This window comes from Ovis canadensis, chromosome 5 (assembly GCF_042477335.2).
Source record: "Ovis canadensis isolate MfBH-ARS-UI-01 breed Bighorn chromosome 5, ARS-UI_OviCan_v2, whole genome shotgun sequence".
Lineage (NCBI taxonomy): Eukaryota > Metazoa > Chordata > Mammalia > Artiodactyla > Bovidae > Ovis > Ovis canadensis.
The window spans coordinates 32,008,181-32,111,909 of NC_091249.1; the positions used below are offsets into that span (position 1 = coordinate 32,008,181).

General features: G+C 50.2%; 3 protein-coding genes across 11 annotated transcripts; 2 read left to right on the top strand and 1 right to left on the bottom strand.

The window, feature by feature from the left end:
* Positions 1 to 3,192: 3,192 nt before the first annotated feature.
* UHRF1 (ubiquitin like with PHD and ring finger domains 1) lies at positions 3,193 to 38,839 on the bottom strand. Of its 3 annotated transcripts, none has more exons than XM_069591427.1 (17): positions 38,619 to 38,839; positions 37,145 to 37,311; positions 28,347 to 28,619; positions 27,911 to 28,065; positions 24,581 to 24,796; positions 16,779 to 16,879; positions 16,136 to 16,322; positions 15,454 to 15,577; positions 15,237 to 15,344; positions 14,843 to 14,947; positions 13,899 to 14,005; positions 12,291 to 12,453; positions 12,065 to 12,202; positions 9,422 to 9,560; positions 9,189 to 9,334; positions 7,286 to 7,384; positions 3,193 to 4,749 (listed from the first exon to the last, which is right to left on the bottom strand). In XM_069591427.1, exons 2-17 carry the CDS (start codon positions 37,295 to 37,297, stop codon positions 4,603 to 4,605), a joined length of 2,361 nt encoding a protein of 786 aa, XP_069447528.1. In that variant the 5' UTR covers positions 37,298 to 37,311; positions 38,619 to 38,839; the 3' UTR covers positions 3,193 to 4,602. The 3 variants fall into 3 exon arrangements, with proteins under 3 accessions (XP_069447528.1, XP_069447530.1, XP_069447527.1); XM_069591429.1 differs by lacking the exon at positions 38,619 to 38,839 and adding an exon at positions 37,967 to 38,135; XM_069591426.1 differs by lacking the exon at positions 38,619 to 38,839 and having other exon boundaries at positions 9,189 to 9,330; positions 9,418 to 9,560; positions 37,145 to 37,326.
* A 3,267-nt stretch (positions 38,840 to 42,106) lies between these two features.
* On the top strand, positions 42,107 to 56,016 carry ARRDC5 (arrestin domain containing 5). The gene is made up of 3 exons (XM_069591448.1): positions 42,107 to 42,536; positions 44,266 to 44,474; positions 55,438 to 56,016. The coding sequence occupies exons 1-3, from the start codon at positions 42,209 to 42,211 to the stop codon at positions 55,972 to 55,974; spliced, it is 1,074 nt and encodes a 357-aa protein (XP_069447549.1). The 5' UTR covers positions 42,107 to 42,208; the 3' UTR covers positions 55,975 to 56,016.
* Positions 56,017 to 73,701: 17,685 nt separating this feature from the next.
* On the top strand, positions 73,702 to 95,054 carry PLIN3 (perilipin 3). 7 transcript variants are annotated; one of them, XM_069591438.1, is made up of 9 exons: positions 73,744 to 73,817; positions 76,920 to 77,001; positions 81,368 to 81,474; positions 82,370 to 82,568; positions 82,728 to 82,810; positions 83,948 to 84,245; positions 89,071 to 89,270; positions 90,543 to 90,668; positions 94,237 to 95,054. In XM_069591438.1, the coding sequence occupies exons 4-9, from the start codon at positions 82,397 to 82,399 to the stop codon at positions 94,579 to 94,581; spliced, it is 1,224 nt and encodes a 407-aa protein (XP_069447539.1). In that variant the 5' UTR covers positions 73,744 to 73,817; positions 76,920 to 77,001; positions 81,368 to 81,474; positions 82,370 to 82,396; the 3' UTR covers positions 94,582 to 95,054. The 7 variants fall into 7 exon arrangements, with proteins under 7 accessions (XP_069447535.1, XP_069447537.1, XP_069447539.1 ...); XM_069591439.1 differs by having other exon boundaries at positions 73,755 to 73,843; XM_069591440.1 differs by having other exon boundaries at positions 73,756 to 73,817; positions 94,240 to 95,054.
* Positions 95,055 to 103,729: the final 8,675 nt, after the last annotated feature.

The following is a 103,729-nucleotide window of genomic DNA, read 5'->3' on the forward strand; positions in this document are numbered from 1 at the left end:
TGGACTGTGAAGAAAGCTGAGCGCTGAAGAATTGATGCTTTTGAGCTGTGGTGTTGGAGAAGACTCTTGAGAGTCCCTTGGGACTGCAAGGAGATCCAACCAGTCCATCCTAAAGGAGATCAGCCCTGGGTGTTCATTGGAAGGACTGATGATGAGGCTGAAACTCCAGTACTTTGGCCACCTCATGCGAAGAGTTGACTCATTGGATAAGACTCTGATGCTGGGAGGGATTGGGGGCAGGAGGAGAAGGGGACAACAGAGGATGAGATGGCTGGATGGTATCACCGACTCAATGCACATGAGTTTGAGTGAACTCCAGGAGTTGGTGATGGACAGGGAGGCCTGGTGTGCTGTGATTCATGGGGTCGCAGAGTTGGACACGACTGAGCGACTGAACTGATGCCAATGGCTCATGTGGTTGTTTAGGTGCTGGATAAAGTGGCTGCCCCATCAACAGGCACAAGAAAGTACATACACTACTGTCCTAATGTTACTCTTTAAATTTGTATATAAAACAAAGACAGAGAAACATCTATAAACAAGCATGTACCCTGGCTTTGCCATGTCTTTGGGTAAGTCATTTAACCCGTCTGTCTATGCCTCAGGTGTTCTGAGGTTGAATGTTGCCATACCAACACACGTGTACAAATGAAGTCTAAAAATATTAACCCTCTGGGGTCAGGATCATATACTTTGGCTTTTTCTTCATCTTCAATTTACGAATGTTCTAAAGGATTATTGTTGTTCAGTCACTTAGTCATGTCCGACTCTTTGTGGCTCCATGGACTGCAGCACAACAGGTTTCCACGTCCTTCACCATCTCCAGGAGCTTGCTCAAACTCATGTCCATTGAATCAGTGATGCCATACAACCATCTCATCCTCCATCAGCCCCTTCTCCTCCTGCCTTCAATCTTTCCCAGCATCAGGGTCTTTTCCAATGAGTCAGCTCTTCACACCAGGTGGCCCAAGTACTGGAGCTTCAGCTTCAACATCAGTCCTTCCAATTAATATTCTTTCCAATTAATAGTCATCAGGGTTATTTCCTTTAGGATTGACTGGTTTGATCTCCATGCACTCCAAGGGACTCAAGTCTTCAACACCACAGCTCAAAGGCATCAATTCTTTGGTGCTCAGCCTTTTTCAAGGGTTATTAATTTTATAGCATGGAGTGGAGGGAGAAAAGGAAGATTTACATTAAAAAAAGAAAAAAGCAACCACATAAACTTTAAAAGGTGATCCAATCTCAAACCGGAGTATTACTCACCCATGAAGAGTGAAGCCCTGACACTTGCTACAGTGTGGATAGGCCTTGAGAACGCGATGCTCAGTGAGATGCCAGACACAAAAAACTGTGTCTTATGAATTTAATTACATGAAATATCAAGAACAGGCAAACTGGCAGACAGAAAGTACGTTGATGGTTGCCAGGGGCTGGGGGAGGGGTGGGAAATGACTGCTAATAGGGACTGGGTATCTTTGAGGGAAAATGAAATTCTGGAACTAGATAGAGATGATTACACAACTGTGCAAATATACTAAAACCCACTGTATACTTTCAGTGGGTGTTATGGCATGGGCAATATATCTCAATAAAACTGCTATAAAATTAAAACTACCAAAAGTCAACCAGGAACCCAATACACCTAATATTGGAATTATTTTCTGCATAGCAGTTCATATACACTTTTCTTGGGTTTGTTCATTTTTTAGACATTTTTAAATAAAAAATTTTAAAATATTTAATTGGCTACATTGGGTCTTCGTTGCAGCACATGGGATCTAGCTCCCTTGCACTGGAAGCACGAAGTCTTAGCCACTGATCAACCAGGGAAGTCCATGGGGTTTGCTCACTTCTAACAGTGACAGCTTTAACTTTTGAGAAACAAAAAATATTCTACAATCTTGACAACATACCTCGGTGTGTCCTGTTCCCATGTGTGGCCCCCCTGCAGACACATAAGCCCACTTGGGGACATTATTTCTAGGCTCCTCATAGGAGGGCCTCTTTCTTATTTTTATTTCATGTTCACACTTTGACTTGAGATATAACTCACATACCACACAATTCAAAGGATTCTAACGCATTTACAGGTATTGCAATCATCACCAAATTTAGGACATTTTTATCACCTGCAAAAGAACCCTGCACCCTTTAGCTCCCCACCTCCTCCATCCCTCACCATATCTTGTCATCACTACACGAATCTGCCTTCTGTCTCTATAGATCCCTGTGTTTGGCATTTCATATGAATGAGAAACTACATGATCTTTTGTAACTAGATCCCCTGGAGAAGGACATGGCAACTGATTCCAGTATTCTTGCCTGGAGAAGTCCGTGGACAGTAGAGCCTGAGGGACTATAATCCATAGGGTCACAAAGAGTTGGACATTGCTGAGCACCACTAGCACTACTTTTACTTAGCATGATGTTTTCAAGGACACACTTGAAGGTCCTGAAGAGGCAGAGCTTTATTTCTTACATCCACCCACGGCATTCATAGAACCATCAGCACAAGGTGTCAGTGGTAGGTTGGCATCTGCAGAACTCACCACTGTTAACTTCCCTGGAACTGTTAAACTTGCCTCATTGTTGGGGAATTCTCTGGTCCAGTAGTTAAGATTCCATCCTTCTATTGCAGGCGGCAAGGATTCAATCCCTGGTGGGGGAACTAAGATCTTGCAAGCCAAGCCATGAAGGCACAGCCAAAAACAGGAGAAAACCTGAAAAATGTACCTCAGCCTTGGACCCTTGACTCCCACTGGAAACAGCGTTTCAGGTCATCTGTCTCCACGCCCCACGTGCACCCAATCCCCCAGGCCTGCAGAGGGCCCCCCAGGGTAAAGCAGTTCCCTAGCTGATGGTCCAGGCTGCTGACGCCCAGTTAAGGCAGAGCCAGTCTTCTCATGGGGGTCCCATGACAGCCTCTGTTTCTTCAAGTGTCAATGGGGACAGTGCCACCCCCCTTAGTGACACTAAATGACCTCTGGGTCCAAGCTGGAAGGCCCAGTTTGGCCCCTCTGGATCACTGCCCATCACTTGGATCTTCTGGGCCTGTTTTCGCATCTGCAAAGTGGAAATGATGCTACTTGTCTAGCATCCTGGGTTTTTCTGGATAGAGAAAACATGTTACAAGTTACAGAAATGCCTAGTAGGCTACAGGGCAATTTGCAGACAAAAGACACCACCAAATGCATCTGTAAAAGGCATTTATTCTGAGAATCTAAAACCTGGACAGAGAATATTGAACTTTGTAAAAAAAAAAAAAAAAAAGCCTACACAGGATTTTGGTGTTTATTTCTAATACATTAAACCACCTAATAATGAAGAAAAAAAGAGAAACTTTTAAAACAGTATTGCTCCAGTTTGTCTGCAGTTATGTGACTTAAAAATATCCCTGTTCTGTTGAGGTATAAGCTGCAAACTTTGGTAAAGTTAGAAACATTAACGAATCATTCCCCAAATACAAAACTCCCCCGACCAAAAAAAAAAAGAAAAAAACACAACCAAACCCTAAAGTTATTAGCTTCCTTGGTACATATACAGTAACTACAAAAAAAAATAATAATTTCATTTGGAAAAGGTGTTTATTCATTTTAAAAGGTTTCCCTCTTGTAATACCCAATTGGTGAGTTGAAAATTCTATTTCGAGGATCCACAAAACCCTGATTGTCCCCACTTGCTCACCTGGGGTCCCCAGGGAGGCACTGGAGGACCCCAGTTTAAGAATCCGGTTGGCAGTGTCAGTAATTCAGTGCTGAGAAAGAGCCCTGGGTTGAAAAGGAAGGAGGGACCAAAGGCACTTGAACATGGCCCCGGGCGTGGCTTCCGTGGCGTCAGGTCGGGACGGCGCTGCGCCGAGCGTCGGCCCCCATGGAGGGGAGGGTCCGGTGGAGGTAGCTTCGGTGTGGCCCCAGGTTTCTGCTCGGGTGGCCCGTGGCCTCTGTGTGTGGTGGGGATGCGGAGGCAGCCCGATGGGGGATGGCTTGGAGGTGAGGGTTTCAACGGGCCCCAGCGGGACTTCTCCGCTTTTCCTTGGAACAGTTTCCTGCTGGTGATGCGGGGCCAACACCTGGGTGTGGTGACACCCAGGACCACAGCCTTGCTGGGTCTTAGGCGATGGAACTTCACCTCTGGGGGCCCGACCTACCAACCTTGAAAAGATTGTTCTAGGCAGCCCGGTGCCTTCTTGCGAGTCGGTGGCGGGGATGGCTGAGACCTCAACCCTGGGAACTTCAGCAGCCTTCACACCAACTCGTTTCTAATCCCATCCTCAGAAGAAAAACCATTTTTTGAAAAACTTTGTTTTAGGTGTTTTTTTTTTTTTGCTGATAAAATTGCAGGCTTTTTGTTAAAAACCAAAATAAAAACACTGAGAAGTCCAACTTTGTTCCTTCCTTTGAGCCATAATACAAATTCCTGAAAAAATTCATAGATTAAAAAAAAAAAACATGGGAAGACGAGGCAGTTTTAGGGAGTGGAGGAAAAAACTACATGTTTAAGTTAAGCCCACTAAAAACGAAATGGGGGCCACGGACCCCTCTGATAACATGGTTTTTTTTGTTGTTTTTTTTTAAATACTTGGCGAGAAGTGCTTGAAGATCACCGCCCGCTGCCATAGCCGGGGAAGAGCTGGGTGAGGACGGCCTGCAGCGGCTGGTTCACGGTCATGGTGTAGCTCCGGCCCAGGTCATAGCGACAGGCCGGGCAGCTGAACACCTGGGCCTTGAAGGACCTGTCCAGGCAGTCCTGTGGGAGAGTGGGGTGGGTGAGAGGTGATCCTGGCCACCCATGGTCCCCTGGGGCACCACCAGGCACCCAGAGGACCCTCCTGACCCTCAGTCTCATTTTCCACTGCTGGCAGCCCATGACCGGCCCGGCTGCCCCAGGCTCATCAAAGACACGAAGGTTGAACTTTCCAGTGGTCCAATGGTCAGGACTCTGTGCTCTCACTCCCAAGGGCCCATGTTCGATCTCTGGTCAGGGAGCTAAGATCCTACAAGCTGATCAATCACTGTGGCCAAAAAAAACAGAGACTCCCAGGTCATCCTGGCTGCCAGGCTCCTGCACCTGGAGGTCACACCACCTGACAGGTCTACCCTGGCTCTCTCGTCACTGGTGCTGGAGTCCCCTGCTCAGAGGACCCTTCCTCAAGGCGCCCTGGAACATCAGGATGGCCCCGCCTCACCACACCCTGTCTGCTTTCAAAACCTTCCTCCTTCTGAAACTGTCTGATGGACTGATGTGCTTGTGTGTTAACAGAGCAGATGCTCCCCACGATCAGGGGTTGTGTCTCCCTGATGTTCCCCATGCCAAGCACAGGACCCAGCATGGAGCACAGGCTCAATAAAGATGTGTCAGTGAGAAGACAGAAGGGAAAGGGGGGAAGGATGGAGTTTGGATTCTGAGCCAGACTTCTGGGTTCGAACCCAGCTGTCAACCAAACAATGCGGGAGGCAGTGTGTGGAGGAAGAGTCAGGTGGAGACTGAGCTGCAAGCCTGAGGAGCCCTGGAGAGCTGACCTCCCCATGAGGCGAACAGCGGGGAGATGATGCCCACAGGGGCACAGACACCTGCACAGCTATGCACACCTGAAGGATGGCACAAGGCAGCTGCGTGAGGGGCAATGCCAAGCAGGTGAAAACCTGCTGCCACTAGAGGAGGGCAGTGGCTTTTGCTTCCTATATTTAAAAATCCCTGCATTCTTTTCCAGTATAAAGTCTATAGCTGATCGCAGACACAAGAGATAGTACTTTGTGCTCAATGCACTGACTCGGGTTCAAAATCAGATGCTGGACCACTTTGAGCTGCACGGTGGCCAAGAGGTGAAAACACTTAGAGCTCACTCACAGGTGATGGATCAACACAGCGTGGGCCATCTGCATGCTGCAGGGTGACTTAGCCTTCACACGGAAGGTGACTCACCCACGGGACCACATGGGCAAGTCCTGAACCTGATGCTATGGGAGAGAAGCCAGACCCAAGAGGACACACCCTGTCTGATGCCACTCACAGGAGTTCCCTGGAGGAGTCAGATCCACAGAGACTGTAAGTATCAGTAGAGGGTGGGGTCAGGGGCTGGGAGTCAGTGTTTAACGGGGACAGGGTTTCAGTTTGAGAAGATAGGAAAGATCTGGTTATGGGGCTTTTTAGAGTCACACAGCCAGAAAGGAGAGAGTTGGAGGTCAAACACAGGCAGCTGATCCCAAAGATGTGCTCTCTGTGCCACTCCACCAAGCCTCTGAACTTGGGCGCCACGTGGCCTGGGGCACCGGAGGGTATCTTTCCCAGCCTCCATCAGGCCACGTGAGCACTGCCTGAGCGCTCCACATTCTCAGGGTCCCTCTCCTGGTCTGACAACTGACCCAATGCCCTGGACACAGCTCAGTGACCTAGAGTGAGCAGGTGGCAGGGACGGTCCCTTCTGAGCTGCCTGCCTACACTGCCTGTAAATTCTTACAGATTGACTCTGGCCAGAAGGCATGGCAAGGATGCTGTGCATGCAGCCCAGTGCTTCCCAGCTCGGGGGACTCCTGGGACCAAGGAGGTGGGGCCAGGGATGCTGCTCAGCTCCCAGGACACCCCCACGATAGAGAACGATCCAGCCCCAAAGCAGGGAGAGACCCTGGTCCGGGACCCATCTCAGCCTCTCCCAATCTCTCTTTCAAAAGCATCAGACTGGAGACCACTTCCCTCCTAGGATTGACCGCTGGCTGGAGGCTCCAGCCCCACTCACCAGCTCTCATCCCCTGACAGGCCCTGGCTACTCCCATGTGCCGGGATGCTGCCCCGAGGTCCCTCTCAGGGGGCAGGTTAGTGCCACCTCATCCTCCAGGAAGCCTTCCTCCCGGCTCCTCTAGGTGATAAGGTCCTCGTGCCTCTCCAGCCCTGCCTGAGGCCCACTTAAATCATTAAGTATGACTAGATGGCAGGAGCAGGACAGCAGCCCCTCCTCTCCCACCCTGGACCCCCAGAGGCTGGAAGATGCTGGAGAAGACCAGCGTGTGACCCCCAAGGAAGGTAGGCACAAACCGGCCTGTAGAGGCCCCAGCAGAGGGCCAGTGTGGCTGGAGGCGCAGGGTGGTGGCGGGGCAATGGGCAACTGTGATGAAGGCTGGTGGGGGAGGGGAGAGCAACTGTAAGCCAGGCAGCCCCGGAAACAGACCCTGAGGCCCCGGAAGGGCAAAGGGCAGGAGGTCCGAGTGAAGCCGGCCATCACAGGGTGCCGGCAGGGGTCAGAGCACCCTTTGGGACCCCCCGGCGGCTCCCGCGGCCGCCCCCTCACCTTGCACACGTTGTGCTGGCACACGGTCGTGATCGGGCGGAACACCAGCTCCTGGCAGCAAATGCACTGGAATGTCTCCTCCACTTTGCTCAGGAATTTCTGAAAGCGGGAGAGCAGGTGTGTGAGTGCGGCAAAGGCTCGGTTCCCCAGAACGAAGAAGCACAACAGGCCTCCAGTTGCCCCGCTCGGCCCCCGCCCCCAGGTCCTGAATCTCATCTTCCTGCCCCTGCCCTGGGAGGACAGGAGTCGCTGTGACCCTGTCTGAGGACCAGAAGACAGGGGCCCTGGAGCCGGGGGAGCACATGCAGGCTCGAGGTCAAGACCACGCTCGTCAGTGCCTGTCTCGGTGCAGAGCCCAGTCCTGTGACACGCAGCGCCACCTGCCCGCCGCTCAGACACCCAGGTCCAGCAGGGGGCAAAATGGAGAAACACCTGCTTTCCTGGAGCCTGGGGCCCAGTGGGGAAGACCGAGGATAGGCAGGTGAAGACAGAAGCACAGCTTCTGTGGGGGACAGCAGGGAGCGAGGCAGGCTGCCCTGGAAGGACAGGGCAGGGGCCACCAAGAGCCCTCCACGGAGAAGCTGGCCTGCCAACAGAGAGACCTGAAGGACTGAGCCTCCTGAGCCTCAGGCCTCCTGAGACCTCCCGTCTGGATCCTGGGACCTGCGGACCTGTCACCCACCACACACAGCAGAGGGGACTTGGCAAGAGGGATTAAGTTAAGGCCCCTGAGATGGGGGTGACCCCGGATTCCCAGGGGTCCCAGTGTCATCACAGGCTCCTTATAAGAAGAAAGGGGAGGGTCAGAGGCAGACAGACAGAAGATGCTGAGCTGCTGGCTTGAGGACGGAGGGAAGGGCCACGAACCAGGGATGCAGCGACTCTAGAAGCTGGAAGAGTCAGGAGTCGAAACTCCCCGGGAGCCTCCAGAGGGACCAGACTTGCCCAGGCCTGGGCTTTACCCCCAAAGGCTCATTGGTTAGGGCAGACACAGTGATTTCACACAGGAAAGAGGTTGAGCCAGGAAGGCTGTGGGGGAAGGTACTCTGGGCAGAGAAACCCATTAGAGAGAAGGCTGTGAGACAGGATGACAGGGAGGAAGAGACCAGAGGCAGAGGATGTCAGCAGTAACAGGCAGCTGGCCCAGGGCTCAGGAGGGTTTGGGTTTGATCCTGACTGTGAGCCAAGGAGAAGTGGTCCCCACCAGGCAAGGACAGAGGACACCAAGGCCAAGACACTTGCCTGCAGTGACCCATCAATGTCACTACCCACCAAGGCAGGAGGACCGAAAAAAAAAAAAGAAAAAAGTAGACCTGGTTTGGCGGTTTCTGGGAAATTTGAAAACAGAATGACCCTAGGATCCAGCAATCCCACTTCTAGGTTTATACCCAACAGAACTGAAGGCAGAGTCCCAGAGTCACCTGCCTACCCGTGTTCACAGCAGCCCCTTCACAACAGCCAAAGCCGGAAGCACCCCAAGTGTCTAATGAGACGATGGGTAAGCAAATTCCATTCATGTGGTGGAATATTACTCAGCCTTCGAAAGGAAGGAGGGTTCCAACATGGATGGACCTTGAGAACGTGATGCTCAGAGAGAGGAGCCAGACCCAAAAGGACATACACTGTCTGATCCCACTCACAGGAGGTCCCTGGAGGAGTCAGATTCACAGACAAGAAGTAGATGGTGGGGCCAGGGCCTGGGGGAGAGGATGAGGAGTCAGCATTTCACAGGGACAGTTTCGCTCTAGGGAGATGAGAAAGCTCTGGAGATGGTGGCGGCAATAGTTGAATGTGCTCAATGCCACCGAGCTGCGCAGTTTAGAGAATGAAGATGGTCAATCTCACGGCATCACCATCTTACGACAACCAAGAGGAGAGGCCCCGGCCAGGCAGGAGAGCTCACCGGCCCATCCTTAAGTGACTTCAGGATCTCGGTCCACAGCTTCATGTTGCTCTTGTCCTCCTTGATGAGGCTGCTCTGCTGGGTGGTGAGGCTGTAGGGCTCCACCTTGGTCTTCTTAGGTGTCCCTTGCGAAGACCCATCACTTCCTGGGGCAGAGCCGGGGGCGGGGTGAGGATGGAGAGTGGAGGGGGCCCCCCGCCCCTGGGCACGAGGGTGGCTGCAGAAACACCCACCGGCCGACTTGCTCTTCCGCTTGCCCTTCCTGGGGGATGTGAAGCCCTCCTCCCCGTCCTCCTCCTCCTTGTCCAGGGCTGCCTGCTTGCTGTTCTCCTTCTCCTTTCTGGCCAGGGCCTCCAGGTAGCCCTCTGGGTACTGCGAGTGGGAGACGACAGGCCGGTCACCCCTCCCCAGTCCAACCCCAGAGACAGACTCCGTGCTCACTCAGCCTCAACCCAGAGGTCTCCACCGACCCAACTCTGAAGCAGTGACTGAGCAGAGACTCACGGTGGCAAACACAGAGACACACAGCCTGCGCCTCGGGGTGGGGGTGGCAGGGGAGGAGGCAGAGTGAGATCAGAGGCAGCAAAAAAGACAAGTCTTGTGTTGTTGCTGTTGTTGTTTAGGCTGTAAACCCACACAGCATGGGGGATCTTAAAGTTTCCCAACCACAGACTAAACCCAAGGCCTCAGCAGTGAAAGCCCTGAGTCCTAACCACTGAAATGCTGAGGAATTCCCAAGATAGCCTTTATTATTTATTTTGCCGCATACCCCAAGGCTTGTGGGATCTTAGTTCCCTGACCAGGGATTAAACTAGGGCCCTCAGCAGTGAGAGCTCAGAATGTTAACCACTGAACCGCCAGGGAACTCCCCCAAGACAGTCTTAACAGTTTTCCATTTCTAAGAGAAAAAGTAGGCAAACCTTTTCCAGCCAGGGGCCAGGCAGTAAGAATTTCAGGCTCTGTGCTGCCAAGAGCCAGCCCAACCCCCGTGGGGATGATGGGCATGGCTGGCTCCCAAGATGATCTCATTTACTAACCGCCAGCCCCAGGCCTTAGCTCCAGGACCCTATTCTGATGGGTCTTGCGTTCCTCCAAGCCCCAGAAGGCTTTGTTAGAACCCCACTTCCTTTTTGTTTGTTTCAGTTTGGCCTGAGAGGCATGTGGGATCTAAGTTCCCTGACCAAGGATTGAACCCACACCCCTCGCAGTGGAAGCTCGGAATCGTAACCTCTGGATTGCCAGGGAAGCCTCTAAAACCCCATCTCTAAGGCACCTACAATCACATCCAATTCTCCAAAGTTCCATCAACAAACCCTCAAGCTTTTCTAGCAATGTGAACGTACAGTGAAGACTTAAGTCCTAAATAAAAATCTTCCTCCCACTGAACAGTTCCTCAGCTGCCTGCCTCCTCAGTTCCTCAGCTTCTGAATTCCCTGCGGTATAAACACTGCTTCAAAAGACAACTCTCTGTGGCTCCCCCAGGGGGCAGGCGCTATCAGACTCTCAACAGCAATTAAGATTCCTGAAATAGCCCCACTACGACATATCAGCTGTAAAGCCGCTCACCGTGAGGAACAGAAAACACCATAATTATAGTGCAAAAAGGCAGTGTTCCCCAGGCATGGGGTAAACTGTTGGAAAAGGAAGATTCTGCAGCCATAGAGGTGAGCAGTTGGTCCAGGGGAGCGATCCACCTTATCTTTACATTTAGACTTCTCTCCATCTACTATGGGCTTCCCAGGCGGTGCTAGTGGTTAAGAACCCGCCTGCCAACACAGCAGACATAAGAGACCTGGGTTCCACTCTGGGTTGGAAGATCCCCTGGAGGAGCACATGGCAACCCACTCCAGTAGTCTTGCCTGGAGGATCCCATGGACAGAGGAGCCTGGGGGACTACAGGCCATGGGGTCGCAGAGTCGGGCGTGACTAAAGTGACTTAGCACACATGCACTACCTACTAATATTAATGTATTTAGACCAATTGTGTTGGTTTGTCAGCTTTGGGGTTAGGAAGGGGTGATAGAGAGGAAGAAGAGAGACAGGGACTTCCCTGGTGGTCCAGTGGTTAGGACTCTGCTTCCACTGCAGGGTTCCATACCTGGTCAGGGAACTAAGAGATCCCACATGCCACATGGTGCAGTCAAAAAAATAGAAAGAGACAGATGGAAAGAGGAGAGGAGAAGAGAAGAGAGAGGGGAGGGGACTGGCCAAGAGAAGAGATCAGACTCCAGACTGATTTCGGGTACGCGCCTCTAACACAGCACCAATGAGGAAGCCCAGCTCTCAGTTCTAACCACAAAAGCCAAGCCTTCAGGCTTCCCCACTGGTCCAGTGGTTAAGAATTCGGGTGCCAACACAGGGAACACCAGTTTAATCCCTGGTCCAGGAAGATCCCGTGTGCTGCAGAGCAATAGTCCATGCACAACAGCTATTGAGCCTGTGCTCTAGACTCTGGGAGCTGCAACTACTGAAGTCCGAATGCCCTAAAGCCCATGCTCCGCAACAAGAGAAGCCAATGCCATGAGCAGCCCAGGCATCAGAGAGAAGAGCAGCCACCACTTGCTGCAACTAGAGAAAGCCTGAGTGCAGCAACGAAGACCCAGCCCAGCCACAAAATAACAAATAAATGAATCTTTAAAAACATCATTTAAGGAAAAAAAAGGAAAGGCAAAGCCACGTGCACACCTGAGCCACCACCCCAACATCCTCTGGGTGAAGGACGAGGAAGGGAAAGCCAGGGAGGTACCACCCGTTCGCAACCTGGAAATCATCCAGGATGAGAGAAACCCTGGAAAGCATGGCCCTGCCGGCCAGACGCTCCCTGCCTGGGCCCCCGGCTGGCTCTGGTCTGGCCGCGAGTGCTGGCCTGGACGCACCTGCATGGTCAGCCCCAGCTTCTTGATCCGGTCCTTGCCCTCCTTGGTCCAGGGTCCCGGCTCCACATCATCTCGACGTAGGAGGAAGCGCCACACCAGGAAGCCAGACTTGCCCTTCTCGGGCCAGTACCTGACAACCTATGGAGGGAGTGGAGCGGGGATCAGAGGGGATCACGCTAGCATGGGGGGCGGGGCAGGCGGGTACAGCCACAGGGGCCCTGCTCACCTTATAGATGCCGTCGTACCGGTTGCCCTCGATGGGCGCGTACTTGCTGTGCTTGCGGCCCTTGACGTTCCGCACCACGCGGACTGGCTTCCCCGACCGCCAGTCCTTGGCCTCAGCCCCTTTGAGGTCGTTGATGGGGGCAAAGCAGTTGAGAGCCAGAGCCCTGCGGGGCAAGGCGGGCCCATGCTCTGGACAGTGTCCGCCTGAGAGGAGGCTGATTGCATCCCAAGCCCCCAATCACATGAATGTGTCACCTTCTTTTGAAAGAGGGTGCTTGCAGATGGAGTCAAGTTTGGCAGCGGTCAGAAAGGACTAGGGTAGGCCCTGAATCCAATGACCTTGTAAGGAAAGGGAAACTGAGGGACTTCCCTGGTGGTCCAGTGGTTAGAACTCCACATTCTCACTGTTCAGGGAACTAGATCCCACATGCCATAACTAAGAGTTCACATGCCTCAAATTAAAAACAAACAGACAATAAAACGCACATTTCCCATGCCACAACTAAAGACCCAGTACAGCCAAACTGGGGGAAAAAACCCACAAATGTGGGCCAGGCCAACAGGCGTGTCCCAACGGAGGACACAGAGGTCTGGGAGCTGGGGCGTGAGAGGTCAGCTCAGCTGCCCTCCTTTTTAAAACAAAGATTATTTAAGCAAAGAGTTTTCTGGAAAGCAAGAAATATCAATTTAGATTTCTACTAACAATGGAATGCTAGCCTATGCCTTGGCCTTTCTCAACACTGGAGAATCTGGGCAGCTTTACAGGATAAATAAATAGGAACTCATCATTGCTTCAATGTGTATTTCTTTGCTCACTAAAGATAAATAAATTTTTATGGTCACTGGGGATTGCATTACATTGTGGAATGATTTGCACATCATTTGCTTTATTCTGTTAGTTTTTCTTGTTGATTTGCAACAGCTCTTTACGTAGAAAGGCATAACCGTCAGGTATCCTGTTTATGGCAGACTTTTCCCCCAAGAGTCACCTGCCTTTTCTGCACACTGAAGGGTTTTGTGTGATTTATAATATTTAAAGGTTATCAGATCTCTATTTTTTCATTTTTGCTCTATGTTTATGCTTTACCCCATCCTGTAATCGGGGCTCAGGAAACTCCTGCCCACGTACTGATGTTGCAAATAAAGTTTTATCGGAACAGAGCCATGCATACCCTCTTCCGTGGGCTCTGTGGCTGCTTATGTGCTATAAGAGCGGAGTTGAATGGCTGCCACAGAGAGCATGCAGAGCCAAATATGTTTATTATCTGGCCTTCTGTGGGAAAGTTCGCTTTGCTGTGACTAACTGATTCACAGGCGGACAGAGCAGGGAAGAGATGGACCCTACGTACCACCACGTTGGGTTTTGGCCATGATATGTGGCATGTGGGATCTTAGTTCCCCGACCAGGGATGAAACTCGAGTGCACTCCAGTGGGAGGGCAGAGTCTTAACACTGGACTGATAGGAAGATCCCACTACCACACTCTTAATGGGGATCTAACTTCCTGCATGTAATGCCTCCAAAACAGAACACAGCCCCTCCCCTGTGTAGCCAGCCAAGGACGAGGCAGACGTGCGCTTGAGAAACAGGAACACTCTGCTCCGCAAACCTGTTGGTGTTGGTGAGTTTCTGATCACAAGACTGTTCCGCAGTCCGCTTGTTTCCGGAAAGGTCTCGTCCGCCGCTACCTGTGTATGTGAACGAGTTCCCATGGTCCTAAAAACGACACAGAGGGCAGGCTAAACCCTGCAGGCACGGGAAAGGAGACATCCTCAAAATGAAGCCACGCATGCCCATGAGGATGCCAGCTGCCAAAGAACCAAGGCGTCAGGACCAGCAACCCAAGAAACAGATAACACCAAGAGCAGGTGAGGATGCGGAGAGACTGAAAACCTGTGTGTAGCTGGTGAGGATGGAAACTGGCATGGCTGCTGTGAAAAACAGTATGGACTTTCTTCTCAAATTAAAAACGGAATCACTGTAGGCTAGCAATCCCATTTCTGAGTTTATACCCCAAAGAACTGAAAACAGGGACGTGAAGAGATCTGTGCAGACCCAGGTTCATAGCGGCATTATTCATAGTGGCTAGAATGTGGAGACAACCCAGGCATCCACGGATGCGTGACTGGATAAACAAAATGTGGTCCAGCCACACATCGGAGTATTACCCAGTCTTAAAAAAAGGAAGGAGATACTGTCACCTGTTACAGCGTGGATGAACTCTTAAGGACCAGATGCTCAGGGAGATAAGCCAGACAAAGAAGGATAAATATATGATTCCACTTATACGTCAGATCTACAGACACAGAGAGCAGATGGTAGAGGTCCGAAGCTGGGGGAGGGGATGAGAACTCAAGTGTCTAGTGGGGACAGAGTCTTGGCTTCAAAAGATGGGAACGTTTCTGTGGATGGATGGTAGTGATAGTCGCATGACAGGGTCAATCTGCTTAATGCCACTGAGTGGTTCACTTAAGAACAGTTACGATGGTTAAGTGTTCTGTTACGTGTATTTGCCACAGTTACACACAAATGAAACCAGCTTCCCACACTCACCACATCGTCCTCATACCCTCCAGCCAGGACCAAGGAGTAGGCCCCGTGATTGCTCCGGCCATGGATACCCGCCACGTGAGGTCGATGGACCCCCGACTCGCTGACCTGTGAACCCAGAGAGATAAGTGGCACCCCATGGACCAGACACTACAGATAAGCTCAAATGCCCTCACTCCTGCCTTCAGAGCCAGAGTCTGACCCTTCGATCCAAACGCATCAGTCCTGTTAACAGAACCCTCAGCCCCTGAAGGCCAGAGTCCAAGCCATACCAGGGAAGGAGCTGGTGTGAATCCCAGCCTAGCCTCCTGCCCTTGGGGTGGCCCTCCCCAGCAGAGGGGCTACTGGAAGGCCAGCGCCTGCTGGCCGAGCCGCAGAGCCTGACATCCACACGTACCTGGACTCGGAACCTCCACATGGTGCCCACGGGGATGCCCGGGATGGGGCCAAAGTGGTTGGATGGCACGATGGTGCACTCCTTGGTGCGGCCCACGCACGCCATGCCCTGTCCATTGCGAAACAGAGGGGAGAGCAGCGTGAGTGGCCACGGGCAGGCGGAAGGCAGCAGGGCCCTCCAGGAGCCCAGGGACCCCAGGAGCCCAGGGCCCGCTCACCTTGCCCCAGTCCCGCTGCGAGGATGACGTGGCCGACGCCATCTTCGCCTTCTTCTTACTCTCCTTTAGCTTCTCGCCCGCCTGCACCACCTCGCTGGAGTCGATCCGGCAGTCGGGGCAGTACCTGTGATCATAAGGACGTCACCCCCTGCCCGAGGCCGCATGCCCAGCCCCCTGCCTTCCTGCACAGCCAAGACTGCACAGAAGTGGGGAGGTGGGGAACAGCTTCAACTTAAATTCACGAACTTGACATAAGAAATCCATTCCCTCGGTCCCACGGGCCACACTGGAAGAGCTCGATGGCCACATGGGGCGAGTGGCCCCCTTGGTGGGCAGCAGACACTGACCCCTCCCACTGGTAACAGCAGTGCCCCCCATGGTGAAGCCAAGACCAGCCCCCACGCAGCCAACAAGAAGGGCAGTTCAACGGCACCTACTCACTGCCAAGGACTCAGTTCCCTGTCTCCACCAGGAGGGCAGGGGTGGGGCAAACAACAGCCACCTCTGTTAGCACTCCCAGGCTCTCACACCAGAGCTGCGCATCACGACTCTCCCACTCCAGGCCTGAGACGCCCGCTCCCGCCTCCGGCCCACAGTGCCTCCCTCCCCGCAGTGAGCCAGGGCCGGGCCACATGGGAAGGATCCCACATCTCCGTCGCCTCGGCCACCCGGGGGCACTCACCACTCCTCCTCAGGGGGCACGCTGCTGAGCGGTGGGCGCAGGCAGTAGATGTGGAAGGCCATGTCGCACTCGTCGCACATCAGCTGCTTGTCAGGGTCCTGCTTGCCCCCACACATGTGGCAGGCACACATGCGGCAGAGCTTCCGCTCATCGTCCTTACAGTGTTTGCAGGAGGGCCCGCTCTTCCCTGCATCCCGGGAAGCAGGGGACGGGATCAGCTCTGGCAGCGCCCCACCACCCCACCCTACACCCCATCACACACACAGAACGGAGGGGCTTTACAGTGTTTGCAGGAGGGCCCGCTCTTCCCTGCATCCCGGGAAGCAGGGGATGGGATCAGCTCTGGCAGCGCCCCACCGCCCCACCCTACACCCCATCACACACACAGCACGGAGGGGCTTTACAGTGTTTGCGGGAGGGCCTGCTCTTCCCTGCATCCCGGGAAGCAGGGGATGGGATCAGCTCTGGCAGCGGCCCACCGCCCCACCCTACACCCCATCACACACACAGGACAGAGGGGCTTTACAGTGTTTGTGGGAGGGCCTGCTCTTCCCTGGATGTGGGCTGGGGTATCAGCTCAGGCATGACTCCCACCCCTGCACCAACCCTCAACCCAGCACAGAGGGGCTGGATCAGAACTCACTTCTCATCGGGTTTTCCACCATGGGGTTCCCCTCGCCCGGACGCTCGATCTTGAAAACTTCGTCCACGAAGACAATCCGACAGTCGTTGAGAGAATCACCCCTACGAGAGAACGGGCCTGTTAGGACGACCAGCGGGCTGGTCCCACCAAAGACCCCAAAAGACCCGGCCACTTGGACATGTTCTCAGAGCCCACGAATGGCTCTGATTCTAATTATATCGGAGAAGAGGCTTTAGCAGGGCCCTGTGAACTTGCCTAGCTACTACCCTCGCAAATTCCAAGTCCTACCAAATCAAGAACAAGGTGAAAACAGCAAACAAGCCAGAATTTCATTATGTGATGCATTTGAGAGAATAATTTTTAACCTTTGGGAGGTGAGGCCCACTAAGAGGCAAGGCCCACTAAACAAGGCTCAATAGGCAAAAACTATAAAGCAAGTTCTGATCAAAATATGAAAATTTTTAAAAAATTACAAAAACTCCTCTAGGTTAAAACAACCCCAGGGATCATCTCACTGCTTCCATCAGACCATCTGACTGCATCCATCAGATCATCCCACCACCAAGAACCACATTTAAATAGTAAAAAGTAGATGGCATCAGTTTGAATGTGCTCCTTGGAAGGAAAGCTATGACAAACCAAGACATTGTATTTAAAAGCAGAGACATCACTTTGCCAACAGAGGTCCATATAGTCAAAGTGACAGTTTTTCCCGTAGTCATGTACAAATGTGAGAGCTGGACCACAAAGGAGGCTGAGCACTGAAGAACTGATGCTTTTGAATTGTGTTGGAGAAGACTCTTGAGAGTGCCTTGGACTGCAAGGAGATCAAACCAGTCAATCCTAAAGGAAATCAACCCTTAATATTCATTGGAAGGACCGACGTTGAAGCTGAAGCGCCAATACTTAGAACACCTGATGCAAAGACCCGACTCATTGGGAAAGACCCTGATGCTGGGAAAGACTAAAGGCAAAAGGAGAAGAGGGCAGAAGATGAGATGGTTAGATAGCATCACTGACTCAACCGACATGGAGATGGTGAAGGACAGAGCAGCCTGGTATGCTGCAGGGGCAGACACGACTTAGCAACTGAACAACAACAAATGTAACCCAATGTATACAAGATGCCATTTCAATGTGCAATGAATGTTGAGGAATGATTAACAATCGCTAGTTTACACTCTTTCTCAGCACTGAGGTTTTGAAATCCTGGGTATATTTTACACTCACAGCATATCTCAGTGGCTCCTGGCCACATTTCAAGTGCTTGGCAGCATGTGACTCGTGACTGCAAGGCTAGATGGCACATGTCCAGATCTACCCACCAGTTCAAGGGGAACGTGGGGACAGAGGAACAGAGGAAATGACACCAGGAGGATGTTGGTGGGGAATCCAGACTGTGCAGATTTTATATGACAAACAACCCAGCCTCCCCAACAAACAAGGAAAAGGAGGGAAAAACAAAAGGACAGGAAACCTAAGATAAAGGAGACTGAACGATCTACTGCGGATTTCCCTGGTGGTCCAGTGGCTAAGACTCCAAGCTCCCAATGCAGGGGTGGGGCCGGGTTCCATCCCTGGTCAGGGAACTAGATTCCACCCGCCGCAACTAAAGATCCCGCCTGCTGCAACTAAGAGCTCACATGCCACAACTATGGCCTGGCACAGCCAACGAAATAAGCAAATACAAATATTTTTAAAAGAAACAGATCTACCAACTTAACTGAAATCTGTGGACATTACTTAGATCTTAAACAAACAAATTATTTTTTTCTAAATGTGAGCCAACCGGCAGACAGAACAATGACTGGATAGATGTTAAGAAATTAAATGTTCTGGTGTAATAATAGCATTAAAACTGTTTCTGTAAAAGAGTCATTTTAAAGAAATATACTCAGAAGTATTAACAGACACAATGAAACGATGATTGGGAATTACTTCAATTTAATGGGGTGGTTACATTCTCAGGTGAAGGAAAATTAAAAGAATGTTGCTAGCTGATACTCCTTTATAGAATAATGAAGGAAAGGTTTTCAAGTAGACAGAAAATTACAAAGGAAGGCATCTGGGAGGAAAAAGGCAGACAGACAACAGAAAGGGCAGAAACATGGCTATGTACCGTAGATTATGTTCTTTGTGCATAGATTATGTTCTTTCTTTATATATCATAAATCATATATGATGACAGAAATCAAGACATCGTCTGACACTCAACGCACTGAGTGTAAAGGAATGCAAAGGCATGAAAGATTTCCACACTTCCCTCAAAGTGGTAACAGAGACACTGGTATGTCACAGGCTTCTATGACAGAATCCAGAGAAACCACTTAGAAAACTGTGCAAAGCAATACATTCCAAAAGACCATCAATAAATCAAGACAGAACCCTGAAACATGCTTACATAACCCACAGGAAGGGCAGGAAAAGAGACACAGGAAAAAGAAAATGGGGAAACAAACAGAAAACAAGCAACAAAATGGCAGGCTCAAGCTCTGATGACTCAGTGGCAAAGAATCCGCCTGCAGTGCAGGACACACTGAGACCCCTGGGTGGGGAAGATGCCCTGGAGAAAGAAATGGCAACCCACTCCAGTGTTCTCGCCTAGGAAAGCCCATGGACAGAGGAGCCTGGCGGGCTACAGTCCATAGAGTCGGATATGACGGAGCGGCACACGAGCCCTAACATACCAATAATCACCTTAAATGTGTAATGGGCAAGACACTGTTGATCCCTGGCCAACATGAATTGGAACTTCATGAATCTGGTTATAAGTGGATTTTTCCCAATAATAAATGCTACAGTACCATACAATCCCCACTTGGTTGAATCCTCACACAAGGAACCACAGATATGATGGAACCACAGAAATGGGACGATGGACTGTAAGTTATGCTTGGATTCTCAACTGCACAGAGGTTGGTGCCTCTAAGTTGTTCAAGGTTCAATAATGTATGCCAAGTGGTAGACTTCCCTGGGGGTGCAGTGGTTAAAAGTCCAAACTTCCACTGCAGGGGGCATGAGTTCAATCCCTAGTTGGGGAACTAAGATCCCACATGCTGTGTGTTGCAGCCTAAAAAATATGTAAATAATGGCCAGAAAACATAACACATGCCACGGAAAATGCAGACTTGATAAAGTGGATTAAAAAAAAATGACCCAACTATATACTGTTTATGCAAAGATGGGTTCGATAATGGACAGAAACGGTACGGACCTAACAGAAGCAGAAGATATTAAGAAGAGGTGGCAAGAACACACAGAAGAACTGTACAAAAAAGATCTTCACAACTCGGATAATCACGATGGTATGATCACTCACCTAGAGCCAGACATCCTGGAATGTGAAGTCAAGTGGGCCTTAGAAAGCATCACTACGAACAAAGCTAGTGGAGGTGATAGAATTCCAGTTGAGCTATTTCAAATCCTGAAAGATGATGCTCAATATGCCAGCAAATTTGGAAAACTCAGCAGTGGCCACAGGACTGGAAAAGGTCACTTTTCATTCCAATCCCAAAGAAAGGCAATGCCAAAGAATGCTCAAACTACCGCACAATTGCACTCATCTCACACGCCAGTAAAGCAATGCTCAAAATTCTCCAAGCCAGGCTTCAGCAATACGTGAACCATGAACTTCCAGATGTTCAAGCTGGTTTTAGAAAAGGCAGAGGAACCAGAGATCAAATTGCCAACATCCACTGGATCATTGAAAAAGCAAGCAAGTTCCAGAAAAACATCTATTTCTGCTTTATTGACTATGCCAAAGCCTTTGACTGTGTGGATCACAATCAACTGTGGAAAATTCTGCAAGAGATGGGACTACCAGACCATCTGACCTGCCTCTTGAGAAACCTATATGCAGGTCAGGAAGCAACAGTTAGAACTGGACATGGAACAACAGACTGGTTCCAAATAGGAAAAAGAGTATGTCAAGACTGTATATTGTCACCCTGCTTATTTAACTTATATGCAGAGTACATCATGAGAAACTCTGGGCTGGATGAAGCACAAGCTGGAATCAAGACTGCCGGGAGAAATATCAATCACCTTAGATATGCAGATGACACCACCCTTAGGGCAGAAAGTGAAGAGGAACTAATAAGCCTCTTGATGAAAATGAAAGAGGAGAGTGAAAAAGTTGGCTTAAACTCAACGTTCAGAAAAAGATCATGGCATCTGGTCCCATCACTTCATGGGAAATAGATGGGGAAACAGTGGAAACAGTGTCAGACTTTATTTTGGGGGGCTCCAAAATCACTGCAGATGGTGATTGCAGCCATGAAATTAAAAGACGCTTACTCCTTGGAAGGAAAGTTATGACCAACCTGGATAGCATATTCAAAAGCAGAGACATTACTTTGCCAACAAAGGTCCGTCTAGTCAAGGATATGGTTTTTCCAGTAGTCATGTATGGATGCGAGAGTTAGACTGTGAAGAAAGCTGAGCACCAAAGAATTGATGCTTTTGAACTGTGGTGTTGGAGAAAACTCTTGAGAGTCCCTTGGACTGCAAGGAGATCCAATCAGTCCATTCTAAAGAAGATCAGTCCTGGGTGTTTATTGGAAGAACTGATGCTAAAGCTGAAACTCCAGTACTTTGGCCACCTCATGCGAAGAGTTGACTCATTGGAAAAGACTCTGATGCTGGGAGGGATTGGGGGCAGGAGGAGAAGGGGACAACAGAGTGTGAGATGGCTGAATGGCATCACGGACTCGATGGACGTGAGTTTGAGTGAACTCCAGGCGTTGGTGATGCACAGGGAGGCCTGGCGTGCTGCAATTTATGGGGTCGCAAAGAGTCGGACACGACTGAGCAACTGAACTGAACTAAACTACTGTTTATGAGAAACTCCAAATTCAGCCATAGTGGTGGAGATACACCATGCATATTCATTCATTCACTTATGGCCATTCTGTGTGGTTTGTAGGATCTTAGTTCCCTAACCAGGGATCAAACCCAGGCCCCCTGCAGTAGAAACAAGAGTCTTAACCACTGGACCACCACGGAACTCCTCATTTACTTTTTTTTTTTTTAAGTGTGTTAATTCACGTATATATATATATCTCAGGTAAAGTAGACTTTAGAGCAAAGGAAATTACTGGAGACAAAGACAGACATTACATTAGGAACAGAAAGATAACACACATGAGTATGTCCACATCAAACAACAGATCCTCACGATTCTGAAGCTGACAGGTGAAACAGACAAATCCAGTTACAGCTGAACACCGGGACAGCCCCCTCAGCACATGACAGAAGTACTAGGCTGAACATCAGCAGGAGTTAGAAGATGCGAACACCACAATCAGCCGACACGGTCTAACTGATATAAACAGAACATTTGCCCGAACTACAGAATATACTCTTATTTTTTTTTAAAGAACTTTGCAATATTCACCAAGACAGACCCCACTCTGAACCATAAAACAAACCTCGACAAGGACTGGAATCATACAGTGCATGTTCCTTGACCGTAACAAAGTCAAATTGGAAATCAACAACAGAAAGACAATGCAAAAAATCTCTAAACACTTGAGAGTTAAAAACTCCATGTTTCTCAATAAGCCAGGAGCCAAAGAGGAAGTAAGTGTCAAAGGAAATTGTAAAAACAGAGGTAACTGAATAAAAAGAAAAACAATACAGCAAAGTATGTGGAAAGCAGGTAAGGCAGCTCTGACAGGGAAATTTGCAGCACTGAAATGCGTACATCAGACTTTTAATAATCGAAGTTGCTACCTCAAAAAGACTAGAAAAAGTCAACCCAAAAGAAGGAGAAAATGATAAAGGTGGCAGCAGGGAATTCCCTGGGAGGGGTTAAGACTTCAGGCTTCCACTGCAGGGGGCATAGATTCAATCCCTGGTCAAGGAACTAATATGTCACCTATCTCAGCCATAACTAACAAACTAAATATATACTTTTTTTTTTTAAGATGAGAGCAGAAGTTAAAGAAATAGAAAACAAGAAACCAACATTCTAAGCAAGGAAACAAAAAGCAGGTTATTTTCTTTTTTAACAATCATGTCACCGCACCAGGGCTGATGCCTGGACCTTGCCCCCATCAGCCTCCCCCGATCTTCCTGCTGCCCCTTGCAGTCAAGTCCCAGCTCGGTTGCCTGAGTGATGATTCTAATTACAGGTGGCATCTGCGCTCTTCTGTAGTGGCTCAGATAGTAAAGAGTTCACCTGCAATGAAGGAGACCTGGGTTCGATGGCTGGGTTGGGAAGATCCCCTGGACAAGGGAATGGCAAGCCGCTCCAGTATTTCTGCCTGCAGAATTTCACGGACAGAAGAGCCTGGCGGGTTATGGTCCATGGGGTCGCAGAGTCGGACACAACTGAGCGACTGACACTTAACACTTACTCCGTGCTCTCAGGCTCCAGGAGCTGCCAGCAGCAGAGAGCGCACAGCACTCGGCACCCCTCCCAGCCATGGCCTAAGCGCTTCCTCCTCCCTCTCTCCCCGCTAGCCCACTGGCCTCCTCAAGAGGCCAGAAAGACACTAAGAATGGTCCTGCCCCAGGGCCTCTGCACTCGCTGTGCCTGTGCTCAAGACAGTTGCCTCCACTCATGTCTTGTATACAACATGTACAGTGGAGTATTATTCAACCACCAAGAAAGGTTCACCGTGCAACATGTATGGACCTTGAGAAAAAAGCCAGACACAGAAAGACACATAGTGTATGATTCCACTTATGTGAGGTCCCTAGGAGTCAGATTCACAGATACTGAAAGTCGGTGGTGGGGGCCAGTGGTAGGGGAGGGGCTGGGGCGTTCAGTGTTTCAAGGGGACAGAGTTTCAGTTTGGGAAGATGAGAAAGTTCTGGAGATGGATGTTGGTGGGGGTGGGGATGGTTGCCCCAACAATATGAATATGCTTAATGCCACTGAACTATGCGCTTTAAGGTGGTTAAGGTGTTAAGTACTTCCCTGGTGGTCCAGTGGTTAAGAATCCACCTGTCAATGTAGGGGACGTGGGTTTGATCCCTGGTTGGGAAAGATCCCACATGCTGCGGGACAGCTAAGTCTGTGCGGCACAACTCCCGGGAGCGCGCACACTCTAGAGCCTGTGCTCCGCAACAAGAGGGGCCACTGCAATGAGAAGCCCACGCAACACCACGCCCCCTACCCCCCACCACTCGCTGCAACCAGAGAAAGCCCACACACAGCAACAGAGACCCAGTGAGGCCAAATAAGTCAAGAAAGATATTAAAATGGTAAAGATGTTAAGCTTTCTACACATACACAGAGAAGCCTGGTAGGCAGGGTTCAGCAAATATGTTCTGCAAAGGGCCTGGCAGTAAATATTTTCAGCTTTGTGGGCAGCCACCCAGCTCTCTTCTGGGCGCCCTCCTAACATGGAGCAGCCACAGTGAAGCAGTGAACAGATGGGCATGGCTCAGTACCAATAAAACTTTATTTGCCTGTCAGAGCTAGGGGCCAGCTCTGGCCTGTGGCCAACAGCCTGTTGACCCCTGATGTGAAGGGCACCCTGGGTAGGAGTGTGTGGTTCTGGCTATGTTCTTGCCTGTCTGTGCACACACGTGACCCGGGAAGGTGCGGGGACCAGCCATGTCTCCAGACAGGAGAACTGCATGACCAGGGAACAGGAGAAGGGAGAATATTAAGTGTGGCCTTCAGTACTTTCTGGACTTGGCCACATTTTTTCACCTGTTTGCCAAATTCAAAATGACAAGTATACAAGAACAAGGAAGCCTGAAATCTCTGCCAGGGCCCCAGAGACAGTTCCTCTATGCAGGTTGGGCATAGAGGGCCCGGGGAGAAGATGGAGGCCGGGCAGACTCACCCGATCCTGACGTTGGCATGCAGCTCCCGCGCTGTCCTGGTCTCGCGTTTCCGCAGGATCTCGGCGTCATACCAGAAGCCGCGGTCCTTGGGGAGGTCTGGGTTGTAGTTGACCATGACCACCTGGCCCACCTGCAGGTCCTCCCACTTGATGGTGTGTCGGGCCCGAGCCCGGACGTTCTGTGAGGTCATCTGGACCACTCCGTTCTCTGGGTAGCTGCAGGGGAGAGCCCTCAGCTCAGACCTCAGGCACCAGCAGGCCTCACTCCATCACCGGCAGAGAGAGAAGCCAGGCGGAGAGGGCCACCCAGTGTGCGGGTTTGAGTTACGCTCGTCACAGCAATCCAGAAAGGCCCCTCCCAGAGAGCTCATCTGTTGGTGTTAATAACACACAGGCACAGTGACACGTTCCAATGTGTCACAGCAGCCACCAGCCTTTGCAGCACCAGGGACTGGTTTCGTGGAAGACAGTTTTTTCATGGACCAGGAAGGCATGGGTGGTTTGAGGATGATTCAAGGATGATTCAAGTGCATTACCTTTACTGTGCACTTTATTTCCACCCTTATTAAAGCAGCTCCACCTCAGCTCACGAGGCATTAGAGCCAGGGGGAGAAAAAAAAAAGCTACATTGGGATCCTAACCCCTGGCACCCTGACAAGTGGTGCTTATTGGCACCTAATCTGGAAATAGGGGCTTCCAAGATGGTGACATCAGCAGTAAAGACCCTGCCTGCCAATGCAGGAGACATAAGAGATGGGGGTTCGATTCCTGGATCAGGAAGATCCCCAGGAGAAGGAACTGGCAACCCACTCCAGTATTCTTGCCTGGAGAATCCCATGGACAGAGGAGCCTGGTGGGCTGCAGTCCACGGGGTCGTAGAGAGTCGGACACGACTGAAGTGGCTTAGCATGCCACGCACCCTGCTCATTTAGGGACACTGCTCAACCTGGAAATAGGAGTGTTGCAGACAGGAGAAGTTAAGATCAGGTCCTGATAGAGAAGAATCGTCCTAAACCTCGTGACTGATGGATGAGAGGCAGACAGAGGAGAGCAATGCAGCAAGAGGAGGCAGAGGCAGGAGGGGGGAACACAGCCACGAGCCAGGACAGCCAGTCCCGCTGGAAGAGGCACAAAGGACTCTCCCCTCCAGGTTCCAGGAGGGTCTCAGCCTTGTCACCACCTTGGTTTTGGACTTATAGCCTCTAGGACTGTGAGACGATACACTATTCCAGCAACAGCAGCAATACTTCGTAGAGCAGCCATAGGAAACCAAGACAGAAGGAAATGAGGGGACGGAAAACCTTTTTCCATACATGTGTGTTGATGGTGACTTTTGTAGAGGGATAGACATTATATTAAAAAAAAAAAAGATAGGAAGTCATTGTTTTGGATATACAGGAATTCCAAGTGGCCCCAAAACACGCATAAGACAATTGGGGGAGCCTGGTAGGCTGCAGTCCATGGGGTCGCTGAGGGTCGGACACGACTGAGCGACTTCACTCTCTGTTCTCACTTTCATGCATTGGAGAAGGAAATGGCAACCCACTCCAGTGTTCTTGCCTGGAGAATCCCAGGGACGGGGGAGCCTGGTGGGCTGCCGTCTATGGGGTCACACAGAGTCGGACACGACTGAAGCGACTTAGCAGCAGCAGCAGCAGCAGCAGCATATTCTAAGTAACACAACATTGTAAAGCAACAAAACACCAATAAAAATTAACAAAAGATAAATAAGTAAAAAATTTTTTAAAAACCTAACACTGTAAAGCAACTATACTCTAGTAAAAGCTATTTTAAAATAAATTAAATTTAAAAAAATAAAATAAAAGCATATCCTATTAGCAACAAAGTTTAGCCTCAGCCTAGAGCGGGGACGATCCCAACTTTACTGTGATGAGCTGGTTAGCCTGGTGTTCATTATTTTTGCTAATAAAGCGCCAAGAACAAGGGTTGTCCAAGGGGTGCTAGTGGTAAGGAACCTGCCTGCCAATGCAAGAGACATAAGAGACATGGGTTCGACCCCTGGGTGGGGAAAATCCCCTGGAGAAAGAAATGGTAACCCACTCTAGTACTTTTGTCTGGGGAAATCCCATGGACAGAGGAGGCTGGAGAGCTGCAGTCCACAGGGTTGCAAAGGGCTGGACACGACTGAAGCAACTTAGCATGCACAACAAGGGTTGCCAAGGACTAGACAGTCAATACTTACAGCTTTGTGAGCTGCAAGGTGTCTGCTGTGAACACTCAACTCGGCTATTACCACAAGAGCAGTCACAGACAAGATGTAAACAATCGGAGCTGGGGTGTTTCAATAAAGCTTTATCGTCAAAAACAGGATGTGGGCCAGGTCTGGCCTGAGGGTGGAAGCTTGTGAACCCTGACCAAGAGGATGGGAATCTGGCACCTTCTGCCTTTCACTCATCCAATTACTCCAATAATTTTTAGAGCTAAGCTTAGAATGTGCCAGAACCTGGTGTGGGCAGTAAGAGACTCTGCAGGGAAACAGATGAAGCCCTAGCACCCTCATACAACATGAGCTCCCTATAGGCAGGGAGGCTTGCCCTCTGTTACAAACTGCATCCCCCACATACATATTCTGAAGCCCTAATATCCACTGTGACTGTATCTGCAGACAGGGCCCTTAGAAGTTGTTATTGTTTAGTCACTAAGTCGTGTCCAATTCTTTGTGACCCCCATGGACTGTAGCCCGCCAGGCTCCTCTGTCCACAGGATTCTTCAGGCAAGAATACTGGAGTGGGTTGCCATTCCCTTCTCCAGGGGATCTTCCCAACCCAGGGATCAAACCCAGGTCTCCGCACTGTAGGCAGATTCTTTACCAGCTGAGCTACCAGGGAAGCCCAGGCTGTAATCAGTTAAAGGAGCTCATAAGGACAGGGCTCTAATCTAATAGGACTGGTGTCCTTATTAGAGAAGACACCAGAGCTCTCTCTCTCTCTCCCCAAACTCAAAAAAAAGGCCACGTGAGGATACAGTGAGATGGCTGTGTCCAAGCCAGGAGGAGAGCCCTCACCAGGAGCTGACCCTGCCAGCACGCTGAGCTCGGACTTGCAGCCTCCAGGACCATGAGAAGATACACGCCTGATGCTAGTCGCCCAGCCTGCGGCATGTGGTTATGGCTGCCAAGCCAACTCAGAGCCCCTCTGTGTTCACAGACGGGAACTCCCCAGGCCCATCACAGGGCTTGCCACATGCTAAGTGTTCCATAAACACTCTGAATTCCTACGACGGAGGGAGGGGACATCACCACCCAAGCAACTCCAAACACCAGGTCTTCAGAGCCGCTACTGTCCCGGGGCCCACCCCGAGAACACTCACTCATCATATTTCACGTGATAGATAATGTCGTCCTCTGGCTCTGAGCTGGAGCTGCTGGGCTGGTCGTGAGCCTGAGCCTTCCTTGTCACCCTGATGACCTTGGCCTCGAACCACGCGCCCATATTTGTGTCCCTCGCATCCACGTACTCGCCGACCTGCCGGGGAAGGAAGCTCTCATTTGGCCTTGGGGAAATCTGAGAAGGGTCATGGTCTTAAGGGGAGGAGGGCAGCGGATCAGAACTTAAGACGGCCCCTGCGAGGACCACAGGGAAGATACTCGCAGGTCCAGTTACAGGGTTCTGCTTTAGGGGTGGAGAAGGAACCCCTGAGCACTGATGTTTCCACCAAGGGACTGTGAGGACATAGGGCAGGATGAGGGGGCTGTCCAGCCACGGGGATCAGGGGCTGCATGGGGACAGCGATGCATGAGCCCCACCTTGTAGAGGCCCAGCTCCGTCTCGTCACACTCGTCCTCGTCTGCCTTTCCTTCTGGCTCGTTGGCGGCCTCGCCGCTGTTGGAGGACTTGTCCGACTCGCTCTGGGCCAGGCCGCAGCCGGAGTCTGTGTCCGAGAGCTCAGAGTCCCTCTCCTTGCTGCCACCGCTACTGCTGGGAACAGGGACGGGCAGCACAAGGCTCTGCCGGACCAGGAGCTGGATGGTGTCGTTCAGGCGGACGTCGTAGTCAAACAGCGTGTGGCCGTCCTCCATCTGCAGGGATGCAGGCCAAGGTCACCAGGCGAGGGAGCTCACTGGGGGGTTGGGAGGGTGATGGACCACACCCGCCCTGGCTGAGGCCTGCCAGCTCCCAGGGACAAGGTCACCTGAAGCCCTCTCCAATGAGGACGCCGGCTGCTACACGGGGGGTGTCCCCAGAAGCGTGTGGCCTAACCCCGCTGGGCCATGGCCACACATCAGGTATCGGGGGCGGTTTCAATACTTTATGTCGTTTGGAACTTTTGTTACAGTCAACAAGCACTGCCTGTACCCCTGGCTCTCAGGGAGAGTGACCTGCCCCCGGGACGATGCTGCAGGGACATTTCTGGTTGTCTTGACAAGGTGGGGGTGCTGGGAATGCTCAGGACGGCCCCCAGAGAGAACACCTTTCTGTTATTTCCACCCACGCTAGGCACTCACTGACGGGGAGGCTAGGAGCCAGCAGGGCTCTATGATCCATTGGCACCGGGCGACTCACCAGGTACGTGAAGGGGTTTGGCTTCAGAGCACATCCCTAGGGCACGAAAGTCTTTGCTGGGAGTTACCTTTCCGTGAGCAACTGCCCCAGAGCACCCCACCAACACCCAACAAGGACCCTCAGCCCTCGGGATCCAGAACACCCTGAAGCAGGCTCTGCTGATCTCTGATTGCTCTGGAGGGGTGGAGCAGGGGGCTATCATGGACACCACAGGAGCAGCTCCCTGCCCCCCACCCTCTGGATGCTGGGAGCAGCCCAGCTGTGACAACCACAGAGGGCGTCCAACATCACCCAGAGTCCTCTGGTTCAGAAGCAGTGCCCTCAAGAAAGGAAGGACAGGACCTCCCTGGTGGCTCATGGTAAAGAATCCACCTGCCAACGCAGGGTTCGGTCCCTGGGAAGATCCCATGTGCCTCAGAGCAACTAAGCCCGTGCGCCACAACTACTGAGCCTTCGTTCCTAGAGCCCTGCTCCTCAAAAGAAGCCACAGCAACGAAGCCAGAGCTCCGCAGCTAGAGAATAGCTGCCTCTCGCCCCAACTAGAGAAAAGGCCGTGTAGCAATGAAGACCCAGCACAGCCAAGACAACTAAATTTTTTTAAAAAGAAACAAAAGGAAGAACACGCAAAAGTCAACTTTCCCTCCTTCCCAATTTTTAACCGGAAGCTGCTGGCTCAAAGGGCCGATTGCCATTAATATGCAAACAGCACCTGGGGTCACGGGGAGGGCACGTTCCAGGTAGTGGTTGTTAATCCTTATTCATCACAAACCTGGGAACAGGATGGCTGAGAATCCCTCTCCCCCAGAAAGGCACGTGTGAACACACTTGCTGCAGAGGCCACCGGGGGCCCCCTGAAGCCCACCCTGCACAGCCGGGCCCATGCTGCCTGCTCACCCAAAGCCCAGCAAGAGCCTCTGATAAGCCTTGCCCTGCCTGGCTGCCACGGCGGGTCAGAGAGTGAGACAGCGCCAACCCTCCTACACGGGGTGACGGCAGGAGAGGGGACACACACGCGTTGTCACAGCCCAGGGTCCACAGACTGACGGGCAGACCAACAACACACTGAGGTCATCCTCACGCTGGGATGTTACTGATCCCTAAAAAGGAGAGAAGGGACATCCCTGGCAGGCCAGTGGTTAAGACTCTGCATTTTCACTGCAGGGGGCACAGGTTCAATTCCTGGTCGGTGAACTAAGATCCCCAAGCCACATGGCAAGGCCAAAATGAAAAAGTCAACATAGGTTTCTCAGTTATACCAAATGCGCTATCTGGCAGGAGACAGGTGGTGGGGTGGGGGCACAGAGAGTATGAGAAATCTCTGTACCTTCCTCTTAAATCTGTGAACCTAAAACTGCTCTAAAAACTAAAGTTTATCAGTTTTTTTTAAAAAATGGTGGAGAAATGTGTGTCCCCAGCATCATTATGACAAGGAAACCAGTAGAACGTCATTAAAATGTCATTAAAAAGGATGATGAGGAGAGGCAGGCACCTGGTGCCCAGCACCTGCACAGTTAGGCAGACCCCCCTCACCACTGTGGACAGTAAACACCCCGACCCTGATCATCCTCTCTGTGGGGAGGTGGAGCAGAATTCCTGCTGCCCCAACTTGATGTCAGGAACCCCCCTAGTTGTGACAACTGATGTCTCCAGACACTGCCCAGAGCCCCAACAGGGCCAAACAGCCCCTAGGGAGAACCACTGAGCTAGACACAGGTAGCCTGGTGCTTACCATGCTCAGGGAAGCATCATTTGCCAGCCAAGCAGCGGCTCATTCCTGGAGACACAGGACACAGCTGCACATGACAGCTAAATGCAGGAGAGTAGAGGCACTTCCCACACACATCAGGGGAAGCAAGGGTGGTTTCAGAGGACGAGAACTAATAAACGGAAACGCCAGAACGGGGGAGAGGCAGTGGGACCAGTAGGGGCATGTGGTCGGACTTCTGTCTTACAAGGAGCACCAGGATGGAGGCCCAGCGGCAGCCAGGGTGGCAGAGCTGGGGGCGGGAGCAGAAAGGCAGCTGGGAGTGCGCAGGGCAAGCGGGCTGGGGGGAAGATCAGGACCTGACTGAGGGCTGCAGCTAAAGGCGGCAGGAGGAATACTGATGGGGCCATCTGTGATGGGTCAGGAAGCTAGATGGACGGGAGGGGCCCACACACACAGACCCAGACCCAGACAGACAGACAGACAGACAGACACACACACACACACACACACACACACACACACACACCCCACCCCACCCCCCTGGTACAAGAGTGCAGCAGGCAGAGGTGCAATCAGGCGGGCTGGGCACTGGGGAGGCTGCACGCTGGGCCACGCTAGCCTGGGGCTCCACCTCCAGGATGGAATGCAGACTGGTCTGACAGCTTCAGAGGACCACTTCTGGAAGGTTCCAGACAGGCCCCGCAGTGGGCAGGAAGGTGCTTGCACAACCACTTGCTATGATGAAAGGGTGTGTGTCGGATGCCCCCCTCCCCAACCCTGCTAGCCTCAAGTTGTACACAGCAGGGAGTGGGGCTGGACCCAGTGAGGATATGGACACGCCAAGCCCGGGGTTTCTTCAAAGATCCTAAAACTCCAACTGAGGCTAACAGCGTTGATAAAAGCTATACAAGGGACTTCCCTGCCTGTCCTGTGGTTAAGACGCCAAGCTTCCAACGCAGAGAGCATGGGTTCAGCTCCTGGTGGAGAAACTAAGATCCCATATGCCACGAGGCAATAACTGAAAAAAAAGGCAAAATTAACACACAGTTTAAATCCCTGGTGGCTCAGATGGTAAAGACTCTGCCTGCAATGCAGGAGACTCAGGTTTAATCCCTGGGTTAGGAAAATCCCCTGAAAGAAATGGCCACCAACTCCAATTATTTTTTCCTGGAAAATTCCATGGACAGAGAAGTTTGGTGGGCTGCAGTTCATGGGATCGCAAAGAGTTGGACAGGACTGAATGACATTTCAACACAACGTTGTAACACCACTGATAATCAACTATACTGGAATAAAATAATTTTTTAGAAAATTCAAAAAATGAAAGCTATTCAAACTGAATGGCAAGCTGGATCTTAGGTTGCAGATTCTCATGTTAAAAATTAAACATGCAGTCAGAATCCTGTACAACCAGAATGGCAGGTGAAAATCCCTTAAGCTGCCTGGGGTGGTAGTGTAGTCGCTCAGTTGTGTCCAGCTGTGTACAACCCCATGGACTGCAGCCCGCCAGGCTCCTCTGTCCATGGGATTTCCAAGGCAAGAACAGCGGAATGGGTTGCTATTTCCTTCTCCAGGGGATCTTCCTGACCTAGGGATCAAACCCAAGTCTCCTGCATTGTAGGCAGGTTCTTTACCACTGAGCCACCAGGGATTAAACTGCTTGTAGTAAAACACAAGACACGTGGTCTGGGGCACATTCAGGTGTAAAGGCCAAGCTGCCGGCGGCATTTAGATCACATCCCTCTTTTAAACCAGAAGCTTCCTGGACTTGGGGAATTCTGGGCATGCACATGGCAGTAAATGAAATCAACACAGAGGCCATCTGACAACAGAGCTTCCTCCCAGAAGCCTAGATTCAGAGCTGCCCACTTTCTGTCCCCCTGGGGCACTGAGGGGACACTTTTGAGGTATGAGTGCTGCTCAGAGCACAGGAAATACATGACCCTGGGTCTGGCAGGGGGTGGTTCTCCTGGACTGGGGAGAGGTGGAGAGGTCATAAACCAGACCACGGCGTGTGAACCTCTGGTCAAGAGGGACCTCCAACAGGAAGAGGCCAGGAGCCTCTATAAAGACCCTTCCTGCAGCTGTAGTCCCTCCCAGCCCCCACAGTCCCATCTAAGACTCCAGGCCTCCCCAGCAACGTGGGGTTCAGGCCAGACAGACAGATGGACAGACAGAGATGGGGGAAGGAGGAAAAGGCATGATTCAGGCCATAGCAGAGGAACACGCTTCCCGCTATGCGGGGGAGAGGTGGGTGTACAGGCATGACCCAGACTGTCCACCAATCAGTCCTGACAAGTGAACTCTGCCCTATGACCACCCCCGCCGCCAGCCACAGCCCAGGTCATGCCCTGGAGTGGCATTTCCATTTCGGGGGTCTGTGAGGCCCAGGCTACCTACCCTGTCAAGACACTGTGATGTCACTGGCCAGCCTCACGACCTTGCAGGGGCATGGAGCCTGTGCAGCGTGGGCTGACGCCACCATTCCGATGCCTAAAGAAACATACATGTGTGTTTTCTCTTGCTCCGTGGGGTTGCAGAGTTGGACACGACTGAGCAACTGAATAACAACAAATTTTTCTCCAATTCCGAATTCTAACAGGACAAAAACTGATAGACATGATCCACGTCCACAATGCTCTCTGTGGTCCTCCATTGCTTTGAGGGGTGGAAGCGGTGCTGAGTCCAAACAGTGTGACACCCAGGCCCTGGAGGGACACCTGCAGCACTCACCGCGCCCTGGGTACTCAGTCCAGCACATCCCACAGCACAACCCGGATCTGCACCCCGGGAGGAAGCCTGCATGTAACTGCCACACCTCAGCCAGCGGGACAGTTCCCACTAACCGTTTGGTAAATAAAGTTCTACCAGGACTCAAATTAGGACATGCCCACTCCTTTGGGCTCTGGATCTATTCCTGGCTTCAATGGCAGAGGTGAGTGGACAGACTGCCCAGCCGCAAATGGTTTCCACTGGGTCCTTAACAGAGTTTGCTAAACCCCAACCTGAAGGGTGTGTCTCCAGCTGCGGGGAGGGTGTTAGAGGGAGAAGGAAGGAAGGGACCTTCCCTCCTGTAGCCAGAAGGACAGGTCTCAGCAAGGGGCTGTCCAATTTACCGCATGACTCTGTCCTTTGGGAAAAGGGGCAGACCTTCAGAGAAGGCCCAGCAGGGCAGGGCCATCTGGCGGGGCACTGCGACAAGAGTGACCCTCAGAAGGCCACTCCCAGGATGCCATTTCACCTGATCCTTCAGACAGCCCTCCTATAGTAAATCACCGATTAAATAATTAGTTCTCGTCTCAGCTGGGAGCAACTTTGCCCCCAGGGGGTACTTGGCAATGTCTGGGGACCCTGTGGACTTTATGACTCGGGGGGGATAAGGGGGTGCTCCTGGCTTCAAGTGAGCGGGACCGAGATGCTGCTCCACTCCGCATACTGCTGGGGGATGAATCCCCCATGGAGGACGATCAGGCCCTGACGTCAGCAGTGCCCAAGGGGAGGTCCTGCACTAAATGATTTATTGCCCCTTTACTGTGAACCAGGAGGGAAGCTCAGCCCCCACCGCGCATCCGTGACCTCACTGAATCCCACCAAGTACATGTTGTGAGCCCACAGTTAGCCGCATCTGACTGCACAGCACAGACTGCCCCCGGCCAGAAAAACTGGTGAGGCACTTGGGACAATTAGGCCCAAGCATTGCGCCTGAGCACCATTAGCAGCACCATCAATGACAGCTATTGTGATTTTTCTGGGCAGCCAAAAAAAAGACAAAGAAAGAAGCACCAGACGCCTCTCACCCTTGCCCAGGCTGGGCCAGCCGCCCGGGGTCCCTTCCCCCATCCAGCTCCCTGCATTTCCGCCAATCAAACGACATAACCGCCAACCTATTCAGCCTAAGCTAGCTCGCCACGGGACCCTCCCATATCCTGAAGACAGACTCTGCTTGGTTCTGCTTTATTGGCTCGAGTGACCTTACCGCAGACTTGGGACTGCATGCAACGCCCTGTTTCTTTAAAAAAAAGCGGGGGAGGGAAGGAATCTCGGACACTCTCTAGAACGTTCTATTAAAACAACAGCTCTCTCACACCCGCTGGAGGCTGCACGGCCTCCTACGGTGATTAGCCCAGTCTGTTTGCAGACCTGACTTGCTTCAAGGTGTCTTTGTGCCCCACTCGCCTGGCACTGTCCACACCTCCCTGAGACCGGGCCACTTCCTGGTCGCGCAACCCTGGGGAAATTGCATCACTCTGAGGCCTGGCTTCCTCACCCGGAAGACAGAACTGACTACGCATTGGCCCAGTTGAGCATGGGGAAAGGGATGAACAGCGGTTAGAGGAGGTTACTCAGGAACAAGGAACCTTCTGAGATCTTCAAAAGCGGCACTATGAGAAGACAGACAGACAAACAAACCTAAGGATTAAAGGTACACTGCTTATCATCAGGCTTTAAAACTCACACAGGCAATACCAAGACTTTGGTATGGATCAGTTGCCATGTTGCCCATGCAGGAAGAGAGGGGTTTGGTTACACGAATGTACGCATTGGTCAACATGCCAAACCATCTGCTTAGGATGTATTTCTCACTGTATGCAAATTTCCTCAGAAGAAACAGGAGCTACAAACAAACACTGTACTTAAGGACTGGCCGGCTGGAGGGTCTACTGGTGACATGAACTGGAACTTTCTCTGCAATGCATCTCCCAAAATAAGATGGGCTGGTGGACGGACAGAGGCAAAGACAGCTGTGTGATGTCAGTGATAAAAGCCACGGGTAGGTGTTTAGGCGTTCATGGCTCTTTCGACTTCTCTGCATGTTTTTGAATGTAAAAATTAAAGTGCATGGCGCCCAAGCCCACAGCAGGCATTCAGAAATAGTCACTGCCTTCAATGTAAGGATTCGATCCTATCTGCCTTTGCATGATGCCACGAACTGTTTAGCCCGTGCCCATGGGAGGTCTTCAGAAATTCAGCAGAAGGACCTTTTGCTGAACACAAAGACTGGGGGGGCAAACTGTAATTAGTATGGACGTCCCCAAAAATGAGCCTCTGTTGGAGGTAGCAGCAAAGAGGCTCCGCTCCCCAGAGACCGCATCCCAGGGAAGCGCCACTCCCAGCCCTGCCTTTTCTCCAGCCGCACAGCGCACGTGACCACAGTGAGTAAGTTCCCCAGCTTCCCTTCCCCAAGCGGGGCACGTTAACTCAGATTGTTAAGACATTCGAGTCCTCATATCTCCCACAGGAAGGAGGCGAGAGGTCTCAGAGGGCGCCTTGAGCCCAAGAAATTAATCATCAGGTCTCATTTCCAGGAGACAGGCAGGATCCTCCCAGCCCCTTAAAAAAAAAAAAAAACTCCTGGCCAGGCGGACAGCATCTATTTTTCAATTTAAACACCAGATGGCGGCAGCATCCAGTTTAAGACATGACAACAACAAAGTCAGAGCCCAAAGGAACACTTTTATTCCTGGGTAGTCTCTATACCGAGGTCACCAAGGTCCCTACAGGCCACTTGCCTTCCAAGGTGGCCCCAGCAGACAGGAAGGACACTTTCCGTGGGACCATCTTCTCCCACTCAGGGACACCCCAACATAGCCTGGCCTACGGTCCCCTCTGAAGACACCAAGAATGAAAACTCCCAGGGGTGTCACTAGAGAAAGCATCTCCAAAGTGGGCAGCTGATAAAGCCAAGGGGTGGGGGGCATTTTCAAGGGCTACAGGGGGCTGTGGTGGGGAATCTCGAAGAAAGGGAACAGGGCCAGCTGAGCCCACGCAAAGCACAAACCCCCATTCAGGGGCAGCCCCACCGCCTCCGCCAGGGAGGAGGCCCAGGAGTGGCGGAAATTCCTGATTAACAAGCACCGTCTCTGACTCTGAATAAGCTGATCCCAATTTCTAGAAAACCCCATGGGGGTCGGAAAATAGTAAGGTGCTAACCAACCGTAGACCTTTGGTGTGTGTTTCAAAGAAAAATCTGGTCTCTTCCGTCCGGGTGTCTGAGTATTGATTCTAGGCTCTTCCTTGAAATTCATCAGCCCTCCAACGGCCACCTCCAACTTCTTTTTTCTAGAAATTATTTTGAGGGGAGCGTCCACAAAAGGGAGGGCTGGGAGTTTAAAAGACCTCCAAACGCAACAGATTTGAGTGCCCGGCTGCCCGCCTGGAGTGTCAGTCTAGGAGTCGAGCCTTTGTTCCTCGCTCAGGCACTGGAGGTTTCTGTGGAGAAGCAGACCGGACGAGGGGGGTGGGGGGGGGGGGTGGAGTGTGTGTGCCCTGCCTGGATGAGGCAAGAACAAAGGTGCTGGGCAGGCAGGCGGGCAGCCTGCAGAGCGAGTTTACCTGCTTGCCCCGGTAGAAAAGCCTCTGCAGGCCTGGCTCCACGTGGAATAGCTCCTGGATCTTCTTTCTCAGCTCCTCCACCTTGGTCAGCCTAGACAAGGAGTCCACGGTGTGGGCCACCTTTCCATCCATGGTGCGAACCTGGATCCACATGGTGCCTGCTGGTGCTGCGAGGATAAGGGAGCGAGACCCCTGGTCAGTTCTGCCGTCAATACCACCACCATGGCCGTGCCATATTCGGGTCATCCTTGCTATTGTCCAGACGGTGGACACCAGGTAACTCTCGGAATGCCCTCCCAGCCCCTTATTCCCTATAGCCTGCCACAGCTGGCCCAGGCCCCAGGCCCTGAATTAAGAGATAATGCATTAATGAGTAGCACTGGTGGAGGATTAAGGAGGGACGGGAAATTAGGGGAGAGTAAAAGACACCTTGGGCTACTCAGTCAACGAACCCTGCCTTTCACAGGGGGGAAAAAAAAAAACAAACCACATACCAGGATTTAAAGGAAAAGGGCACACAGTCAAAGGGCCGAGCTTGTTCATTCATTCATTCATTCATTCCTTGGATGAACACTGACGCGAGAGGGAAACCCAGAAGTCCCGCTCGGGTTGGAACTTACGAAGTCCCAGGGAACTCAACTAAGTGGGACCGAAGGGGAAGGAACCCACTCGAGACCCGGGAGCCCGGGACTCCGGGTGCCCGCGGACCCCCACCGCACCCCAACCCCGCGCGCGCGCGCTTGCGCGACGCGGCGGGCCCCGCTGTGGCCATGGCAACCGGCCGCCCCGTCCCGGCCACCCCGCGCGGGCAGCGCTACTCACTTCTGCCCCACGACCGCTCGGAGCTCCAGCCTGCGTTTCCCGGACCCCGACGCACGGCCCCGGAGCCCCTCTTGTTCTCTCGCTCGCCAGCGCGGGCCACGCCAGCGAGCCCACGCCCACCCCCACCGCCGGGACGGCCAAAGGGCCCGCGCGCCAGGTCCCGCCCCCTTCACTTGAGCCGCCTCACTGATTGGCTCCACCGCGGTCGGCCGCCCCGCCCTGTTCGCTCCTCATTGGCCCATACGCGCCTGGAGAACTAAGGGCGCGCGAAATCGGGCTCGGGCGCGACAATTGAATCGCGGGGCGCCCCGCGCGCAGGCGCGGAGCCTGACATCCTCCCCCGCGGCTTGCCGGGCCCTCCCCCACCGAGCCGGCGCGACCCCCGCGGGGCGCCTAGGATGTTCCGCTCGCCCCTGCCAGAGCCTGGGCTTCCGGGGCGACTTCTAAGGGTCGGCAGGGTGGTGGGCAAAGCCGGAGACCGCGTGTAGGGTAGCCCTGGCGCGGGGGAAATGTACTCCCGTGCTGGCAGAGCGTCCCGGAAAGTTTTGCAAAGTCAAGGCGCCGGGTGCGCCGAGTCCGGCCCGCCTCCCCCCGTCCGCGCCTTGGCCCGGGCTGACACCCCAAACGGCCTGACCGCTCACGATCCACTCGCCTGCTTGCGCTCTGGCCCTTCTGAGGATGGCAGAGGAGCCGCGTGTGTGGCCAGGACCCTGCGCAGACGTGCGTGCGATCCCGAGCGCCCGGACGGCCACCACTGCCCGCTGCGCTGCCAGCTGCTCTGATTTTTTTCCCGCGAAAACTTGGCGTTTGGGAGTTGCGGGGCCACAGGAGGCCGCGCCGGGGGCGGGCGCCTGCCTGGTGATTGGCCGCCTCAATGGCGGGAAGCGAGAAAGGGGGTGGGGGGCGCCCCCGCCTCTGTCCACCCCCACCCCCTGCCCAGCGGGCCACGGCCCCGCCCAGCCCTGCGCGCTCTGCTGGGCTCGCCCAGCGTGCAACGGGGCCGGTGGCGGGACCTGGGCCCCCTCATCATGGGTGCTCTCCATGAACCCTAGGGATCACCCCCAGGGTAGACACCCCTGACCTCCTAAGTCTGTCCTTCAGCCCCTCTTACCAGGCATGCACTGACCAGTTGGGCAGGAAGACTGGAATCTGTAAATTATGCAGGAGAATTTGGGGGTATCTCCCAAGAGACCTCCTGCACCCCGATGACGGGCCTGGTCGCCCCAGCTCCGTTTCCTTGCGCCAAGGCCCTCCAGCGCTCCCCACCCTACCCACCCGCAGGGCTTGTTTGCTGGTTTTTCCCGCCTCCTTTTCCCGCCTTCTCCTGGCTGTCCAGGCGGGCAGGGCTGCCCTCCCCCCTTCGCCCTGCCTGCTCTGCTCTGACCAGTCCTGCCGGGCACACAGTGACCCATTCTGGGCACCTACAAAATGCCTGAACAGGGTGTTCAGAGCTGGGGGCCCAAAAGTGGGCAAGGCCCACCCTGTTGGTGGTCTCCGAGAGGTTAAATTCTTATCTGGGGAGACCAGCAAGAAATGAATCAATAAAGCAAATCATTTCAGATACCACACTACCATGAAGACAGAACAAGAGCTGGAGAGTGACCAGCAGCCATGTGGGAGGGCGGGGAGAGGAGGCACTCTGGTTGAGGTGGAGAGGTGGGCCTCTCTGGGCACATGACATTTGAGCTGAGATCTGAGATGAGAAACCCCGAGGACAGACGGATCGAGGCGGAAAGAGCAAATGCAGAGGCCGGAAAAGGCTTAGAAATGGACAGAGAGCTGGGCAGATGCAGTGAAAGGGAGGGCGGGCGGGAGCGGATGAGGTCAGAGGGGTGTCATGTAAGACCTCACAGGCCACCAGGAGGACTTTGGTCTTTCTCTGGAGAGCAGTGGATAGAGTGGGAGGGCTGTGAGCTAAAAACCGACGCGCTCCGATGTGTGTTTTCACAAGGTTTCTCTGGCCACACACAGAGTTCCTTCTATCTTGGCTCTGGTATTTCTGCTTTTACTTCTCCCAGCGGTAGACAGACGAACGGCCCCCAAAGATGTCCGCATCTTAATCCCTGGGGTCTGTGAATATCATACCTTCCATGGCAAAAAGGGACTCAGCAGATGGGATTAAACTAAAGATTGTCAGATGGGGAGATTATCCTACATTATCTGGGCTGGCCCAGTGTCATCATGAGAATGAACGTGAAGTCACTCAGTCATGTCCGACTCTTTGTGACCCCGTGGTCTGTAACCTACCAGGCTCCTCCACCCATGGGATTTTCAAGGCAAGAATACTGGAGTGGGTTGTCGTTTCTCCAGGGGATCTTCCTGACCCAGGGATTGAACCCAGGTCTCCCGCATTGCAGGCAGACGCTTTACCGGCTGAGCCACCAGGGAAGCCATCATGAGGGGCCTAGTAAATGAAAAAGAGTGGCGAGAGGATCAAGTCAGAGAAGTGAGAATGGAAACAGAGGATGGAACGATGATAGCAAAAGGCAAAGGATATGGGAAACCTCTAGAAACTGGAAAAGACAAGGGACAAATTCTTTCCTAGAATTCTAGAACGTAATCCTGCCAACACCTTGACTTTAGCTCCATTTCATGCTTCGGACCTCCCGAACTGTAAGAGAACTCAGTTGTCTTGTTTGAAAGCATGGAATTTGTGGACATTTGTTACAGCAGCCATAGGAATACACTCCAATCACAAAGTCAAGATGCTCCTATTAATTTTCCCTCACTTTCAGGATTTCACCAACACAGCTGAATGCGTTTATCAAAACTAAGCCATCAGCTACGTGGCAACCATGTTGTAGACGTGAGCAGGTAGCCAGGCCTCCCCAACCTTGTGTGGCAGGTGAGGTCTTCCATACTGACAACATCTCTGCCAAGAACCTAGCCCATTCCTGGCAAGAGCATAGCCTCTCTTTGTGCCTGCTGTCAAAATTCAGCATGGCTGAAAAAGAAATAGACCCTATATTCCCTGTGTACATTTGGTGCAGGGCACACAATCCAGCCTCTTTGGATATCTGAAGTTAAGCAATACAGAAAGAGGTGTCTGGTTTTCCCTGCAGAAAAGACCTTGAGCAGTGGTGATGCTGGGCCCCACCCAATCTCTCTACTCATTTCAAGAAAGTCAGAGGGGTTGCTTGGGTTAATTAACAATCATGAACAAGAAACTATGCCAAGCATCTTTAAAAGAAGCTTACCAATCAGTTGGAAAAGCAAAATGTTGATGTCTGCAAAAGACATCACATCAAATACAGCAAGATATGACATAGTCATGAGGCCTGCCAGAGCCTGGAGAACAGACACTTCCTAAAGCTTCTTCTGTTTTTCTGTCCCTCCTACTAAGGCACCAGCCTACATACAGATCAGGCACCATGAGGATGCAAATGGCTTCAGTTTCCCTTTTGCAAAATGATATGCACTTGACAATCATTAAGTCATTGAACAGACTTTAACTGCCCTCCCTTTTCTGCACCAGGCCCTGGGTCCAGCAAACCAAGTCCCACTCTAGAGGGACTTCTTGGCAGTGGAGAAGCAGGAAGGAAGGACAGGCACCAGTTGTGTAGGGAGCTGGTGCTTTGTGATGGTATCCATGATCACGTGGATACCACCTCCAAGACACAGCAAATCCCATGTTCTAGATATTGCTATCATTTTCCTTCTAATACACATTAATAGAAATAGAGAGCTATTAAAAAGAAAATGATTGGGACTTTCCTGGCAGTCCAGTGGATAAGACTCCACACTGTCACTGCTGAGGTCACAGGTTCAATCCCTGGGCAGGGAACTGAGATCCCACAAACTGCACAGTATAGCAAAAAAAAAAAAAGTGAAAATGATTATTTGCATAGGACCCAGCATCCATGTGTGAACCCTGAGGGGGGTGCATGTGCCGCAGCTGGGGGCCATCCAACGGGGCAAAAGATACCCCTGGGCTCATCCCCTCTCCATCTGTAAATGAAGCTGATGATGCACGTCTCACCAGAGATCCTGGGAGATTTCTTCCCACCCAGGCCCCAGACATCTGGCAAGATGACAGGTGCTCCCTGTCTGCCAGGAATATTGCTATCTTGTGGTTTTCTTATTTGTTATTTCCTAGAAAAAAGAGGTCAGGCTGCCGTTTCATCAACCAGTGAGGCCTTTGGGACTGTCAAACTGCCGCCCACCCCCAATAACCTTGCCCCCACCAATCCTGGCCACTGGGAACCCCTTCCCGGAACCCTGGCTGGCTGATGTCACAGACAGATGACCTCACTGCGGCCGAGGATCTCTGTGACATGGGGGAGGGGGAAGGATGTTTCTCCGTCACCCCAACCCCCCATGTCTGTGGTGAAGTCGATCGAATTAGTGCTGCCCAAAGATGCAGTCTACCTGGCCGGCTGCACCATCGAAGGACAGGTGGTCCTAACTCTGAACAGCACCCTGGTGGACCCCATCGTGAAGGTGGAGCTCGTGGGAAGAGGTTACGTGGAGTGGAATGAAGAAACTGGGGCGTCCCGCGATTATAGCAGAGAAGTTATTTGCAACAACAAGGCTGACTATGTGCACAAGACAAAGACATTCCCAGTGCAGGGTAAGGACCAGTATGACTGCCACTGTTAGCCAGAATAGGAAACCAGGGTCTGGAAGATAAACACATCTGTCAGTCAATCAACAAACCCCCAGAGATATGAGAAATGGGCAGAGGCCTGGCTCCTGTGATCACAGGGAAAGAGGAAGAAGGGAGAGGATTAGAAGAGATCCTCGAGGGAAGCACTGATGAGCCCCCAGCTCTGCCAGATTCAGATCTAAAGTCTGGACAGACTTCAGGGAGCCTGGGCTGCCAGGGAACTATAGGTCCTTTCCAAAATGAGTGTTTCTGGGTAGGCCACAGTCAATCAGAACGCTTGACCAATGCTTGGTTGAACAAAGTTTCATTTCAGATTTTTTTTAAAAAATTTTAGATAGGGTCCCTGGGGAAGGTCACCAAAAGACTATGGAGCTCAGATCTAGTGATGGAAGGGGTCCCTGACTTGCAGATACCCAGATGTTGTTTGCACATTAGTTGCTTAGTCTTGTCCAACTCTTTGTGATCCCATGGACTTTAGCCCACTAGGCTCCTCTGTCCATGGGATTTCCAAGGCAAGAATACTGGAGTGGGTAGCCATTCCCTTCTCCAGGGGATCTTCCTGACCCAGGGATCGAACCCCGGTCTCCCGCATTACAGGCAGATTCTTTACCATCTGAGCCACCAGGGAAACCCCTGCAGATACTGCTGGACCTTAATACTCAACAATCAAGCAGACTCTCTCTGTCTCAGTTAACCCATCTGGAAAATGGGAACAGAAAGAAGTCCTGCCTCCTGAGTTGTCTTGAAAGAAAGAAAAAAAGTGAAGTCACTCAGTCGTGTCCGACTCTTTGTGACCGTGTGGACTGTAGCCCGCCAGGTTCCTCTGTCCATGGGATTCTCCAGGCAAGAATACTGGAGTGGGTTGCCATTGAGTTGTCTCGAGGACTTGATTTAATGGCATGTCTCAGTCTCAGAATAGCAGGAGTTATATAGTAAGTGCTGAATAGGTGTTAGTTCTTTCAACCAAAACAATTCTTCAGCTCCTCAACCCCCACAGCATCAAGTACCACCCTTCTCCATTTCCAAGGGAAGCATCGTTTCCCCTCAGGAGCATCAGCCTCAATTCATTTACGCCACAAGCAAACATGTATTAAGCACCTAATGTGCACAACAACCATGCCAGGTACCAGGAAAGCAGCAGCAAAGAAAACAAGAAAGGTCCCTGGCATCCCTGGGGTTGACTTCAGACGGGGAAGACACACTCACAAGAGGGTTTGGGAGAAATGTAAGAAAAAATAAAACAGGGAGGTCACAGAGACGAGAGGGCAGTATGAGTCCCTCCCTGGTCCACCACCATCACTCGGTCAGTCAATCTGCTGTATGCTGTGCAGTGAAGGCCAGCCTCTGCCAGGGCAGGGAGATTTGCCTGCCTCGGGCCCCAAGATGTGTTTGTTGAATAAATGCGTGATCGAACCTGCAGGCCAGACCTCCAGGTTCCCAGGCCCAGAGCAGGGGTGAGCAAGTCCTGGTGGGTAGTTTGGGGTGACCACCACCCCCCCAGAGCTTCCATCTCCAGCCCAACTGAGGTCTAATATTTATGAGCCTTGGCTTTTTCGATCCCTAAAACTCAAGAGCTAGCTCAGGGACAGAGAGGCCAGATTCAGAAAAAGCTAACTGCCAAAACAATAAAGAAAGAGAAGGAGGGAAGAAGATTCTAGAACCTTCTGATGGCATTGGTGTGTTTTGCTTTCAGATAATTGGTTAAGTGCAGGCAGCCACACCTTTGACTTCCATTTCAACTTACCTCCCAGGCTCCCTTCCACCTTCACCAGCAAAATCGGCAACATCTTTTACTTCATGCAGGCATCCTGCATGGGTCGGGAGCACATTCTAGCCAAGAAGAAAATATACTTGATGGTTCAAGGCACTTCCTCGATTTTCCACACAGAAAAATCATTGCAGGTAGTGGGGAACGAGCGGGAGCAGGGGTAGGGCTTGGCCTTAAAATTCCCCAGGGGTAGGGGATGGGGCAGGAGCGGCCAGGAGACAGGGAAGGCCCCAACCCAGAAAGAGAAGGGAAGGTGTTGGCCGCTCCTCCAACTCAGGAGTTTTGCAAAACGGGGAATCAGAAACCAGGGCGGGAACTAAGCCAGTGGCTCTCAACCAAGGTGATTCTGTTGCTGCAGGGGACACTGAGCAATGATGTCTGATGACATGTGTGGTTATCGCAACTGGGGAGGGGGATGAGTGCCATCGAGGGGATGGGGGCCAGGGAAGCTGTTCAACACCCCACAGTGCCCCTCACAAAGAAGGACCTGGCCCCCGAATGTCCTTGACCCCAGGGTAGGTAGGTCAAGAGTGACCAGATGCCCAGCTCTGATCACCTGACTGAATGTCCCAGATCCTCAGTGACTCTCTGGGAATGGATAATGGAGATGGTACCCTCTCCCTACCAAGAAGCACAGCAAGGGGTCCCCTCCAACCAGGGAAGGAAAGGTCTGGTAGCGTCGGTCACCTGAGCAGAGGAGGTTTGGTTTCTGTATGGCTTCTGGAGGCCAGGTGCAGAGGTGGAAGTGAAGGAGGGTAGAGTTCCGTTGGAGTCACTTCACCTCCCTGGGGGCTCCTTTGTCATCAGAGCATGGTGGCTGAGAGTGCCGGCATTTTAGTTCTCAAGGTCCAAGTTAAAATCCCAGCGTCCCCACCTACCTGCTGTGTAACCCTCTGCAAGTGATGTGGCCTCTCTGTGCTATTTCCTCATCTGTCACTTGGACACAGAGAGGGTGCCTGTCCCCTAGGTCTCAGGAGCAGCAGTCAGTGGACTTCCTGTAGCTTCAGGGCCTGGAATGGTGCTCGGCACTGGTGGCCGGGGAAGCCTCTTAAAATATTTATGCCCCATCAGTCCTTTTATTTTTAGGATTTTTTTTTATGTAAACCGTTTTAAAATTCTTTATTGAATTTGTTATAATATTGTTTCTGTTTTGTTTTCTCTTTTTCTGACCGTGAGGCATCTTAGTGGGACCTTAGTTCCCCAACCAGGGGTTGAACCCTAGTCCCCTGCATTGGAAGCACAGATTCTTAACCACTGGCCCATCAGAAAAGTCCCAGGCACAGTCTTATCTGCGTAGCAGGGAATCATCTCTAGCCTGGCCAACCTCAGAGGAGGAGGATTCCAGCGCAGGTAGATGCTTAGAGGGGTGGATCAGAGGTGAGCAGATCTGAGCTCAAGGCCTGCTTTCTGGGTGACCTTGAGCAGACTCTGGTCCTCCCTTGAGAGCTAATCTAGAGTGCAGGGTGCACAAAACAGAAATTGGAGCAAAATGCTGGTGTGGGGCCAGACCTGGATTGAAGTCTCTGCTGCCAGATGCTTCATTAGCAAATGGCCTTGGGCAATTAACAGCACCTCCTAGAACCTCGATTATCCTGATCTGTATGAGCGGTATAATGAAAACAACAGTTTCCGCGATCGTGAGGGTCATGAAGCACGCAGCACTGAGTACACATAGAGGACTCCTGGTGCATGGGAAGAGCTCAAATCGCTACTACAGCAACAAAGGGAGTTATTGCATATATATTTTGAGAGTATGAAAATATTGTGTTTTTTCAACTACTCAGTTTAGTTCAGTTGCTCAGTCATGTCCAACTTTCTGCGACCCCATGAACTGCAGCACGCCGGGCCTCCCTGTCCATCACCAACTCCCAGAGTTCACTCAAACTCATGTCCATAGAGTTGGTGATGCCATCCAGCCATCTCATCCTCTGTCATCCCCTTCTCCTTCTGCCCCCAATCCCTCCCAGCATCAGAGTCTTTTCCAATGAGTCAACTCTTCGAATGAGGTGGCCAAAGTATTGAGTTTCAGCTTTAGCATCAGTCCTTCCAATGAACACCCAGGACTGATCTCCTTTAGAATGGACTGGTTGGATCTCCTTGCAGTCCAAGGGACTCTCAAGAGTCTTCTCCAACACCACAGTTCAAAAGCATCAATTCTTCGGTGCTCAGCTTTCTTCACAGTCCAACTCTCACATCCATACATGACCACTGGAAAAACCATGGCCTTGACTAGACGGGCCTTTGTTGACAAAGTAATGTCTCTGCTTTTGAATATGTTGTCTAGATTGGTCATAACTTTCCTTCCAAGGAGTAAGCATCTTTTAATTTCATGGCTGCAATCACCATCTGCAGTGATTTTGGAGCCCCCCAAAATAAAGTCTGACACTGTTTCCACTGTTTCCCCATCTATTTCCCATGAAGTGATGGGACCAGATGCCATGATCTCCATTTTCTGAATGTTGGACTTTAAGCCAACTTTTTCACTCTCCTCTTTCACTTTCATCAAGAGGCTTTTTAGTTCCTCTTCACTTTCTGCCATAAGGGTGGTGTCATCTGCATATCTGAGGTGATTGATATTTCTCCCGGCAATCTTGATTCCAGCTCGTGCTTCTTCCAGTCCAGTGTTTCTCATGATGAACTCTGCACATAAATTAAATAAGCAGGGTGACAATATACAGCCTTGATGTACTCCTTTTCCTATTTGGAACCAGGCTGTTGTTCCATGTCCAGTTGTAACTGCTGCTTCCTGACCTGCATACAGATTTATCAAGAGGCAGGTCCAGTGGTCTGGTATTTCCATCTCTTGAAGAATTTTCCACAGTTGATTGTGATCCACACAGTCAAAGGCTTTGGCATAGTCAATAAAGCAGAAATAGATGTTTTTCTGGAACTCTCTTGCTTTTTTGATGATCCAGTGGATGTTGGCAATTTGATCTCTGGTTCCTCTGCCTTTTCTAAAACCAGCTTGAACATCAGGGAGTTCACAGTTCACGTATTGCTGAAGCCTGGCTTAGAGAATTTTGAGCATTACTTTACTAGCATGTGAGATGAGTGCAATTGTGCGGTAGTTTGAGCATTCTTTGGCATTGCCTTTCTTTGGGATTGGAATGAAAAGTGACCTTTTCCAGTCCTGTGGCCACTGCTGAGTTTTCCAAATTTGCTGGTATATTGAGTGCAGCACTTTTATAGCATCATCTTTCAGGATTTGAAATAGCTCAACTGGAATCCCATCACCTCCACTAGCTTTGTTCATAGTGATGCTTTCTAAGGCCCACTTGACTTCACATTCCAGGATGTCTGGCTCTAGGTGAGTGATCACACCATTGTGATTATCTTAGTCATGAAGATCTTTTCTGTACAGTTCTTCTGTGTATTCTTGCCACCTCTTCTCAATATCTTCTGCTTATGTTAGGTCCGTACCATTTCTGTCCTTTATCGAGCCCATTTTTGCATGAAATGTTCCCTTGGTATCTCTAATTTTCTTGAAGAGATCTCTAGTCTTTCCCATTCTGTTTTTTCCTCTATTTCTTTGCACTGATCGCTGAGGAAGGCTTTCTTATCTCTCCTTGCTATTCTTTGGAACTCTGCATTCAAATGGGGATATCTTTCCTTTTCTCCTTTGCTTTTCACTTCTCTTCTTTCCACAGCTATTTGTAAGGCCTCCCCAGACAGCCTTTTAGCTTTTTTTGCATTTCTTCCTATTTTAATCCAATTGGAGAGGGCAGGGTGAGGGCAGGAGCTGGTGGACCAGTGCAGAGGCTACTACTGCTCTGGTCCAAGCAGGGGCAGAGACCTGACCCACCCAGTCTGTCCTCCTCACACCAGCTGAAAAGAATCAGGTGATGACCCTCCTCTGTCTTCCAGGGCTCCCACCTCCCTGGGAGTAAAAGCCCATGACCTCCCCATGGCCCACAAGGCCCTTCACGACCTGCCCCATCCCCTCCCTGCCTTCTCTCTCCTCCCTCTCTCCCCCTCTCACTCTGCTCCAGCCACGTGGGCCTGCTCGCTGTTCCTCCAACACAACATCCTTTGCATGTTGTGTGCCCACTGCCCAAAACCCTGTGACAGGATCTTCCAATCCCTCCCCTTCCTCCTTTAGATCTTTGCTCGGAAACTACATCTTCAGTCACCTGCTTCAGTGATGGCCGGACGAACTGCCACAACCCCCACAGAAGGCAATTTAGCCACATCTATCCAAAGGAAAAGAAACACGTACTTTGCCCCAGCCATTTCATTTCCCTTCTAGAAAATTCTCCTACCACTGTCATTTCCTTGGTGTGATAGGACCTTTCCATGCATTGCCTGGGAGGCCAGAAACTGGTAACCACTTAAATGTTTGTTGCAGAGGGAATTAAGTAACAGTTCACAGTCAAAGGTCAACTCTATAGACAGAGCAAAGAGAGAGATAGAGCAAGACGCAGCCAGAGATGAAAGAATGAGGCAGCTCTCGGTATCAGCACCTCCTCGTCTCTGGGTTGGACGCACAAAGCAAAGTTCAGAACAGCGTGTCTAACCTGCACCGTTGGTGGTAAAAATAAGAAATGCACAGAACTTCCTTGCAGGTGTAACAAACTGTCTCTTTCCAGAGACCAGAGAAACTGGCAACAGACTGCTGCTGGCTGCCTCCTGGGAGGGGAGAGGGGGGAGGCGGGAGGAGCGGTGGAGAGAAGCAAAATTTTTCTCCTTCCACTTTTTTTTTTTTTTTAACATCTTGATTGAGATACAATACACGTACCTTATTATTCTTCCCTTTAAAATGTCCAACTCCGCGGCTTTTCGTGCATTCACAGAATTGTACAGCCGTCACCACTGTCAGTGTCAGAACACTTTAATGCCTCCCCTCCCCACCCCCCATAGAGAAGAAGGCTGACCGCTGAAGAACTGATGCTTTCAAGCTGTGGTGCTGGAGAAGATGCGAGAGTCTCTGGGACAGCAAGGAGATCAAACCAGTCAATCCTAAAGGAAACCAACCCTGAATATTCATTGGAAGGACTGATGTTGAAGCTGAAGCTCCAACACTTGGGTCACCTGATGCGAAGAGCTGACTCTTTGGAAAACACCCTGATGCTGGGAAAGACTGAAGGCAGGAGGAGAAGGGGTCGATAGAAGATGAGATGGTTATGGCATCACCGACTCAATGGACATGAGTTTGAGCAAGATCTGGAAGATAGTGAAGCATAGGGAAGCCTGGTGTGCAGCAGTCTATGGCGTTGCAAAGAGTCAGACACGACTGAGGGCCTGAACAACAATCAAGGAAGTCTTGCATCCCTTACCTGTTCCCCTCAAACCTCCTTTTCCCTCCCTAGGCCACCACTACATTCACTCTCTGTCTCTGGGGGGATTTGTCTGTTCTGGACACTTCCTGTTTTAATAAATGGAATCAGACACTATGTGGCCTTTTTGTGTCTGGCTTATTTGAACATAGTGTTTTCAAGGTTCATCCAGAGACTTCCCTGGGGGTCCAGTGGTTACAATTCCACCTTCCAGTGCAGCGGGTATGGGTTCAATCCTTGGTCAGGGAACTAAGCTCCCACCTGCCATGGGGTACAGCTGAAAAATTTCTTTTTTAAAGTTCATCCACATTGTAGTGTGTGTGTCGGTGCTTTCTTCCTTTTTAAGGGTGAATTGTCTTTCTACAGCATGGATGAACCACTTTCTATGTATCTCTTCATCACTTGATGGACATCGGGTTGTTTCCATGTCTTGGCTATTAGGGACCATGCTACTGCTAACATAGGTGTCCACGTTTTCACGTGGATGTATTTTCCTTTCTCTCAGGTAGCCATCTAGGAGTGGAATTGCTGGGGCATATGGTAATTCTACATCTTACCTTTTGAGGAGCAATCAGACTCTTTTCCACAGTGGCCGCTCCATTTTACATTCCCACCAGCCATGTACAAGGGTTTCGATTTTCTCGATTTTTCTACACCCTCTCTGTGTACCTTTAGAATTTTGAAAGACATGACCCATTGTCTTGGAACAAGCAGTCCCGTTGGGTACAGCACTTGTCCCCAAGACATCTCTCTCCTAACCATCAAGTCTGAGGGAGTCTCCTTTACCTTAGCCCTTTGCCATAGCCTCATAACTTATCTCAATCAGAAACCTACCATTAAAGGACTTCCCTGGCGGTCTGGTGGTTGAGACTTCGCCTTCCAAAGCAGGGGGTGCAGGTTCGATCCCTGGTTGGGAAGCTAAAATCCCACATGTCTTGCAGCCGGCGGGGGGGAAGCATTAAACAGAAGCAGTACTGTAACAAATTCAATAAACCTCTAAAAATGGTCCTCATTAAAAAAAAAAAAAAGGAACTTAAAAAATGTACCATTAAAAAAAATGTGCCATGTTTATATCCATCTTTCCAATCAGAGCAGGGACTGGACTGGTCTCCACTGCTGTGGGTTTTCCTTGAACTTGGCACCAAGTTGATAAAATGATACTCCTTGAATGAATGAATCTCCCGAAAGTTTCACATATGCCAAAGAAAGAGGGAGATCAGAAAAAACTCCCAGGTTTGGAAGATCAGTGTTGAGTTTGTAACCTAACATTCTTGGAATTCTGGGCTCTTGGGCCACCCCACCTGGCCTGGCAGGGGAATCTCCCCTTGGCCACCGCTGATGTCTCTTGGCACCTCCTTCAGGACCAGGACAGAACTGCTGGCTTGGTCTTGAGTTAGGGCAGCCAGTCCTTTCAAGCCTGTAGGGTCCTAACGCATGCAACGAATTTTCGAATAAGACTGGAGGAGCTTAGAATGAAATGGCCTGCAATTAGCCTTCCAAGAGGAGAGAAAGCATGGGAAGTCTGAAGATAGGCAGGGGCCAGAGGCAGAGGGCAGGAGGTGAGGCTGAAGGGGTCAGGGGTCAGCCTGAGGTCTCTGAGATAAAGGGTATTGGATCTAGAACACGGTCCTTCGGTCATGATCCTTTAGTGGGGTATGAAATCCATTTAGCAAGTTGCAGGGCATATTTCTACAAAATGAAAGAGCAGGCAAGCCCAAAATAAAAATGTGTTTTTTAAAAAATACCAACTTTGTAGGTTGCAAATGTTATTTTCTGAAACAGTACTAAAGGGTACTATTTTCCTATTTTATATTAAAACAACAACGTTTGCAACCCACAAAATACATTCAATTCAGTTCAGTCACTCAGTCATGTCCGACTCTTGAGCAGGGCAAATGCTAATAGATTTTGCCAAGAGAACGCACTGGTCATAGCAAACACCCTCTTCCAAAATACGTAACCATATGGAAAATAGATAGCCATTGTGAGGTTTAATGTATGAGGCAGGGAACCCAAAGTCAGGGCTCTGTGACAACCCAGAGGGGTGAGAGGGGGAGGGAGGTCAGAGCAGAGCTCAAGAAGAGGTGGACATATGTATAGCTAATGCTGATTCATGTTGATGTGTGACAAAAACCATCACAATATTGTAAAGCAGTTGTCCTCTAATTAAAAAAACATTAAAAAAAGAAAACAATACACTAGGAAACAATATAATAAAATAAGCAGAATAGAAAATATCAGAAAAAATCCATTTGTTGGGCTGCCATTTATTTTTTAAAATGAAAGAAGAGAAGGGGTAAGAAAATATAAAATTTGCTGGGTTGCAAAAAACTTTGTTTTTATAAAATCAATGTGTAGGACTGAACATAATAGTATTAACTAAGTAAAATAGGATAGAATGTACCAGAAAAAATTAATTTGATGGCTTACAACATTTTTGTTTTATATAAAACAAAACGATAGCATAGCATAAGTAGACGAGAAATAACACAAAAATCAGTTCAGAGGATCCAATCAACATTTTTTTCAGCTGCACCATGCGCTGTGTGAGACCTTAGTTCCCTGGCCAGGGATCGAACCCACATCCCCTGCAGTGAAAGCATAGAATCTCCACTGTTGCACCACCAGGGGAGTTTTTGTTTTCTCTGGATATATACCCAGGAGTGGAAATGACTGGATCATCTGGTAGCGCTATTGTTAGTTTTTTGAGGAACCTCCATACTGTTCTCTATAGTGGCTGCACCAATCTACATTCCCACCGACAATGTACAAGGGTTCCTTTTCTCCACATCCCCATCAATGTCTGTTATTTGTAGACTTTCTGATGATGGCCATTCTGACGGGTGAAGTGGTATCTGACTGTGACTGTGAGTTGCATTTCTCTGATGATCAGCAACATTGAGCATTTTTTCCTGTGCCTATTGGCCATCTGTATATCGTCTCAACTCCTGGGTCAGGGAGATTCCCTGGAGAAGGGATAGGCTATCTTCTCAAGTATTCTTGGGCTTCCCTGCTGGCTCAGATGGTAAGGAATCCACCTGCAATGTGGAAGATCTGAGTTTGATCTCTGGTTTTTGAAGATCCCCTAGAGGAGGGCATGGCAACCCACTCCAGTATTCCTGCCTGGAGAATCCCATGGACAGAGGAGCCTGGCGGGCTGCAGTCCAAGGGGTTGCCAAGAGTTGAACATGAGTGAGCAACTAAGCACAGCACAGAGCAACTCTTTCTGGTATGGAAGCCCAAGAAGGGTCTTCACCACGCTCCTTCTAGCTCTTTTATGATATCAAAGACATAACAACAATATAAATGTCCATCATGGAGGGGGTTGGGTGAATAAGCTATTTCGCAGCATACTTCACCGCCGTTGTGAAAATGAATGAATCAGAATGACAGCCACCAACGTGAATGCCTTTCAAAACACAGAATGTTAAGCTAGGAAGGCAAGTTGCTGGAAAACATTTGAGGATTGATTTATACAAAGCATTCAAATATGTAAAACAGTATTGTATAATCCAACCACAAATAAATGTATTTCTAAACAATGCAAACATCTGCATGAGAATAACAAAGGCCACACAGACACACAAACACGCATGCGTGCTGCTGCTGCTGCTGCTAAGTCACTTCAGTCGTATCCGACTCTGTGTGACCCCAGAGACGGCAGCCCACCAGGCTCCCCCGTCCCTGGGATTCTCCAGGCAAGAACACTGGAGTAGGTTGCCATTTCCTTCTCCAATGCATAAAAGTAAAAAGTGAAAGTGAAGTCGCTCAGTCTTGTCAGACTCGTAGCGACCCATGAACTGCAGCCTACCAGGCTCCTCCGTCCATGGGATTTTCCAGGCAAGAGTACTGGAGTGGGGTGCCATTGCCTTCTCCAACACACGCATGCATACACACATATTTATAAAAGTATCGAGTCCGTCTAGAAGAAGACACAGGAAGCCAGCAGAACTGGAGAGTAACTCATTGTAAGCACACCCCACATCACATCAAATCTTTTTAATTTTATTTATTTTTAATTAAAAAAAGTTTTTGTCGCACTGCAAGGCTTGCAAGATCTTAGTTCCCTGACCAGGGATGGAACCTGGGCCCGGCAGTAAAAGTCCTGAGTCCTAGCCATTGGACTGCCAGGGAATTCCCTCAAATCTTTTTAAGTAGTATCCACTAATAAAAAGTAAATTGTTACCCAAAGTGTTCGTCCGCTCAGTCATGTTCCACTCTTTTCGACCCCATGAACAGTAGCCCACCAGGCTCCTCTGTCCATAGAATTCTCCAGGCAAGAGTACTGGAGTGAGTTGCTGTTTCCTCCCCCACGGGATCTTCCCAACCCAAGGATTGAACCTGGGTCTCTTGTAGCTGGATTCTTTACCATCTGAGCCACCAGGGAGGCCCTAAGAAAGAGTGAAATGTTACCCAAGCTGCACATTAAATATCATGTATATGTGAATTTATTTGCAATCCAGCAGCTAACCAGTTGATATAAAGACAGCATTTTGAAGTTTTTATTTAAACATGTTACATAATTTCAGTTCTACAGTTTTCATGATACAGAGCCCATAATATTTTTTCCTTAAGTCTGAACTACTTGGGTAAGCCTTAGGTCTTGGGCTATTGACTATAAGATATTCCCTGTCTTCCGGAAAACTAGGGTTGAGAGAAGTCCAGGTACTGGTTCAAGGTCACACAACAAAGTGAGTTACGGATGTAGAGATAAAACCAAGGTCTTGTGAATTTCTTAGGTTTATGTTACAAATAAGGAAATTGACACTCAGAATGGAAAAGGGCTTTGATCGTTTATTTTTCTAAATTGAAGTACAGTATAGTTGATTTACAACGTGTGCCAATTTCCGCTGGACAGCAAAGTGACTCAGTTATACAGACATACTGTTGTTTAGTCATGAAGTCATGTCCGTCTCTTTGCCACCCCATGGACTATTTCCCTGGCAACAATACTGGAGTGGGTTGATATTTCCTTCTCCAGGGGACCTTCCTGACCCAGGGATCAAAACCCCATCTCATCCACTGGCAGGTGAATTCTTCACCGCTGAGCCTCCAGGGAAGTCCATACACGTACATACATTCTTTCTTCAAATGTTCTTTTCCAGTATGGTTTATCACAGGATATTGAATATATTGCCTGTTCTATGCATTAGGACCTTGTTGTTTATCCACTCTAAATTTAATAGTTTTTATCTACCAACCTCAAACTCCCAATCCATTCCTCCCCCTCCCCCTTGGCGACCACAGGTCTGCTTTCTGTACCTATGGGTCTGTTTCTGTTTTGTAGATAGGTTCGTTTGTGCTGTATTTTAGATTCCACATATAAGTGATATCACTTGGTGTTTGTCTTCCTCTTTCTGACTTCCTCTACTTAGCATGGTAATCTCTAATTGCGTGCTTATCGCTGCAAATGGCCTTCATTTCATCCTTTTTTGGGGCTGAGTACTATTCCGTGGTATGTTCCACATGTTCCTTGTCCGTCCATCGATCCACAGACATCTAGGTTGTTTACACGTTTTGGCTGTTGTAAACAGTGTTGCTATGAACGCAGAGGCGCATGTATCTTCTTGAATTAGAGTTTTGTCCCGGTATAGTCCCAGGAGTGGGATTGCTAGTTCATATCCTATTTTTAGCTCTCTGAGGAACCTCCATGCTGTTTTCCCATAGTGGCTGCACCAGTTAACATTTCCACCAACAACGTAGGAGGGTTCAAAGGGCTTTGGAGAGTCCCAAGGGCTCGAGACCAGGGGGACTGTTAAGTGAGCAAACAGACCTGTGGCCTCAATCCCTCACAGTTGTCCCTCCCCGCCCCCACTTTTTCTAGAACCCTCTGTTGGTGGAGGCTGAGAAGAAGGTGTCTTACAGCTGCTGCAGCCAGGGCACCATCTGCCTGCAGGTCCAGATGGAAAAGAATACCTTCACGCCGGGGGAGAGGGTCATTTTCACCACGGAAGTCAACAACCAGACCAGCAAGTGCATTAAGACGGTCATCTTCGCCCTCTATGCTCACGTGCACTACGAGGGCTTCACGCCCAACGCAGAGCGCCGCTCCAGGGTGGATAGCAGTGAGCTGCTCAGGCAGGAGGCCAACACCCACATCACGGCCTTCAACACCACCAAGATCGTCAGCACTTTCCACCTCCCGCCCGTGCTGTCCGTGAGCGGTAGCGGTTCACAGGACAGCGAGATCATGAACACCCAGTACGAGCTGGTCAGCACTGTCCACCTGCCCTGGTCCCTGACCAGTGTCAAGGCCAAGGTGCCCATCATTATCACCAGCAACCCCGTGGACTCAAACCAGACCGCTGCGGGCTGCCGGACCAGGGCGGTGTTACCCGTGAGCCCGGATCGACAGAATTAAATGCCCAAACGTCTAAATATTAAAAGTTTTATCAGACTCTAAGGTAGATCTTTCCTTCACCTCGCACAAATGGCCTTTGGATGAGTGTGCCTGTGGGCAGCATGTGACCCAAACCTCCGCAAGCTCCAGCTGTGCAGGCATCCACTTCTCCCATCCCAAGAAAGATCTGTAAATGACAGGAGAGGCCAGAGCCTTCCAGCCTGACAAAACCTTCCAGGACTCGCCCTGGTTGGCACCCCAGGCCCATCTCCTTGCTTACTCTTACACTACCTAGATAAGGGATCCCCCACTGAGAGTGACCCTGCCCTCCAGAGGATATTGGCAAAGTCTGGTTGTATAGGTTGTCCCAACTGAAAGGAGCAGCGTGTGCTCCTGGCATTCACTGGGTGGGGGCCAGGGATGCTGCTCCACAGTGCCCAGGACAGCCCCCGTGGAGGATGTGCGTAGTCGCTCAGTCGTGTTCGACTCTTTGCAATCCCATGAACTGTAGCCCGCGAGGCTCCTCTGCCCATGAAATCTTCCAGGTAAGAATACTGGGGTGGATTGCCTTTCCCTTCTCCAGAGGGTCTTCTCAACCCAGGGATCAAACCTGGGTCTCCCCAGGTTTGCAGGCAGATTCTTTACCCTCTGAGCCCAACGGAAGCCCATAGTGGATGACCCAGCTCCAAAGGTCAGCAGTGCCATGGGACAGAGACCCAGGCTGGGGCCATGCCTGGGGACAGATGGTTGCTGAGTCCATAGGCTGGGTCTGTGAGCCTCTTACCCATGTCACATCCCTCCTCTCCTCGCAGCTGCTCCCCTGGGGATCCCCCACATCACTCAGGGTAAAAGCCCAAGTCTTCCAGGTTCATCCACCCACATCTCATCCATCACCAAACCACAGAGGCACTTCTCCAACCTGCCCCCTGTTCAGTTCAGTTCAGTTTAGTCGCTCAGTCATGTCCAACTCTGCCACCCCATGAATCGCAGCACGCCAGGCCTCCCTGTCCATCACCAACTCCTGGAGCTCACTCAAACTCACGTCCATCGAGTCGGTGATGCCATCCGGCCATCCCATCCACTGTCATCCCCTTTTCCTACTGCCCCCAATCCCTCCCAGCATCAGAGTCTTTTCCAATAAGTCAACTCTTTGCATGAGATGGCCAAAGTACTGGAGTTTCAGCTTTAGCATCATTCCTTCCAAAGAACACCCACGGCTGATCTTTAGAATGGATTGGTTGGCTCTTCTTGCAGTCCAAGGGACTCTCAAGAGTCTTCTCCAACACCACAGTTGAAAAGCATCAATTCTTCGGCGCTCAGCTTTCTTCACAGTCCAACTCTCACATCCATACCCCCGGGACCCCCTATTTCTCTCCCCTCTGCCTCCACCTGGCTCCCATCCTTCACCTGGGCCACCTGCCCCTGGGTCTCATGACTCCTAACCTGGTCCCTCACATTCTGCTCTTCCTGAGAATAAAAATCCAGGACACCTGGGTTAATTAAACTTGAATTTCAGAGGAATAATTGTTTTAGCGTAAGTATGGTCCCCACCATATTCGGGGTCTCCTGATGCTTTTTAAAAATCATTCGTGAACGCTCGTCGTGTATCTGATATGCCAGTTTAACTGAGCATCCTGAATTTCATCTGGGATGGGATTCCCCAAGCAACTAAAAGACTCCGCACACAAATCAGGCCATGAAAATCCTTAAACGTCTGATGGCGCTAGTGGTAAAGAACCCTCCAGAGACGTAAAAGTCAGGTTCGATCCCTGGGTCGGGAAGATCCCCTTGGAGGAGGAAATGGTAACCCACTCCAGTACCCTTGCCTGGGAAATCCCGTGGACAGAGGAGCCTGCCAGGCTGCAGTCCACGGGCTCGCAAAGAGTTGGAGATGACTTAGTGACTGGGCACAAGCACTGCTCTGTCGGGTCCCCAAAGCACAGGCCGGGTCCCGAGCAGTCAGGAATGAAGGAATGGGCCAGACTGCTTCTTCTGGGCTAAGGACTCTGAAATATTTCTCCCTGAGCACCCACAGGCTAGGAAATACCCACACCTGCCCCACCCTTGCCGCAGGCCCTCAGTCAGCAGACAGGAGGCTTAGACACTTGAATGGCTGGCCTGCGGCAACTCGTTCGGAGATGCTGTTTTAGATCTAACTCTTTTGAGGAGCAGCAGTAGAGATAGAATGCACAGATTTCGTTCTTTTCTGATTTTGTCTTTGCAAATATTTTTCATGGGAGAGCTCTCACTTTCATACACTTAAAAAAAATAAAAATTTGCTCGTTTGGCTGCTCCAGGTCCCAGCTGCAGCACGTGAGCTCTTAGTTACAGCGTGTAGGATCTAGTTCCCCGACCAGGGACTGAACCCAGAACCCCTGCATTGGGAGCGTGGAGTCTTAGCCACTGGACTACTAGGGAAGTCCCTTAAGGCACTTTATAAGCATTCTCCAAAAGAGCCTGAGTGGCGGTACTGGCTCCCTGAGGGGGAGGGGGGTCACTGCTGGGTCAGGATGGGGATGTGATCTACTGATCTACCCTGCTGATCCGGGTATGTGATCTACCCTTTGCATTAGTTAAATGGATCCAAGTCTGGGGTGGCGTCCTTCAGCCAGCTGCTGGCTTCCCCCAAATTCAAAAAGGCTTATTTTAGGGATGAGTGGGATGATCTTGCTTGCCTTCGTGTCCTTGGCCCTGACCTGAGCATCCTTGAGGCTCTGAAGGCCAGGTCTGGGCCATCCCCACATCCCCAGAACTAGGTCCAGAAAGACTGTGTTCTTCAAACCTACAGAGCCAATGCCTTCTCCAGGAAGCCTTCCAGTCATGCCTCTTGCCCTCCACTGGGTTCCCCCATTGCAGTCTCTTCCTCCATTTGGTCCTGACCACAGCAAAGGCCTTTGCCCAGCTTCATCCCATGTGTGGGGGAAATTAAGGTTGGGGTACCACAGCAGAGTCCTCCTCAGGGCCCCCTGCACTGTGCCAATCCCCAAGTGGTAGTTAAATATATAACAAGTTGTTGTTAATATATAATAACAGCCTTCGGGACTCCACTCATCCTGGATGGCGGGATGAAGCGTTTTAAGAAGGCCAGAGATGGATCATAAGATAGCTGGTGAGTGCCCTTCACAGCTGGGGTTTCATCAGGCTGGAGGAGGGTGCCAGTGAATTGGGGGACAGGGGCTCAGATTCTTTTCCATCTCACTGTATTATCCTTGCATGTCTGTGTGCTAAGTCACTTCAGTTGTGTCCAATTTTTTGCAACCCCATGCACTGTAGCCCACCAGGCTCCACTGTCCATGCGGATTCTCCAGGCAAGAATACTGGAGTTGGTTGTCATTCCCTGCTCCAGGGGATCTTCCCAACCCGAGGATCGAATCCATACCTCTTATGTCTCTTGCACTGGCAGTTGGGTTACTTACCACTAGTGCCAACTGGGAAGCCCACACTATGCTTACTTCATTCTATTTGGGACAAGGGAATTCTCCTCTCTGGGCCTCAGTTTCCCCATCTGTAAAATGGGAGGAACAATAGTGTTCACCTCTAGAGTTTGGAGAAGATTAAAAGGGCCAGTACGTGCGCCCCTTTAGGAGAACTTCTAGAACACAGCAAGTGCTGGCTGGATGTCAGTTATGAGTTTTAGGATTTATTTCCCTTCCATGGGCTTCTCCAACTCCAGTAGCTCACCAATCAGGTCTCAGTGACCTCCAAGTCATTGGACTAATGGCCACCTCACTTCTTGGTCCTCCTTTCACTGTCTTAGGCTTTTTACTTGGAAAAATTCCATTTCCTATGGAAAAGGCTTGAAAGAATGATACAATGAATCATGCACCTCGGGAGCCTCTAGCTGTTGATTTGGGCCATATTTGCTCGTTTCCTCTTTCCCAGATTGTTTTGCAGGAAATTGTAGCATCACTGTGCTGGGTCACTATACTTTGTAGTTTTACCAATGTTCACCATTTTTATTTTACTTAAAAAAAATGTATTTGTTTAATTGGTTGTGCCGAGTCTTCACTGTGGCACGAGGGATCTTCAGTTGCAGTAGTCGAGCTCTTAGTTGTGGCATGTGGGATCTAGTTCCCAGACCAGGTATGGAACCTGGGCCCCTTAATTGGAAGCATGGAGTTTTAGCTGCTGGACCACCAGGGAAGTCCCCTCATCATTTTCACTTGTACAGTTCAGTGGCACTAAGCACATTCACATTATTGCAGAACCATCCCCACCATCCAGAGCTTTGCCACCTTCCCAAACTAAAACTCTGTCTGTCCCCATTAACCATCAATTCCCCATTCCTTTCATCCCCATCACCCTCTTTTTTAAAAAGGCTGAATAATATTCCATTTCACTTTTTTTTTTCTCCATTCATCCATTGGTGGGCATTTGTTTCCATCTTTGGGCTACTATGAAAAATGCTGAGACTTCCTTGGTGGTCCAGTGGCTAAAACTCAGTGCTTTCAACACAGGGGGTTCAGGTTTGATCCCTGGTCAAGGAACTAGATCCCACATGGGTCAACTAAGAACACTCATGCCATGATAAATATCCTGTACTCTGCAATGAAGATCCCGTGTGCTGCAACTAAGACCCATCGCAGCCAAAGCAATAGCAACAGCAAACAAGAACTATTCAGGTTGTGCATTTTGAGCAGTGAGACTGCGGAGAAGGTATCGAGCAGCACGTAATGTTGATCTATCCCCTTACGGGGGATGATGTGAACCTTGATCACTTCCTGCTGGTGAGACTCATGACAGGTACCTTTTTCCCTTTGTAACCGATAAGCATTCTATGTGAAGGATAATCCTAGATTATGCAACCGCCTTACCTCTTATAAGTTTTCACCCATTGTTTTTTATATCCAGGGATGCTCCCAGTTTGAATCATTTACTACACTCATGGCTGCAAAATGGTAATTTTTATAATCCCCGAGGACTCCTATAGGATTTCCCCGGTGGTCCAGTGGTTGAGAATCCACCTGCCAACATAGGGAACATGGGTTTGATCCCTGGTCTGGGACACATCAACTCCACTGACCCTGTTGATGTGTCTTGGGGCAACCAAACCCATGGGCCGGAACTTCTGAGCCTGCACTCTAAAGCCTGTGCTCTGCAAGAGGAGAAGCTGCTGCAGTGAGGAGCCGGTGAACGTCAACTAGAGAGTAGCCCCCTCTTGCTCCAACCAGAGAAAGCCTGTGTGCAGCAATGAAGACCCAATGCAACCAAAAATAAATTTAAAAAATTTATTTTAAAAGACTCCTGTATTTGCTACCTGAACTGTAGCAAAGAGGGACTTTTCCTATTTCACTCCCTCACCCTGGATATCTGTCTAATCTCTTGCCAGCATTTCTTGTAGCTGACCATTTCCTCTTTACTCGTATATCCTCTCCCCTTGACTTTCCTGATTCAACACCCTTCTTATCCTCCTCCAGCTTCTCGAATTTTGGATTTGGGGCTTCTGCTTTCTTCAAAGTCATAGCACCCATTTCTCCTCTTCCAGGAAGCCTTCCAGTGCCTCTCAACCCTCCTCTACCAGGTCCTGAAACATGGATGACCTTTAGGGTTCATTTCTGCAGGCTTCCATATCCTACTGCTTGGTCAACATTTTGTACTTTGGAACACTAGGCCAAAGGCATTGGACTTGATCCTCTGGCTGAGGCAGAACTGATTGGAGCGCTTTTCTTTACAGGGGGGTAGGGAGCCAGGATTTGAGAGAGGAGATTTGAAAAATCACTCCACTGACCCTGTTGATGGACTAGAGTTGAAAAAGAATGCAAGAGTAGCAATACATTCAGGAAGCTGCTGCTGCTGCTGCTGCTGAGTAGCTTCAGTCGTGTCCGACTCTGTGCGACCCCAAAGACGGCAGCCCACCAGGCTCCCCCGTCCCTGGGATTCTCCAGGCAAGAACACTGGAGTGGGTTGCCACTTCCTTCTCCAATGCGTGAAAGTGAAAAGTGAAAGTGAAGTCGCTCAGTGGTGTCCGACTCTTCGCGACCCCACGGACTGCAGCGTACCAGGCTCCTCCATCCATGAGATTTTCCAGGCAAGAGTACTGGAGTAAGGTGCCCTCGCCTTCTCCGCAGGAAGCTTCTAGGTCTGAATAATAACAGAAATAATGAGGACAATAATAATACTGTGGCACAAAGTGGCTCCTTTTCCATGTGAGTGTTTCCTTCTTCCGCCTAGGCACATGGCTGGACTACATTTCCCAGCATCGCTTGCACTGAGGCAAGACCATGTGACTGATCTGGCCAATAGGGTATAAGAGGAGGTGGCTTAAGTCTCTTTCATCCTGATTCTTTAAAAACTTCCCACCTGTGGCTTGTTCAGGCTTTCATTTTTTGCTAGCTGTTTGCTGCTGCTGCTAAGTCGCCACAGTCGTGCCCGACTCTGTGCAACCCCATGGACTGCAGCCTAACAGGCTCCTCTGTCCATGGGATTTTCCAGGCAAGAGTACTGGAGTGGGGTGCCATTGCCCTCTCTGTTGCTAGGTGTTTGGGGATAGCTATTTGGAAGAGAGCTGCTCAGGAAACTTGATCTCTACTTGACTGTTGCATATTCAAAAAATAAAACTTAAAAAAGAATGAAATAAAACTTTACTGAATAACCGACCTCCGCTGAAGTTGGGATTTTCTTATTCTGGCCATTTGTTTACTCAAGAATTTCTCCAATTCAGTATCATTAAAATTAGGGGTCAGATAAATCTTTAAAGATTAGTCCTGGGTGTTCATTGGAAGGACTAATGTTGAATGTGAAACTCCAATACTCTGGCCACCCGGTGTGAAGAGCTGACTCATTGGAAAAGACCCTGATGCTGGAAAAGTTTGAAGGCGGAAGGAGAAGGGGATGACAGAGGATGAGATGGTTGGATGGCATCACCGACTCAACGGACATGAGTTTGGGTAAACTCCGGGGAGTTGGTGATGGACAGGGAGGCCTGGCGTGCGGGGGTAATGGGGTTGCAAAGAGTCAGACATGACTGAGCGACTGAACTGAAATGAAATGAAATCTTTTTATAGGCGATAGTCCTGTGAAATGTAGGATGCTAAGCAACATCTCCAGCTTTTACCCACCAGATGCTAGAAGTAGCCTACTCCCCCATCCCTGTGCACCCCTCCCACCACAGTTGTGACAACAGAAATTTTCCCAAACATTGTCAAGTGTCCCTGGGTAGGCTGAATCACCCCCAGTAAAGAGCCTTTTTGTTGTTGTTTTGGTTCAGTCATGTCTGACTCTGTGCGACCCCAGGGACTGCAGCACTGCCAGGCTTCCCTGTCCTTCACCATCTCCTGGAGCTCGCTCAAACTCATGTCCATTGAGTCGCTGATGCCATCCAACCATCTCATCCTCTGTCGCCCCTTTCTTCTCCTGCCTTCAATCTTTTCCAACACCAAGGTCTTTTCTAATGAGTCGGCTCTTTGCATAAAGTGGCCAAAGTATTGGAGCTTCACTATCAGTCCTTCCAGTGAATATTCAGGGTTGATTTCCTTTAGGATTGACTGGTTTGATCTCCTTGCAGTCCAAGGGACTCTGAAGAGTCTTCCCCAACATCACAGTTAAAAAGCATGAATTCTTCAGCACTCAGCCTTCTTTATGGTCCAACTCTCACATCCATACAGTCTATTCTTATTATACAAGTAGATACATTTAGGGAGACCCTTGAACATTTTGGGAACAGGAACTCAATGTGGCCGCAACTAAACTCACCACATCATCCTCCCCCATCCCCACCTCCACCTACTCCTCCCTCAGCTTTCCATTTCAATGAAGACCCCTCCTTAGGGTCGTCACTGACATTTTCTTCTCCCAAGTCCTATTTGTCTCACTTCTTGAATAACTATTCAATCCGTCCATCTAATTCTTTCCGTCTCCATCCACGCTTGGTTGCCTGGACTGATGCAGTAACCACTTCCCAGGGGGCCCCACCCTCCCTCCTGCCCTCTACAGTCCATTGGCCACACAGCAGTCAGAGAGACAGCTTTTCAAAATGCAGTTGTGGACTTCTCTAGTGTTCAGTGGTTAGGATTGCACTTTCACTGCCAGGGGTACAGGTTTGGTCCATGGTGGGGGAATTAAGATCACGCATGCCGGGTGGACAAAACAAACAAAGCAAAATGTAGTTGTGATTATAGGCCCAGCTGGGGCTGGGGCAGCTGCTGCCAGGAAAACTCCCTCACGTGACTATTGGTGGGAGGCGTCAGTTCCTTGCTAAGTGGCCTTCCTGGGCCTCCTCACAACATGGCATCTGGCTTCCCCTGCAGCGAGTGACAAGAGTGGGGTTGGGGAAAGCTATGGTGCCTTCCATGATCTGGTTTCAGAAGCCTCGGAAGTATCAGACACAATCAGTTCTGCCATATTTTGTTAGAAATAAGTCACTAAATTCAGCCTATAGTCATAGGGAAGAGAATTAAGCTCCATATTTTATTTTAGTTTTTTTTTTAATTGATGTGGCATTATTATTCTTTCTATTTTTCATTTTGGCCGGTCTTCATGGCATGCAGGATCTTCGTTCCCCCACCAGGGATCAAACTCATGTCCCCTGCAGTGGAAATGGGTTCTAACCACTGGACCACCAGGGGAGTCCCAGGTTTCACCTTTTTAGAGCAATGTCCAAAATGTGTGGACATAGTTTTAAAAATCACATTTCCCAGCCAATTCCTTGGAAAATTCTGTTGAATCCACTTTCAAAAATCCTTCTAGATAATTACCTTGTTACCCTTTCCCTCATCACTATCCTGGTTCAGCAACCCAAGTGTCCATCAAAGGACGAATGATACACAAATGTGGTCCATCTATATGGGAATATAATTCAGCTTTAAAAAGGAAGGAGATTTTGACATCTGCTACAAAAAGGATAATCCTTGAGAATATCATGCTCAGTGAAATAAGCCAAACACAGATGGACACACACTGTCTGATTCCACTCACAGGAGGTCCCTCCAGTAGTCAGAACCATGGGACAGAAAGTAGGATGATGGGGGTCAGAGGCTGGGGGATGGGGAGTCAGGGTTTCATGGGCACAGAGTTTCAGTTTGGGAAAGTGAGTCTGGAGACGGATGGTGGGGTGGCTGCACGACAATGTGAATACTTACTGCCACTTAGCTATGCACTTTAACATGGTTTAAATGGTGAATTTTATGTTATGCGTATTTTACCACAGTTTGAAATGTGTAAAAAAGTACTCAACCCTTCTATGGTGCTTCCCGTGTTCCAGGCACCCTGCTAAGTTCCCTGTTACCTCATTTAATCCTCTCCATCATCTGTGAGTTAGGGATCACAATCCTCAACCCATTTTACAGTTAAGACAACTGAGGATCAGAGAGGAGCAGTGATTTGCCCAAGTGCTTGCAGCCAAGATTAGATGCCCTAACCCCTCTGCATACTGCCCTCGGCAGTTATTATTACTGTTTCAGCTGAAAGTTAAGGACCTGGTTCACAGAGGCACAGAGCTGAGGCAGCTGACATTCCCAGCCACCCTGGCGTCAATGAGGGGCTGAGCTGGAACAGAGACTGTGGAGGGTCTGAGTCCACACAGCCATTGCAGGCTTTCTTTGTGAAAATGAGCAGAGGGGCCTGCACTGGGCTGTGGGTTCTAGTCTCCACTTTTATCTCCTCTCTGGACTTCAGCTTTTCTTACTGCAAAGCTTGAAAAGATGCTAAGGAACCAGCCAAGAGAAATGGGTACCTGGAGCCCAGGAGTCCAAAATACAGGCTCTCTGGGCTTCAGGTTCATCTTTAAAATGAAGATTAAGGAGTTGTCTGGTTGCCTAGTGGTTAACATTCCGAACTCTCCCTGCCATGGCCCGGGTTCAGTGCCTGGTCGGAGAGCAGAGCCAGCAAGCCATGCGATGTGGCCAAAAAAACCCTAAACGCTACTGAGACTCCCAGCTCTGGGGTTCCTATGCTGTGAGGCCTCGCCAGAGTTGCTTCTATTTCTGAGTCTCAGTTCCCCCATCTATAGAACTCAGATTCATCCACCACCTCTCCCTTCAGATGTCTCGGGATTAATATCTACAAACAGTATCAGCCTGAGTAAGCGTTCACTCCAGTGGTGATGGCTCCACCATTGCGACCCCAGCTGAGGGTCTTCTGGAAAACTGTGGCCCACACGTGGGGTGGGGGGTGGGCTGCACCCTCCCCGCCGGGCCTCAGATTCAGGGGACCACACAGGCGGGCGTTGGGAACACTTCCTGTGCGGTGGCCGCCAGTGCCTACTGGGCCAGGTGTGCCAACCAGAGAAGCAGCTGGGGCTGCCTCACTTCCTGCCCCGGGTGGGGGCACCTATCATGCTCCTTTGCCCCCATCCCCAAAATAACATCCCCCTCCCGGAACTGAAGCCACCCGCACCAGCTGCAGCCTTCAACTTAGGGGACATATGACAGGCGGCGCAGGGGTGGGGGGTGGCCAGCAGCTGCCAGCACAGCGCCTGTCTCGCTGGAAATGTCCCCCACCACCCCCTCCTCTGCTGCCACCTCCGGCATTCCAATCCCAAGGGGGTGACCTGGCCTTCCCCAAGGTCCGGACAGAGAGATCCGAGCAGGCAGGACGGCTGGGGGGAGGGGACTTCTCTGCCACCCTGGGTGACAAGGGACCCTCTCTGGCCAGAGCCCCCGGACCCAAGTTGCCTCCAATCTTCACCTCAAGGGACCGTTTGAGGGGGAAGGGGCCGGTTGCCAGGACAACAGCACCCCACCTCCACCAGGGAACAAAGGGGCAGCCGAGAGAGCCAAGGACTGCCCGTTCTCTCGCCGCCAACGTGACTGGCACATCCTGGCAGCTGGCGCTCGCAGAGCCAGGCCAGAGCCTCCAGGCCTGGCCACCCCACACAAGGCCACTCAGTGTGGAGGCGGTGGGAGGCAGGTGGCTGCAGCCCCGAGGGATCTGGTTCCTGGTTAGCAGCCCCTAGGCCTCTGTCCTTCCGGTACTTTCTGACAAGGAAGTCTGAGCTGCAGAACTTCACAGAAAGGCCAGGGGGCCTCCAGTGTCCAGCTCCGAGCTGGATGGGCCACCAGGTTGGAGGGGACAAAGGCCCTGTAGAGGTCCTCCTGCTGCCCAGACCCCAGGCCCTGCATTCTGGGACTGGGGGTGCCCAGCGTGGACCCCGCCTCCCACCCCACGCTGGCCTGGGAGGGGCTGGCCCAGGAAACATCTCCCCTCCCCCAAACCTCGCAGGGGGCAGCGGGCAGCTGGCGCCACCCGGGCGGGAGGGCGGGGACAGGCCAGGGCCTGCATGTTAAAAGACCCCCAGCTTCCCGCAGTGAGCAGACCGGGGAGACAAAACCTTGCCTTCCGCCATCAGACCACAGTCGATCAGGCTGTCCACCCACTGGCCGTGGGTGGGGGAGACAAGGTGGGCAGGTCCGTCCTGGCCTGGGCAGGGTTACCAGAAAAAAGTACAGGTCCCGCAGGTAAACGAGTTATTTCTCAATGTAAGTGTGTCCCTTGCAATCCTTGGGACGTATTTATACTAAAGAAATATTAACTGTAACCTGAAATTCACATTTAGCCAGGGGTCCTAGATTTTTACATGCTAAATCTGCAACGATAGGCCAGGAGTTCTAGGAGAGACAAAACTGCTTACCAGTGTCCCCCCAGACTTTCTCCACTGCTGGTCCCAGCCTCAGGGTCACCCCGCTGTATGCCCCACCGCTGGATTTCCAGCCAGACGTTCATGTCAACCTTACTTTCCAAACCTTGGCCTGTCACCCTCCAGAAGTGTCTCTCCCAACTTCCCACCACCCCCAACAGACAGGGCCATGAGTTCCTGCCTGCCCCTCAGATATCCATTTGCCCTTCCCTGAATCTCGAAGCTTCTACCCTTGTGTCCCCAGAGATCTGAACAGGGCCCCTCCTCTGCTCTGAATCCAAAGTTGCACCCATTATTCCCACAATTAAGACCCCAAACCTCTGCTGCATGCTGGAAGCCCCTTCCCCAGCAGGGCTCCAACCAACCCCTGCTACCAATTCCCAGTCCCTCCCTCCTCAAAGGAGCCATGGTTTCCCCAAAGCCTCCTGTTCTCTCAGGTCCCCAGGTAGGGCCATCACCCCAACCTGAGTCAGGTCCCATCCCTCCTCTGCTCACAGCCTTCCATGGCTCCCAGCTTCTTCAGAGCAAAAGCCCAAGCCCTCCCCTCAGCCCACAAGGTCCTGCACGGCCTGCCCATCCCCTCCCTGCCCTCTCCTCCTCCGTCTCTCCCCCTTGCTCACTATGCTCCAGTCACGGAGTCTTCCTCGCTGTTCCTCCAACATACCAAGCACAGTCCTGTGCCAGGGCCTTTGCTCACCTGTTACTACCACCTGGAGCACACATCCTCCTGAAAGCCACATAGTTCCTCCAAAAGCCTCCCTTCCTCCAGGTCTCAGCTCAACTGTCACCTGCATGGTAAAGCGTCCCAGGTCTACCTTATTTAAAATTGTAAACCGCCCCAACTTCCCATCTCCTTTTACTGCTATATTTTTCTCTGTACCTCCTACCACGTTCTAATACACTAAGTGTTGAGAGTTGTATGGGCTCTGTCTCCCCCTTTAGGATGTCAGCTCCATGAGGGCAAGGAGGTTCTGTCTGGCTCACAGCTGTATCCTGAGGAGGGAACACAAGAGGCGCTTAATAAATGCGTCTGGCATGAATAATCATCACTGTTTCTGGAATATCCTCCTGTGCCCCTCTTCCACCTTTCAAGACTTACCTGAAGCAGATGGGCTCATTTTCCTCTTCCAGGTTTCCTCTATCCACAGGATGACCTAAGAAATCCTTCAAATGCTCCAGCACGCCCCTGCTGCCCCTGCTCCCGAAACTTCTGTGGCTCCCCGGTGCCCTCAGGATTCTGCCAGCCTGGCCCTTGTTGCTAACCTGTCTAGCTCCGTCTCCCCTCCCTGACACTCCCCAGCCCGTGGCCATGGTCTACCCTCTAGCTTCACTCTGCAGCTTCACCCTCTCTGTTCTCTCTGCCTGGAACAACTCTATAGTACCTTCACCTGCCTGACCCCTGTTCCATCTCTCAGGCCTCAGATTAGATATCACCTGCTCCTAGAAGGCTTCCGGGACCACTCCCCACATCTAAGTCCAGTGTCTTCTCTGGGCCCCACCATCCCCATGCATCCCCATCATAGCCCCGACCAACTCTATTTCATCCACCTGGTCACCAGGGGCATCTTGTCATCCATCAGACACAGGAGACCCAGGGCCCACAGCACTTTCAGGGACCCATAGAATGGTTTCATTTTAATTTCTCTTAAAATCAAAGGAAAAAATGAATAAAATAATACCAACGCAATTGTAAGAGATCATTTTTCCTGAAGGGAGGCATCTGATACAGAACAAGGGTCTCAGGCCTGTCACGGTCTAAATGGGGGCCCTGCTGGCCCCATGTGGGTCTCCCCACTTGACTATGAGTGCCATGAAGGCTGAGATCGAGACGGGGTCCCCACGGCTGTCTGGCAGTGCTGGCACACAGCAAGCACTTAATAATTGTTTGTTGAACGATTGAATATCCAGTGAGTCGCTGGATCCTCACAATCAGATCTGACCTGCCTGGTGCATCATAGGAGATGCTTGATAATTTGGCGGCTGGAGGAAGGGTCAGAGGGCAGACTGACCACGGTCCCAATCTGGGAGCAGCAGCGCCACCTTGTGGCATGATTCTGGCCTGCCTTTCCCTGTTCAGTGGAAAAGTCCTGGGAGTTTTCAGAACGCTTCCACTGGAAGGGAATTGAGAGGAGGAGAAGGAGAAAGAGGAGGAGGAAGCAGACAGTGATCTCAGAAACAAAGACCTTAGATACAAACCTAGCAGCCATCCATTTGTGGCTGTGTGTCCCAGGGCTGATTACAACACCTCTCGAATCTTCAGTTTCCTCATCCAGAAAATGGGAATAATCAAAATCAAGCCGCTGAATAATGTAAAAAAAAATTGCTCAGAAAACAGCAGCAATTTCTTACCTGCCACCCTAGAGCTCCTGGGAACAGGTGCTGTCCTCAAGGAGCCCCCCACCCAAGGCTGGGAAGTGACAGAGTTTTCAGGACGACAAGGCTGGAGCAGAGAAATGGACATGGGTTTGGGGGTAGGGTTGTCAGGTCCAGTCAAAACAATAAAATAAACAGGATGCCCTGCTCTATTTGAATTTTAGACCAACTCTGGACAATTGTTTTAGTATAAATAGATCCAGTACTTCACAGAATACACTTAAACCCCCAAAAGGTATATTTTTGTCGACCTGAAATTCAAATTTAATTGTCCATTCTGTGTTTTATGTGGCAGCCTTAGACTGGATGAGCCTGGGGAGGCAGTCAGGAAGGCTTCCAGGAGGAAGAGGCAGTGGTGCTAAGAACCCACGGTGTGGCCACCTTTCCTTCCCCTCCCCACCCACGCGTGCACTCCTGGCTGTGCTCACAAGAGACTGGAGGTGGTGGAGACGATCCCCATACCAGGGTTGAAGATGTGGGACAAAATCATCAAGACCTTATTTTCCAAATCAGAACTGAGTTACATCCGCTTGACCAGGGGTATTTTGGCCACATCCCAGCACTGACGGCCACTCAGAAGCTGAAGGCTACCAGTCATACATATCTCCTGGTGACTTCCCAGCTGTGTGACCTTGGACAAATCACTTCTCTGAGCTCTGCCCATCCCAGACCCATTCTCCTCTAGCTCTCTCCCTCTCCTCATTTTGCCTCAGTCAAATCATTTTTTTAAATATTTAACTAATTTATTTGGCTGTGCTGGGTCTTAGTTGTGGCATGTAGGATCTAGTTCCCTGACCAGGGATCAAACCCAGGTCCCACTGCTTTGGGAGCACAAAGTTGTAGCCACTGGACCACCAGGGAAGTCCCTCCATCATGTTTTAAGTGTATCTCCAATTCAAAGGTTCATCTAGTCAAAGCTATGTTTTTTCCAGTATTCACTACAGATGTCAGAGTTGGGCCATAAAGAAGGCTGGCTGAGTGCTGAAGAATTGATGTTTTCGAACTGTGGTGCTGGAGAAGACTCTTGAGTCCATTGGACAGTAAGAAGATCAAACCAGTCAATCCTAAAAGAAATCAACCCCGAGTACTCATTGGAAGGACTGATGCTGAAGCTGAAACTCCAATACTTCGGCCACTTGATGCGAAGAGCTGACCCATTGGAAAAGACCCTGACGCTGGGAAAGACTGAAGGCAAGAGGAGGAGGGGGCCACAGAGGATGAGACTGTTGGGTGGCATCACTGACTCAATGGACACGAGTTTGAGCTAACTCTGGGAGATAGTGAAGGACAGGGAAGCCTGGCATGCTGCAGTCCATGGGGTGACAAAGATTCAGGCATGATTGAGCAACTGAACAATAACAACCAATTGGCTAGGCATGGTCCAGTCTCAGGGCCTTTGCATGGGCTGTTTCTATCATCAGAGATCTCCCCAGATTTCTCTGTGGCTCCCTCCTCTCCTCCATCCTTTCTGTACTCAGATGGCACTCTAAAAGGCCACCCCTGTCTACCTTATTAAAAAGTGCAACCCCCACATTCTCAATCCTTTGCTTTTCTTGGTAGCATTTACCACCACCTGACCCACTGTGCATTGCACTCACTTATCTTGTTTATGGCCCATTCCCCACTGGGTGGTGAGCACCACAAGGCTGGGACCTGCCTTTTGCTCCTGGCCTCCCCTCGCCCAGCACAGCAGCTCAGTAAGAACTGTCGAATGAATGACTAGGAAAATGAATGGATTGGGGGGAAAGCATGCCACAAATATGAAAGTTTTTTCTTTGATAATTTTATATACTTGATTTAATCATCCTGGGGATTCAGACTCAGAAATCTGACAAGTTGCTTGTAGTTACTTAAACATGTATGTTCAGTTTCTTGGTGTGCAATAGCCACATGGTGTTGGTGGCCACTATACAGGGTGGCACAGAGTTCAAGAACATTCCCAAAATCTCTGAAAACTCTACCACATAGCTCCATTGATTTTCACTTGGTCAAATTTTTTAAGAGGGAGAACACTTTGTCTAAGTCTGGAATCCCCATGGATCTGTGAATACCTTAGAGTGTCTCCCTCAGGGTTAAAATTCTGCTCCCTGGAGAAAAGGCATGCTGTCACTTTTTTTTTTTTTTTTTAGCAGAAGCAGTTACCTTCTGCCTGGTTCCTGGGGCCATTTGAGTTTGAGACCTTGGTTTATAGGCAAAGAAAATAAAGGATTTGGGGGGCTGGTGGTGGGGTGGGGGAATCCCAATGATGTGCCTTCAGGAGGGAGTTGATCCAGGAGTCAGAGAGGGTTGGCCCCTGCACTGTCCCTGGTTCCTGCTTTCTGGGCTTCGGCTTCAATTCAGTTCAGTTCAGTTCAGTCACTCAGTCATGTCCGACTCTGCGACCCCATGAATCGCAGCACGCCAGGCCTCCCTGTCCATCACCAACTCCCAGAGTTCACTCGGACTCACGTCCATTGAGTCAGTGATGCCATCCAGCCGTCTCATCCTCTGTCGTCCCCTTCTCCTCCTGCCCCCAATCCCTCCCAGCATCAGTCTTTTCCAATGAGTCAACTCTTCGCATGACGTGGCCAAAGAACTGGAGTTTCAGCTTTAGCATCATTCCTTCCAAAGAAATCCTAGGGCTGATCTCCTTCAGAGTGGACTGGTTGGATCTCCTTGCAGTCCAAGGGACTCTCAAGAGTCTTCTCCAACACCACAGTTCAAAAGCATCAATTCTTTGGCACTCAGCTTTCTTTATAGTCCAACTCTCACATCCATACATGGCCACTGGAAAAACCGTAGCCTTGACTAGATGGACCTTTGCTGGCAAAGTAATGTCTCTGCTTTTGAATATGCTGTCTAGGTTGGTCATAACTTTTCTTCCAAGGAGTAAGCATCTTTTAATTTCATGGCTGCAATCACCATCTACAGTGATTTTGGAGCCCCCCAAAATAAAGTCTGACACTTGTGTCCACTGTTTTCCCATCTATTTCCCATGAAGTGATGGAACCAGATGCCATGATCTTAGTTTTCTGAATGTTGAGCTTTAAGCCAACTTTTTCACTCTCCACTTTCACTTTCATCAAGAGGCTTTTGAGTTCCTCTTCACTTTCTGCCATGAGGGTGGTGTCATCTGCATATCTGAGGTGATTGATACTTCTCCCAGCAATCTTGATTTAAGCTTGTGCTTCTTCCAGTCCAGCGTTTCTCATGATGTACTCTGCATAGAAGTTAAATAAGCAGGGTGACAGTAGACAGCCTTGACGTACTCCTTTTCCTATTTGGAACCAGTCTGTTGTTCCATGTTCAGTTCTAACTGTTGCTTCCCGACCTGCATACAGATTTCTCAAGAGGCAGGTCAGGTGGTCTGGTATTCCCTCGGCTTACTCAGCTGTAAAATGAGGTGATAAAGGGACACCAAGTGTTGTGAGGACTGAGTGGCACGATACAGGTCAGGGCAAGTTGCTCATAATGCTAGATGGGGCCGGCTCCATCACCCTTGTTCGGAGGGGTCGGGATGGAGTGGTGGCGCCTGACAGAAGGAGGCCTCACGCAATGATCTCTGAGTTCTCACAGCCTCGATTGGGTAAGGAAAGGGGACCCTAGGATCATCTCCCATCGCCCAGTTCCCAGGGTCCCAGACGGGGAAGGGGCTCTCCTGGGCTGGCTCCGGGGTCGTACGGGTGTTGCCAGCTGGGTGTACAGTTGGGAGGGCGCCCTAGTTCAGCCTTTCCTGGACTTCACTTGTGGCTCCAACGTCCCAAGCCGGGCGAGGGGCGTGGCCTGGCGGCAGGCGGCTCCCAACAAGATTGGTCCTCCGACCCGTCACTCCCGGGCGCCCGCCCCCAAATATAAACGCTGGTCTTGGTCCGGCCCAGGACGGTTTTGGAGCTGGCTTTGAAGTAGTGGCGGCTGTGCCCTGGACGTCCCGCTGACCGCGGTGAGAGGCCAGGGGCCCCGATTGAGGTGGGGGCAGGGTCCGCTGAGTCCTGGGGTGCCCTAAGGGAGGTAGGGACAGGGAGGGCCTTCCTGGGGACTCTGCTTGTCTCCGCGGCCTGGAGAGGGGTCAGCCTGGACTGAGCACTCTTCCCTCCTCAGAGAAATTAAACTTCTGGAACAGGCTTCGACGTTCAGACTTTCTTCTCTCAATATCTAGGACTTTGGCGGGGGGGAGGTGCACGAAAGAACACCCTAGAAGTGGCAGCATGGGGCGGGGGTCCAAGTTCCCCGTCCCAAACCACATCCTCCTGCATTGCTGACGCACTTTGGAGACAAGCCGTAGCCCATTCCGCGTAGAAATTCCCCCCCAACCCCGACCAGGGGAGCAATCCCTCTGCCTAGCAAAGCCCCTTCCTCTCCAAATGGTTTTGCCGCCTGGGGACTTGGCCCCTCCCTTGCCCTCCTTCTGGCACCCCAGCTGACTCTGGGAGGGTCTGGGGCCAATCCCGCCCCCTTTTCCTGAGTGGTGTGGCCAGTGGATTGCACAAAGTGGCGGTGGGAAGGCCTACCCTTTATCTGAGTCCTTGGGACGTTTGTAAAACCAGAGCCAAGGCTTGGGTTCCTTCTCGGGAGAACTCTGGAAGTTGGATCTTAGCATATCCTGGCTGCAGTTGGACAGCTGCGTGACTCCAGTTTCAGCCAGTTCTTGCTCTCACAGCTGAGGCCCGCTGCAGGCAGGTTGCTGACCCCCAAGGACTTTTATGGGGCAGGGGGGTGTGATATCTGCAATGGCCGTCCTTGGTTAAACCGATTCCAGAGGGACTGGATGTACAAAACGGATGGGAGGGAGGACCTGTGTGCCGTCCAGCTGAACTCAGACTCTGGGGAGGATGAGGGGGAGAACAGGAGTCAGGTGATGATCACCCGGGTGGATGTGCCTTCTCTCCCCACTTCCCCTGTGGGGGACCTTTGTACCAAGCAGAAGCTCAATCCTGGCTGGTTTCACCAGTTTCTGTGTGGAAGACAGAGTGGTGTGAAATGGATCCGTTTCCTGAGCGCCTGCTACATGCCAGGTCCCAAGCTAAGTGCGCACGCGCAATCTCTCCTCCAATCCGCAGGGACTCTGTGCTAGGAATGGTTACCTCCATTTCATAGATGTGGGAAGTGAGGCTCCAAGAACGGGTGTTGCCTTCCTAAGCTCCCACAGCCAGCAAGTTGCAGAGCTGGGATTAGAACCCAGTTTGGACACCAGAACTGGTGCTCTCAAAACATGGGTTTGCCGGGTTCCACTCTTGTGTGTGCACGCTAAGTCGCTTCAGTCACGTCCAACTCTTTGTGACCCCATGGACTGTAGCCTGTCAGGCTCCTCCCTCCATGGGATTCTCCAGGCAGGAATACTGGAGTGGGCTGCCATTTCCTTCTCCAGGGGATCTTCCCGACCCAGGGTTCGAACCCTCCTCTCTCATGTCTCCTGCCTTGGCAGGCAGGGTCTTTACCCACTTCCCAGGTTCTGAGAAGCCTGGGTTCCACTTCGGGAATGGCAAACACAATGTCTGGAAGAAAATGCTCAGACTCGAGGTCAGGGGTTCACCAGAGGCTTCTAGAATGACCCTGGGGGTCATTCATTGTGAGGGGACTTCTCTGGCCGTCCAGTGGTTAAGACTCTGAGCTTCCACTGCAGGTGGGGCACAGGTTTGATCCCTGGTCAGGGAACATGCCATGTGGTATGACCAAAAAAAAAAAAAGAAGCACTTGGAGAACCAGCCTTAAGGAAGGGTTAGCCCCATTTTACAGATAAGAGGACTGAGGTTATCAGGTTATCAGGTTATGAGGTTATCAGCTCCCTGCCCACTTGCCCAGCATAGGTGGGGCTGGGACTCCTGAAATGTAATCTGACGAGGCTCTAGTTTTTCCACCTGGCCAGGAAAGTGGAGCACCTGCGGCTGCTGTCATGCCTGCAAATATGTGCATTAGATTCACGCAGGGAACCTCTCTTTTGATTTCCCCATGTCCCTGAAACTGACATGACGGACCTGCACTGGGGCCAGGCATGGTCTCTCTAGCTTTTTTTTTCAATGTTATTTTTTTGTTTGAACAGATAGTATTATCTACTTGGCTCACAAGTCAGAGGCTTGCCCCAGCTACAACGATCTTTCTTCCTGTGTCTCTTTAAAGATTTATAAGCAAAAACTTTAGCTCCACTCACACCTTTGGTCTCTTATCAATATCTTGTGTTAGTCGCTCAGTAGTGTCCGACTCTTTTGCGACCCCAAGGACTGTAGCCCACCAGGCTCCTCTGTCCATGGATTCTCCAGGGAAGAATACTAGAGAGGGTAGCCATTCCCTTTTCCACGGCATCTTCCCAGACATGGGCTGTGTCAATTATGTGTGAGTTTTACAGTCTTCAGCCACTGCCCTGGGCTACCATTGTTATCTATCTTTATTGCCCTTCTTTTCAGCAACACCGGTACGCACATCTCTGTCCACGTGGCAGTACCAGTATGGGACTGTCCCCGAAGTGAGGTTTCTGGGTCAAAGGGAAGATGTCTTGAAACCCAGTAGTAACTGACAACTTGCCAACTCCAGGGGTTTTGCACCATAGTACTGATACAGGTGGGGCTTCCCAGGGGACTCAGCAGTAAAGAATCCACACGCCAATGCAGGAGACTTGATCCCTGCGTGGGGAAGATCCCCTGGAGAAGGAAATGGCAACCTACTCCAGTGTTCTTGCCTGGGAAATCCCACGGACAGAGGAGCCTGGTGGGATACAGTCCACAGGGTCACAAAGAGTCGGACACAACTGAGTGACTAAACTCTGATACAGGTGAGCCCTTGGAGGGCTGTGCGCAGACCTTGCCCTTGAAGTTGTGGCCCCAAGACCAGCTGCTCGAGCAGCAGCTGGGAGCTTGTTGGAAATGCAGACTTCTGACCTGATGAGTCAGCACCATTTTGAACAGGCTCACAAGGGCATGTAGTTGATCTAGAGGCAGAGTTCTAGGAAACTGGAGGGGTGGGGGAGCCCTGAGGGCAGGGGTGAACCCGGACTTGCCCGTGGAGGGAAGCGAGAAGCAGGCTGTGCCCTGACTAGTCCTTCTGTTCACAGCGCGCGCCTCTGAGAAATGTCCGCTGGCGAGACTGAAGCCACTGCCAGCACCCAGGTGACGGCAGAGGAACCGGTACAGCAGGTGAGGAAGGCCCGGGATCTGTGGGAGGGCCTTCCCACACGGGGAGCCTTGGCAGAAGGCTGCTGGCAGCACAGGGGGGTCTAGAGACACCCTTCCAAGTGGGTCGAGTTCTAGACCCTAGCAGGTACCCCATTAACAGGTGAAGGTGGGAGAACTTGGGGTTCCCAGGGCTCTTGGGAGAACAGGGGTGCAGCTCTGTTTGAACTGCCTGGCTCCCCCAGCCAGTTCTAATGCACATATCAGAGTCCTCCTTCTAAGAAAGTCAGTTTCTATTTCCACTTCTTCTTCTCAGTTTAAATAAAATTCCCCCTGCTACCTTTTTTTTTTTTTTGGCCATGCCAGGACTCTTGGGATCTTAGTTCCCCAGCCAGGGATCGAACCCAAGCCCTCAGCAGTGAATGCTAGGCGTCCTAACCGCTGAACTGCCAGGGAGTTCCCCAAAGCCCCTTTTAATAAACAGTTTTTTAAAAATAGAAAGTGAAAGTGGCTCAATTGTGTCTGACTCTTTGCGACCCCATGGACCGTAGCCTACCAGGCTCCTCCATCCGTGGGGTTTTCTAGGCAAGAATACTGAAGTGGGTTGCCATCTCCTTCTCCAGGAGATCTTCCCAACCCAGGGATTGAACCCGGATCTCCCACATTGTAGGCAGACGCTTTACCATCTTAGCCACCAGGGAAGAGGTATCATTCACACGCCATAATTGGAGAAGGAAATGGCAGCCCACTCCAGCGTTCTTGCCTGGAGAATTCCATAGAGAGAGGAGCCTGATGGGCTACAGTCCTTGGGGTCTCAAAGACTCTGACATGACTAAGTGACTAACAGATGCGTACACACATACCATAAAATTCATCCTTATGAGGACTTCCCTGGCAGTCCAGTGGTTAAGACTCTGCATGCCCACTGCAGGGGGCATAGGTTCAATCCCTGGTGGGGGAGCTAAGATCCCACATGCCCTGTAACAAGGCAAAACAAAAAAAAAAGATGATGAAGCGTTTTTAAAAAGTTTACCCTTATGAAGAGTACTACTTAATGATTATTAGTAAACTACCCATATGCAGCCGTCACCACCACACTGGACGTGTTTCATCTCCCGCCAAAAAAGACCCTGTACCCACCAGCAGTCACTCGTCATTTCTGTTTCTCCTGGGAACCCCTTATCTAGGTTCTGTCTCTGCTGATTTGCCTGTTCTGGACATTTCGTATAAATGGAGACATACGCTACAATACCCTTTTGCATCTAGCTCCTCTTACTGAGCGTTATCTGTTTGAGGTCCCTCTGTGTTGTATCGATAGCATCTGTCGGTGCTCTGTCCCCTGACTTTTTTAAAAATTGATTTTTATTGGAGTATTTTGACTTCCCCAGTGCCTCTGTGTAAAGAACCCTCCTGCCAATGCAGGATGTGAGAGACGAGGGTTCGATCCCTAGGTTGGGAATATCCCCTGGAGAAGGAAATGACAACCCACTCCAGTATTCTTGCCTGGAGAATCCTATGGACAGAGGAGCCTGGTGGGCTACCATCCATGGGATCACGAAAGAATCAGACATGACTTAGCGACTAAACAACAACAGCAACAGTTGACTTTTATTAATTCAATTAATAATATAATTTATTAATGCAATGTTGTTCATTTCTGCTGTACAGCAAGGTGAGTCAGTTATACGTATATCTACTGTTTTTTAGATTCTATTTTCATAGGTGATTACAGAATATTGAGTAGAATTCTTTGTGCTATATAGTAGGTCCTTATTAATTTTCTCATTCCTTTTAAAAAATTATGGAAAAATCCACATAACATAAAAATATACTATTTTAACTGTTTTGAAGTGTGCAGGTCAGTGACATTAAGTACATTCACAGTGTACAACCATCATCACTATCTTATTCCAGAACTCTTTCCTCACCCCAAATTGAAACCCCACACCCACTAACAGTCACGCCCGTTCCCCTCTCCCCCAGCCCCTGACAACCACTAACCTGCTTCCTGCCGATGGATTTACCTATTGGACATCTTGTAGAAGCAAAATAAGTAGAATCACGTTTATAAAAATAGAACCTTCTGGGACTTCCCTGGTGGTCTCAGGGCTTTGTGCTTGCACTGTAGAGGGTGAGGATTGGATCCCTGGTCATGGAGTTGAGATTCCACAAGCCACAGGGGACAGCTGAAAAAAAAGTAGAACCTTCTGCGTTAGGTATCATGTAAGTGGAATCACACAGTATTTGTCCTTCTGTGTCTCGCTTATTTCACCGAATATAATGTCCTCAAGGTTCACCCGTGTTGTGTCGGAATTTCCTTTTTAAGGCTGAATCCTGTCCCACTGTGTGCATGGGCCACAGGACACTCGGCTTGCTTCCACGTTTTAGCCGTTGTGAATAAAGCTTCTTTGACCATGGGTATACAGATGTCTCTTTGAGACTCTGCTTTCACTGCTTTTGTCTGTATACCCAGAAGTGGAACTGCCGGATCATATGGTAATTCCATTTTTAGTGTTTTGAGGATCACCATAGTGTTGTCCATAGTGGCGGCGGCATTTTGCTTTCCCGCTAATAGCACACAAGGCCTTCAGTTTCTCCACGTTCCCACCATCGCTTATTAATATCTGTTCACTTGATAGTAGCCATCACAGTGAGCGTGGGGTGTGAGGTGGTATCTCATTGCAGTTTTGACTTGAATTTTCCTAACTAATTGTGATGTGGAGAGTCTTTTCTGCCTGTTAGCCCTTCGAAGGGTATATTTGTGTGTGTGTGTGTGTCTGTGTGTGTGTCTGTGTGTGTGCAGGCTTTTCTCTAGCTGTGGCAACTGGGGGCTTCTCATCGCAGTGGAGCACGGGCTTATTGTGGAGCACGGGCTTTAGGAGGCAGGGCTCAATAGTTTCAGCTCCCGGGCTCTAGAGTACAGGCTATTAGCTGTGGCGCACAGGCTTGGCTGCTCCGTGGCACGTGGTATCTTCCTGGACCAGGGATGGAAGCTGTACCTCTTGCACCGGCAGGTGAATTCTTTACCACTGAGCCACGAGGGAAGTTCTTGGAGGCTATGAATTTTTAAAAACATGCTTTATACCACATTTTCTTTATCCATTCACGAATTCATGGACATTTGGATTTTTTCCATTTCTTGGCCATTGTGAATAGTGCTGGTGAAAACATTCATGTACAAGTCTTACGTGGACATGTGTTTTCCTCTCTCTAGGGTAGACTCATAGAAGCAGCATTGCTGGATTTTGTGGTAAATTTGTGATTAACTTCTGAAGAGACCTCCTGGGCAAATGCTGAAGGAGGACTGCCTGAGTCCAAGGTCCAGCTTTGCCATTGGCTAATTTTGTGACCTTGGATGACTTACTTAGCTTCTTCTTGCCCCAGTTTACCTGTCTGTAAAATTGGAATAATACTCCCAACCTCCTGGGACTGGTGATTGAACAAATTTTACAGGTAGCACCTATGAGACTAAAGTCTTCTGTATGCATCTTCACATGGGTCACCTTTGCAACTCCTTTAGGACAGAAATGAATTCTCATTTTATGGGTCAGGAAACTGAGGCTCACAAGGCCTGTCTGACTACTCAGTTCTGCTGTTGTAGGTTCTGTTCAGTTCAGTCGCTCAGTCGAGTCTGACTCTTTGTGACCCCATGGATCGCAGCACACCAGGCCTCCCTGTCCATCACTAATTCCCGGAGTTCACTCAGCCTCGCGTCCATCGAGTCAGTGATGCCATCCAGCCATCTCATCCTCTGTCGTCCCCTTTTCCTCCTGCCCTCAATCCCTCCCAGCATCAGAGTCTTTTCCAATGAGTCAACTCTTTGCATGAGGTGGCCAAAGTACTGGAGTTTCAGCTGTAGCATCAGTCCTTCCAATGAACACCCAGGACTGATCGCCTTTAGAATGGACTGGTTGGATCTTCTTGCAGTCCAAGGGACTCTCAAGAGTCTTCTCCAACACCACAGTTCAAAAGCATCAATTCTTCGGCGCTCAGCTTTCTTCACAGTCCAACTCTCACATCCATACATGACCACTGGAAAAACCATAGCCTTGACTAGATGGACCTTTGTTGGCAAAGTAATATCTCTGCTTTTGAATATGCTGTCTAGGTTGGTCATAACTTTTCTTCCAAGGAGTAAGCGTCTTTTAATGTCTGCAGTGATTCTGGAGCCCCGAAAAATAAAGTCTGACACTGTTTCCACTGTTTCCCCATCTATTTGCCATGAAGTGATGGGACCAGATGCCATGATCTTCGTTTTCTGAATGTTGAGCTTTAAGCCAACTCTTTCACTCTCCTCTTTCACTTTCTTGTAAGTTAAGAATGGCTGTATTCAATACATAAATGAATGGGAATAGCCATGTGCCAATAAAACTTTATTTATGAAAACCAGGTAGCATGGGATACCATACCATGAAACAGTGAGGCACTGACATGCAGCGCAGTGTGGACGAAGCTTGAAGGCATGTTCAGTGAGGGAAACCAGGCACAGAAGGACAGGTACTGTCTGATCCCACTCACAAGAGTCCTTAGAGGAGTCAAATCCATAGAGACACGTAGATGGTAGGGCCAGGGGCTAAGAGAGGGGAATCAGTGTTTCAAGGGGACAGAGTTTCAGTTTAAGAAGCTGAGAATCTGGAGATAGATGCTGGCAACGGTTGCACAGCAGTGTAAGTATACTTAGTGCTACTGAGCTGTGCACGTAATTATTTAAATGGTAAATTTTATGTGTATTTTACCACAATTTTTTAAAAAAGGAGTGAAGCGCTGGCACACGCGACTACATGGAGGAACCTTGAAAATATCACTGTGCGAAAGAGGCCAGACGCAAAAGGCCACGTGTGCTTCCATTTTTCTGGGAGGCGTCCTGAAGAGGCACAAATCCAGGGTCAGAAAGTGGAGTCATGGTTACCAGGGGCCGGTAGGCAAGGGTGTGACAGTCAGTGACAGCAAGTTTCTTTTGCGAGTGATCAATAAGTTCTGAAATTAGACAGAGTTACTCAACCTTGTGAACACACTAAAACCCTCTGAATCGTGCATTTCAAAATGGTGAAATTCTCTGACGTTTGAACTAGATTCCAATAATGCTGTTAGAAAAAAGAAAAAAACATAGGCAAAAGGAAAAGCAGGTAGTGGGCTGGCCCTGGGGTGGGGGGTTGGGGGCATAGTTTACTGACGTCAGTTTTAGATCTGAGCTCCAGGACAGTGGGGTTCTCATGTCTTGTCACCGCCTGGCACACTGTGGGTGTCAAGGTCATGTTCAAACAAGTGAGCTGCCAGGCCGAGACAGAGGAAGCGCCTGGCGGAACCAGGGAGTTCCTGGCTTGTGCAACCAAATGAGTGCAGAGGGAGGGGAGACGAGCCACGACCGCGGCCTGAGCCTCTCTGCCCATAGCCCAGCGTGGTGGACCGCGTGGCCGGCATGCCCCTCATCAGCTCCACCTGCAACATGGTGTCCGCCGCCTACACATCCACCAAGGAGAGCCACCCCCACGTCAAGACTGTCTGCGACGCGGCCGAGAAGGGGGTGAAGACCCTCACGGCTGCCGCGGTCAGTGGGGCCCAGCCCATCCTGTCCAAGCTGGAACCCCAGCGTGAGTGAAGCATGGGAGCCCATGGACCGTCCACTCCGGCCTATTTCCGGGTGGGGGAGGCGGGGCAGTGTCTGTGGACTCTCCTAGAGACCCCGAGGGATGCGCATGCACAGTGACCATCAGCTGTCTATCGCCCCCACCCCCATCCCACCCCCACAGTCACCTCGGCCAGTGAGTACGCCCACAGAGGGCTGGACAAACTGGAGGAGAATCTGCCCATCCTGCAGCAGCCGCCGGAGAAGGTGACTAACCCCCTCCGTGAGGGGCGGGGTGGGGAGGATGCTCTGCTAAGACTGGGGGCCTACCTGGGTAGGGGGTCTGTGGTCTCAGCTTAACCCATAGCAGACAAATGTGACTGCATTTATTCTCCCACCCTCTCCCCATTGGGCAGCTGGAGGAACATTCTGAACACCAGCCAGGTATGCCCAAAGCCCCCTCGGGTCTTCCACCTTGCCTGGAGCAAAAGCCAGAATGTTTCTGGTGGTCCCACCTGGTCTAGCTCCACTGCCTCCTGACCTTCTACGCCCACCTCAGTTGCTCCATTCTATCCGCGCTGACCTCCATCCTCCAGTTCAGTCACATTAGTGCCCACATGTTCGGGACAGGGTGATGGATACAGAGCCCTTGCCTTCATGGAACTTTCATCTTGGGGAGGCAGGGAAAAGCAGAGACAGTGAACACACCCGTCTCAGAGCTGCCTCAGGACCTTTGCACATGCCGTTCCTTCTCTGTGGACCAGGCTGCCGGGTCTCTGAACTTTCTCTGCACATGCTCTTTCTCTGCACCATCCAGTATGGAAACCAACAACCATATGTGGGTGTTGGGCCCTTAGAAGGTGGCCAGTATGACTGAGGAACTCAGTTACTAATTTTAATTATTTTAAATTTTATTTTTTATTTAATCTACTTTGGATTTTTTGATGTGGACCATCTTTAAAGTTTTTATTGAATTTGTTAGTCTTGCTTCTATTTTATGATTTGGTTTTCTGGCCCCAAGGCATGTAGACAGACTGGATTAGGATCCACTATGATGGCCTCATTTTACCTTAATTACTGCCTTAAAGTTCTCATCACTAAATATGGTCACATTCTGAAGTCCTGGGGGCTTCAGTACCCTTTAGCCCATAACACCATGCGAAGAAGTGGAGGCCCAGAGAGGTCGAGTGATTTGCCTGAGGATACACAGCTAGGATATATCAAGCAAAGGACTCTTAACTGGGCCATCCAGCCCCAGAGCATGTGATCTTAACTGCTCTTACCCTTCAGGGTCACCAGGGAGCTGGAGTGCCTCCCTCCAGCCCACCCCTTCTAGAGGTGCAGGGGTCGGGGCACCCAGGTACGAGGGGAGAAGGGAGATGCTGATGTTGGCTCTTCTTGTAGGTCCTGGAAGACACCAAGGAGCTTGTGTCATCCAAGGTGTCAGGGGCCCGACAGGCTGTGTCCAGCACAGTGTCCAGTGCCAAGGACACTGTGGCCTCCCGAGTCACCGAGGCAGTGGACGTCACCCGGGGTGCTGTGCAGAGCGGCGTAGACTTGACCAAGTCCATGGTGGCCAGTGGCGTCCACTCGGTCGTGGGCTCCCGTGTGGGCCAGATGGTGCTGAGCGGGGTGGACACAGTGCTGGGCAAGTCGGAGGAGTGGGTGGACAACCACCTGCCCATGACGGACGCTGAGCTCGGTGAGTGCAGGCCTTGACTCTGGGGCCCCTCCCCAGACCATCTGATATGGGTCCCTCCTAGCCACCTGGAGTCTGTCCCTCACAGGCTGTTGTCTGGTCCCTGCCCCCTCTCCCCTTCTGTCTTAGCCCACCTCAGTCAGCTTGGTTCCTCTGCCCTGGCTCATGGTATCTGTCCTCCCTGAAGCAGCCTCCAGAGGGCGCCTGTGAGCACTCAAGTCAGGCCCCTCCTCTCCCTGCAGCCCTCCAGGGCTCCCATCTCCCTGTTGGTAACAGCCTCAGTCCTCCTGGAAGTTCCCTTGTACTTACCCACCTGCCCTCATTCATTCTTCTCCAGCCTCACTGGCCTCCTTGCCCATCCTTGACCATGTTCCCACACCGGGGCCTTTGCACTGGCCTTTTCTTCTACCAGAAACCCTTACATGACGTCTAGATGCCTCGTTCCCTTCCACCTCCAGCTTTGTGCTCACATGCCACACACCCCCATAAGACCTCTAAAATCACACCATTCCTTGTTCATACTGTGTCCTGAAACCTCAGCTTGGCTCTGATTTTTCTCTAGTCATTGATTCCACAAAGCAGAAGCTGTGTCCCCTGTCTGGTGCCCAGCAGGTGCTCAAGTCCCCGAATAAAATCACTGAAACTCTTCTCTATCAGTCCACCCATACCCAGGCATCTATTTGTTTGTTCAAACCCTGAGCACCGGTTATATGCCAAACCTGCTTCCAGGTTCTAGGGATATGTCAGTGAACAAAGTTTTGCCCTCATGGAACCTAAAGGGTACAGAAATTAGATTAAAGGAGATGTTTCTGAGGAGGTGACCTTGCCCTGACGTTTATGAAGCTGTGGTGTTGTCTGAGCAGAGAGACCAGGGGACAGGGTTGTGCCTGATGTGTGTGGGAGGAGCAGGGAGGAGGCATGTGTGGCTGGAGCAGAGTGAGCCTGGGAGAGAGAGGGAGGAGGGAAGGGCAGCGAGGGTACAGGAGCAGATGGTGAGCCATGGGAGGACTTGGTCTTTTACCCCTAGGGCGATGGGAACCCTGGAAGGCTGAGAGCAGAGGGGGCGGGGCCTGACTCTGTTCACAGTCGCCCTCTGGTGGCCACTATGGGAAAGACACCGGGGGTGGGAAGCGAAGGAGACAGGTTCAGGTGACCCTGCTGGTCTAGGTGAGCTGTGATGGGGCTGGACCAGATGGTGGCAGGAATAAACCAGGGGTGAAAGTTGAGACAAAGAGGCCAGTCCTACTCATGGTTTCATATACCTATGGCTCATGGTGTTGGCCTTGGCTCTGCGTTCAAGGCACAGCCATCCTTTGCACACCGTGATGGGGACTTCCAGCCGTACCAGTATTGCACACACCAGTGCCCATGGCAACAAGGGTCCCCGAGGGCCACGTGTACCCAGACCCCACGCTCCATCCAGGGGGAGCAGGGCCAATGATCTCAGGCCCTGCAGCTCCTGGGTTGAGGGTCTCATGTCACTTGGCCTTTGAGTTGTCAAAACTTTACCCTGTATCTCTTGAAGGAAGGGATCCAGCTGATGTCTTCCATCTTGCACACCAAGTTCAGTGCCTGCTGGCCCCTCCTAGTGCTCAGACGGAGTACGATGCAGCTGTGAGTCTTGGTCAGCAGAAGGCAGGGGAAGATGCAGAGTCTGCAGGGAGGCAGGTTGTGAGCCAGGCCTGGGAGCCACTTCAGAGAACAGATCTATCTGACCAGCTTTGAGTTTCTTTCTTTTGTGTCCATCTGCTAAGGATGAACAGCTTTCCTGGTGGCTCAGTGGTAAAGAATTTGCCTGCCAATGCAGGAGACGTGGGTTAGATCCGTGGGTGGGGAAGATCCCTTGGAGGAAGGAATGGCAACCAGCTTCACTAATCTGGCCTGGGAAATCCCATGGACAAAGGAAGCTGGTGGGCTACAGTCCAGGGGATCACAAGGAGTCAGACACGACTTAGTGAATAAACAACAGCAACTAAGGATGAAATCATTGTGCAGAGCAGGGCTTCAGGTGCTGGGAGCCTGTGAGTTAATGTGCCATGTTATAGCTGGGATGCTGCTCATGGGCTCCTGCCAGAACAGCCCTGCACCCCCATCTCCTGGGTCTCCCCTTTGCCAAGGGCACCTGCGCCCTCCAGGGGCCCTGCCAGCTTGCTCCCACATGCCTGGACTCTGCCAGACAGTTCAGTTCAGTTGCTCAGTCGTGTCTGACCCTCTGTGACCCCGTGGCCTACAGCACGCCAGGCTTCCCTGTCGGTCACCAACTCCCAGAGCTTGCTCAAACTCATGTCCATCAAGTTGGTGATACATCCAACCATCTCATCCTCTGTTGTCCCCTCAATCTTTCCCCACATCAGGTCTTTTCCAATGAGTCATTTCTCATTGGTCTTTTCCAGTGAGTCAGTTGCCAGACAACCTTGGCCTAAATAACAAAGCTCCTTTCACTTCTGAGGGCAGAGCTCCAGGGTTCGCAGAGGGCCATGGAGAAGTTGTGACCAATAGCCTGGGTTCAGAATATTGTTGGTTTGGATTTAGTCTTTGCAGACTTGCCTTTGGTCAGGAAAATGGGGCAAGTGTGTTTTTCCCAAGATGCCAACTTTTGTTTTTGTTGCTTCTAAATGTCCTGGGTGTTTAGTATTTTTGTTCAGTTATTTGTTTGTTTTATACATTGTATAATCCTTTTTTTGAAGGTAAAAAAAATTTTATTGAAATATAATTGATTTACAGTTTGTGGTAGTTTCAAGTGTACAGCAAAGTAATTCCATTTTACATACATGCATGAATATATTCTTTTTTAGATTCTTTTCCATTAGAGGAAGAGAATATACTACAGGATATTGAGTATAGTTCCCTTTGCTATAGAGTAGGTCCTCGTTGGTTATCTTTCTCATTTAGTTTTTACTTTTATTTACTTTTAAAAAATTATTTACTTATTTTATTGGGCTGCTCCGGGTCTTGGTTGCAGAATGCAGACCAAATCTTCAGTTTTTGCTGCGGCAGGCAGGCTCTGTAGTTGCAGTAGGTAAACTCTCGGTTGCGGTATGTGGGACCTAGCTCCCTGACCAGGGGTTGAACCTGGGCTCCCTGCACTGGGAGCTTGGAGTCTGGACCACTGGACCACCAGGGGGCTTCCTTTTTTTATTTTTAAGTATAACTCTTTTTCAGGGGACTGCATTTTCTTGACAGGCCAGGTGGTAAATAACTTGGGCTTTTAGGGGCCATACAGCCTTTGTTCCAACTATGCAACTCTGTCATTGTAGCCCAGAAGTGTAGTCAGTAGGTAAATGAATGGGTATGACTACATGTCAATAAAGTTTTGTTGACGAAAGTAGGTGGCATTCAGCCCAGGGGCTGTATTTGCAGACCCTGCTACAGGGCATTTCAGATCCAGATGAGGTTACTTACAAAACTCAGACTTTAAGAGCTACTATATTAAAGTCTACAGGGAGCAGAATAAGATAGGAAAAAACTATCAAGACAGATGGATTTCCATCCTGTTACCTTGTAACTTTACGGGTATTTTCTGGACTAGACAGTCCTAACTTTTCCTTAACTGCTGTGAAGATGGTTCTCTTGTGGCTCAGACTTCTCCTCATGGAGAGTCAAATGTCATGGATAAGAACATGGGGCCTAGCGTCAGATCTTGACTTGTGGAGCCCCAGCTGTGTGACCTTCAGCAAGTCAACTAATCTCTCTGAGCCCCAGTTTCCCCATCTGTAAAAATGGGATGACAGCGCTTCCCTATTAGAACTGTTAAGATTTAACAAGAATGCATGTGAGGAACTTGCCTGGTGGTCCAGTAGTTAATAATCCAGGCTTCCAATGTAGGGGGCACAGGTTTAATTCCTGGTCGGGGAACTAAGATTCCCGAATGCCACACAGCATGGCCAGAAAAAAAAAAAAAAAAAAAGACAAAATGCATGCAGAGCACCTGCTGCTGCTGCTGCTGCTGCTGCTGCTGCTGCTGCTTAGTCGCTTTAGTCGTGTCCAACTCTGTGCGACCCCATAGAAGGCAGCCCACCAGGCTCCCCTGTCCCTGGGATTCTCCAGGCAAGAACAGTGGAGTGGGGTGCCATTTCCTTCTCCAATGCATGAAAGTGAAAAGTGAAAGTGAAGTCGCTCAGTCGTGTCTGACCCTCAGCCTACCAGGCTCCTCCATCCATGGGATTTCCAGGCAAGAGTACTGGAGTGGGGTGCCATCGCCTTCTCCAATGCAGAGCACCTAGAACATTGTAAAAGATTAACCACTATTAATATATGCTAGGACCTATACAGGCAACATTGACCAACTTTTTTTGTAAAGGATCAGACAATGAATATATTTTAAGAAATATTTATTTATTTATTTGGTTGTACGGGGTCCTAGTTGCAGCACACGAGATCTTTAGTTGAGGCATGCAGACTCTTGGTTGCAGTGTGTGGGATCTAGTTCTGTGACCAGAGATTGAATCCAGGCCTCCTGCATTGGACGCAGAGTCTTAGCCACCGGACCAACCAGGAATTCCCAGACAATATTTTCATCTCTGCAGGCTAAGAGGCCACATACTCTGCCACTATAGTTTGAAAGCCGCTCTAGACAGCGTATAACGAACATGCACAATTGTATTCACGGGTTGGATCGTATAAAACTGGAGGCAGGACAGATACAGTCCAAGGATCGTAGTTTTCAGACCCTCACATTAGTCTAAGGCCTCTTAATCCCAGGATATTTGGCCCCCATCCTACCCATTTCACAGATGAGGAAAAAGCCAAGGCAGGGAGATCCTTTTACACTTGCAGACCGGGGCATAAACTCTGCCTTCACCATGCTTCTCCTGCCTCCCCACCGCAGCCCGCCTCGCCACGTCCCTTGAGGGCTTCGACATTGCCTCGGTGGCCCAGCAGCGCCAGGAGCAGAGCTACTTCGTGCGGCTGGGCTCCCTGTCGGAGAGGCTGCGCCAGCGGGCCTACGAACACTCTCTGGGCAAACTGCAGAACACCAGGCAGAGGGCACAGGAGGCCCTGCACCAGCTGTCACAGACGCTTATCCTGGTGAGGTCCATGGTGAGAGGGTTCGGTGGCGAGGGCAGTGGCAAGCAGCATACGCCCCAGTGAGCCCGCCTCAAGCCTGGTGGCTTATTCCTCCCCAGTCTGCATATCTGCTTGGGCCGGCTCGTGCGGTTGCAGTCCTGTTGAGTTTGCTGGGTACCAAGTACCCCGAGCTGGGCAGCTTAACGCACATTCACTGCCTCACAGGTCTAGGGGCTGAGAGTTCAAGATCCAGATGTCATCAGGGTTGGTTCTTTCTGAGGCCTTGCTCCTTGGCGTGTGGATGGTGTCTTCTCTCTGTGTCCTCACCTGGTCATCCCGTCATACGTCTGTGTACTAACATCCCCCTTAAAAAAAAAATTTCGTTCATTTATTTTCTTTTTGGCCACGCTGTGCGTCATGCAGAAGCTTAGTTCCCTCCCCGACCAGCAATTGAACCTGTGCCCGCTGCAGTGGAGCCTCAGAGTCTTAATCACTGCACCACCAGGGAAGTCCACCTAACAGCCCCTTTTTATTTAAGGACACCAGTCATATAAAAATGTTGTTGTTGTTCAGTTGCTAAGTCTTGTCCGACTCTTTGTAACCCCATGGACTCTAGCACACCAGGCTTCCCTGTCCTTCACTATCTCCCGGAGTTTGCTCAGATTCATGTCCATTGAGTCAATGATGCCATGCAACCATCTCATCCTCTGTGACCTCAACCTTTCCCAGTGTCAAGGTCTTTTCCATTGAGTCGGCTCTTCACATCACGTGGCCAAAGTATTGGAACTTCAGCATCAGCATCAGTCCTTCCAATGAATATTCAGGGTTGATTTCTTTTAAGATAGACTGGTTTGATCTCCTTGCAGTCCAAGGGACTCTCAAGAGTCTTCTGCAACACATTTCGAAGGCATCAGTTCTTCAGCACTCAGCCTTTTTTATGGTCCAACTCTCACATCTATGCATGACTACTGGAAAAACCATAGCTTTGACTATATAGACCTTTGTTGGCAAAGTGATGTCTCTGCTTTTTAATATGCTGTTTAGATTCGTCATAGCCTTTCTTCCAAGGAGCAAGCATCTTTTAGGTCCACCCTAATGATCTCATTTTAGCTTAATCACTTTGAATACCTGTCTTCAAATGCAGTCACGGCCTAAGATCCTAGGGTTCAGGGCTCCAACCCCTTGGGCTCCCTGTGGATTCCTGCCTCTTCCAGCGTTCCTGTGGATCCCCAGGGCCTCTCCCAGCTTCATTCAAGCCCTGAGGCAGCCACCGTCTATCTCCTTCTGCCCCAGATGGAAACCATCAAGCAGGGCGTCGATCAGAAGCTGGTGGAGGGTCAGGAGAAACTACACCAGATGTGGCTTGGCTGGAACCAGAAGCGGCTGCAGGGCCCGGAGGAGGACGCGGCCAAGCCAGAGGTACCTACCTGGGGTGGCACTGGGTGCTTGGGGCCCTGGCTCCCCTCTCCACATACTTTCCCCTGCCTCTCCTCCCATTAACTGCCTTCAGGACCTGATGACAACTCCTCCAGGATGCCTGCCTGGATTTCTACTCTTGGGTGCGTGTATTGCTTCTGAACCACAGGGCACTTGATTGGGATGGGTCTCCACCTGCTGAATTCTAAGCCATGCTTCATTTTCTTGAGTCCTGACTCCTCGGGTTCAATCCCTGGGTCGGGAAGATCCCCTGGAGGACGAAATGGCAATCCACTCCAGTATTTTTGCCTGGAAAATCCCGTGAACAGAGGCTCTTGGCCGACTACAGTCCATAGGGTCACAGAGTCAGACACGACCGAGTGAGTGACTCCTCTCCCCCATCCCAGCGTCCCGTGACATCCTTCATATGTGCCTACCAGGCTCCTCACGACAGCTCCTCGCTAGCACGCTCTGGCCCCTCCAGCCCATGGCAAGCGCTGATCTCTTGAACGAGCTCTGACTTTTGCCACCTGTGGTGCCCCTCATCCAGGCTTTCACTGAGTTGCTGCTTTAAACAATTCTCGTGCCTCATTCTGAACCATAGCCTCTCTGTGTTAGGGACTCTTTTAATATCCTAGCACTGCACGTTCTCAGCCTAACCTCGCTGGGCCTCAGTTTCCCCATCTGTGAATGGGGTGCAGGACCATCGGCAGGGTCATTAAGGTGAAATGAACATACGTGTTTATAGCAGTATTTGAGTCACAACAGCCACAAAGTGGAACAGCCCAGATGTCCACCAGCAGATGATGCATCACAAAATGTGGTCCTTCCACACACGGGAGTGCCACTCAGCTGTGAAAAGGAGGGGAGCCTGACACTCACTGCCACGTGGACGGACCCTGAGAACACGATGCTCAGTGAGAGAAGCAGGCACAGAAGGACACACGGGGTGGGATTTCGTTGATGGGAAACGTCCAGAACAGGCCAATCTGTTGACACAGAGAGTGGATGAGTGGTTGCTGGGAGCTGGGAGAGGGGTAAGTGAGGAGGGAGTGTCTTTTTCTTTCTGTGCTTTTTATTTTTTGGTCAAGCCAGAAGGCTTTTGAGATCTTAGTTCCCTGACCAGGGATCAAATCTGTCGACCAGGGATCAAACCTGTGCCCCCGGCAGTGAGAGCTCAGAGTCCTAACCATGGGACCGCCAAGGAATTCCCTTTTTTTTTTTGGAGTTTCTTTTGGGGTGATGGAATGTTCTGAAATTAGATAGAAGGGCTGGTTGCACTACCTGGTGAATGTACTATATATAAAAAAAAAATCACTGAATTGTTCACTTAAAAGCGTGAGTTTCCTGGTATATGAGTTATTTTACACACACATTGACACATAAGGTACATAGTGTTAAAAAAATGATATTTCTAAAGATATTGTGAGTGTCTCTGTAAAACTGTTGCTCATTCAGACCCTAACCACTTAAAACCATCTCCCCCAAACCCCCAACTGCTGAAGAGAAAATAGATACTGATCCTGGCAGCACCTCCTGGCCAGGTTCAAAGCCAGAGTCCTCAGCTGACCAGGCTCAGGACAGCCTAGGGTCCCTACCTGCTTTGATTTCCTCCCCAGACTCAGGAATTTTCAAGGACATGTATCTCAACTATGGTCTCCCCAACTGCTTACATCTTCTCCCTCAAAAGTTCTTCCAGACCTTCTCATTAAAAAAAAAACAACAACAACACACTTTTTCAAAAACAAATTTATTGAGGTGTAAAATTCAGTATCTTGTACTTTAAAAAAAGTTTTGAGGGAATTCCCTGGTGGTCCAGTATGTTAAGGACTCAGGACTTTCGCTGCTGTGGCCCCGGTTCAATCCCTGGTTCAGGGAACTAAGATCCCACATACTGTACGGTGAGACCAGAATTAAATAAAGAAGTTTTGAGATATAATTCGCATACTGTACAACTGACCCATTTAAAGTGTACAATTTAGTGGCTTTTAGTATATTCACGGGTTGTATGACTATGAACTGTGTTAATAATTCAGAGCATTTGCATCACCCCAAGAGGAGACTGTCTCCCCAGTATCACAGCAGCCAGTCTCTGTCTTCCTCCATGCCCTGGAAACCGCAAATGTACTTTGTCTCTGTGGATGTTTCGTATCAGCGGAATCATAGGCCCTGTGGCCCTCTGTGTCTGGCTTCTCTCACTGAGCATCATATCCTTGAGGTCCGTCCACGTGGCAGCAAGTGTCAGGGCCTCGCCCCTTTATATGGCGGAAGAACGTCACGGTGTGTGAATGGACCACATTCCGTGTCCCCGTTTGCCAGCAGATGGGCATTTGGGTTGCTTCCGCTTTCAGCGGCTGTGAATAACACCCCTTTGAGCATTTGTGTACCAGTCTTGGCACAGACGTGCATTTTCTTTTCTCTCGGGCGGAAGTCTAGGGGGTGGAATTGCTGAGTCAAGTGCTTACTTAGGCTTACAGTTTACCATTTTGAGGAACTGTCAGACCGTCTCCCAAAGTGACTGCTGCGCTCCAATATATGAGGGTTCCAATTTCTTCCCATCCTCGCCAGGGCCTGTTCGATCTTGTTTTTTCAAATTTATTTGGCTGTTCCAGGGCTTAGTTGTGGCATTCAGGATCTTGAGTTGCAACATTCAGGATCTAGTTCCCTGACCAGGAATGGAACACGGACCCCGTGTATTGGGAGCATGGAGTCTTAACCACTGGACCACCAGGGAAGTCCCATATGTGTCTTGTTTTTCGGCTGTGCTGGGTGTTTGTTGTTGCACGGACTTTCCCTAGCTGCAGCAAGTGGGAGCTATTCTTTGTTTTGGTGCACAGGGCTCTTTCTGTGGTGGCTGCTTTTGTTGCAGAGTACAGGCTCCGGGGTGCACAGGCTTGGTTGCCCTGAGGCATGTGGGAACCTTCCCAGACCAGGAATTAAACCGGTGTCCGCTGCTTTGGCAGGGAGTTTCTTAACCACTGGACCACCAGGGAAGCCCCCATATCCGTCTTTTTTGACCCAAACCATCCTAGTGTGGGTGAGGCGTGTCTCATCGTGGGTTTGAGCCACACTTCCCTGATGCCTAATGAGGCTGAACATCTTTTCATGTGCTTATTGTTCTGTGTATCTTCTTCAAAAATATCTCTGTGCCTGTTTTTCAATTTGACCAGCAATTATCCGGCACAGTTTGAAACTCAAAGCGCTGGTATTCTGAGCCTCCGTGCCCTAGGGAAAGGCTTTCCCCAAGGTGGGTGGAATACCCCCATTTCCTCTTTCCTGGTCTTTGGGTCCTGTTGTTGTTCAGTCGTGTCAAAAGTCGTGTCTGACTTTTTGCCACCCTGTGGACTGTAGCCTTCCAGGCTTCTCTGTCCATGGGATTTTCTCAGGCAAGAATACTGCAGTGGGTTGCCATTTCCTTCTCCAGGGCATCTTCCCGAACCAGGGATCGAACCCACATCTCCTGCATTGACAGGTGGATTCTTTACCGCTGAGCCACCTGGGAAGCTTCTTGAGTCCTGTAACCCCCAAAGAAAAGGGTCTTGATGTCACGCCCCCACCCGCCCCTTCTCAGCAGGTCGAGTCTCAGACACTCGCCATGTTCCGTGACATCACCCAGCAGCTCCAGACCACCTGTGCTTCGCTGGGCTCCAGCCTCCAGGGTCTGCCCGCCCACATCAAGGATCAGGCGCTACAGGCTCGCCAGCAGGTAGAGGACCTCCAAGCCACCTTCTCTGGCATCCACTCCTTCCAGGATCTGTCCAGCAGCGTCCTGACACGGAGCCGTGAGCAGGTGGCCAGGGCCCGAGAGGCCCTGGACCACTTGGTGGAGTATGTGGCCCAGAACACACCCATCACGTGGCTGGTGGGCCCCTTCGCCCCTGGAGTCGTCGAGAAAGCTCCAGAAAAGAAGAAATAGGGGAGGCTGGAGGAGGGCTCAGAGGGCTCCAGGCTTCTCCCAGGGGCTGGCGAGTGACAGGGGACCCCTCACTGGGAACGCACCTCAGGAAGCTGAGGTTCTCAAATCTGACCTGTCCCTCATCCTCTCCATGCTTGGAGGAAGCGTGTCCTGAGCATCACATCTGTCATCAGGACAAGAGTTCCAGGGAAAAAAATGTTTTTTTCTAGAGGGTTCCAAATTTTTCTTCTTCCTTAAAAACCAGGAATATAGTTCTTACATCCCACACCCTTTTTCTACATTGAGGCCCCTGGATATCAGCCTGAAGCTAGTGGACTTGGACCTCTGGGAGGTGCGCCTCTTAGGGGTGAGATGGGGGCAGGGCAGCTGACAGTCTGGAGCAGGAGGGAGCTCAGGCCTGCCCAGCGAGCCCTGGGTGTGGGAGGCTTCAGTGCTGCCTTAATAAATTTTACCTGCAAAGTCCAGGCCTCATATATATGTGTATATGTGTGTGTGTGGTTTTTTTATTTTTCAGCAGCTGCACAACTCTGGAGTCTCTGTATGGCCTTCTTGGGCTGTGGGGGGTCTTTCATCTCCCCCCTACTCACCTGCCAGAGTCTTGCCCCCGTTGTCACATCCCAGGCAGCCAGAGGAAGGGAGAAGCCTACCACTTTTCCTGTGCTGGGCCTTCTCAGGCGTGTGGGGGAACTGTGTGACCCCCGAAAGATGCTGATGACCCGATTTCTCACCTGGCAAAGGAGACTTTACAAATGGGATTCAATTAACACATTACTGACCGGACATATTAATGTCTTTTTTCACCTGAACGGTATTGACTGGAGACGTATCAGTATGTTTCTAGAGAATGATCCCGTTATCATCAAGCTTCCCTGGTGGCTCAGGTGGTAAAGAATCCACCTGCCAATGCAGGGGACACGGGTTTGATCCCTAGGTCTGGAAGACCCCCTGGAGAATGAAATGGCAACCCACTCCAGTGTTCTTGCCTGGAGAATCTCATGGACAGAGGAGCCTGGCAGACTACAGACCCTGGGGTCATAAAGAGTCAGACACGACTGAGCAACTAACACACACACACATACACACACATATAACATATATGCATATAAACTATATATATATAAAAGACTCCAGACTTCTGACCCCTAGAACCGTCAGATGATAACGTGTGCGGTTTCCAGCCGCTGTGTTTGTGGCCGTTTGTTACAGCAGACTCAGGGAACTTGTCCTGGCTTTGAGGAGTTCAAGGTTGCCAGTTTGGGGTTTCCAAAATTTCTATCCATTTCTGGGACTGGCCGTGTTCCCACTGCTGTGCTAATGTTTGCTTACAGAGAAAACACAGCAACCAAATTCTCCACCCACTTTGGCCCAGGACCATTCTGTACACTTCACATAAAAACCTTTTTGGTCTTGTGCTTTATTTCATTAATTTTTTTCGACTGTGCCATGTGGCATGTGGGATCTTAGTTCCCCTGCTGGGGGTCGAACTCGGGCACCCTGCATTGGGAGTGTGAAATCTTGACTACTGGCCTGCCAGGGAAGTCCCTGGTATTGAGCTTTATAGATGGAGCACGCAGCGGGGAAGGGTCCACCTACTCTCAGCCATGTTGGTGATGGCAAGACGTTGTGCTCATTCTGTTTATGACGTGCTCTCAAGGGCTCGTCATCCTGGGCTGGCCTGGCCATGCTGGGCTCCAGCTTGGTGATGGGGCGTGGGTCCACTGGCCAGCTCCTTGGTCCCTGCTGTGTGACCCTGGGTGGGGTCTTTTGCCTCTCTAGCCCTCAGTTTCATTGATAACCAGCTCAGTGCAGTTCTGTGCAAAGATTCTGTGCCGTGGTGTACTTAAAGATCCTAAGGTCAGGACCTCCCTGGTGGTCCAGTGTTTAAGACCTTCACCTTGCAACGCAGGAGGTGCATTGCACCTGCATGGTTCGATCCCTGGTTAAGGAGCTAAGATCCCACCTTTGGCCAGAAAAACACCAAAACATAAAACAGAAGCAGTGTTGTAACAAATTCACACGATTCACATCAGGGCCTTCCCTGGTGGCTCAGTGGTAAAGAATCTGCCTGCCAATGCAGGAGACAGGGGTTTGATCCCTGATCCAGGAAGATTCCACATGCCACAACTACTGAGCCTGCGCTCCGGAGCCCTCGAGCTACAACCACTGAAGCCCAGATACCCTAGAGCCCATGCTCTGCAACAAGAGAAACTACTGTAGTGAGAGGCCGGTGCGCTGCAACTAGAGGGTAGCCCCTGCTCAGCACAAACAGAAAAGCCTGAGCAGCAAAGGAGACCCGTGCAGCCAGAAATAAATAAAGTTACATTAATAGAACAGTGTTGCATTGGGTATTTGAAAGTTGCTGAGAGTAGGTCTTAAAGTTCTCATCATAAGAAAAGAAAAATGTTTACCTGTGTGAGGTGATAGATGTTACCTAGATGTATTGTGGTCCTTTCACGATATATTCAATATATTATTGCGTGTGTTAGCCACTCAGTCTTGTCCAACTCTTTGTGACCCCATGAACTGTAGCCCACCAGGCTCCTCTGTCCATGGAATTCTCCAGGCAAGAATACTGCAGTGGGTTGCCATTTCCTTCTCCAGGGGATCTTCCCAACCCAGGGATCAAACCCGGGTCTCTGGCATTGCAGGCAGATTTTCTACCATCTGAGCCACCAGGGAAGCCCAATATATACATACATCAAATCGTTATGTTGTACACCTAAGTTTAATGCTCTATTGTACATCAATTATTTTTCAAAAATAAACAAAACAAAAGATTAAACATTTTGGGGTAGTAGTAAGAAAAAGAACACATAAAAATAAATTCAAAATTAGATGCCATGGAAAATTTGCCTGTCAGCGCTCAGAAATGAATACTTGCTGTGTGTCAGGCAGTGTGGTAAAATGATTTAGAGTAAAAGTCTGCAAACCAGCCCGAGGGCCAATACTATTCAAAGAATTTGTCTGTTGGCATGACTCACAAGCTAAGAATCTGTACATGTTTAAAGCAAAATTACACAACGGACACCTCCTGTATCCTGAAAAGCTGAAAAGACTTACTATCTGACCCTTTACAGCTTGCCAACCTGCTTGAGACCACCATACTGGCCTTCTTCCCATTCCATCTTACTGCTTAGACTTAACTTTCTCCCAGTACGTAAAGATGGGAACAAGGATGAAGTACTGATATTCACAAGGACGTGGTTGAAACTCACAGGCATGATGCTGAGGGAAAGAAGGCAGATGCAAACACACCCACACACTGGTTCTCTTTTGATGACGTTTCAACATCAAAACTAAAGCTATGATGAGAGAAACCAGGCGGGCGGTTGTCCTGTGGGTAGGGACAAAAAGAGGGCCCTCGGAGACTTGTAGCGGTTGGAATCACCTCTAATGTATCTCAGTAAGGAAGTTGGTTACAGGAGTGTGTGAAATATGAACGGCTTCCCTGGTGGCTCAGATAGTAAAGAGTCTGGCTGCAAATGTAGAAGACCCAGATTTGATCTCTGGGTCGCAGAGTGTGTAACATGCCCCCAAACCCACTGAGCTGTCCCTTTAAGCTTTATAGACTTTAGTGCTTGTGAATTACACATCAATACAAATTAAGAAAGAGAAAGTAGCATGGTGGTAGAGATGTGGGAAGTAAGCCCTTCTGTTCACTTCCGGGGGGAGTGCAAATAGGGATACACTTTTGGACAAAAAAAAATCTCTGGCAGTATTTAGTAAGAGTGAGAGTGTTTCTTCTCCATGTCTGAAAAGATCCAGAAGTTCCTATTCTTTGCAGTTACCCTAGAAGCTCTTAGAAACCCTTTCAATGAAGTCACCTAGTTTTTTTTTTTTTTTTTTTTTTGGCCCCAGTTCAGTTCAGTTCAGTCACTCAGTTGTGTCTGACTCTTTGCGACCCCATGGACTGCAGCACTGCCAGGCTTCCCTGTCCATCACCAACTCCTGGAGTTTACCCAAACTCATGTCCGTTGAATTGGTGATGCCATCCAGCCATCTCATCCTCTGCCATCCCCTTCTCCTCCAGCCTTCAATCTTTCCCAGCATCAGGGTCTTTTCAAATGAGTCAGCTCTCCGCATTAGGTGGCCAAAGTATTGGAGTTTCAGCTTCAGCATCAGTCCTTCCAATGAATATTCAGGGTTAATTTCCTTTAGGATGGACTGGTTTGATCTCCTTGCAGTCCAAGGGACTCTCAAGAGTCTTCTCCAACACCACAGTTCAAAAGCATCAATTCTTTGGCACTCAGCTTTCTTTATAGTCCAACTCTCACATCCATACGTGACTACTGGAAAAACCGTAGCCTTGACTAGACAGACCTTTGTTGGCAAAGTAATGTCTCTGCTTTTTAATATGCTGTCTAGGTTGGTCATAGCTTTTCTTCCAGGGTTGCGTCTTTTAATTTCATGGCTGCAGTCACCATCTGCAGTGATTTTGGAGCCCCAAAAAATAAAGTCAGCCACTGTTTCCACTGTTTTCCCATCTATTTGCCATGAAGTGATAGAACCAGATGCCATGATCTTAGTTTTCTGAATGTTGAGCTTTAAGCCAACTTTTTCACTCTCCTCTTTCACTTTCATCAAGAGGCTGTTTAGTTCCTCTTCACTTTCTGCCATAAGGGTGGTGTCATCTGCATATCTGAGGTTATTGATATTTCTCCTGGCAATCTTGATTCCAGTTTGTGCTTCCTCCAGCCCAGCGTTTCTCATGATGTACTCTGCATATAAGTTAAATAAGCAGGGTGACAATATACAGTGTTGACATACTCCTTTCCCAATTTGGAACCAGTCTGTTGTTCCATGTCCAGTTCTAACTGCTGCTTCCTGACCTGCATCTCAAGGGGCAGCTCAGGTGGTCTGGTATTCCCATCGCTTTCAGAATTTTCCAGAGTTTGTTGTGATTCACACAGTCGAACGCTTTGCCATAGTCAATAAAGCAGAAATAGATATTTTTCTGGAACTGTCTTGCTTTTTCAATGACCCAGTGAATGTTGGCAATTTGATCTCTGGTTCCTCTGCCTTTTCTAAAACCAGCTTGAACATCTGGAATGTCACGGTACTGTTGAAGCCTTGGAGAATTTTGAGCATTACTTCACTAGCGTGTGAGATGAGTGCAATTGTGCGGTAGTTTGAGCATTCTTTGGCATTTCCTTTCTTTGGGATGGGAATGAAAACTGACCTTTCCCAGTCCTGTGGCCACTGCTGAGTTTTCCAAATTTGCTGGCATATTGAGTGCAGCACTTTCACAGCATCATCTTTTAGGATTTGAAATGGCTCAACTCTTTTGGCCCTGACCAGAGATCCAACCTGTGCCCCCTTGTGGTGGAAGTATGGACCCAGGGATGCCCCATCACCTAATCCTTTCATCAGTCCCATGAAGCAGGTGCTGTTACCGTGGCTATGTTACAAGGGAAGGAAGCTGAGGCATGGCTCAGAAGACTCGCCCGTGGCCCCGGCTCATAGCTGGCAAGTATCAGAAGGATCTGAACCCAGCACTCACTCAGACTCCCCCACCCCCACCCCCCCACCCCCGCTCTGTGTTCACAGCCACTAATGTATAAGGCGTCCTTGCCTGTTTGCGGGGAACATTGGCAGCGATCAGCTTGTCTGATAACAGCTGCTGTGCTCAGTCGTGTCTGACTCTGCGACCCCATGGACTGGAGCCCCCCAGGCTCCTCTGTCCATGAGATTCTCCAGGCAAGGATACTGGACTAGATACTGGGTTGCCATTTCCTTCTCCAGGGAACTTCCCTACCCAAGGATGAAACCCACATTTCCTGCATTGGCAGGCAGAATCTTTACCACTAAGCCACCTGGGAAGCCCCTGACAGTGACAGAGGACTCAACATACTGTGATATAGCAATGCTTAATGAGACCGCAACACACTTTAAAAGAACAAAGTTTGGGGACATCCCTTGTGGTCCAGTGGTTAGGTCTCCATGCTTCTACTGGAGGGGGAATGGTTTTGATCCCTGGTCAGGGGGCTAGGTTTCCCCAAGCTGCATGGTTTGGTCAAAATAAAAAAGTTTGGGTTACATATACTGGCTTAGAAAAGTGTTGGAGACAGTCACCAGTGCCTGTGTGCTAAGTTTCTTCAGTTGTGTCTGACTCTTTGCAACCCTATGGACCATAATCTGTCAGGCTCCTCTATCCAGTAGATTCTCCAGGCAAGAATACTGGAGTGGGTTTTCATTTCCTGCTCCAGGGGATCTTCCCGATCCAGGAATCGAATCCAAGTCTCCTGCCTCTCCTACGTGGGTTGCTTCAACTAGCTCCACCTGGGAAGCCCACAGGCACCCAGAATAAAGCTAAATATTGACACCTTCGATGTCCAGGGTCAGCAAACTACTATCACTGTCCAGCCCACTGCCTGATTTGTAAATAAAGTTTTATTGACACACAGCCACACTCATTTATTGACGTATCACCTGTGACTGCTTTGGGGTTACAAGGAATGGCAGCATCAGATAGTTGTAATAAAGACACTATGGTCCATTGTCGGACAGTATTTTACTCTCTGGTCCTTCACAGGAAAAACTTTGCTGACTTCTGGCCAATTTGGATAAACAGCAAAGCCAGACCAAAGTGAGGTGAAGACGAGTGAGGGACTGAACAACGGCAATAGACCTACCGGGAACGGTTGTTTTAAGACGCGGATCAGACGACCACCAAGATGTGTTTGTTGTGGGAACAGCCATGTAATGGGTGCTCCAAAGAGTGGCTGTGCGGGTGTGGGGAGAGGTGTGGGAAGATGGGTTGGATGCCTTCTCCCTGTCCAGCTCAGGAGGCCCCAAGGGCATGGACCACTTCTTCCCCCACCCCGACCCCAAGGTGTCCCCAGAGCCTAGACGTGCCTAGCACACAGTATGGGTTCAATAAAGTTTCTTCCTCTCGGGAGACTAGGAATCAGTGAGGCATTGTGGTGGGAAAGGGCAGGCCGGCAGAGTGGAACTTAGCATCTAGATAATTTACATTTCATCTCTCTCCCAAAAACCTTTCCGTGAACTTTGGCCTGGAATCCATGCACTGCTTGGGAGATCTAATGATAAAATTCAGGGTGTCCAATGTACCAATGAGGGGGGAAACCCTCATATCTTTATTCTCACTGACTCTAACTGATATTTATCATTTCCTCAATTATGAATGAAGTTTTTGTGGCTTTGTCTCAAGTAGAGAACCACAGACATTTTCATATCAGGTCACATTGCCTCAGGCGGCTTAAAATACGGTTGACCCTTGTTACTATTGCAAAATCACTGGAGGGATGAGGTCTTGTTAATGTGGTGATACACACAGAGGTGGAACCCTAAGTTCTGTTTGTTTGCTTGGGTATAGCTCTATTTCAGGAGTCTTTTTGAAGTTCTTGTCTTGCAAGTGTTTGAAAGCAATTTTTTATTGTGGTGAAATATAGTAAACATGAAACTTACCTTTTAGCCTTTTTTCTTTTCCCTTTGGTTTTTTGTTTTGGCGGCGCCATGTGACATGTGGGATCTTAGTTCCTAGACCAGGGATCAAAGCTACACCCCCTCCAGACTCTTAGCCCCTGGACCACCAGGGAAGTACCACCATTTAACCATTTTTAAGTGCAAAGCTCAGTGACATTAAGTACTTTCACTTTGTTGTGAAACCATCCCCACCATCCATCTCCTGGACTTTCTCATCTTCCCAAACTGAAACTCTGTCCCCACGAAACACCAACTCCCCCTCTCCCTGCTGGTGGCACCTACCACCTCCTTTCTGTTTCTATGAATCTGACCCCCCAGGGCCCTGAGTAGAATCACACAATATTCGTCCTTCCCTCTCTAGTTGATCTCACTGAGCACAATATCTTTAAGGTTCATTCACATCATTGTAGCCTGTGTCAGAATTTCCTTCCTTTTTAAGGTTGAATAATACCTCATTGTGTGGGTAGACTCCATTTTGTTTATCCATTCATTCAAGGATGAATCACTAAGCTGTATTTTTTAAAGCATTTTAATAAGTATATTTCATATATATGTCTGAGTCCCTTTGCTGTCCACCTGATAACATTGTTAATCGACTATACTCCATATAAAATAGAAAGTTAAAAAAATATATATTTAAACATAATGGACTTTGTTGTAACCTCCTGTGTTGGGTTTAATGAATCTAACAAATGGTACTTTTAAAATCGAAGTGGTGTTGCTCAGTCACTAAGTTGTGTGACTGTTTGAGACCACATGGATTGAGGCACACCAGGCTTCCCTGTCCTTCACTATCTCCTGGAGTTTGCTCAAACTCATGTCCATTGAGTTGGTGATGCTAACTAACCATCTCATCCTCTGCCGCCCCCTTCTCCTCCTGCCCTCAGTCTTTGCCAGCATCAGGGTCTTTCCTAATGAGTTGACTCTTTGCCTCAGGTGGCCAAAGTATTGGAGCTTCAGCTTTAGCATCAGTCCTTCCAATGCGTATTCAGAATTGATTTCCTTTAGGATTGACTGGTTTGATCTCCTTGCTGTCCAAGGGACTCAAATAGAAGTATAGTTGATTTACAATGTTTTGTTAGCTTCAGGTGTATTGAAAAACATACATATATTTTTCAGATTCTCTTCCATTATAGGTTATTATAGGATATTTAATGTAATTCCCCATGCTCTACAGTAGAACCATATTAGCTGGTTGGGAAGATCCCCTCGAGGAGGGCAAGGCAACCCACTCCAGTATTTCTGCCTGGAGCATCCCATGGACAGAAGAGCCTGGTGGGCTAGAGTTGGCAGGTTGCAGTCCACAGGGTCGCACAATCAGATACAACTGAAGTGACTCAGCGCTCATGAAGCTCTTAATCCTAAATTCCTGATTAACCTCACCCACACCCCTTTTCCTTTGGGTAACCAGAAGTTTGTTTTTTATAACATGGTATTTTGATAAGAGATTCCAGGCGACAAAGGGGCCCAATAGAAGGTATTATTTATGGCTTTTGTAGGCACATTCCTCCATTTAAAAAAAAATTACATTTTATAACTGTGTTGGTTTAAAGACACATGTAATCTAAGCTAGATTATATTCATTTTTTTTCTTTCTGATTTTAAAAGAAATTAAAACATTTTCATGGGTCCCTTTGAGCACGATGGGCTCTCAACACTGTGGTTTAACTGTGCCAGATAGATATGTAAGCCCTGGGTCTAG

Excerpts from the sequence above, each read along its gene's own strand:
- ARRDC5 (XM_069591448.1), top strand. The coding sequence starts at position 42,209 with ATGACCTCACTGCGGCCGAGGATCTCTGTGACATGGGGGAGGGGGAAG. Across the intron at positions 42,537-44,265 it reads AAAGACATTCCCAGTGCAGG|ATAATTGGTTAAGTGCAGGC; the intron begins GTAAGGACCAGT and ends TTTTGCTTTCAG. Across the intron at positions 44,475-55,437 it reads ACACAGAAAAATCATTGCAG|AACCCTCTGTTGGTGGAGGC; the intron begins GTAGTGGGGAAC and ends CACTTTTTCTAG.
- PLIN3 (XM_069591434.1), top strand. The coding sequence starts at position 76,936 with ATGTCCGCTGGCGAGACTGAAGCCACTGCCAGCACCCAGGTGACGGCA. Across the intron at positions 82,569-82,727 it reads GTCCAAGCTGGAACCCCAGC|TCACCTCGGCCAGTGAGTAC; the intron begins GTGAGTGAAGCA and ends CCACCCCCACAG. Across the intron at positions 89,271-90,542 it reads TGTCACAGACGCTTATCCTG|ATGGAAACCATCAAGCAGGG; the intron begins GTGAGGTCCATG and ends CTTCTGCCCCAG.
- UHRF1 (XM_069591427.1), bottom strand. The coding sequence starts at position 37,297 with ATGTGGATCCAGGTTCGCACCATGGATGGAAAGGTGGCCCACACCGTG. Across the intron at positions 16,880-24,580 it reads CATGCCAACGTCAGGATCGG|GGGTGATTCTCTCAACGACT; the intron begins GTGAGTCTGCCC and ends GTTCTCTCGTAG. Across the intron at positions 16,323-16,778 it reads GGTGGAAAACCCGATGAGAA|GGAAGAGCGGGCCCTCCTGC; the intron begins GTGAGTTCTGAT and ends CCCGGGATGCAG.